Source organism: Pygocentrus nattereri, chromosome 2, assembly GCF_015220715.1.
Source record: "Pygocentrus nattereri isolate fPygNat1 chromosome 2, fPygNat1.pri, whole genome shotgun sequence".
Lineage (NCBI taxonomy): Eukaryota > Metazoa > Chordata > Actinopteri > Characiformes > Serrasalmidae > Pygocentrus > Pygocentrus nattereri.
The window spans coordinates 7,395,597-7,538,628 of record NC_051212.1 but is presented as its reverse complement, the minus strand read 5'-3'; the positions used below and the strand labels follow the sequence as shown (position 1 = coordinate 7,538,628).

Here is a 143,032-nt window from a genome sequence, read left to right as displayed (position 1 = left end):
CCAAAACCGACTGAAGAAGATTGAGGAAATCAAACAGTCTGTAATAATAATAATAATAATAATAATAATAATAATAAGTTGAACTCATATAGCGCCTTTACATAAAACCCAAGGTCGCTTTACAAATGCATATCACATTACACAAGGCCCGAGGAAGATGCAGGAGAAAAATGAAGGAGAAAAAGATGAGATTTCAATAAAGATTTGAAGTGAGAAAGAGAAGAGTTAGAGCGAAGAGAGAGAGGCAGAGAGTTCCACAGCAAGGGGGCCGCAACACTGAAGGAACGACCACACATAGAGCTGAGCCTGAACCTAGGGACCACTAGAAGGCCTGCTTCCGAAGACCTGAGGTTACGAGCGGGCTTGTAGGGTATTAGAAGGTCGAGTAAGTAAGCAGGAGCCAGGCCATGAAGTGCCTTGAATGTGAGAAGTAGAATTTTATAGTGAATACGTAAAGTAATGGGCAGCCAATGAAGTCTCTGAAGAACAGGAGAAATGTGCTCAGATTTTTTAGTGTATGTGAGAATCCGTGCTGCAGAATTTTGCACTATTTGTAATGACCTAAGTGACTTAGCGGGGAGCCCATAGAGCAATGAGTTACAATAGTCCAGGCGAGAAGTAACAAAAGCATGGACCAGAGACTCAGCTGCAGCCGGGGACAGTAAAGGACGGATACGTGAAATATTGCGAAGGTGGAAAAATGCCGACCTAGACAGAGACTTGATGTGCGGTTCAAAAGACAAAGAAGGGTCAAAAAGAACACCTAGGATTTGGACAGTGACAGATGGAGTGATTGTAATATCATTTACAGTGAGAGCAAGATTTTTGAGAGCGTTAACAGTGGACTTGGAGCCAGTGACTATAAACTCGGTTTTACGTGCATTTAAAGAAAGAAAATTTGCCCTAAGCCAGGGGTTCAGGTCAATAAGACATCTATTTAACTGGGGTGGGGGAAACAGTGCTGCTGGTTTGAAGCTGAGATAGATCTGAGTATCATCAGCATAGCAATGAAAATGTAAATTGTGACTACGAAAAATATTACCGAGGGCGAGAATATAGATTATAAAAAGGAGGGGACCAAGGACGGAACCCTGAGGGACACCATATTCAATGGGCACTGTGTCAGACGTATGGTTCCCAATTGAAATAAACCGAAGCCTGTTAGTCAGATACGAGTGGAAGCAGGATAGTACGGTTCCAGAGAGACCAATCTCAGTGAGCCTAGTTAAAAGAACATTGTGATTTACTGTGTCGAAAGCAGCAGTGAGATCAAGAAGCAAAAGAATGGAGATGCAACCTGTATCCGCGGAAAGGAGAAGGTCATTTAGGACACAGAGAAGAGCAGTCTCGGTGCTATGATGCAAATGAAAACCAGATTGAAATTTTTCAAATAAATCATTAGTGTTCAAAAAATCAAGCAGCTGGGAAGCCACGACCTTTTCTAGGACTTTAGAGATGAATGGGAGATTTGAAATAGGCCTGTAATTGCTCAAAATTGTTATATCTGAGTCAGGTTTCTTAATAATAGGTGTGACAGCTGCTGTTTTTAAAGACACAGGAACATATCCAGAAGTGAGTGAAAGATTAACCAAGTGGCATATTGGTTCGGAAAAGATAGAGACACAGCGTTGAAGAAGATGGGTAGGAACAGGGTCCAGTCGAGAGGATGAAGTCTTAGAGTTAGCTATAATATTGACAATAGAAGTTGAGTCAGTCAGAGAGAAATTTGAAAAAGAAAGTGACAGAGTTGGAGAGAAAACGATAGGCCCATGGCAGTCAGCAGGGGTATTCAACAGGTCTTTGTAGATGGTTGACACCTTGTTACCGTAGAATTTCAGAAAGGCATTACATAGATCAGTTGAGGCATTATTTGGAGTTGATGGGGGTCGCAGAAGCTTATTTACCACTGAAAACAGAAGCTTGGGATTCTGACCAGCAGCACTGAAAACATCCGCGTAGTATGATGCACGAGCATTGTTTAGTGCTACTTTGTATGAGGCCAGATGATCAGTGTAAGCTAGATAGTGAACCTGCAATCCGGATTTCTTAAAAAGACGTTCTAGACGTCTTCCAGCTGTTTTCATATTGCGGAGAGCAGGAGTAAACCAAGGCGATCTATGAGTAGAAGGCACAGATCTAGTTTTCATCGGTGCCAAGGTGTCAAGACAAGCACGTAGAGTACAGTTATAGAATGATACAGCATCATCAGTGGATTGCATTGAACTAAGATGGGCAAAATTAAACGTTTCCAGAGAGGCCAACAGAGAAGGACAATCAATAGCCTTAACATTACGATAAGTAAGTACAGATTTTGAGTGAGGTTTAGGAACAGGTGGAGAGAAAGAGACATTGATTAGTATATGGTCAGACACACCAACACAATGTCCAGTTATATTAATAATAATCCCACCCGTAGAACAGATTATGTCCAGAATATGACCCTTCTTATGAGTCGGAAAGTCAACGTGTTGAGTTAGATCAAAACAGCTTATCAATGACAGGAATTCTGAAGAGGCAGAAGAGTTAGAGTCAAGGTGGATAATAACATCGCCAAGAACAATGATGGAAGAGGAGAGTGAACTGGCAAACGCCAAGATCTCCCCAAATTCTGACAAAAATTCAGTCAGAGAACTCTTCGGGCGGCGGTAAATCATTAAGAAGATACACCCAGGAGCCTTGAGAACCATGACTTCAAAAGAGGAAACATTTTGTGGGTTGCCCAAAGTCAAGTCAAAATTGTCCCTGAATAAAACCGCCAGTCCCCCACCTCTACCTGTTTTTCTAGGTGAGGCCAGATAATTAAAATTAGGGGGAGAAGCAGCATTCAGGTAAGAAAAGTCACCCGGTACCTGCCACGTTTCAGTTAAAAAGAATAGATCCAACTGATGCTGGTCGATAAGGTCATTGACTAATGCAGCCTTATCTGTGAGCGAGCGACAGTTCAGTAGCGCCAGGTTAGGTAGACGCTGTGCCGAGATCGAAGGAGCAGACTGATGCGACGATGTAGAACGAGGGACCTCCAGTAGAAACCTATGGTTCACTCCACGATGCGCCCTTCCAGGGCGTCGCCTAAAGCAACGATCAGTAATCCGTACTGCGGGATGATTGATGCACAGTGCCTGAGGTGCTGGATAAGTCTGACGTTTACGGCCACGATGTATATATCGGGGTCGTCTAGAGATGCTGATAGAGCAGCAAAGATTGCAAGTGGGAGCATCAAGCCGACGGAAAGAACACAGCCTTCGTAAGTCCTCGCTGGAGTATGAGTAAATAGGATAAAGGCTCGGAGTACCAGTTAATTCCTCCATCGCCCAATCAAAAAATGATAATCCGAGAAAAGGCAAAAGTAAACACACCGCAAGCCCATTTAGCCACCCACTCGACATCAGAGCCACAGGGGCGGTTCGTGCAGGCAGGCTCGCAGCTAGCAACAATAGCCGACGAAATTGCCGGTGTAACCAAAAGTTAGAAATGTGCAGTTCGTGCAGGCAGGCTCGCAGACAGGCTCGCAGACAGGCTCGCAGCTAGCAACAACAGTCGATGAAACTGCCGGTGCAACCAAAAAGCCAGGAATGTCATCACAGCGCAAGCAAAGCTGCAGCAGCGGATCAAAACAGGTGTCCAGAGAAAACCGAAATCCCGAGCAGTCGAGTTAAAGTCCAGCAAAGTATAACAGACAGAAAAGTGAAAAAAGAGAAAAAAGAAAAAAAAATAGAAGAAGATCCAGCGAGAAGCGGCAGCAAACAAAGCGCACAGCGTACTCTCAACCGGAACCGGAAGTATAATCAACCCTACTACCAACTGTAGAAGTGAATAAAGTGAGTTTTTCAACAAAAAAAAATCTCATTTTCATCTAAAAACCTAATATATACAGTGTGCAGGCTGAGCTGTACTCAAGGCCACTAGAGTCGACTCTGAGTCAAGACTGAGATTAGATTAATAAAAAGTAGAAGAAAAAATGAAAATAATTCATATTTCATAATATTTAATTACAGTCATTATCATTGATTATCCATGTTTTTAATATTAGTATTAATATGTTATAATTTCTACTGTCTTTTGTAAAACATACCACTAAATAATCAAACTTTGTACCTTTGTTCTTCTCCATCCCTCCTTCTTTACAACTCATTTAGAATCACCACCTAAAGCCAACATAATATAAACCAAACAAAATACATCCGTTTGTGTCGTTAAATGAAAACATAGTAATAACAACATTGTGATCTGCCCAGTTAAGTCATCCATGTCTAGTTAAGTCATCATGAAAAGATAATTACATCCTCATACGACAGCATACGACAGGGCTGGTTTACTGTTTGTCTGGTATCAGAAATGAGACAAGCAGCAGTTCTGAAAATGAACAGGTATGAAACTGAATGTCATCTCATTGGGTCTACTGCACAAAAGTACCATTGCACATGGTTTTGTTTATTTTTCCTTTTCTTTATATATTTGTTTGTTTTGTTGTTTTGTTTGATTAAAATTTAATATTTTTTTCCTTTTACTTGTTCAGAGTTTTCTTCCTTCATTATTCTGCTCTTCTGTCATCTGGTTTCCATTAAGCGCTTTAAGCTGTATTTCAATGGATGAAAGTTGCAAAAGTAATGTTACTACTATTGTCCCCTGTTAGAAAAGCTCAGAGAAGGAGAAAGTAGACGGTGTGGAGATCTTCAGAGCTCTGCTGCGCTGCATTGAGAGAAGCCAGGCGGAGCTGCTTGAGGAGAAGCAGAAAGCAGCAGAGAGGCAGGCTGAAGAGTTCATTAAAGAGCTGGAGCAGGAGATCAGTGAGCTAAAGAGGAGAGACACTGAGCTGGAGCAGCTCTCCCACACTGAGGACCACCTCCACCTCATACAGGTCAGAGTCCCTCTGTTTCTCCATAGTAATGCAGTCCATCACAGGACAGCACTGCCCATGCTGAGGGGTTTCTCCTCACTCCTGCTGGACTGTAGGTTTACCCGTCCCTCTGGAGCCCTCCACCCACCAAGAACTGGACTGAGGTCAGGATTAACTCTCATCTGAGGGTGGAGACTCTGAGGAGAGCTCTGACTCGGCTTCAGGAAGAGCTCAGTAAGGAGATGAAGAAGGTTGATGAGCATGGTGAGTATTTACTGGTTATTAAAACATTTTGATGTTCAGCAGAAAAAAATATTGGTAGGAAGAAAAATTCAGGACTTCATCAAAATACAAATACCAGAAATGAATGTTTGTGTAAATCAGGCATTTAAATATTTAATTATTAGATTTTTAATCTTTTAAATTTCCCATCCATGACATCACTGCACTGTCACTTAGTGTTAATATGAAATGCTGGTTTGTAGTCGATACTAATGAGGCATTTAATTTAGCTCAATATAGATTCTAATATCAAATGATGTCATCCTTTATTCTTCTAACACAGAAATGAAGAGAATTCAACAATATGCAGGTGTGTGGATTCTCACTGATACATAATATTATTGAGTAAACTATATGAGTCTGCATTAGTGTGAGTATGGTTAGTGTTAAAATGGGTTAAACTGTGTGTTTCTCTCTCAGTGGACGTGACTCTGGATCCTGATTCAGCTCATCCCTTCCTCATCCTGTCTGATGACGGGAAACAAGTGAGACATGGAGACAAACGACAGAAACTCCCTGATAAACTAGAGAGGTTTGATTATTGTGTCAATGTTCTGGGAAAGGAGGGGTTCTCCTCAGGGAGGTTTTACTATGAGGTTCAGGTCAGAGGGAAGACTGAGTGGGATTTAGGAGTGACCAGAGAGTCCAGTAGCAGGAAGGGGAAGATTATACTGAGTCCTGAGAATGGATACTGGACTGTGTGGCTGAGAAATGAGACTGAATATAAAGCTCTGGACTCTCCTCGTGTTCCCCTCTCTCTGAAACAGACTCCCCAGAAGGTGGGAGTGTTTGTGGATTATGAGGAGGGTCTGGTCTCCTTCTATGATGTTGAGGCCAGGTCTCATATCTACTCTTTCACTGGTCAGTCTTTCACTGAGAAACTCTATCAATACTTTAGTCCCTCTCTCAGTTATGGAGGTAAAAACTCGGCACCGCTGATCATCACACCTGTTAAACATCAGAAATGAGGTGAACTTCTTTAATAAAACATTTTTGTCAGAAACAAATCTGTCATTTGAAACATTTCAGAGCAGAAATAGAGAGTTCTAAACTCTTTATAACTATGTAATTAATGAATTAATTAACAAGCTAATAAATTAATAGACGATTTTTGATTCACTCATTTTGGAGAACTCTGTAAGTCAGTTGAACAGTGTTATAACACTGTTTATCACAGATCTCCTTTTAATGAACTGAAATGATCATAAAGCTCAAAATATCAGCTTCAGTTTGATGAACTTGATGTGGGAATCTCAGTCTTTTATATGAAGATGAAGCTCTGCGTCTTTTTGATTTGTGTAAATGCTTAAAGTTATTAAAAATTTACTCCAAATCCCACTAAAATAACATTTTAAACATCTAAACTCTCAAATCTAAGTGTTTAATCAATAAGCTTGAGCTGACTTTTAAGTTCAGTTGGAAACAATAAACAAATCGAGGAAATGTGTGTGTTAGCATGAGCTCTGTGTTCATGTTGTCTGTTTTTATTTCAGTCTGTTTAAAGCATGAAACGCTCAAGTTTCAATGAAACTGTATTAAATGTCAAATTAAGCTCTACAAAATAAATAAACAGATCTACTGAACTTCTCAAAGCTCCATCAAGTGTTTTGATGTCAGTGCAGTTTTCCTGAGGATTTATACACAGTAGAACTTTCTCTGCAGGCTCCTCCGTACCGTGCCCTCCTCAAATATCGGCCCCCTTAATAAACCAGAGCAAAACAGACTGTAAAGACGTCTTCATTTCTGATCCTTTTGGTTTTTCTTTTTAAATATTAACAGACTTATAACTTTTATTTAAATAAAAAACAAAATCAATCTTATCAGGAAATACAGATTTCTCTCTAATCTGTGTGTCAGTCTCATCAGCTGAACATTGCTGTGAATCTCCTGTTCTGCCACGTCTGAACGGCACTCTGCTGGATTCAGATCTGGGGACTGTAAAGATCATTGAAGTTCACTGAACTTATTCTTATATTCAGTGGATCCAGTGGTGTATCACACTGGACCTATCACAGCATTTAGCAGACGCTCCTATCCAGAGCGACTCACAATTTGCTCATTTTTACACAGGTAGGTGAAGGCAGTGTTGGGAGTCTTGCCCAAAGACTCTTAGTACAGTATAATGTGTATAATATAGTATAGTTTGTATAGTATAGTATAGTATAGTATAGGGTGTTTACCCAGGCGGGGATTGACCCCCAGCCTACAGCATGAAGGTTCTACCCACTACGCTATACACAACCTATATACACGCTATATACAATTGTGTCTATAAACCATTACCCCACCTCCACCAGCTTGAACTGTTCCCACAAGCCAGTCTGGATCTGTGGATTCATGCTGTTTTTGACAAACGCTGAATGTCACGTCATTGTTTGACAAATCGTCAAAGAATCCTTGAAGTAGCATCGTTTTTAAGAGTAAATATAAGACGCAGTATATGTTAATGTTTGGCGCCATCTGTTGGTGGAAGGCTGTAATAACTCTGGTTGGTGGAGCTGTAAGCTAGAAATGTCTGTATTCAAATAAACAGTAATACAGAGTTCATTGGAAACCTCCCATAAAAACAGCAAAACACAGAGAACATGGAGCCCATAATAATAATAATAATAATAATAATAATAAAAAATAATTTTCAAGTCATAGTGTCATGCCTTCATTAATGACCTAAGAGAGAAAGAAACAGAACACACACATAATTTCTTCATATTCTTTATATGGACCATCTGCTAGAAAAATTCAATCACTTATTGTTATTAAGCTCTTCAAAGTAAAGACACTGTGGGAGGTTAGCAAATCCCCTTTGCTCCATAATGTATACCAGGCAGCTACAAACCCTCGCCTGGATGCAGCTACAAACCCTCGCCTGAATGCAGCTACAAACCCTCGCCTGGATGCAGCTACAAACCATCGCCTGGATGCAGCTACACACCATCGCCTGGATGCAGCTACAAACCCTCGCCTGGATGCAGCTACAAACCCTTTTCTGGATTTAGCTACAGGCCTCACCAAAGTTTTAACTAAACTTGCGACTTAAAAGAAATCAAGTTTCTAAAGTTTGCACCAATGCAGAACTGCCACCATTCAAAGGGGTTCATTTCAAAAAGCCTGGAGACACCAAAAACGAGGTTGTTATGAGAATCTATAACAAAGTTATCCTTCTTAGATTTTATTGACAATTCAGATGTGGAGCTACATCACCCCCAAATGGTGAGAATGAGGCACAACACACCAGTCCTTTTGTACCGAAATACAAAAAAAAAAATTCACCTGCAGGTAAAAAAAAATCTTGAAGAAAAAAAATGTGTAAGAATGTGAAACGCGCGCGCTCTTACTAGGATCCTTATAAAAAACACAGCAGCAACAAATCCTCACGGGTCCGTTTGCATGGCATCAGCAGTCGGTCAGCATCATAGGGCACAGCAGAGCAGTCCCACAGAGCAAGATCTCTCCCATCTAGCATAAAATCAGGGTATTAGTGAGGTTATGAGGATGAAACCTGTGTTTTGGCTGACGAGCTCTCTCCTCTCCCTCCAATCTGCTGGCTTCACCCCGGACTCACTGAGCATGCGCTGCAGCGTAAACTACCCCCATAATCTTTTCCTTTATTTATTTATTATTATTATTATTCATCTATTTCTTTTCTTTTTAATTAATGTAGTTTACTATCATTTTCTGAGGAGGTTAATTTTTTTTTAGAGTGGATTACAACTTATTTGATGATTAATATTTTGAGTGGGTTACACAAGCACAGTATTCACAACCTCTAGCGAAAGTTGGGGGTCTGTGGTGCGAGCAGGTGGGCGTAGGAACAGGCCGACAGCAGATCCGGCTGAGAGCGAGGGTCGTGCAAATGGTGAACCGTCCAGGCAGCCGCTTACAGCCCTCTCTTTTAGTGATGTGTCGTTCGCAAACGATCCGGCTCTAAGAGTCGGCTCTTTGAAGTGAACGATTGGAACCGGCTCCCATTTAAGATCCTATTTGGGAGCCGGTTTTTTCCTTCAGTATCTCGCTGTCTCTCCGCCTCCCTGTCGCTGCGCTTGTGCTCTGCAAGTGCCACAGAGCCGAGAGTTTTTTTTCCAACGTCGTTTTTTTGTCCTTCGGTGCCTCCTGTCTCTCCCCTCCTCCTCTCCTTGCGCGTCTTGCTCTGCTTCTGCCACTGCTACAGTCCTCAGTCGGTGCCTTAATGTCTCCACTGCCCGCATGTCAAGCGTGTGCTCCACACATCTGATCAATCACACGCAGCTTTCAATTAATAAGGTAACGGGGAAACACTGAAAAAAAAGTTTATCTCCACTTTTTTGTGGAAACGGCAGGCAAGTGGCCACGCTGTATTGCGTTCGTGGGCAGGTGTTAATACAGACACTCACTCACATACAGCGGTCAAGAAGCACGGCAGAAAGAAGGGGAGTCTGTGTGAGAACACAATAGGCCTAGGTGTGAAAATGAGTGACAGAAAACGTAGCAAGATTTGGACTCATTTTAATGAGCTCCAGGGCAGAGAGCAGACTGTGCAAAGTCAGCATTTCATATAGAGCAGGCTCGACAAACAACTTGCACAGGCACATGAGGACATCGCACTCATCAGTATTGCTGGAGGAGTCGAGACGAGAAAGGGAACCTTCTGACAGTGCAAGTGCATCAACTGCAACTACTTCTTCAGGTGCAATTATATCAACTCTAACTGCTTCTTCAGCTGCCACAACGTCTGCCCCCATTCCTACATCCCAGCCTGGATCCCACCCTCCTGCATCTACAACCCACAGCTCAATCAAGCAATTCCTGCAGAAACTCCAGCAAGACAGAATGCAATTGACGAGGAGCTTGCCAAGATGGTGGCACGTGATTTCCAGCCCTTTTCAATTGTAGAGGATGTCGGATTTAGGAGTTACAGCCATGCCCTCAATCCCATGTATGTCGTCCCCAGCCGAAAAACCCTGTCACAAAAAATAATCCCAGGCCTATATGATGCAGCAAGGGCATCTTTGCAAGAAAGGGTGAAGAGAGCCTCAGCTGTATGCTTGACCACTGACTGCTGGACATCCTGCGCCACCACATCTTTTATGTTTGTCACCTGCCACTTCATTGAAAACTACAGTATGGTGTCATCTCTGCTAGACTGTTTTGAGTTTAGTGAGAGATACACCTCTGAAAACTTGGCTGAAGAGCTTCTCCGAGTGGCAAGAGAGTGGGGGGTGGAACACAAATTTGTATGCTGCGTCACAGACAATGCAGCCAGCATTACGAGAGCCATCCAGCTGTTGAAATGGACACACCACCCATGCCTAGCACACACCATTAATCTATTTGTGAGAAATGCTCTGAGGGCTATGAAGCCCACTGTGGACAAAGTGAAGGCAATAGTGGAATTTTTCCACCGAAGCACAGCAGCCACCCAAAAGCTTAAATCCACCCAGCGACAGATGTCTATGGTAGAGCTTAAGCTCAAACAGGAGTGTGTCACCCGCTGGAATTCTACATTCCATATGATCCAGCGAATGCTCGAATCAAAGGATGCAGTTATCGCAACATTGGCAGTCATCAATGCACCTGTGGTTCCTCTCAGCCAAGAGGAGTGGGAGGCTCTGCAAGAGGCCTGCAGTGTCCTGGAGCCCTTCAACCAGGTCACAGTGGAGATCAACGCAGAGAGGTACTGTAGCATCCCTGCTGAATAACGAAAGCGAATAAGAATCCCTGTCAAGTTGTTAATTAGGTCAGGGCCAGTAAGGAGATGATCATTTAGACAAATTCCTTCATACTTAGCTGAACAATCGAAAACTACTCTCAGCTTGTCTGGCTTCTTGGCATTATAAACTCCATGATGGGGAATATACCATTTTTCTCCCAGCTTTCCTCCATCTACAACTTCTTCTGCATCCTTCTTTTCAATAATTTCATTCATGAACTCGATATAATGTTCCTTGTACTTCTCATCCCTCAGGAGCTTCCTTTTGAGATGTACAAGTCTATTAAGGGCAAGCGGCTTATTGTCAGGCAATTTCGGTCTTTCTTTGAAAGGCAAGGGCAGTTCATAGTGACCATAGTTATTCTTAACAATGTTATTCTTCAACTTGTGAAGAAAGAAAAGATCTTCTTGTGAAACAGTTCTCTCATCACCTTGAATATCCTTAAAATCAGATTCAAGTACGTGAATAACATCTATTGGTACAATGCATGGAGACTCTTTAACCACCACTTTATGACATACACTAACATGACTCAAGGAGTCAGAACGTGGACATGAATGTCCTACGATACTCCACCCCAAGTCTGTCCGTACAGCATACGGTTCCTCATTTCCACCCAATCTCACTTCCCTAGGTGCCAAAGCTCTTGAGCAGTTATAGCCTATCAAAAGGCCCACTTCACATTCCAGCAAAGAAGGAATCTTTGCTGCAATTGTGCGCAGATGGCTCCACTGTTTAGCTGTCTCACAGGTGGGGATGTGTTCATGGTTTACAGGAATACAGTTTTTACTATACGAACAGGGAAGATCAATGTAAACTGCTGAACTGTACCCTCTTACTCTAAGGCCCATAACTCGCTCGCTGTTCACTGTCATGCTTCTTCCAATCATAGTAGTCAACTTCAGTTTAACAGGCTGTATATCTAATCCAAAGGTTGTATATCTAATCCAAAGTGTTCAAACATCATCTCATTGAACTTTACTATGATACCTATTAAACTTTATTATGATGTTATTAGCATTGTAATATTTTTTATTTGTTATATTTATTTGACAAACAGGTTTAGAAATGGTTGAAAATAATACTAATAAATAAATAAAATTATTATTATGTAAAGCAATTTAGAAATGAAACAAAATACTATTGCTAAATAGGCTATATAAATAAATATTATATAAAATATAATATTTTGATGCTTCTTTTTTCAGGTATGTTACCGCCTCCAAAATGCTGATACTGTGTAGGGGTCTTCAGAGAGTGACAGCAGAGCATCAGAGCAGAGTAACCACAGAGAGCATGAAGGAGTTGGTGAATTCTCTCTGTTCTAGCATGGACAAAAAATTCCACCGGATGGAGTACAACACAATTCTGTCCGAAACCACCATCCTTGACCCCTGTTTCAAAAAGGTGGCCTTTAATGACAACCGAGCAGTCGACGAAGCTCTCCAAAGAATAACTACAGCAGCATTAAGGTATGGGCAGTCATCTCACCTGCAAGGGGGTCATGGAGGAGAGGAGGCAGCAGCAGCACTTGAGCTGGAGGAGCCTCAAGCATCGGCTGTTTGGAGGTTTTTTGAGGAGCGGGCAAGCGGAGACACTGCAACCAGGAATCCTACAGCTGATGCTATTCTGGAGGTGAGGTCCTACCTTGAGGAGCCTCTTTTCCAGCGCAGTGCTGACCCACTGAGCTGGTGGGAGACAAGGACACTGATCTATCCACATCTCTCTCATGTGATGGAACGTAGACTGTGCATAGTGGCAACATCCGTCCCCTCAGAGAGGATCTTCTCTAAAACTGGACAGATCATAACTGAGAGAAGGAACAGGATCAGCCCCGCCAAGCTTAGACACCTGGTGTTTCTCAATGCCAATCTGTAAGTCTTTGAGTGATTTAATACAGTGAGTTCTTTATCTCTAGTGGTTCAAAACTTGTGTTGTTCACATGTTTTTTATCCTTCATAGTTTTATACTTTAATTTAAAAGCACTGTATTTGATATTTGTATTGTGGCACCTTTTTTGCTATGAAGCTGCTTTAATACTTTTTCGTATTGTGGTGGGTGATTGTATGTATAACTGTTTAATTTATTTCAAGTTATTTTTGTGGAAGTGGTGCTATTTTGTGATAATTTAATAATTGGTTATAATAAAAGTTTTATTTATAAAGCATTGTTATGCAGCATTTCTACTCATCACAAGTGCTTAACAATGTCAATAATGAAACAAAATGTTATGAAATTAGGTTTAAGCTATTAATTAGTTAATAATGTAAAAATATATATATGGGGAGCCGTTTGGGAGCCGAAAGAGCCGGCTCTCCACAGTAAGAAGAGCCATTAGAGCCGCATCTCAAAATAGAGCCGAAAATCCCATCAGTATTTGAAACCCGAACTAGTTGCGTTACCGTGTGGTTGAACTCGCTTAGCTCACTCTCTCTCTTTCCGTTCTCCATGCAGCTCCTAGTCCCGCCCACAAATCACTTTTTTATTGACAGATGACAGAACCAATCACCTAGCACAACCACAAAAACACACACACACACACACACACACACACACACACATATATATATATATACAGTTGTGATCAAATTTATTCAGCCCCCAATGCTGTGAAGGGTTTTATGGAATTCAGTGCACATTTGTAATTGCGTTCATAATTAAATCTTACAAGGAATTATTAAAGAACTAAATGCAACTAAAATAGCATCACTTGTTTTTGTCATAAAGTATTAAATGGCCTTTTTGTGATTTCTTCATTGACACAATTATTCAACCCCTTTACGACTACCACTCTTAAGAACAGAGGTTCATTCCAGTGTTTTCAATCAGGTATTAAAACCACCTGTGGACGTCAACAAGCAGCAATCAAGCATAATAAGCACCAATTAGGCAGATTTAAAAGGACTGTGATACGCAGCTCCTTCTAGACATCTACTGGTGTGTTTACAAGCATGGTGAAGGCAAGAGAATGGTCCCAGAAGACACGAGAAGAGGTTATTTCTCTTCACAAGAACGGCAACGGATATAAGAAGATTGTGAAGTTGTTAAATATTCCAAGAGACACTATCGGAAGTATCATTCGCAAGTTCAAGTTAAAGGGCACAGTGGAAACGCTACCTGGTCGTGGCAGAAAGAAGATTCTGACCACGACTGCTGTGCGCTACCTGAAGCGTAATGTGGAGAAAAATCCCTGCATGACTGCTAAGGAACTGAAAAAAGACCTGTCAGATGTGGGCACCAAAGTTTCAGCTCACACAATAAGACACGCACTGCATAACGAAGACCTCCATGCCAGAACTCCCAGGCGCACCCCCTTACCGACTCGAAAGAACAAGAAAAGTCGACTGCAGTATGCCAAAAGTCATGTGGACAAGCCACAAAAGTTTTGGGACAGTGTACTGTGGTCAGATGAAACTAAATTAGAACTGTTTGGGCCAATGGACCAGCGCTATGTTTGGAGGAGGAAGAACCAGGCTTATGAACAAAAGAACACCTTGCCTACTGTGAAGCATGGCGGGGGGTCAATTATGCTTTGGGGCTGTTTTGCTTCTAATGGTACAGGAAAGCTTCAACGTGTGCAGGGTACCATGAATTCCCTTCAGTACCAGAAGATCTTGGAGGAAAATGTGATGGAGTCAGTCACAAACCTGCGGCTTGGGAGACGTTGGACCTTCCAACAGGACAATGACCTGAAGCACACATCCAAGTCCACTAGAGCATGGTTGAAGATGAAAGGCTGGAACATTCTAGAGTGGCCATCGCAGTCACCAGACTTAAATCCAATTGAGAACCTCTGGTGGGACCTAAAGAAGGCAGTTGCAGCGCGCAAGCCTAAGAATGTGACTGAACTGGAGGCTTTTGCCCATGAAGAATGGGCTAAGATACCCATAGGTCGCTGCCAGACACTTGTGTCAAGCTATGTTTCACGCTTGAAAGATGTCATAACTGGAAAAGGATGTTGTACTAAGTACTAAAAAATAATGTCACTAGGGGGTTGAATAAAACTGATAATGATGTGAGCACAGAAAAGACATTTGTGGTTATTTCATCATAAATGTTATGTTATATTTGTCTAATTTATAAGTGCCTCTTTGATATAATTGTAAATAAGATGACTGAAATGATCAAAATCAATGTCAAACTGGCCAAAACACTTTATTTCAGTGGGGGTTGAATAAATTTGATCACAACTGTACATATACATCTGAAGGGAAATCAGTGAATTAAGGTGTGTGAGCGCATACCAACGACTGCACACATTAAAATGAGCTTTTCTAGAATGTCCTATGGAACAAAATAAATAAATGAATTCAATAATTGGGAAATTCGACTGGGTTATATATATATAAATATATATATAATCTCTTTTAATATGTGATATGTTGTCTTTGTACGATTTACAATTGAATATAGTGTTTAAATGATCTGCACATCATTGCACTGCGTATGAACCCTTTTGGAAACGGGGTTGTAGTTTAATCCAGTGTAAAAGTCAGCTTTTCTTTTATTCCCATTAGACTCGATGTTTAAAACACAGCCCAGAGTAGTTTGTTATATTGTTTTCTTTTCTTTGGTTCTGTTCTGTCCTCTGGATCAGATTAGCCCACCTGCACTCCATCCTTCTGTAAATCATTGACTGCATGTTGGGGTTTAGTTTGCCTGCATCTGCAGATCTTCCTGTTCCTTGTTTATTGTTAATAAAAGCTCTGACTGTTTGTGTTCAGCCAGTTTCTGACCACAGTGTTTGAAGGTCTGGGTACATTGATTCTTACACTTACAGAAGCTGATCTTCTTAATAAAGAGCTCTACTGTAGTTCTGGACGTCTCCCTGCTGTCCTCTGCCTTGGTCACTGTGACTGTCTCTCATCAAGACCTCGTTTACATGATTTACAGACTGGAACATGAGTCTGTGTATCTTCACCAAGCCCTTCAACACTGAAGATAAAATGTCCTTTTATAAATCTGCTCCAGTGTGAACTGATGAAGGTTTTCACAGCGTTGGTTTTAATATTTATTTCTTTGGAAAATACTGAGAAACAGGTGAATGTGCTGTAAGTCAGTTGGTGAATTTCTGCCGCCTGGTGGCCAAAACCTGGAAGTGCAACAGACCAATTTCATGGTGAAGTGGGCATGGCTTCATGACGTCACTGCGAGAAACGAAAGTTAAGCCAAACTGTTTTATAAATAGAATCCAGATCATTTCAGCAGGACACGACCTTCAGTTTAAAGCTACTTAAAGGACTTAAAGCCTCTGCTGAGGAACTGAAGGAGCAGAAAACCAGGCCAAGAGAGAAAAAGAGAACCTGGTAATTTCTAAGAGCTGCTTTTCAGCACATTTCTACCTCTAACTACTGCTTACTTTATTAAACTGCTCAGAAAGCTGGAATCTGTCACCTGTGTTTTCACATGTGGAGCTGTTACTGTTCAGCTACAGAGAATCAGAGCAGACAGAGAGAGCGCTCACCACACAGAGGAGGATGTAGAGCAAGGTTAATAGGAACAGTGTGAGGCTGATCAGCCAGATGAATGATGGTGATTAATGAGAACATCACGGCCTTCCTGCTCAAACACATTCCAGTTATACAAAACCATAAAAAGGGTTTTCATCACATTTTCATTTCACATCGTCTTTTCATATTTTGTTTTTCACTCAACCCGTGAAGTTAGGAGGGTTGACCTTCAACGTCCAGGACATCTTTTGTGGTTTCTAATCACCTCTCTGTGTCTCTTCTCTGTCAGTCATGGCTTCCTCCAGCAGTCTCCTGTCTGAAGATGAGCTCCAGTGCTCCATCTGTCTGGATGTGTTCACTGACCCAGTCTCTACTCCATGTGGACACAACTACTGCAGGGTCTGTCTCAAAGAGTACTGGGACAGCAGTTCACGCTGCCAGTGTCCATTCTGTAAGGCAGAATTCCCAACAAGACCTGAACTGTCTGTGAACACCTTCATCTCTGCACTGGCTGCTCAGTTCAAGAAGTCAGTTCAGGTCAAATCCAGCAGAGCTCCAGAGAAACAACCCTCCAAACATACAAATGTTCTGTGTGACCTCTGCAGTGAGGAGAAGCTGGAGGCTGTAAAGTCCTGTCTGGACTGTGGAGTCTCTTACTGTGAGACTCATCTGATGCCTCATAAAACTGCAGCTAAACTGAAGAAACACAAACTGATGGACCCTGTGGAGAACCTGGAGGACTACATCTGCCAGAAACATGAGAGACCCCTGGAGTTGTTCTGTAGAGATGACCAGAAGTGTGTGTGTCAGTTCTGCACTGAAGGAGACCACAAGACTCACAGCACTGTTCCTATAGAGGAGGAGAGTGGAGAGAAGAAGGTGAGAGACGTTTAGAAAGAATTGGTAACTTTGTCTCCTGTTCAGTCCTTTTAATAAAATAGTCTAACTGAATGAGAGCTTATAATTTATTTCTTCATCATAGACTCAGCTGGTGAAGACACAGGCAGAGGTTCAGCAGATGATCCAAAACAGACTGAAGAAGATTGAGGAAATCAGTCTGTAGAAGTGAATAAAGTGAGTTTTTCAACAAAAAAAATCTCATTTTAATCTAAAAATCTAATATATACAGTGTGCAGGCTGAGCTGTAGTCAAGGCCAATAGAGTCGAGTCGGAGTCAAGACTGAGATTAGATTAATAAAAAGTAGAAGAAAAAATGAAAATATTTTCTATTTCATAATATTTAATTACAGTCCTTATCATTGATTATCCATGTTTTTAATATTAGTATTAATATGTTATAATTTCTACTGTCTTTTGTAAAACATACCACTAAATAATCAAACTTTGTACCTTTGTTCTTCTCCATCCCTCCTTCTTTACAACTCATTTAGAATCACCACCTAAAGCCAACATAATATAAACCAAACAAAATACATCCGTTTGTGTCATTAAACGAAAACATAGTAATAATAACATTGTGATCTGCCCTCAGCGGAAGTCCAGTTGAGTCATCATGAAAAGATCAAGTACATCCTCAAACAACAGCAAACAGATCTTATACACATACACATGTACATATCTTATAACCATGTAGAACATTGGTGGGCTGTGGTGGTACTGCGAGGGGGGCATTGGCCATTGTTTTGTTTTTTTATAATATTGGATGTTAAACAAACGTTACATTAAACAGGGCAAATACTGTTGATTATATTCAGAAGTAAAATAGTATATTAATATTGAGCTCATTGGTTCTTTGGTAAAACGCTAACTAGTTATGTTTAAATTTTCTATGTAATAAGTTTCAGTTTTCAATTATATGGAAATCATCCATCATGGATAAATGGCTAAAAGGGTTTTTCAAAAGGATCCATCCACAAGTGAAGCGGTCACTGTATCTCAGACTGTGTAAACCAGGAGAACCAGGCATGAACTTCTTCTTCTTCTTTCGGGTGCTCCCTTTAGGGGTTGCCACAGCGGATCATCTGCCTCCATCTTGCCCTATCCATTGCCTCCTCTACTTTTACACCAACCATCTCCATGTCCACCTTCACTACATCCATAAACCTTCTCTGAGGTCTACCTCTTCTCCTTCTACCTGGCAGCTCCATCTCCAACTTTCTTTGCCCAATATATCCACTATTCCTCCTCAACACATATCCAAATCATCTCAACCTGGCCTCTCTGGCTTTATCTCCAAACTGCTCCACCTTCACTGTCCCTCTGATCTGCTCATTTCTAATCTTGTCCTTCCTTGTCACTCCCAAAGTAAATCTCAGCATCTTCGTCTCCGCCACCTCCAGCTCAGCCTCCTGTCTTTTAGACAGAGCCACAGTCTCCAAACCTTACATCATAGCAGGACGCACGACTGTCTTGTAAACCTTCCCTTTCACTCTTGCTGCTATCCTTCTGTCACACATCAGCCCTGACATCCATCTCCACCCACTCCATCCTGCCTGCACCTTCTTCTTCACCTCTTTTCTACACTGTCCATTGCTCTGGATAGTTGACCCAAGATATTTGAAGTCATCCACCTTTACGACCTCTACTTCTTGCATCTTCACCTTTCCACCTGCCTCCCTCTCATTCACACACATGTATTCCGTCTTGTCTCTACTGACCTTCATTCCTCTCCTGTCCAGTGCAAACCTTCACCTCTCCAGATTCTCTTCCACCTGCTCTCTACTCTCACCACAGATTACAATGTCATTTGCAAACATCATGGTCCATGGAGCCTCCTGCCTGACCTCATCTGTCAACCTGTCCATCACCATTGCAAACAAGAAGGGGCTCAAAGCTGATCCCTGATGTAACCCTACCTTCACCTTGAAACCATTTGTCACTCCAACTGCACACCTCACCACTGTCACCTTCATGGTGTGGCTTATCAACTTTATACCTCTGTAGTTACTGCAGCTCTGCACATCACCCTTGTTCTTAAAAATGGGGACCAATACACTGCTTCTCCACTCATCAGGCATCCTCTCACTCTCTAGGATTTTGTTAAACAACCTGGTTAAAAAGTCCACTGCCTTCTCTCCTAAACATCTCCATACCTCCACAGGTATGTCATCTGGACCAACTGCCTTTCCATTCTTCATCCATTTTAAAGCTGCCCTCACTTCCACCTTACTAATTTTCTGCACTTCCTGATCCATTATCTCTTCCCCCGTTGTCCTCCTCTCTCTCTCGTTTTCCTCATTCATTAGTTCTTCAAAGTACTCCTTCCATCTACTCATCACTCTCTTTTCACTCTCTAGTACATTTCCCTCTCTATCCTTTATCAGCTTAACCTGCTGTACATCCTTTCCAGCTCTATCTCTCTGTTTAGCCAAACGATACAAGTCCTTTACTCCTTCTTTACTGTCCAGCCTCTCATACAGCTCATCATAGGCCTTTGCCTTTGCCACCATTCTTTTTGCTATGCGACTAGCCTCACAGTACTCCTGCCTACTTCCTTCATCTCTCTGGTTATCCAACTTTTTCTTAGCTGCCTTCTTCTTCTGAATACTCTCCTGGACTTCCTCATTCCACCACCACCTTTCCTTGTCTTCTTTCCTCTGACCAGATGAAACACCCAACACGTTCTTGCCAGTTTCTCTCACCACCTTAGCTGTAGTTTCCCAGTCCTCAGGTAGCTCCTCACTGCCCCCAAGGGCCTGTTGCAACTTTTCCCTTAACTGCCTGCAACCATCCTCCTCCTTCAGCTTCCACCATCTAATCTTTGGCTCTGTCTTCACTCTCTTCCTCTTCTTTGTTTCTAACCTCATTCTACAGACAACCACTCTATGCTGCCTTGCTACACTTTCCCCTGGTACCACTTTACAATCTCCAATCTCCTTTAGGTGGCATCTCCTGCTAAGGATATAATCCACCTGTGTGCACCTCCCTCCACTCTTGTATGTCACCCTGTGTTCTTCCCTCTTCTGAAAATACGTGTTCACCACAGCCATTTCCATTCTCTTTGCAAAATTCACAACCATCTGACCTTCCGCATTTCTGTCTTTCACACCATACATACCCAGCACCTCTTCATCCCCTCTGTTCCCTTCACCAACATGTCCATTGAAGTCTGCACCAATCACTAATCTCTCCTCTCTAGGGACACCATCTACCACTTCATCCATCTTACTCCAAAATTCCTCTTTCTCCTCTAACTGACAACCAACCTGTGGTGCATATGAACTGACCACATTCAAAATTACACCATCAACCTCCAACTTCAGGCTCATGATCCTGTCTGACACTCTCTTTACATTTACAGCATTTGGCTGATGCTCTTATCCAGAGCAACTGACAATTTGATCATTTTATGCAGGCGGGCCAAGGTGGTGTTAGGAGTCTTGCCCAAGGACCCTTATTGGTATAGTATAGGGTGCTTGTCCTGGATTGAACCCCAGTCTACAGCGTAGAAGGCAAAGGTGTTAACCACTACACTAACCAACCACCTACATCCAGAACACTTTTCCCAAGCTGTTTAGGATTATCCCTACTCCATTTCTCTTCCTCTCTACACCATGATAGAACAGTTTGTATCCACCTCCAATGTTCCTGGCCTTGCTTCCTTTCCATCTGGTCTCCTGGACACACAGAATATCTACCTTCCTTCTCTCCATCATGTCTGCAAGCTCTCTGTCTTTACCAGTCATTGTCCCTATGTTCAGAGTCCCTACTCTAACCTCCACACTCCTGCCTTTCCTTCTCTCTCGCTGCCTTCTAACCCGCCTTCCTCCTCTCCTCTTTGATGGTCATCGACCTACAGTAGTCCAGTTTCCACCGGCACCCTGCTGGTCAACAGCACCCGAGGCGGTCATTGTTAACCCGGGCCTCGACCGATCCGGTATGGCAATCATATTTGTGATCCGCATCACAGGCATGAACTGAAATAAAGAAAGTACAGCAGTGAGTAGCATGTGCTGCTTTGTCCTCTGAACTTAGAGAAGCTTTGAAATCCAGTGATTTACACCATAAATTGGAGGAAAAATATGTATCTAAACTGATCAAATTATCCAGAACTCCATTTGCAGCTTTCCTCTCTTCAGCCTGACATTTTGTTTGGCAGATAACACTCAGTAGGTGTAGGTTGGGAAACCCTGATGTAGAAAGGACTGTTTGATTCAGTTTGAAGGTTTGGTTCGTAATCAGTAATGATGAAAATAACAAACAGTTCAGTTTTCCGTTACCTCAGATGGAGAAATTGCACTTAGATGGTCTCAAAAAAATTCAAAGTCCATCTTAGCTGGAGACTGAGACATGAGTTCAAATAATGTCAACAAGATAGAGAAGATTATTTTCCTCAGACTGAGTACAGCGCTAGTACAGGCATTACTGAATATGTTTATTAAAACACGTAAAAATAACTTGAAGATATATTATAATATTCTGTACAAATGTATTATACTTTACACTAAATTCAGTCTCAATGATTTCAGTCAGAATTCAGATCAGGTTTCCATGGAAAAAAAAGTATGTAAATGACCTCTGATAAAATATTAATAAGAACAAAGTGTCAGTCCCTGTCCTTTTGGCTCTTAATACTGTATTAACACTGCTGAACATTGTCTATCCATCCATTTTCAAAGCCGCTTCTCTGTCAGGATCGCGGGGTGGGTGCCTATCCCAGCAGTCATCGGGTGGAAGGCAGGATACACCCTGGACAGGTCGCCAGTCCATCGCAGGGCAGACAGACACTCAAATACTTACACCCAGGGGCAATTTAGCATGTCCAATTTGCCTGACTGCATGTCTTTGGACTGTGGGAGGAAACCCACACAGAGACGGGGAGAAGATGCAAACTCCACACAGAGAGGACCCTGGTCACCCGGTTGGGGAAACGAACCCAGGCCCTCCTCGCTGTGAGGCGACAGCACTACTAAATATTCTAAAGTTTTTTGAAGTTTTACTGAAGGAAAGTACTGCCAGCCTTGTGAAATGTATATCTAGAAACTATGACGTTTACTGTGGAGTACCTCAAGGATCTACTCCAGGGCCAATTTTATTTCCCTTATTCATGCTGTCACACAACTGTGTTATGAATGAATGTGGAGACAACTGCACAGCTGTGCAGATGACATAGTGCGTCTCATTTTTGTTGTATCTCTTGAAATGAATGCTGGTTTACTGTTTGTCTGGTATCAGAAATGAGACAAGCAGGAGTTCTGAAAATTAACAGGTATGAAACTGAAAGTCATCTCATTGGGTCTACTGCACAAACACATTGCATATGGTTTTGTTTATTTTTCCTTTTCTTTATATATTTGTTTTATTGTTTTGTTTGATTAAAATTCAATATTATTTTCGTTTTTTATGTTTCCATTAAGTGCTTTAAGCTGTATTTCAGTGGATGAAAGTTGCAAAAGTAATGTTACTACTATTGTCCCATGTTAGAAAAGCTCAGAGAAGGAGAAAGCAGACAGTGTGGAGGTCTTCAGAGCTCTGCTACGCTGCATTGAGAGAAGCCAGGCGGAGCTGCTTGAGGTGATGGAGGAGAAGCAGAAAGCAGCAGAGAGGCAGGCTGAAGAGTTCATTAAAGAGCTGGAGCAGGAAATCACTGAGCTAAAGACGAGAGACACTGAACTGCAGCAGCTCTCCCACACTGAGGACCACCTCCACCTCCTACAGGTCAGAGTCCCTCTGTTTCTCCATAGTAATGCAGTCCGTCACAGGACAGCACTGCCCATGCTGAGGGGTTTCTCCTCTCTCCTGCTGGACTGTAGGTTTACCCGTCCCTCTGCAGCCCTCCACACACCAAGAACTGGACTGAGGTTAGGATTAACACTCATCTGAGTGTGGAGCCTCTGAGGAGATCTCTGACTCGGCTTCAGGGAGAACTCAGTAAGGAGATGGAGAAGATTCCTGAGATCAGTAAGTCTTTACCAGTTTTAAAACATTTTGATGTTCAGCAGAAAAAAATATTAGTAGGAACAAAATTCAGGACTTCATCAAGATACAAATACCAGAAATGAATGTTTGTGTAAATCCGGCATTTAAATATATAATTATGAGATTTTTAATCTTTTAAATTTCCCATCCATGACATCACTGCACTGTCACTTAGTGTTAATATGAAATGCTGGTTTGTAGTCGATACTAATGAGGCATTTAATTTAGCTCAAATAAATTCTAATAACAAATGATGTCATCCTTTATTCTTCTAACACAGAAATGAAGAGAATTCAACAATATGCAGGTGTGTGGATTCTCACTGATACATAATATTATTGAGTAAAATATATGAGTCTGCATTAGTGTGAGTATGGTTAGTGTTAAAATGGGTTAAACTGTGTGTTTCTCTCTCAGTGGACGTGACTCTGGATCCTGATTCAGCTCATCCTGCTCTCATCCTGTCTGATGACGGGAAACAAGTGAGAGTTGGAGACAAACGACAGAATCTCCCTGACAAACCAGAGAGGTTTGATTGTTGTGTCAATGTGCTGGGAAAGGAGGGGTTCTCCTCAGGGAGGTTTTACTATGAGGTTCACGTCAGAGGGAAGAATAACTGGGATTTAGGAGTGACCACAGAGTCCAGTAACAGGAAGGGGAAGATTATATTGAGTCCTGAGAAAGGATACTGGACTGTGTGGCTGAGAAATGAGACTGAATATAAAGCTCTGGACTCTCATCGTGTCCCCCTCTCCCTGAAACAGGCTCCCCAGAAGGTGGGGGTGTTTGTGGATTATGTGGAGGGTCTGGTCTCCTTCTATGATGTTGAGTCCAGGTCTCATATCTACTCTTTCACTGGTCAGTCTTTCACTGAGAAACTCTATCCATATTTCAGCCCTCACCTCAATAATGGAGGTAAAAACTCAGCACCGCTGATCATCACACCTGTTAAACTTCAGAAATGAAGTGAACTTCTTTAATAAAACATTTTTGTCAGAAACAAATCTGTCATTTGAAATGTTTCAGAGCATAAATAGAGAGTTTTAAACTCTTTATACCATTATGTAATTAATGAATTAATTAACGAGCTAATAAATTAATAGATGATTTTTGATTCACTCATTTAGGAGAAATCTGTAAGTCAGTTGAACAGTGTTATAACACTGTTTATCACAGATCTCCTTTTAATGAACTGAAATGATCATAAAGCTCAAAATATCAGCTTCAGTTTGATGAACTTGATGTGGGAATCTCAGTCTTTTATATGAAGATGAAGCTCTGCGTCTTTTTGATTTGTGTAAATGCTTAAAGTTATTATAAATGTACTCCAAATCCCAATAAAATAACATTTTAAACATCTAAACTCTCAAATCTAAGTTTTTAATAAATAAGCTTGAGCTATTGTTTCCAACTGAAGTTCAGTTGGAAACAATAACCAAATCGAGGAAATGTGTGTGTTAGCATGAGCTCTGTGTTCATGTTGTCTGTTTTTATTTCAGTCTGTGTAAAGCATGAAACGCTCAAGTTTCAATGAAGCTGTACTAAATGTCAAATTGAGCTCTACAAAATAAATAAACAGATCTACTGAACTTCTCAAACTCCATCAAGTGTTTTGATGTCAGTGCAGTTTTCCTGAGGATTTATACACAGTAGACCTCTCTCTGCAGGCTCCTCCGTACCGTGCCCTCCTCAAATATCGGCCACGTTAATAAACAAGAGCAAAACAGACTGTAGAGACTTCTTCATTTCTGATCCTTTTGGTTTTTCTTTTTAAATATAAACAGACTTAGGTAGGTGAAGGCAGTGTTGGGAGTCTTGCCCAAAGACTCTTGGAATAGTATAGTGTTGTGTTTTGCCTCTTACCCTCGTCCGCACCTCAGGCTAGCATTACCCACTTGCTATCAAGCACGAGCTGGCTCGCCTGGCAGCTATTGCGGGCCGATTGTCCGTTGGCAACGCTACGTTGCTTCACTTTTAACTGTTTAGTTATGACTTCAGTGGGCATTACAACATTTAAGACTGCCTAGCTCCAGCACCCAAACTACCTACTGGGTTCAATGCTGGGGCTACACTGCGAGTCTCTAACATAACAACTGCCAGTCCGATTGAGGGAGCGACCATATACAAGCAAGAGCTGTAATCTGATTGGTTACGCCAAACGTCCCTCCCATTCCACTGCTACACTACCCCCCAATCCCCCTCTAGACATGCTGAGTCCCTTCAGCAGAAGAACATTTAATAAAAATAACTAGCAGCTTCAACAGTGTAACATAGAACTCTATACTAAACAGGCTGCTCCTAAACTATAACGAGAGTTCCTTTGGATTCTGAACTATTACCCTACAATGTCCATAGACTCAACATGAACAGACTCTCCCTACAACATTCCTTAACCCAGACTGTCCAGGTAGCGCTGGGGCTTGCGTATGACACGCCTCGACTAGTGGTCTGGGTGGCGGCAGTGTTCTCTTCAGTGTCTGAGGTAGCGCTTGATGAGGACTGGGGTTCCAATGGAGTCGTCTGACGCTGAATTTCCGTTAGGCAGGGTGCCCAATTTACTGTTATAGCCCGGCTCATGGCAGGGGGACCCGATTGGTCTGAGAACCTGGGCCGTGGGTCCAGATGACAGAGGTGGTTCTGCATAAGACTCAGCACTTCTGTCACTTTTCTCCATCAGATGATGTCTGAGTCATTGGACCCATCCTGGCATTACCATGTAGTCAGTCATGATGGATTTTGGTGCTCGTACAATCTCGGACTTGATAGAGAACTGGGCCCCGACACTTGGTAACAAGTAGGGGGCCTTTCCAAGGGGCTTGTAGTTTTGGACTTAGGCCTTTCTTCTTGGTACTGTCCTTTGCGTAGATAAGAATCCCCACCTGGTAGACCTGCTCTTTCACACAATGGTCATGTTGTCTTTTCTGCTTTATCTGGGCAGTTCGTAGGTGTCTCCTTGCCAATTCATGCGTTTGTTCCAACTTCTCTTCCAGGTCTTCTACGAACACTGGAGGTGGGTCTTCGTTCCTGTCAAGGTGGGCAGCGTGCAATAACAGGCTCCTGAGGCAGATATAAATCTCTGCCCAGCATCATTCGGTTCGGAGTAAACCCGGTGCAAGCATGTGGCGAACTCCGGTAAACTGATGTTAGTAGTGGCAGGTACTTGTCACAGTGGTCTTTGTCCCATAGCACCTTATCATTTGGAGCAGGGTTCTATTGAATCTTTCAGCCTATCCATTTGATCATGTGTGATAAGGCGTGGTCCAGGTCTTTGACACCATAAGCAGATGGCATCAATGAGCGAAGAGGTTGCTCTCAAAGTTCCTGTCCTGGTCTGTGTGAATTTCGAGGGGTGAGCCAAATCGGGCAAACCCTTTCCTGGATGCAGCTACAAACCCTCGCCTGGATGCAGCTACAAACCCTTTCCTGGATGCAGCTACAAACCCTCGCTTGGATGCAGCTACAAACCCTCGCCTGGATGCAGCTACAAACCCTCGCCTGGATGCAGCTACAAACCCTGGCCTGGATGCAGCTACAAATCCTCGCCTGAATGCAGCTACAAACCCTCGCCTGGATGCAGCTACAAACCCTTGCCTGGATGCAGCTACAAACCCTGGCCTGGATGCAGCTATAAATCCTCGCCTGAATGCAGCTACAAACCCTCGCCTGGATGCAGCTACAAACCCTTGCCTGGATGCAGCTACAAACCCTGGCCTGGATGCAGCTATAAATCCTCGCCTGAATGCAGCTACAAACCCTCGCCTGGATGCAGCTACAAACCCTTTCCTGGATGCAGCTACAGGCCTCACCAAACTTTTAACTAAACTTGTGAATTAAAAGAAATCAAGTTTCTAAAGTTTGCACCAATTCAGAACTGCCACCATTCAAAGGGGTTCATTTCAAAAAGCCTGAAGACACGAGGTTGTTATGAGAATCTATAACGAAGTTATGCTTCTTAGATTTTATTGACAATTCAGATGTGGAGCTACATCACCCCCAAATGGTGAGAATGAGGCACAACACACCAGCACCGTAAGGACATGTGCTTATGAAGAACCCAGGGAAACTTGATGCATTGTCAGCTTGATTGTCAAAATTTATATAATCTGTAAGCATCCATCCATCCATCCATTTTCCAAGCCGCTTCTCCGTCAGGGTTGCGGTAATCTGTAAGCAATACTACTTAATTTATTAATTTTATTGTTGTGTATAACCTAAAACCTTTTTCTTCTTTTAAGTGGTAGAAATTCATAGTGTATAACTCTGATAACATATCGAGACAACCTTTTCAGAGTTTAGACCATTGACAAGTACACTATATTTCCAAAAGTATTCGCTCGTCTGCCTTCACACACATATGAACTTGAGTGGAATCCCATTCTTAACCCATACGCTTCATATATATATAGATTTAAAATCGGTTTTAATATGTGATATGTTGTCTTTGTACGATTTACAATTGAATATAGGGTTTAAATGGTCTGCACATCTTTGCACTGCGTATGAACCCTTTTGGAAACGGGGTTGTAGTTTAATCCAGTGTAAAAGTCAGCTTTTCTTTTATTCCCATTAGACTCGATGTTTAAAACACAGCCCAGAGTAGTTTATTATATTGTTTTCTTTTCTTTGGTTCTGTTCTGTCCTCTGGATCAGATTAGCCCACCTGCACTCCATCCTTCTGTAACTCACTGACTGCACGTCAGGGTTTAGTTTGCCTGAATCTGCAGATCTTCCTGTTCTTTGTTTATTGGTAATAAAAACTCTGACTGTTTGTGTTCAGCCAGTTTGTTCATCTGTTGGTCAGCTCCACCTGCACCACCTTCACTAAATTAGAATGATGAAAATAGATTTTCTGTAAAATTGACAAATGTTAATATTTTAAAATATTTATTTATCAAAGTGAAACAGATTTTCAACCTTTAAAAACAAGGAAAACAATCCCTGATTATTTCTGTCCATGTAAAGCACGAAAGCTTGAGGTTTATGTTGAATTATTATACGTAGTTCTACAAGAAAGACAGAAATGAGCCACTACATGCAGATACATGATGCTCCGAGTTAAACACAGTCATCCTGAGAAGTTCTTCTGGTTCTGACAGGCTAGAACTCCTACATATTTCCAGTCTTCAGCTGTGTAGTTCTAGATAAATGCAGTCTGGGAGATGATGGTGTTTTGCTGACCACAGTGTTTGAAGGTCTGGGTACATTGATTTTTACACTTACAGAAGCTGATCTTCTTAATAAAGAGCTCTACTGTAGTTCTGGACGTCGCCCTGCTGTCCTCTGCCTCGGTCACTGTGACTGTCTCTCATCAAGACCTCATTTACAAGATTTACAGACTGGAACATGAGTCTGTGTATCTTCACCAAGACCTTCAACACTAAAGATAAAACGTCCTTTTAAAAATCTGCTCCTGTGTGAACTGATGAAGGTTTTCACAGCGTTTGTTTTAATATTTATTTCTTTGGAAAATACTGAGAAACAGGTGAATGTGCTGTAAGTCAGTTGGTGAATTTCTGCCGCCTGGTGGCCAAAACCTGGAAGTGCAACAGACCAATGTCATGACGAAGTGGGCATGGCCTCATGACGTCACTGCGAGAAATGAAAGTTAAGCAACACTGTTTCAGAAATAGAATCCAGAACATTTCAGCAGGACACGACCTTCAGTTTAAAGCTTCTTAAAGGACATAAAGCCTCTACTGAGGGACTGAAGGAGCAGAAAACCAGGCCAAGAGAGAAAAAGAGAAGCTGGTAATTTCTAAGAGTTGCTTTTCAGCACATTTCTACCTCTAACTACTGCTTACTTTATTAAACTGCTCAGAAAGCTGGAATCCGTCACCTGTGTTTTCACATGTGGAGCTGTTACTGTTCAGCTACAGAGAATCAGAGCAGACAGAGAGAGCGCTCACCACACAGAGGAGGATGTAGAGCACGGTTAATAGGAACAGTGTGAGGCTGATCAGCCAGATGAATGATGGTGATTGATGAGAACATCACGGCCTTCCTGCTCAAACACATTCCAGTTATACAAAACCATAAAAAGGGTTTTCATCACATTTTCATTTCACATCGTCTTTTCATATTTTGTTCTTCACTCAACCCATGAAGTTAGAAGGGTTGACCTTCAACGTCCAGGACATCTTTTGTGGTTTCTAATCACCTCTATGTCTCTCCTCTGTCAGTTATGGCTTCCTCCAGCAGTCTCCTGTCTGAAGATCAGCTCCACTGCTCCATCTGTCTGGATGTGTTCACTGATCCAGTCTCTACTCCATGTGGACACAACGTCTGCAGGGTCTGTCTCAAAGAGTGCTGGGACAGCAGTTCACGCTGCCAGTGTCCAGTCTGTAAGGCAGAATTCCCTACAAGACCTGAACTGTCTGTGAACACCTTCATCTCTGGACTGGCTGCTCAGTTCAAGAAGTCAGTTCAGGTCAAATCCAGCAGAGCTCCAGAGAAACCTGCCAAATCTACAAATGTTCTGTGTGACTCCTGCAGTGAGGAGAAGCTGGCGGCTGTAAAGTCCTGTCTGGACTGTGGAGTGTCTTACTGTGAGACTCATCTAGCGCTTCATAAAACCATACCTAAACTGAAGAAGCACAAACTGATGGACCCTGTGGAGAACCTGGAGGACTACATCTGCCAGAAACATGAGAAACCCCTGGAGTTGTTCTGTAGAGATGACCACATGAGTGTGTCTCATTTCTGCACTGAGACAGACCACAAGGCTCACAGCACTGTTCCTATAGAGGAGGAGAGTGGAGAGAAGAAGTTGAGGAACATTTAGAAAGAATTGGTAACTTTGTCTCCTGTTCAGTCCTTTTAATAAAAATAGTCTAACTGAATGAGAGCTTACAATTTATTTCTTCATCATAGACTCAGCTGCTGAAGGCACAGGCAGAAGTTCAGCAGATGATCCAAAACCGACTGAAGAAGATTGAGGAAATCAGTCTGTAGAAGTGAATAAATTGAGTTTTTCAACAAAAAAAATCTAAAAATCTAATATATACAGTGTGCAGACTGAGCTGTTGTCAAGACCACTAAAGGCTGAGTCTTCCTAGTAGTCGAGTCTGAGTCAAGACTGAGATTAGATTAATAAAAAGTAGAAGAAAAAATGAAAATAATTTATATTTCGGAATATTTAATTATAGTCCTTATCCTTGATTATCCATGTTTTTAATATTAGTACTAATATGTTATAATTTCTACTGTCTTTTGTAAAACATACCAGTAAATAATCAAACTTTGTACCTTTGAAAACAGTAATAATAACATTGTGATCTGCCCTCAGGGGATGTCCAGTTAAGTCATCATGAAAAGATCAGTTACATCCTCAAACAACAGCAAACAGATCTTATACACATACACATGTACATATCTTATAACCATGTAGAACATTGGTGGGCTGTGGTGGTACTGCGAGGGGGGCATTGGCCATTGTTTTGTTTTTTTATAATATTGGATGTTAACCAAACGTTACATTAAATAGGGCAAATACTGTTGATTATATTCAGAAGTAAAATAGTATATTAATATTGAGCTCATTGGATCTTTGGCAAAACGCTAATTAGGTTTAAATTTTCTATGTAATAAGTTTTCAGTTTTCAATTATATGGAAATCATCCATCATGGATAAATGGCTAAAAGGGTCTTTCAAAAGGATCCATCCACAAGTGAAGCGGTCACTGTATCTCAGACTGGGTAAACCAGGAGAACCAGGCATGAACTGAAATAAAGAAAGTACCGCAGTGAGTAGCATGTGCTGCTTTATCCTCTGCACTTAGAGAAGCTTTGAAATCCAATGATTTACACCACAAATTGGAGGGAAAATATGGAATATGTATCTAAACCAATCAAATTATCCAGAACTCTGTTTGCAGCTTTCCTCTCTTCAGCCTGACATTTTGTTTGGCAGATAACACTCAGTAGCTGTAGGTTGGGAACCCCTGATGTAGAAAGGACTGTTTGATTCTGTTTGAAGGTTTGGTTGATATTCAGTAACGATGAAAATAACAAACAGTTCAGTTTTCTGTTACCTCAGATGGAGAAATTGCAATTAGATGGTCTCAAAAAATTCAAAGTCCATCTTAGCTGGAGACTGAGACATGGCCAAGTCTAGTATAGCTAGTATATAAGCTAGTATAGGCATTACTGAATATGTTTATTAAAACATGTAAAAATAACTTGAAAATATTTTATAATGTTCTGTACAAATGTATTATATTTTACACAAAATTCAGTCTCAGCGATTTCAGTCAGAATTCAGATCAGGTTCCTATGGGAAAAAAAAGTATGTAAATGACCTCTGATAAAATACTGATAAGAACAAAGTATCCATCCTTGTCCTGTTGGCCCTTGATGCTGTATTGACACTGCTAAACATTGTACATCATGTAAATGTTCTAAAATAGTTTTACTGAAGGAAAGTACTGTCAACCTATGACGTTTACTGTGGAGTACCTCAAGGATCTACTCCAGGGCCATTTGCCTTATTCATGCTGTCACACAGCTCTTGCCTCAAGGAGTTTAAGTATCTCAGGGTCTTGTTCACGAGTGATGGTACAAGGGAGCGGGAGATTGACAGGCGGATTGGTGCTGGGTCAGCAGTGATGCAGGCTCTTTACCGGTCTGTTGTGGTAAAGAAAGAGCTGAGCCATAAGGCAAAGCTCTCGATTTACTGGTCGATCTACGTTCCCACCCTCACCTATGGTCATGAGCTTTGGGTAATGACCGAAAGACTAAGATCGCGAATACAAGCGGCCGAATTGAGTTTCCTCCGCAGGGTGTCTGGACTCTCCCTTAGAGATAGGGTGAGAAGTTCGGTCATCCGGGAGGGACTCGGAGTAGAGCCGCTGCTTCTTCACGTCGAGAGGAGCCAGCTGAGGTGGTTCGGGCATCTGGTTAGGATGCCTCCTGGATGCCTCCCTTGGGAGGTGTCACAGGCAAGGAGACCCTGCGGAAGACCCAGGACACACAGGCGTGACTATATCGCCCAGCTGGCCTAGGAATGCCTCGGAATCCCTCCCAGGGAGCTAGTGGAAGTGGCTGGGGAAAGGGAGGTCTGGGCCTCATTGCTTAGGATGCTGCGCCCGCGACCCGAACCCCTGGGGCGCGGAAGATGATGGATGGATGCTGTCACACAACTATTTTATGAATGAATGTGGAGACAACTGCACAGCTGTGCAGATGACATAGTGCTTTGCATTTTTGTTTTATCTCTTGAAATGAATGCTGGTTTACTGTTTGTCTGGTATCAGAAATGAGACAAGCAGCAGTTCTGAAAATGAACAGGTATGAAACTGAAAGTCATCTCATTGGGTCTACTGCACAAAAGTACCATTGCATATGGTTTTGTTTATTTTTCCTTTTCTTTACATATTTGTTTGTTTTATTGTTTTGTTTTATTAAAATTCAATATTTTTTTTCTTTTACTTGTTCAGAGTTTTACTTGCTTCATTATTCTGCTGTTCTGTCATCTGGTTTCCATTAAGCGCTTTAAGCTGTATTTCAATGGATGAAAGTTGCAAAAATAATGTTACTACTATTGTCCCCTGTTAGAAAAGCTCAGAGAAGGAGAAAGCAGACAGTGTGGAGGTCTTCAGAGCTCTGCTGCACTGCATTGAGAGAAGCCAGGCGGAGCTGCTTGAGGTGATGGAGGAGAAGCAGAAAGCAGCAGAGAGGCAGGCTGAAGAGTTCATTGAAGAGCTGGAGCAGGAAATCACTGAGCTAAAGAGGAGAGACACTGAGCTGGAGCAGCTCTCCCACACTGAGGACCACCTCCACCTCCTACAGGTCAGAGTCCCTCTATTTCTCCATAGTAATGCAGTCCATCACAGGACAGCGCTGCCCATGCTGAGGGGTTTCTCCTCTCTCCTGCTGGACTGTAGGTTTACCCGTCCCTCTGCAGCCCTCCACCCACCAAGAACTGGACTGAGGTCAGGATTAACTCTCATCTGAGGGTGGAGACTCTGAGGAGAGCTCTGACTCGGCTTCAGGATGAGCTCAGTAAGGAGATGGAGCAGGTTGATGAGCATGGTGAGTATTTACTGGTTATTAAAACATTTTGATGTTCAGCTGAAAAAAATATTGGTAGGAAGAAAAATTCAGGACTTCATCAAGATACAAATACCAGAAATGAATGTTTGTGTAAATCCGGCATTTAAATATTTAATTATTAGATTTTTAATCTTTTAAAATTCCCATCCATGACATCACTGCACTGTCATTTAGTGTTAATATGAAATGCTGGCTTGTAGTCGATACTAATGAGGCATTTAATTTAGCTCAATATAGATTCTAATAACAAATGATGTCATCCTTTATTCTTCTAACACAGAAATGAAGAGAATTCAACAATATGCAGGTGTGTGGATTCTCACTGATACATAATATTATTGAGTAAAATATATGAGTCTGCATTAGTGTGAGTATGGTTAGTGTTAAAATGGGTTAAACTGTGTGTTTCTCTCTCAGTGGACGTGACTCTGGATCCTGATTCAGCAAATCCTTTCCTCACCCTGTCTGATGACGGGAAACAAGTGAGCGATGGAGACAAACGACAGAATCTCCCTGATAAACCAGAGAGGTTTGATCGTTGTCCTTGTGTGCTGGGAAAGGAGGGGTTCTCCTCAGGGAGATTTTACTATGAGGTTCAGGTCAGAGAGAAGACTAACTGGGATTTAGGAGTGACCAGAGAGTCCAGTAACAGGAAGGGACAGATTAGAGCCTGTCCTGAGAATGGATACCGGACTGTGTGGCTGAGAAATGAGAATGAATATGAGGCTCTGGATTTTCCTTCTGTCCGCCTCTCCCTGAAACAGACTCCCCAGAAGGTGGGAGTGTTTGTGGATTATGAGGAGGGTCTGGTCTCCTTCTATGATGTTGAGTCCAGGTCTCATATCTACTCTTTCACTGGTCAGTCTTTCACTGAGAAACTCTATCCATTCTTCAGTCCCTCTCTCAATGAAGGAGGTAAAAACTCAGCACCACTGATCATCACACCTGTTAAACATCAGAAATGAGGTGAACTTCTTTAAGAAAACATTTTTGTCAGAAACAAATCTGTCATTTGAAACATTTGAGAGCATAAATAGAGAGTTTTAAACTCTTTATAACATTATGTAATTAATGAATTAATTAACGAGCTAATAAATTAATAGATGATTTTTGATTCACTCATTTAGGAGAACTCTGTAAGTCAGTTGAACAGTGTTATAACACTGTTTATCACAGATCTCCTTTTAATGAACTGAAATGATCATAAAGCTCAAAATATCAGCTTCAGTTTGATGAACTTGATGTGGGAATCTCAGTCTTTTATATGAAGATGAAGCTCTGCGTCTTTTTGATTTGTGTAAATGCTTAAATTTATTATAAATTTACTCCAAATCCCATTAAAATAACATTTTAAACATCTAAACTCTCAAATCTAAGTGTTTAATCAATAAGCTTGAGCTGACTTTTAAGTTCAGTTGGAAACAATAAACAAATCGAGGAAATGTGTGTGTTAGCATGAGCTCTGTGTTCATGTTGTCTGTTTTTATTTCAGTCTGTTTAAAGCATGAAACGCTCAAGTTTAAATGAAGCTGTATTAAATGTCAAATTAAGCTCTACAAAAGAAATAAACAGATCTACTGAACTTCTCAAAGCTCCATCAAGTGTTTTGATGTCAGTGCAGTTTTCCTGAGGATTTACAGTGGTATGCAAAAGTTTGGGCACCCCGATAACTTTCATGATTTGCCTTTATAAATCATTGCTTGTTCGGATCAGCAATTTCAGTTAAATGTATCATATAGCAGACAAACACAGTGATATTTGAGAAGTGAAATGAAGTTTGTAGGATTTACAGAAAGTGTGCAATAATGACTTAAACAAAATTAGGCAGGTGCATAATTTTGGGTACCCTTGTTGTTTTATTGATTTGAATACCTTTAACCTCTTTACGTGCGCTGGCCGAAATGTGTCATAATTAATGTTTGCCAGTGTTTATGAATAATTATAGGGTCAATATAGACACCCAATATGTCATATGAAAGCTTAGAACCTCTGCTTGCCAGCTATCTAGCCTGTTTAGCTGTATTTCCTTTCAGAAAATAACCATTTTGGGCGAAATATACCTTGTTAGCAAAAGTTTTATTAAAAAATAAGCTTAATATTTTTTATATTTGCGGTTTTTATAAATCCATATTTGATCCAATGTGGGCATGTTATACATCATTCAAACCGTCTGGCTCTCCGGATTACGACGCGATGATCCGTTTTACTGTACGACGTAGGGTTTCCGAATGGACTCCTTGCACTCATGGCTGTGACGCATTTCCGTTTTCAAATATTGCGGCTCCAACATTTCCGGTTGTATTGTTAAACAGCGGCATATTCAAAACTAGCTAGCGTAATATCAAAATGAGTGTTCGGCGCAAACCTTTTAAGTCGGAACATTTCCAAAAACAATGTAAGAAATATTCAGAGCACTGTTGTGTTCCTCTTTGCTCGGCGTCTGCGAAGTTTAATGGCAGTTTAAGTTTTCATAGCTTTCCAGCGCGTAGTGACCTCAGGAGCCAGTGGCTAATAAACATACGTCGGGACCAATTTACTATCTCGCCTCATACAAAAGTCTGTAGCAGACATTTCATACCAGACCACTTGATTGAACCAAAAACCCCAGAAGGTCGGAGAAGACTGACAAAGGATGCAGTACCACTTCTTTTTGACTGGAACGGATACAGCATTCAGGCTCCACGGCTAAGTGTGTGGGAGAGGAGAGAAAGACCAGCTGACCCTGCCTCCCTGGAAGATCCATCAACTGATCTTACAGTGGATCATGATTATTGTTCTGCTCCTGAGCCGTCATCGCTAGACATGTCCTGCGCTGAAAACGAAGATCTGTCCCGTGAAGTGGAGGAGCTGAGAAATCAGCTTCATGAGTTGCGTGTCCAGCTAACCTTTGGGTTGCAACGTTTCTCCGGCTCCGGCGAGGACATTCGATTTTACACCAGGTAACGTGCAGTAAAGCTTTAGATGCAATTCACTGCCACTTTGACAACCAGTCTGCTGTTAAAATTAGAAAAATATATCATAGTATAAAAGTATATTATATACATATAATAATAATAATAATAATAATAACAATAATCATCATTTTGCCAAACAGATTCCCAGGCTATGACCACTTAATGGCATTTTGGTGGCTGATTGAGCCATCCATCCACAAAATGGTTCGGGTCTCAAGAGCAAAGGCTGCAGCTAAGAAGAATGAAGATGTGTCTCATTCACGAATGTCAGGGGTATGACAACATTTTTTTTTTTACCCAAAAAACAACAGTAAGGGATGACTCCTGCTATACATGTTATGTTATGGTAATATGTGGAACAAATGACCAGATGTTATAAATGCTGTGTTATTTACAATGTGGTAAACAACCTTACCTCATAGTTGTGGTGTCCAACACCTGAGGGCAGTGCAGTCTCAGATTACTTGACCCTTAGGAATGTCATAGAATGCTCTAGAGAGCTTGATTGTTCATAATTGTAATTCTTTAACATTTTACATAATTTCCTTCACAGAGGCAGGTGCTGCAGCCAGTTGATGAATTTTTCCTTTTCCTTGTGCACTTGTCTGTTGGACTCAAGGAGAGAGACTTGGGACACCGTTTTAACATCCATCCTTCCACAGTGAGCCGAATTATTTCAACCTGGACAAACTTTCTCTACACACTTCTTGGATCTGTGAGCATTTGGCTGTCACCAGAGCATGTGAAAAAAAACCTTCCTTCAGAATTCCAAGACTATCCTGATACTCAGGTTATCTTGGACTGCACTGAGCTCAGGTGTCAGACACCATCATCACCACTCCTACAAAGTGAGATGTACTCCACATACAAGTCTCACTGCACCATGAAGGGCCTAGTTGGCATAGCACCACACGATGCAGTGACATTTGTCTCCTCACTTTACGCTGGGTCAGTCAGTGACAAAGAGTTATTCAAACAGTCAGGATTGGCCAAGTTGCTCACAGAAGAAATGGCAGTGATGGTTGACAAGGGCTTCCTAATTACTGATTGTGTTAAGTGCAAAGTCTACTGCCCACCATTTTTGTCAAAGCAAAGTCAGATGCCTGCATACCAGGTAACTGAAACACAATCCATAGCCCGTCTTAGAACGTAGAACGTGTAATAAGGAGAATCAAACAAAACAAGTTGTTTGATGGCATAATTTCCCTTTCCCACACAGTAAACATTAACCAGTTATTTACAGTGGCATGCCTGTTGTCAAACTATCAAAACAAAGCACTAGTTAAGTCATGGGTTAAATAAAGCTCTTATTTTAATTAATCAAACAATAATTAATTACATATGAATAATTTGTAACATATTTACATTTGTAACTGTAAATAATTTTTTCATAAACATTTCCAGGTTCTTTACATTAAAAACACAATGTGCTGTTTAACAAAAGCACAAATACTGTTAAATTAGTGAACATATGATTTAAAAAAGATTGTAATTTCTGTATAGAACATGTTAACATTTCAATGACAGATATTTTGTCATATATGTGTAGAAGTAAAATAAATCTGTCTTCTCACGAATTTGTCTCTGTACATCTGCATCCATATAAACACGCTCCACAAAAAAATCCTCCTGAGCACACACCACAAAATCACACCAGTGAAGCCCGCTGATTAGTAACTGACCTCGAATCTGCCAGTAATACGCATGTGTCTTTTTTAGTTTTGAACATCCGTACTCCAGATACAGATACTTACAGTCAATGTAATTCTTCACATTAGGGCATTTAATCTCGACCAAGCCAAACTGGGGGTATTCAGTGGGGTCAAATACGACACCATCAGGGGATGCACCAAGCCAGGGAGCATCTGGGTGGATGATGAGGCCACATGGTGTGTAATTTACATTGAGTATCCCGCAATACTCAGATGCTGCTCCGGACTCCATCTCTAGACCTCTCTTCATTTCTGCCATCTGTCTGGTACCTCTGATGATGCGTTCAGCAAGGGACTCTGCAGAGCTATGCCCTCTGACATGGCACACCTCACGAAAACGTGACGCTGTTACTCTAGGCTTGCAGAGCAGATGCCAGTCAGCACAAGAATTCTGCTCCCGAGTTGACATCTCAATTTTGTGAGCCATATCAAGTGACACCTCCAAAGACTTCAGGTGAAAGAGTTCCTGTTCAGTGCACACAAAAGCACAGGTGGGTGCATCAAGGTGGTGGTCTTTTAGAGGAAGAAGTGGGGTTGATGGCACATCAGGGTGGAGAGTGATGTGTCATGATGGTAAAACAGGCTGCTGATATGACAGAACACTGCCTTCCTGCACCATACCAAATGCACACTGCACAGCTGGCTTGTGGGGTGCCATGCCCATAGTGGTCACCAGTGGTTTGTCTTCAAGGCTGAATTTTTCATAGGCCTCTGTCACTCTAAACATGCATGGATCCGGTAAAGGGCCCACCATGCCCCTGTAGAGTCCACTCCTACAAATTCAAGTACAGACAATACCCCAAACTATAAGCATTTAGTTTAATATTAAATTAGAATATTTAAATTAAAGTTAATTGTAACTATACATTTGTGATATAGCAGCTAAACTGCATCATTGCATGTCTAATTAGAAGTAATTAAGCATCTTACCTAACTCCACCTTGAGATGTTCGATTTGGCACAGGTTTTGTGATCACCATGTTGTTGATTGGTCCTGGCTTTACACCCTAATAATATAGACAAAAGTTGCTGTAATTTAATTCAGGCAGTGCATTAAATTAGATCATTCATCTAGTGTGATTATTATAAACTTACGATTGTCCGAGGTTTGTGCCAGCGCTGTTCAGTTTCAGTACAGCTGTGCACAGGGGGAACGACTGGCACACTGAGCTGAGAAAAATGTGCAGTTTGAAAAAGCAAAGCCACTATATGGTTGCATAGGGCAGTGCCTGCGACACATGAACAGCATGTGTGTGTCAGCACAACAGGAGATGAATCAGAAAGTCCAATCTGTAAGAGGGTAAGCAAAATCAGTAATGACTTTGTTTAATTCAGGGGTTCCATATACCAGTCCTGGGGATCCCATATCACACATTGTGTTTTACCTTTTCTAAAACCTGATTGACCTATTTAGCAAATTAAGATCATTGTGGGTGGGGCTGAGTAAAAAAGTGTTTTAAAATGGAGAAAAAATGTGCATGGCATAAGAACCCCAAGAATGGAACCTGGACCCACTTGCTTATTTTATGACAATAGATTTTGCATACAGAACATGGATAGGCTTTGTCACTGACATTAAAATAATCCTCAAGTTATACACAATCCTGAGACATGTATATCTGTCTATCCTGTCAACAAACCCCTTAACTTTTGTTAGTCTTGTTAGTCAAAAACAGTGAACATCTGAACTTAACGGCAAACAGAGACTCCAACCCAGTCACTGAGACCCCATGTCATGCATATTTTAGTGCTTTTCCTCATTTATTATACCAGATTCAGCTCATTAACTGAGTGAAAAATGTCATATTGGAGGAACACAAAAAACTGCAAAGTATGGTGTTCACATGACTGACTCTGGGGACTCCAGATACCAATATATTCATTCCTAGAGCAGTGTCTCTTAATCCTACTTGTGGTAATTCACATACCTCAACACACATTATCCACTTCACTAATAACTTAATAAACAGTTGGTTTGATAAGCAGTTGGAGTTAGATCATGTACATTCAATACTTGGTATGTTGAATCATAGAATATTTAAAACTGAGTGGAGCAGTTAGGAACAGGACTGAGAAACTCTGCCATAGAGTTTCAAACTCAGCTCCAGGATACCAACAGCTCAATGTTATTCCAATTTTAGAACAATACAGTTATATAAAATTAAAAATAATTTAATGCTAAACTTTGCAGTGCTGTGGACACAGGACTGAAATCTGAAACCCCTGCTTTAGCCCTACACTTCCTCCTCCCTACTCGTAAACTGTGTGGTGACTCGTTCTTCTTCATGGACCTGTAGCACAAGGCTCTCACACTGACCTCCCCTGACAACCGGTCCCTATTCGACACTGAATAAAAAAATAACATTTAAAACAACTGCACAGTTAGCACCTTAGATAGCTACATATCTAAACTAGATAGTAGACTGTAAACAAATTAGCAATATTTTCATGCTGTTAAGCTGTGTTAGCAATTCTGACCATTATAACAGGGTGAAGATATCAAGCGTTATTTTAATGCAATGCATGCCTATAAGTTAATATCATGAACAACAGCCAAGTTGCAGCTTCAACATACGAATCCACTTGTCAACAGGACAAACTAGCGCAGCTAACACTAATGTAGCTATCCTTACTAGCATTAGCTAACTAGCTTACTTCATGGGCTAACCTAAAATATGAGATTAAATCTTCCTTACCTTCGTAGTTGTGTATGTATGACGAGGCATACAATTTAAAGCCCTTCTCCAACTTGCTAGAGGGGGCTTTACTGGTCTCCTTACATATCCGATGAACGTCATTTTTGGAAGCTCCTGCAGACACCGACTGAAAAATACCGCCATTGCGAGTGTAGTGGAAAACCGGAAACGCTAAACCGGAAACGCCGGAGCAGCATTAAGGAGAATGCGGATATAATTGTGCAAGGAGCCCATTAGAGCCAAAAGAGCGTGGCGTTTCAAACAGGAGATTTTATTTGCGAAAACTCAGCAGCCGAGCGTAATGACCCCTGGCGGTCGGAGGAACACGGAAACCGCTTACAGCTCCAGTTACCTCTCCTTCTTGGCTTCAAAATGACACCACACCCGTGTATTTCCGGTAATGCGTTCGGTAGTAATCCTCTTTTTTGTGCAAAGAGTGCTTGAAAAAAACAGAAGGCAAAAATCTTTTATGTCTAATTTAAACCCAAATTAAAATAAGTCCCCCGTTTGCTATCGCTTTCAAACACACGGGGTCGTAAAGCTGAGATTCTCCCCTTTCCAACGACACGTCAATCAAACCTGTCGACCAACCAGGTGTCACGTTAGGCGGACGCGCAACAGGGGAGGCGGGATATAACCCGGAAGACTAGCGCCTGGAGCGCAGCATGCACGGTAAACACAGCGTATTTTGGCTGTTATAATACAGTTGAAATTGTTGTTATAACAAAATTTTGTCAAATAATGTAAAGAAATACACCATAGGATGTTGCCATCAAGATATATTACATAGGTACAGAGGTAATACATAAACACTTTTTTTCCTGCAAAAATTGTTAGAAAATTCGTTTTTTTCAATTTGGAGAGGTTGTGGTCCTTTGGAGATTTCCAAAGGGACACTTGGAGAAATGTACACAGAAATGTAATGTACACTATCTACTCTAGAGTGAATAACTTCTGATCAGTGAGGGTAATCATTTAAAAATTTTACATGGTAAAAATTTGACCCCAAGGGGCAAAATATGGAACTGCAAAAACATTTCATGGACATGACCTCTTCAGTTTATGGTCTCTAAAATCTAAAACAAAAAAAGAAATTTTGAAAAGCGCCTTGTTTTTTTTGTTTTTTTTCCTATTTTTACCATATTTTGGCCATTATAGTTTAATTTCAATAATTTCAAGTGTTTTCAATTAATTTTGTAAAGGCTTTTGAGTAATAATACTTCTTGAAATTGCCTCTGGATTATATAATATTTGAGTAAAAAGCATTAATATTTGGGTATGTCATTTCAGGCGAAAATTGGCAAAAATAGGCTTGGAGTTTAAGAGGTTAACACAAAATTTGTTTTGTAAGCTCAGCGACCATTGACCTACATACAGGTGAATCCAGTCATGAGAAAGGGTTAAGGTGGCCAATTGCAAGTGTTTCTCCTCTTTGCATCTTCTCTGAAGAGTGGCAACATGGGAGCCTCAAAACAACTCAATGACCTGAAAACAAAGAATGTTCAACATCATGGTTTAGGGGAAGGATACAAAAAGCTGAGATTTCAGCTCTCAGTTTCCACTGTAGGGAACATAGTGAGGAAATGGAAGACCACAGGCACAGTTCTAGTTAAGGCCCGAAGTGGCAGGCCAAGAATAATCTGAGATTGGCAGAGGCGAAGGATGGTGAGAACAGCCATAGTCAACCTACAGACCAGCTCCAAAGACCTACAACATCATCTTGCTGCAGATGGTGTCACTGTGCATTGTTCAACTATTCAGCGCACTTTGCACAAGGAGAGGCTGTATGGGAGAGTAATGCAGAAGAAGCCTTTTCTGAGCACACACCACAAACAGAGTTGCTTGAGGTATGCTAAAGCACATTTGGACAAGCCAGCTTCACTTTGGAATAAGGTGCTGTTGACTGATGAAACTAAAATTTAGTTATTTGGACATAACAAGGGGCGGTATGCATGGCGGAAAAAGAACACAGCATTCCAAGACAAACACTTGCTCCCCACAGTAAGATTTGGTGGCGGTTCCATCATGCTGTGGGGCTGTGTGGCCAGTGCAGGTACTGGGAATCTTGTTAAAGTTGAGGGTTGCATGGATTCCAGTCAATATCAGATTCTGATATAGCAGATTCTTGAGAACAATGTTCAAGAATCAGTGACAAAGTTGAAGTTGCGCCTTCAACAAGACAACGACCCTAAACACTGCTCAAAATCTACTAAGACATTCATGCAGAGGAACAATGTTCAATGTTCTGGAATGGCCATCTCAGTCCCCAGACCTGTATATTATTGAAAATCTGTGGTGTGATTTAAAGCGGGCTGTCCATGCTTGGAAACCATCAAACCTGACTGAACTGGAGATGTTTTGTAAAGAAGAAATGGTCCAAAATACCTTCAACCAGAATCCAGACTCTCATTGGAAGCTATAGGAAGCATTTTGAGGCTGTTATTTCTGCAAAAGGAGGATCTACTAAACATTGAAGTAAATTTTTCTGTTGGGGTGCCCAAACTTATGCACCTGCCTAATTTTGTTTAAGTAATTATTGCACACTTTCTGTAAATCCTGAAAAATTCATTTCACTTCTCAAATATCACTGTGTTCGTCTGCTATATGATATATTTAACTGAAATTGCTGATCCGAACAACCAATGATTTATAAAGGCAAATCATGAAAATTTTCAGGGGTGCCCAAACTTTTGCATACCATTGTATACACAGTAGAACTTTCTCTGCAGGCTCCTCCGTACCGTGCCCTCCACAAATATCTGCCCCCTTAATAAACCAGAGCAAAACAGACTGTAAAGACTTCTTCATTTCTGATCCTTTTGGTTTTTCTTTTTAAATATTAACAGACTTATAACTTTTATTTAAATAAAAACCAAAATCAATCTTATCAGGAAATACAGATTTCTCTCTAATCTGTGTGTCACAGTCATCGGCACCTCTTTGTTTAATTCTTTGTGCAGCCTCCCTTTGCTGAAATAACATGTTTGCATCTTGTAAGTGTTGCAGATTTGTCAGCTGAACATTGCTGTGAATCTCCTGTTTTGCCACGTCTGAACGGCGCTCTGCTGGATTCAGATCTGGGGACTTTGAAGGTCATTAAAGTTCACTGAACTTATTCTTATGTTCAGTGGATCCAGTTCAAGATGACCTGATGCCAAGGTGCATTATCACACTGGAAGCAGTCATGAGAAGACGCATGAATTGTTTATGTTTACGGCATTTGGCAGACGCTTTTATCCAGAGTGACTTACAGTTTGCTCAATTTTACACAAGTAGGTGAAGGCAGTGTTGGGAGTCTTGCCCAAGGACTCTTATTGGTATAGTGCAGGGTGTTTACCCAGGTGGGGATTGAATCCCAGCCTACAGTGTGGAAGGCAGAGATGTTACCCACTACGCTATACACAACCTATATACACGCTATATACAACTGTGTCTATAAACCATTACCCCACCTCCACCAGCCTGAACTGTTCCCACAAGCCAGACTGGATCCGTGGGTTCATGCCATTTCTGACAAATTCTCAATGTCACATGTCATCGTTTGACAAATTGTCTAAGAATCCTTGAAGTAGAGTCTTTTTTTTTTTTTTTTTAGAACTTCAATTTTTATTGAATTTTTAACAACAACAGAGCAGATCATACAACTATACATCAGAGGGTAATTAGAGAGCATTGCACAGACATTCAATAAAATAAAATAAACATCAGAATAGTGTTTTACAACAGGTTCCATTTGGTTTCAGTATCACATAAGTCAGGAGTAACAAAAATAAATAAATGATTAAATAAAATATCTACTTCAAGTGGCAAGGCCGCGGTACCCGACATTACAGCAACAAGTTTACTAACTGGGCCATTACCTGAATAGAACTCTAGCACAGTCCCACCGTAAACTGAAAATAGGCTTTTGGAGTCTTAGTAAGTATGTTATTTTTTCCATTTGGTACAGTTCGCCAACTTTTTGGACCCAAGCATTGTAGGAGGGTGGCTCTAATTGCATCCACTTAATAGTAATGCGTTTCAAGGCTGCTGCAAAAAAGATATTTAAGAGATATTTAGCTCTACCCTGCATACCTGCTGGAATCATACCGAGTAATGTGACTGTGGGATTCTTCGCTATGACTTCCTGTAAGATCTGGTTTATAGTCCTATACACCTTGTCCCAAAAGATTTGTAGTTTAGGGCATGACCAGAAGATGTGTGTGTGGTTAGGCACTGCTGTGCCACAGTTTCTCCAGCATAAGCTTGGTACTCTAGGGTCCATCTTAGCGACAACATCCGGTGTCCTGAAATATCTGCTGATAATTTTCCACTTAAATTCCCGCCACATATTTGACTTTGTAGTTTGATGTGCCTCTGTCCATGCCTCCCCCCATATTTCATCAGTAATGGTTTTGGCCATCTCTGCCTCCCATCTTTGTTTTGTCTGAACAGGTTCATGTTGACTCATTGATAAAAATACCTTGTATAAGTTTGTTATCAAATTCTTGTCCCCTTCACCTTTTTGAAATTGGGTTAAGAAGTTTTCTATTGGTGTGGGGTTCAGCATTCTTTCCCATTCTTTGTGTGTAGTCAGGAAAGAGTGCAACTGTAAATACCTAAAGAAATCATTTTTTTGAAGTTGAAAATATCTACGTAGTTGTTCAAACAACATAAGGTTGTTTGTATCAATTAACTGATGAATAAAAATGAGCCCCTGATCAGCCCATTTTGCAAAGCCTTTATCTAAGATATTAGGAGTGAAGGATTTAATATGTCCAATGCTGGTTAAAATTGAAAGTGCTTTAGGCAACTTAAATGCAGCTCTAACTTTATCCCAAATGTTGAGTGTGGTTCTAGTCCACAATGACAAATATGGATTACATGGCTTTTATGGGATCTCGAAATTCCTTACTGTCCTCTTTATAGGTGATTTTAAATCTTGCTGGATAACGTAATCCAAATCCTCTTCTCAGAATGTCAGCGGCATCTCCGTCGTTATGCAGCTTAGCAATGATAACGCGGGGACTGTCTTGCGGTTTCTTGGATGTAGGTGTTCGGTGTGAGCGGTCGACTTTTACGTCCCGATCCATCTTCAGCACTTCTTTGATCATTTTGGAGCCCTCGTTAGGGCTGGCGGAATTCGGCCGCTCGTCAATGCCAACTATGCGAATGTTTCCGCACCTCATTCTCCCCTCCATATCCTCACAGTTGTCCCATAATTTTCGCTAGCTCGCTCATGAATCCATAAAAGCCATGTAATCCATGGCTTTTATGGGATCTCGAAATTCCTTACTGTCCTCTTTATAGGTGATTTTAAATCTTGCTGGCTCTTCAAGGAGACTATTCTTCCCACTACACACACTGAAACTGAAACTGAAACTTGCACTAAAAGCTACGTTGAGGCAACTTACACCCTAATGCTCGGACATTGTGTTTTGCTTTTGTTTTAAGTTGCCTTTTCAACTAATAATTGTGAGTATGAATGCTTTGTTTTTCTATAATGGCATGTCTCAGGAAAAATGCCCAACATTGTTGCATTTAATCTTCTGGTGTGCGCTGCCTCGTCGATCTAGTGCTAGCTGCTAGCTTTGGTGTGTTGCCATCGTACTTAAATTTTCGAAGATTATCTGCCATTTAGCGAAGAGCGTGCGATATTGTTTGTCCTTTTGAAGGTCGAAACTTTTAACAGACTGATGTTGGTCACGTTCTGTATGAATTGGTCGTTTTTGAGAGTGAAATGTTAGGAAATCTGCAGGAGCTCTGAAATACATGTCTCTACTCCATCTTGGCTCGCTAGCGCCCCCCTGCAGTAGAGTCTTTTTAAGAGTAAATGTGGTTGGGATACTGTAGTAGTTAACACCTCTGCTTGCTACACTGTAGGCTGGTGTTCAGTCTCTCACCAGAGCAGGCACCCTACACAATACCAATAAGAGTCCTTGGGCAAGACTCCTAACACTACCCTGGCCTGACTGTGAAAATAATCAAATTTTAGATCGCTCTGGATAAGAGTGTCTGCCAAATGCCATGAATGTAGACGTAAATATAAGAATCAGTTGATCTGGTGGTAGAAGGCTGTAATGACTCTGGTTGGTGGAGCTGAAAGCTAGAATTATCTGTATTCAGATAAACAGTAATACAGAGTTCAGTGGAAACCTCCCATAAAAACAGCACAGCAAAAAAAAAAATAGATTGAGTCAATAATAATAATCATGATAACAATAATAATAATAATAATAACAACAGCAATAATAGTAATGAGAGTAGGTACTTACAGTTCATAGTTCATGCCTTCATCAATCACCTAAGAGAGAGAAACAGAACACACAGCTGATTTCTTCATTCTGTTTATATGGAACATCTGTACAGCTGTGTTGAGTTATACATGACTAATGACAGTTTGTGTTTATGAGTGAAGGAAAGTTTGTAGAGCAGGTTTAACTGAACTCAGCTCTGTGTTTAAATGATTAAACACTGATAGACGTTTCTTGTCTGTGTCTGTAAAGAAGTGAACAGCTGAATCGAGGAGCTGCTGCTTTTAGCTCAGTAATGTTTGAATAGATTCTGTTTAATGTTGTTTTTCTCTGAATGGGAGCTAAAAGAAAAGCTCCCAGTGTTTCTACAGAGCTGCGTACCTTTATTCCTACACATCAGAGCCCCCACAGGACTGAACAGAGCTGTTAGAGCTGAGCAGATGGTGGATGAAGCAGTCTGGAATAATCCAGTTCAGCATGTGGAGCTGAGCAGAGCTGTAAAGGCTCATTAACACAAGCAGAAAAGCCTACAAGGCCTCGGATGAACAGGTTTAATCTGTGTTTGATGTCCTGAGAGAAACGTGCTCCTGCTGTCATTCAGTTGCTGATTATCTGCAGCCTGGCGGATAAAACCTGCAAGTGCTTCAAACTGGGACGAGGAGGAGGCGGGCGTGGCCTCGTGACGTCACTCAGGAGAAGCGAAAGTAAAGCAGGGCTGTTTGATGAGCTGCGGGACCTGCAGACCTTCAGACCTTCTCAGAGGAGCAGCGCGCTGCAGGTAAACTGGCCGCCTCCGAGCGCCTCTCCTTGCTCTGCCGTATCGCCTGTTGGACCGTAGGGAGTGGGAAGCGCCGCTGTCCGGATGCTGAAACTGCATCACCGCGAAGGAAAACTGTTCAAAAAAGGCGGGAAAAGCCTGCCCGCTGCGCATGCGCGGCGGCTGTACTGGGCAGCAGTTCTGAGTCTCTGCAGTGATTCAGAAGTTTGGTGAAGGAGCTGGTGGTCATTCCTGCTGACCTCATCACTTTGTTCAGCAGGACTGTCAATGAATTCGCTAAAGATCAGTTTGAGGGTTGTTATATGTGAAAACAGAGCCTCGGTATTGTGACCAACAGACAGAATCTGCTAATAAGTGTGTTCAGCCTTAAACACAGCAGCTCATCATTAATACAGTATGTCAGACACAATCACTGGACGTGAAAGAGTTCAGGAGTAGCATTCCATGCTGGTCTTAGCTGGTTAATGTTGGTCTAAGCTGGTTAATGTTGGTCTAAGCTGGTTAATGTTGGTCTTAGCTGGTTAATGTTGGTCTAAGCTGGTTAATGTTGGGCTAAGCTGGTTAATGCTGGTCTGAGCTGGTTAATGTTGGTCTTAGTTGGTTAATGTTGGTCTAAGCTGGTTAATGCTGGTCTAAGCTGGTTAATGCTGGGCTAAGCTGGTTAATGTTGGGCTAAGCTGGTTAATGCTGGTGTAAGCTGGTTAATGTTGGGCTAAGCTGGTTAATGTTGGGCTAAGCTGGTTAATGCTGGGCTAAGCTGGTTAATGCTGGGCTAAGCTGGTTAATTCTGGGCTAAGCTGGTTAATTCTGGGCTAAGCTGGTTAATGCTGGGCTAAGCTGGTTAATGCTGGGCTAAGCTGGTTAATGCTGGGCTAAGCTGGTTAATGCTGGGCTAAACTGGTCTAAGCTGGTTAATGCTGGGCTAAGCTGGTTAATGCTGGGCTAAGCTGGTTAATGTTGGGCTAGGCTGGTTAATGCTGGTCTACGCTGGTTAATGTTGGTTAATGCTGGTCTAAGCTGGTTAATGCTGGTCTAAGCAGGTCTAAGCTGGTTAATGTTGGACTAAGCTGGTTATTGTCGGGCTAGGCTGGTTAATGCTGGTCTACGCTGGTTAATGTTGGTTAATGCTGGTCTAAGCTGGTTAATGCTGGTCTAAGCAGGTCTAAGCTGGTTAATGCTGGTCTACGCAGGTCTAAGCTGGTTAATGTTGGGCTAAGCTGGTTATTGTCGGGCTAGGCTGGTTAATGCTGGTCTACGCTGGTTAATGTTGGTTAATGCTGGTCTAAGCAGGTCTAAGCTGGTTAATGCTGGTCTAAGCAGGTCTAAGCTGGTTAGTGCTGGTCTAAGCAGGTCTAAGCTGGTTAATGTTGGGCTAAGCTGGTTATTGTTGGGCTAGGCTGGTTAATGCTGGTCTACGCTGGTTAATGTTGGTTAATGCTGGTCTAAGCAGGTCTAAGCTGGTTAATGCTGGTCTAAGCTGGTTAGTGCTGGTCTGGTGCTGGTTTAGTTGGTCATCCAGTATGGTCATGTTGTCCAAAACACAACTTAGTGAAAAACACAACTGGTTTAGCTGCTTACCAGCACAGTAACTTGCAATGCTACTGACCAGCATCCAAAACAGGAAATATGCTAATTCTGCTGGTGACCAGTCATACCTTTTTACAATGTGTTTTGGCTTTTTGGCCTAATGGGCTGATATTACAGTGTAAAGAGTCCATTAAGCCATTAAGCCAGTTCCCATTAGGAAGCTTATGGTCTCTTTTCAGCTGGGATGCTGGTCTATGCTGGTTTTTCTAGCAGGGTGAGCTTCACCTAAGTGTTAGTTCAAATCATCTGTAGTTTTTCTCATTCAGTTGTCATTCAGCTGCGTCGACGTGTCTCCAAATTCATAACGTGCGGTGATAGCAGGTGCTGCTCTGATCCAGCGCTGATCAGCTAATTTTCCAGAGATTTACTAACATATAAGATCAGAAAGTGGTCATCTGCAGTGTAGTGTTGGGGAGATGTGTAACCCACAACTCAGCCAATCAGATCAGAGCTCATACGCTTTAAACCAGTCAGATCAGGCCTGGAGGAGGGCTCAGGTACTGCCTGTTCTGTAGTAACATAAGCAGTACTGGTTTATGAGGAGTTTGGCCACTTCCTATTTCCCCCATTATATCAAAAACAGGACCACAAAATAGCAGAGGACATCCGCGAACGAGTCATCAAGGAATGGGGTGAATGAAGCTCAACGGCTTAAAACGAGAAGTTAAAATAGTTTCTAATCACTTGCGCAGAACTTTCCTTTAATTTTAGAAAGCAAGAAGGACCTATTTTGCAAAAAAGCAAAGAAAACCTACCAACCTACCTACCTCATTGGCTGTTTGCGCTCACTCATGTTATGAATGTACATGAGGCGCTGTTATAAACTCCTATAACTCAAGTTTAAAAGTTCGGTAACTGATGAAGTTGTGAGAGGATTTTGGCTGAATGCAAACTGAAAACATAAGGCTTTTTTAAAATATTGGCTCCGTTTGAAATGGCATACTGAGTGCTGTATACTGCATATTGCTCTTCGGTAGGGTACAGTATCTAGTATAGGACACAAGCCGTGGGCTGTACTACAGGACTGGGGCGCGACTAACCTGCCACCAAATAGACCAACTTAGGACCCAAACCATTTTCCCCAGCCTTCGGAGCACTGCTTAGCAACCGTTGCTAGCCGCTTTTCAGCATATAAATTTATATTGTGGTTGTGCCTGTGTGACTTTGAAAAGACACGTTATACCATGACAGAGTCGAGGGTTTGTTTTCTGTCTCCAAAGCCACAAATAAACTTCAGCGTTCAAGTTTAGTCAGGTGGTAAACCTGTTTCCAATCACATCTGTTTTCCTTTGTTTGTTAGTCATTTAATTTTGAATACATTAGTAGTTAGTCATATGATCCTGTTTGACTGAATAATAAACAGTATGACTCCACATTGGAGCATGCAAAGCCAGTGCTGAGCGTTTTTTTTTTTTGTTGTTTTTGCCGAGACCAACTTTAGCCAGTAAGTTACTGTTTTAACCATTTTATGTGTGTAGGTAAGCAAACCCACCTCAAGACCAGCAGAGAGAGCTGTCGTGGCTTCAGTGTTGCACTGAGTGCAAAAACATTTGGACAAATTGATTTAGCCGTTATTAGTGCATGGAAAGAGTCTGTAACCAGAGCGACTAAAATGTCCAAGCAGTTATGTCAATGGTTACATCCTCCTGAAATGACCATGTTGCATTGTGGGATGCGGTATATCACGAAGACAGCTGTACCCACTTACTGGAACACTAGGCTGGAGTAGGACGTCACCTGGGTATCTTTGGTGTACTGGAGAAATTCATGTTGTTAACACACTGCATAGTACTTAGTACTTTTGGGCACAAACAGTACATGTAGTCATTATCATCCAACACAGGCTAGGCTGCTGTGGGGAGCTGAGGTGGTGTGGCCATGCAAAGTGGCTCTTGGAGCGCTCCATACTCCCAGTTTAAATTTGGTATCATTGCTGTTGTATATTTGAAACACAGTTGTTGAATTGTGTCCATGGGTTTTGTGTGTGCTTGTCCACCCTCCTTGTATGACCTCCTGTGTTACCCCTTCCTCTCCATACTTTGTGTAAGGGTAGCACTGGGCTGGGCATTTCTGGTCTTTGTAAATATTCTCTGTTGAAGTGCCTGTATCTGCAGTGTTTTCCACTCCTTCTTCTGCACTGATACTATATAATATTCAGATTGAACTTGTAAGTTATGAGTGAGTGATTAAGAGTGAAGATGCCAAACTGCAAATATGGATTTGTAGCCGACTGTGTTCAACATAGAGTTGTCAGAGTTATCCTGTTGCTGGTTAGTAACTTTAGGCTTACTTGAGGTAAATAAGACTCTAATGTTAGCTAGCCAACAAGCCAGCTATTTTAAGATTTTAGAAGTTCACGGGTTTAGCAAGTGTACATTTTTTCATTCATTGACTAAGAATTATCACAAAAAATGACATGGACTGTTTTCTTTGGTTTCAAATCTCCCTCATGGTGTGTCTGTGTCTCCCCCATCAGTCATGGCTTTCTCCAGCAATCTCCTGTCTGAAGATCAGCTCCAGTGCTCCATCTGTCTGGATGTGTTCACTGATCCAGTCTCTACACCATGTGGACACAACTTCTGCAGGGTCTGTCTCAAAGAGTGCTGGGACAGCAGTTCACGATGCAAGTGTCCAGTTTGTATGGAGGAATTCTCCAAAAGGCCTGAGCTGCGTGTGAACACTTTCATCTCTGGACTGGCTGCTCAGTTCAAGAAGTCAGTTCAGGTCAAATCCAGCAGAGCTCCAGAGAAACATTCCCCCAAACCTACAAAGGTTCTGTGTAACTACTGCACAGATGAACAGCTGGAGGCTGTAAAGTCCTGTCTGGACTGTGGAGTCTCTTACTGTGAGACTCATCTGATGCCTCATAAAACCATAGCTAAACTCAAGAAGCACAAACTGGTGGATCCTGTGGAAAACCTGGAGGACTACATTTGCCAGAAACATGAGAGACCCCTGGAGCTGTTCTGTAGAGATGACCAGACGAGTGTGTGTCAGTTCTGCACTGAAGGAGACCACAAGACTCACAGCACTGTTCCTATAAGGGAGGAGGGTAGAAGGAAAAGGGTGAGAGGCATTTTATTTTTATCATATATAGTTTCATACAAATTCCTAATGAACAGGTGTTTTTTTGTCTTTGTAAAAGACCCAGCTGCAGAGGACACAGGCAGCAGTTCATCAGATGATCCAGAACCGACGGAGAAAGATTGAGGAAATAAAACGTTCAGTAGAACTCCATAAAGTGAGTTTTAACTAGCTTTCATGATGCTTTCAAGATGGGGTCAAGACAGATAGTGTGGAGTGCCCAAGTGTCTATCCAGGGGCCAATTGTAGCTAATTCTAGCTAAGTATCCTTATCCATCAGTCACACAAACAAATGGTATTCAATTACCTCCAACTTCCAGCACTCTGGCAATTTCTCACCAAATTGCTTCCTTTCTTTCAACATCCTTATACAATAGTTTACTGGAAGGGTTATACAGATCCCTCCTTTCCTGCACTTTGTATATCAGCTTTTCATCCAGTCTGAGGTGGAATACAATGCATGTGATACAGTGATACAATGCATTGAAGATAGAAAAGGAGTGTCAGTCGAAAACAGTGCATCACATCGCACCACATAACACTGCCACTCTCAGCTGGTGTAGACAGCTTCACTGATTTATAATGGGAGCATATGGGTTTTGGTTGTTGATGCTTGCTCATGTGTTTGCTGTTAGGACAAGATGTAATGCTGCATTCATGTTGGACAGACCTGAAAACTAAACTAGAAAACTAAGTGAATATGTCCTGAAGTGATTTTACACATATCTAAATAGTATTATACTACTGTTGGCAGCTAGTTTGTATTTGGTAAGCATGACATTTAGTGTGGAGTGCCCCATGTATCTATCCTGGGGCCAATTTGTTTTGGATTATGTTCTGGATGAATGACAAAGGATATCTGCCAATTTATATTAGTTTGACTTGACATGTGATTATTATTATTATTATTATTATTATTATTAGTGTTGTTGTTTCCTGTTAGAAAAGCTCAGAGAAGGAGAAAGCAGACAGTGTGGAGGTCTTCAGAGCTCTGCTGCGCTGCATTGAGAGAAGCCAGACGGAGCTGCTTGAGGTGATGGAGGAGAAGCAGAAAGCAGCAGAGAGGCAGGCTGAAGAGTTCATTAAAGAGCTGGAGCAGGAGATCACTGAGCTAAAGAGGAGAGACACTGAGCTGGAGCAGCTCTCCCACACTGAGGACCACCTCCACCTCCTACAGGTCAGAGTCCCTCTGTTTCTCCATAGTAATGCAGTCCATCACAAGACAGTGCTGCCCATGCTGAGGGGTTTCTCCTCTCTCCTGCTGGACTGTAGGTTTACCCGTCCCTCTGCAGCCCTCCACCCACCAAGAACTGGACTGAGGTCAGGATTAACTCTCATCTGAGGGTGGAGACTCTGAGGAAAACTATGTCTCAGCTTCAGCACGCACTTAATAAGGAGATGGAGATGTTTCCTGAAATCAGTAAGTACACATTTACTGATCAGTAAAACATTCTGCTGTTCAGCCGACAATGTCCTGAAGATTCTGATACCGGAAATAATGTCTAACGGTATAATAAGATACCTAATTCTGATATATTGTCTATAAATACCTCTGCCCATGTTCATCACTTCACTGTGTCACTGGTATCAATATTACGGTGCTGGTTTGTGGTTTATACTAAACATTTTTGAAGCAAAAATAATTCTGTGATTTATATTGTCCATTGTTTTTTCCCCAAACAGAACTGAAGAGAATTCAAGAATATGCAGGTTTGTGGCTTTTCTCTGATCACATGACTACATATGAGTATGCTCTACAGTTTATTCTGCATGTTGTTAAGATGTGTATACATTGCTTTTGTTGTTTCTCTCTCAGTGGACGTGACTCTGGATCCTGTTTCAGCTCATCCTAAACTGATCCTGTCTGATGACGGGAAACAGGTCACATGTGGAGACATAAAGCAGAACCTCCCCGACACCCCAGAGAGGTTTGATCATTGTGTCGATGTGCTGGGAAAGGAGGGGTTCTCCTCAGGGAGATTTTACTATGAGGTTCAGGTCAGCGGGAAGACTAAGTGGGATTTAGGAGTGACCACAGAGTCCAGTACCCGGAAGGGGGAGATTACTCTGAGTCCTAAGAATGGATACTGGACTCTGTTTCTGAGGAATCAGACTGAATACAAAGCTCTGGGCACTCCTTCTGTTCCTCTCTACCTGAAACAGGCTCTCCAGAAGGTGGGGGTGTTTGTGGATTATGATGAGGGTCTGGTCTCCTTCTTTGATGTTGAGGCCAGGTCTCATATCTACTCTTTCACTGGTCAGTCTTTCTTTGAAAAACTCTATCCGTTCTTCAGCCCCTGCACAAATTATGATGGTAAAAACTCAGCACCGCTGATCATCATGCCTGTCAAACATAGTAACCGAGGTTCTTTTACCCTCATACATCCTCTTTGTTAGGTGAAATACTTGTACCACGGCACTCCAAAGCTTTACTAAATGTAATGCGGAAAGCGGTATACCAGTGGTTCCATAAGTGTGGCGGGCAACATACCCAGGGGACTGTTAAATGATCTTGAGGGTATGTTATAAAAATCCAGCATTAATCTTTATTTCATTTCATTTAATCAGCCTGTGGCACAACTACACAGCTACTTCTAGCAAAACTGTGCTCTTATAGTTCAGTATTTTACTCTTTTATCAAACACGGTTGTTAGAGAAGAAAGTGTTGCACTCCAGTCTCTTTTGAGTGCCACACGTTCAGGAGAACGGCATCAGTAGAGTTAAATCAGTTCATCATGCACTGCTGTGCACATGAATGATTATCCTTTACTAACTGTTGTTTAGGCCTCTATGATTCTTCTTAGTCTTGTACTCGAGTTAGTTTAACTTTCGCAGATGCAGTTTAGTTTGCCATTTTAATCCGTTATTAGTTTGTAGCTGCTGGGATTAGTGCTTATCCATTAGCATTTGTTTACCTGTTACATTCTGAGCAGATGATGTTACTGTGATATACATGATCTGTTGCTTTAGGTTAGTGAACATTTACTCGCTGTTCAAACAGCCGCAGACTCTCTCACACACACACGCCCTCATATTGGGGCAGTCGTGGGCTGGAGGTTAGGGATTTGGCCCTGTGACCGGAAGGTTGCCGGTTCGATCCCCAGGGCCGACAGTCCATGACTGAGGTGTCCTTGAGCAAGACACCTAACCCCCAACTGCTCCCCGGGCGCCGTGGATAGGGCTGCCCACCGCTCCGGGCAAGTGGGCTCACTGCCCCCTAGTGTGTGTGTTCACTAGTGTGTATGTGGTGTTTCACTTCACAGATGGGTTAAATGCGGAGGTGGAATTTCCCCAGTTGTGGGATCAAAAAAGTAGCACTTATTGATGCTGCAGCCTTTATGATTAAAATTGAAGAAAGGTCAGTCCTCTGACACCCTGAGCTCAATATATCAATATATATTGATCAACATAGATATCAATATATATTAATATATATTGATCAATATAGATATCAATATATATCAATATATGCACAGATCAGGCATAACATTATGACCACCTCCTTGTTTCTATGCTCATTGTCCATTTTTTCAGCTCCAATAACTGTATAGGTGCAGCAGGTACTATATGAGTGGTGGATCATTCTCAGCACTGCAGTAACAATGGGGTGGTGGTGGTGTGTTAGTATGTGTTGTACTGGTCAGTGGACCAGATACAGCAGTGCTGCTGGAGTTTTTAAACACTGTGTCCACTCTATTAGACACTCGTACCTGGTCAGTCCACCTTGTAGATGTAAAGGCAGAAAAAAGTTTGGGAACTGCTGCACTAAACCATTATTGAAATAAATGAACAAAGTATCAGCCGAATATATAAACCAGTGAGTCACTGCAAGTCCCTGGAAAGCCACTTTTACAGCATTATGTTTATCCCATTAATTAAAAATTATTAAGAAGTTAAAGTGCAATGTATTTGTATCAAATCAAGTGATGAACCATGCATGAATGACGGTGCATACAGAATGAGGGAAAACAGTAAAAAAAAAAAAAAAGTATTCAGGCACTTTTTTTTTTGTTATTTAATATACTTCCAGTGCATATATCCACTTTAAATTTACATTGTCTTTTTACTTTGTACTACAAATAAGAACAAAAAGTATGTATTTATAAACACAAACATTGGACACTATGAAATTCGGAAATGTGCTACATTGAGCATAATGAGATTTTTTTGTGTGACATACTTATTGAATGTACTTCAATTGTCAATAAAACTGAATTCATAAAACATTTATGCAGTGAAATTAATCAAAATGAAATGAATTCTGTTCACACATTTGATTAGCAAACAAAAGGACTATGTTTCTTCAAGCTCATGTTTATATGAATGTCTTAAATGAATTTGGCGGGTTAAAAGTAACAGGGTTATTAATGTGTTAATAATGAATTAGTAAGGATAAGGCTTTGAGGTTTTGGACAAAATGTATAATCATACATACATGAGATCTGTCATCTCAAAGCTTTTTTACAAGCTGCATTTTCAGTGGAAAGGGGGAACCCAAGTTGTGGAGAGTGCTCTGGGATACAAGATCTGAGATATACAGGGTCAGTAATGGTAGCAGAAGAGCTGCTACACTAGCAAAGCAATGTATATTCCCCAGACCAACAAGTCAAAATGACTTTTTTTGGTCACTACTGTACAGTGATTGCCTCAAAGTGCCACACGGTTACTATGTTGCAGAATAATGTTATTGGTAAGAAGAGAAAACTCAGGAAGAACCAACATGTCCATGCAAACTGTAGAACCTTTAAAGAAGTCAAGTTACCTTATATATACAGGTTGATTCAAGAAGATTATTCCGATTTCAAAGCACCATATTTTTTTTACAACTGTGAGGCGCCGAGGAACCAATCACATACCAATTGAAAGAAGGGGTCATAGAGTTTCTGACAGTCACCGGACAATGACTCCCTTCAGTCTGAGAGGAGATGGAGAGCCCTGAGCAGAAGGTGTAAGAGTGAATTGGTGTGATTTTCATCAGCAGTGAACATACAACAGCTCAGAGCGTTCGTCGTTGGTTCCACAACACTGGATGATCTCCGAAATCGCACTGAAAGAGTCGTGAGTGCAGCGACACCCCGACATGCTCAATCAAGTACGGGATGAATTTGACTATGGTGTTGATGTTGTCTGTACAGCTGGAGGAGGTTCATATTGAGCATGTATAAAACTACATAATAAACTTTACATTCAGTTAAACAATTTACTGCATTGTTCTGTAAAAACATACAAATGAAATAAATCATTCTGAAATTGGATCAATCTTTTTGAATCAGCCTGTATTTAAAATATCGCTGCTGTCGGTACAAAATCTCGCTATCTCCAAAATGGTAACTTTACAGAAGAAGGAAAAAACTACTTCTCTTCTAATGTAAGTCAATAGAACCAGAATCCTGAAATTTATACACAATGTGAAGGGTAACAGGTATGGGGTTTTGCTCCAATAACAGTGAGATATATCATTTTATATATATAATATATGTTTAAGACAAGAAGTGTTTGCTGCGACTACACTAAACTAAACTAAAATGAACATAACATGAATACAGCCAATTAAAAGAAAGAGACTGAATACAAGTGCCACCATGACTTGACAAAACTGCACAAAAAATTATGGAAAATAAATAAATAAAACAGTAAAAGTCAAAGGATATTAGAACAAAACAAGACAGAGCAGATGAGTGAATGCATAGTCTGTAAATGGACTGCCAAAGTTTATAGCTTTAAAATTTTACTTATCTACTCTAGGGGGCTGTTCCGGAGTCTTGAGGCAGCAACAAAAAGGGCTGGATCACCTTTAAACTTCATGCAAGAAGGTGGAACAGCTAAAAACAACAGGTTGGAAGACCGTAGGGTTCGACAGGTAGAATGGAAGCACAGGCGGTCAGGAAAACAAGCTTCCTTCAGTGTAGAGCTAAACAAAACTCATTAAGACTCAGGTGGGTACTTTTTCAGTCAAGTCTATGGAAGTAGTACCCAAGGATCACTTCAGTCACAGTGATGGCAGAGTGTGGTACATTCCTTACCATGGGGTGTACCACCCAAGGAAAAGAAGTTTCACTTATTAGGAAATGCCTCTGAGTCAGCAGTTTCTTCAATGACTTCACCAAATTGCTTCCAGAGTTCTAGCTCTGACAGTGGATATAAAATCCAAGTTCTTTCAGGAGAACATCCAAGACGAAGATGTTGATCTTTTTGGTTTTTAAGGCCTGAAGGTAAGTCTATGTGAAGAGATTCAGGATGATTAGTTTCCCTTCTCAGTGCCACATTTTCACACACTTATCAACTTCATGCCATACAAAATACAGTAGGAAATGGAGGAGAGATGGCTACCACAGAAGTGACAGCTCCTGGAGAAAAGGACCAAGACCTAAGCCATTAAGTCAGTAGCTTACAAACTGGTCCTCAGGGCCCACACTATTGCTGGATTCCAACACATATGGATGGTCTGAGAGCTGGTTAGAAAACCATTGCCTTAGGCGAACAGTGGTGACCAGGGACAGGTTCAAATTCTAAATATACTTGCAGAATAAACTTGATGAGGATGAGGGGGTTTGCATGCCCAGAAGTGGTGGAAATGGTTGGTAGATCTGAAGTTCCTGGCAGACTTAAGTGTAACTGCAAGTCCATCTTCTTTCAGCAGAACTACATAATTGTCCTGGTGCCTCTGAAGATGTTCATGGCACTACTACTCACCTTCTCTTTACCAACAATGAGGTAAATATGTGTTGCACCTTCTTCATGGTGGAAGTCAAGAGTGAAAGAAGAATGGATCTGGTTGCAGCCATTGTTACAGTCTAGATGAATCAAGTCCCACTTTAAGAATTTTTTTTTTTTTTTTTGAGCTGAAAGCACTACAACAGTAAATCTCAAAAGAAAGCACTCCCTTCAGGCCTTTTGTACCCAGTAGTATCACAGCAGTCAGGGAGATCACATAGCCTACACAATGCAGCTGACCAAGCATCAAGAGGATGAATGTTAGGAGATTTAGGATTGGAGGATACAAGGCCCAAGATTCTTACTGAAACTGGAGAAAGAATGGCCAGAGTAACCTCACCAAGTTCAACAGAAATCGTACATCATTCATTCATCATCATTAACCGGTTAGTCCAGATAGGGTCGTGGTAGCGGTTTGGAGAGCAGAGAATCCCAATGACCCTATCCCCCCGTAACTTCTTCCAGATCATTCCCGGGGACCCACAGACACTCCCAGGCCAACTTGGAGATATAATCCCTCCAGTGGGTCCTAGAATGACCCCGAGCTCTCATCCCAGTAGGCCGTGCCTGGCATAGCCCCACTGGGAGGCGTCCAGGGGGCATCCGGATCAGATGCTGAACCACCTCAACTGGCTTCTCTCAATGCAGAGGAGTAGTAGCTCTACTCTGAGCTCCTATCCGGATGACCGAGCTCCTCACCCTATCAAGTAGAGTGTAGCCCACCACCCTGAGAAGTAAGCTCATGTCCGCTGCTTGTACTCACAATCTCATTCTTTCGGTCATTACCCACAGCTCATGACCATAGATGAGGGTCGGATGTCGACCAACTGGTACACAGAGAGCTTTGCCTTATGGATCAGCTCCCCCTTCACTACTACAGTCCGGTACAGTGACCCACGTTACTGTTTCTCTCTGTCGTACATTTCAGTCAATTGCAAGAAGGCCATGCAAAAGTCATGGCCCCAAAGAAACACTCATGTGAAACAAGTCATATCTTCTTGCAACCTAAATCTGCTAAACCTGCATCCTTTATTTTACTCCTTTTGCAGAGATTGGACATTTTGAGCAGGTAAAACTACATGAGAAATAGCGGATTGCTCGATTCTGGCATCAGGACAAACATCCTGAAGTGCACAGTCAGCAGACCACTCAATACCAAAGGAGAGAAGCCAAAAAAAAAAAAAAAAAAAAAAAAAACTTGATTACTTCAGGCTGTACAAGATCAAACAAGGTCCAAGTCAAGTCAAATGATAAGCAATGCTCTTCACCACAAGACCTATTCATATTGAAACCACACATAGTCTGGACTTCTTGTAGAAACGTAGAAGTTTTATGTATAAAGGCAAGGTAAGGATGTGTTCGGATAACTGTGCAAACTTTAGAAAATAAATAAATGCAGAATGATGCAAAAAGGAATTAAATGGACCTTCAGCACAACTGTGAACTCTCACCATGGCCACTAGGGATCTCTAATCGTATTAGATCAACTGTTGAACTTCATAGGCATGGACATTGTTCGAACACTGCTAACAGGTATATAGTAATCGTTTCTGCCCTCTAAATGCGTCATGAAAGCCTTGTTAGTTCAATAAATGAATAGGGTGTGAATTCATTATTAATACATCACATTAATTAGTCTTTTATTTAGTCTTTACTAATGTATAGTTCCTTAATTCTTGTAATAGGAACATTCAATTCATCGCTGAAGGTGATTGGAAGATGGACGAGCAGCAGTTTTCAGACGGAAAATGAAAGGATATTGTTTGTGGTTCCTTTGTGTAGAACCTACTGTGTACGTAGCCTGTTCTATTCACTAGTGCAGTGGAACCGGATATTATGAACGGCTGCTGCTACTCTGGCTTTCAGTCTTTAGTGTGAGATGGTAAACAAAACTAGGAAATAATTCCCTTGGCATAAAAAACTGTTAATATTGTCCATGTTTATTTTGATCTCTTTAAAGCATGTAAGCTTGAGGTTTACATTAAATTATTAGAAATGTCATAATAAGTTCTACAAAAATATCTACAAAAGAAAATTTGGAATTATTCACTACTTGCAGACACACCATAAGGCACTGAGTTAAGCACAGTCATCCTGAGGAGTTCTGTTGATTCTGTCAGACTAGAACGTTCTCCGGTGTCCCCTCCATATGTCCAGACTTCCAGTTGTTTAGTTACAGTTAAAGCTGTCTCTGCAGACTGGCGTGTCGCTCTGGTGCTGATATGTGTATGTTGTGTAGCTGAAAGTCTTGTGGTTAAAAACTCATACAGGATGTATACGATCCTTAATACCAACCTGGTTCTGTGGTTCTATTAGTGATTCTGTAGTTTAGAACAGGAAAGCAAAGGCACTAATGCATATTAATACTTCTTACCAGTGTAGTACAGCTCTTAGGAGTAAGACAGATAAATATGAGGATATTTACAGTGTTTAGAAAAGTGCATTTCATTCAGTACTATTGCCTTAATCATATTTCTGTGAAGTAACAGATATTCAGCTTTGGTTACTGCTTTGGCTTCTTTTACTCCTACACCTTCCTCCTTCCTTCCACATTGGCTTTTGATTATTTCTTTCATTATTCTTTCTAACTGCTTCTTGCTCTCTTTCTCCATCAGTGGCAGTTCTGGCACTTTGGATGGCATCTCTGTTTGTTCACGTTGCAGCGGCAGCCTCCGCTTGTGTCCCCGGGACCCTGCGAGGAAAGGGAGAACGTTCAGAACAAGACGAACTCAAACCGAGAATATCTCATAGACTTATTGGTTACACACCCCAGGACCCCAGCGTGGGCCTCGGGTGACCCAGCAGATCTCTGTGTGACAGACGGTGCAGCGCAGCCAATCACAGCCTTCCTTCTTCTGGACGATGATGCCACACTGGGGACAGTGCATCGCCTCACCAGACCTGACCAGAGTCTGAGGAAAGAGGGACAGAAAGAGCAGAGAAAGAGAAGACAGATGCAAAATTAGCAAATCGGTAAAGCAAACACAAAACAAGAAATGAATCAAATGAATTCATTCTGAAAGAATTATTGTTAGACAGGTGTAGGCTGGAGAAGGGTCTGTATGCAGATCTCATTCCTGAGGCTTACCTCACCTGTGGTACCTATCTGACACCCCAGAAAAGAGGTGGCGCTGTTGCCATTATTGTCATCTAGTGTTGTGGAGTGGTATTGCAAACAAAGCCCTAGATTTTTAATTCTGCAGGCTTTCAAATAAAAAAACGAAATGCTTGCTTTAAATTATATTTTTCCATGTTGTTTATTTAGTTATGTAAATAATTTTTTGTTGACTCATCAAAAACTCATTAAATATTGTAGTGTAAATAAAATATTACAGAGATGGTGAATGATGAGGAGACAGAGCTGAACTTGTGTCTGTTTCTTAAGAGGAACAACGTTAGCATGGTCCGTAAAAGCGTTTGGGAAATGGAAACTGAAACTGCAGATCAGTGACACTCTGATATCATAGAACTGACACAATATTCATAACAAAGTTTATCACACTTTTGTTTGACTTTTTTTTTTACATCAGTAACAGTAGCTTACATTAGCTGTCTGGCTAACTAACTGTTTAATCATTAATCTAACTAACTGTTTAATCATTTAATCATAGCCAATTGATTGGTAACAGACATGACAGTTGATTTTCAACTTCAATCAAATAGATTAAGGTTTCCTAACTTAATATAAGATGCTGTAAGATAAGATTCCTAAATGAAGATAAGATTTGCTTCAGAATTGAAAAATCGTGTCTTGACCTGTCAGATCTTAAGACAAAAATATAGGAAGTTTCTGTAATACAGCCCCAGAACTAGTCATCCATCAGTACCTGACCTCACTAATGCTCTTCTGACTGAATGCAATCAAATCCTGAAAGCAGTGTTCCAACATCTAGTATAAAGCCATCCCAGAAAAGTAAAAGCTGTTACTGCAGCAAACTATCCCTTTTTTAATACCCTGGATTTCAGAAGAAATGCTGGATGCCTACAAACTTCTGGACATATAGTGTATGTGCATTAAGTTAAGACAGGGGCAGTCGTGGGCTGGAGGTAAGGGATGCCGGTTCGATCCCCAGCACCGAAAGTCCAAGACTGAGGTGTCCTTGAGCAAGACACCTAACCCCCAATTGCTCCCCAGGCGCCATGGATAGGGATAGGTGAGTGTGTATATTCACTAGTGTGTATGTGGTGTTTCACTTCGCGGAGGTGGAATTTCCCCGTTTGTTGGATTAAAAAAGTATAACTTAACATTTAGGTAAGTAGGTGGGTAGTCAGGTAGGTGGGTGAGTGGGAGGGTAGATAGATGGATAAATACTTTATTGATGCCGAAGGAAATTTTGTAGCCAATAGCAGTCATACAACACAAGACATTTAAAATGATAAGGGTGTTATATAGATATATAGCAATAAGGTGTGTGTGTATGACCTTCAGCAGGTCCCTGGTCCTTCGGGCTGCAGTGTCATTGATGGCACGAGCAGCAAGATCATCTTGGTACTGTTTACAATTCATCCCTTCATGAATTGCCTGAGAGTGAGAGACACAGAGATAGAGTTTTTTCACTTTAACACGTTGTTAGCAAACGTAAGTGTGCATGCATGTGCATTTCAATGATTGCATGTTGTATGTGGGTCCGCGCATGCTACCTTGCAAAGCAGGCAGTTGTGTTTGCTGCACACGGGGCAGTGGAAGGTGTTGACCGTGTCCTCGTACACACACCAGCCAGGACAGTCTGTGGTGGCACAGTGATAACTGCCCTCACAGCGGGACTCGGCTACTGACAGACCCCTCTGTAACCAGCGCTCGTACTCTTCACCCGAAACCAGCTGGCACAAAATCAATGAAACAGCACAGTAGTGATTCATATACATGCACTCTTACATCATACATCATGTGTGAGAGTATATATAGGCAAATATCAGTATAACAGTACAGGTTTGAAGTGGACGCACATTTTGTCAATAACTGACCATTATTAGTCCGTAATTGATCGCTTAACAACAAAGCTAAAATCATGACCCGTTAAATAAAAATATAGACTTCAATTTATACAGTACTGTGTGAAAGTTTTAGGCATCTAAGCTAATATTTAAACAGTTGACCTCAGCAGTGAGTTTATCACAATATACGTTAGAATAAAGTCATATTCATAATTCAAATAAACAGAAAAACTATAAAACAGTAACAAGAATTTCTTGGGTCCACTTTTTTCTATCACCCCTTCACAGCCGCCACAGAGACTTAATTAATATGATTTAATATCAGTTAATATCATCAATTACATCATGAGCTCAATTTACTGAAGCACTGATTGGTCAAACCAGGATAGTGTTAATATTCTATAAATGTTATTTATTCAAATATTAACAGTTTTCTCAGCAAATAAACACAAACTACACATATAAAAGATTTTAAAAATGTGTCTTGGGTGCCTAAGACTTTCACACAGTGCTGTATAGACTTCACTCAACGTAACAGATATGATGGAAACATAATGAAGTCCACTTACATTCACCACACATTATTAGCCCAAAATAATGAATATATGTGGCATGACTGGAGCAGGCTTCAACGTGACGGTTTAAACAAATGTCAATAAACAGACAGCAGCTCACCGCTTTTAAGCTTTTTGTGTGGTGGAGCTAAATACACAGGCGAACTGTTATCTAACAAACACATTTGTAGGCTATTACTTAAGACTACACTTAACAGATGCAACACGACATTCAAAAAGTGCAGCCCACTTTAGCAGTGTGACATACGTTTTAACCCAAGATGTGTTTAAAACAGATACAAATCTGACTGCTGAAACCACTTCAGGAGGTCGACCAAGACGCATCTGAGCAGCAGTGTAAACACAGCTTTCTCTCTAAGACACGTTCAACAACAAAACTCCTCCCAGTAAAACCAAAGCTCCTCCCGGTACAACCAAAGCTCCTCCCCGTATAACCAAAACTCCTCCCGGCACAACCCAAACTCCTCCCGGCACAACCCAAACTCCTCCCGGCACAACCCAAACTCCTCCCGGCACAACCCAAACTCCTCCCGGTACAAACAAAACCCCTCCAAGTACAACCGAAACTCCTCCCCATGCAGCACATCGCCGGCTGTGGGGTCCGTGTCTGCGAGGAAGATTATCATGAAGGATGCACATGGCTGGGGACCCAGACAAAGCGACATGCTCAACAGCGATGTGGACAGATACTACCGAGCAAAACAGCCTGCAGACAAAGAGGCTGAACACAAACAACTGGTAATTGGTTGCAGTGTAATGGGCAGATTTGCATATTCCATCCCACAGCAATCAAATTTCAGTCTGAATAATCAGAGTCGCATTTGACAACCAAGTGTGAATGCATGTGGCTAAAATCTCATCAGGATACAATCCAGATACTACACACATATGAAGTGACCAGGAGTAAGCAGGGTCTAGGTAGGTCTGCCAGAACAAGTTGCAGTCTTGCTCCTGAATGCATCCAATTAAAAAACAATCCTCAAGCCCATCTATCAAAATATCAATTGGTGGAAATTAACTAAAAGCTTTGGTTGGTTAACAAATGATCAGTTAATCATTCTTAGTTTGAATGGAGCTGGTCAGAGTTGTCTGATGCAGTGTAATGCGTGTCCTCACAGCACGGATCTCTCGCTCCTGCAGGGTACAGTCACACGCGTAGGCCTCATCTCTGTATGGACAGGCCACCTGAGGGTCCTCCGACAGCAGGATCACTGAACGCAGGCATTCTCTACACACACAAAGAGATACATAATATTTTCCCTGTGGTGCATTCTGTCAGGATTCTATTCATTATACATTATACAACCAACTTAATGAACCACCCCTCCATCCATCCTTGACTGCATCTGAACAACTGACTGAAACTTAACTGCTTCGTTTAATTTCGCCCTGATCTATTTGCCTATACCAGCAGGGCTGACCAGCAGGAATATCAGGCAAAATCAAGCAAAGCAAATGAAAAAGGAGATTTCATTCAACTATGTGGAAGCAACCCTCATCTGTCTATGATTCCTCTTCTTCTCTAACCTGCAGAAGCAGTGGAGACACTCCCGCAGTAGAACTCCTTCTCCTGGCTGGAGCTGCAGGTAGCAAATCCTACACTCCACACTCTCTGGGTTCAGCACCAGCTCTTGGCCATCCATCTGTACCAGTCGAGCGTAGTTCTCCCTGCGCTCCGCTTCCTGTGCCTGGAATACACCGACTCAATTAGAAAGTTCTCAAATTTTGATAGAGTAATCCATCATCAAGCACTAGAGGTATAACAGAACAATAAAACAAACACTGAAAATTACAGTACGCGGGCTGTTTGTTCGGCATTGGACAGCATGGGGAGGAGGTGGTCTGGGTGAGCGGACAGGTAAAGGCTGATGCAGCACACCTGACCCTTGTTTTCCCAGGCCTAAAGTATAGTCCCTCTCTTTCTGTTGAGATTTTTGTTTTAAGCCAGGGTTGCACAACTCTGGTCCTGGAGGGCTGGTGTCCAGCAAAGTTTGAAGGTTTCCCTACTCAAAACACACCCAATAAATCTGGCAATTAACAGATAAGTGTCTTCAGGTGAGTTCGGGTAGGTAAATCACTAAATTGTGATGGACACCAGCCCTCCAAATCAAATCAAATCAAATCACGTTTGTCACATCACAAGAAGATAAAAGAATTATATACACACACCGACTCTGAATATACACATATACATAATATATGCTAGTATTACACCATTTCCAATGTATAGTTGTACAGTAATAAGTTATGGAATAAAACTATGAAATGTGCTGTTGTTCACATTTCCATATCTGCAGTTAGTCTGAGGTTGACAATAAATGAGATGCAGGTACTCAGGGATAGGATACTGATACAGAAATCTTCCAGATTATACAAGATATGTATAGAAGATGTACAAGATGTCAATCATGACATCCATGAACTCCAACCACTTGGTTGGATGATGATCACCATGATGATCCTTAAAGACAATCCTGAGACTTTGCATCTGTCTTTTTGTCTTTCCTCTCCTGTTCTACCCAGTGTGCCACATCCAATCCAGTAAGAGCTGACCCCAAACAGATCTACTGTGATGGAGGTCAGCCCAGATCTCCATCACAGTAGTCCAGATGTAACGTTCAGATCTTTGAGACTTTGGGTCCAACTACTATACCAAGTACTAATCAAGACTCAAGGAACATCACTAAGAGTGAAGCACTTTTGCAGTCCTGAAAGATCCAAGCTAACTATATTAAAATGTAACAAAACATGCCTTGGTCAAAATCAAGGGCTACTGGCAGATTCCCTTGTCTCCATGGTCTAAGGAGACCAAGGCCTTCTCTGTTAATTTTGGATGACATCCATTTGTAAGTGTTCCATTCAGAGTCTTAGAGAAACCTGATATGTTTCAATGTCTGATGGGGCCCCACTGGGCATATGCCACAGCTTACTGGAATGACACGATAGTCTACAACAGAGATCTTTAGTTAAACTTCAGTAAGGTCCAGTTAAGAAAACTTTCTCAAGCAAAGATCTGGAACGTCATTTAAGCCTGACTTGCATTGTGACTCAGTGCCACATACTGTTTACTGAAGTAGCCTATTATATCAACATTTTATACAGTCAACAACTGAATGTCAAATCAAATAAAGTACAGTTCAGTGATATTTCAACAATATTTGTCAGTTTTCTTTTTCATAGCCATGTGAAATAATCTGGCTCTCTTTCTTCTCTGACTGCCGTTTCTTGCCCCGTCCCTCCCCTGTGTGTGCATCACTTACTCAAGTCTCAGCGCTCATCGTAATGCACAGATCTGATTGGCTGAGTAGCGTCAGCCGTGATACGTACAACACATGCGTTTGGTCTGTGCGTCTCCCGGGCGGTTAAAGCTACTGTAAAGGCTAGAAAAGTTACGCTGATTAAAATGGGACCACCCTGTAGAAATTAAATAATTCTCCATAGCTTATGGTTACAGGTCCAGGTCCACATATGACAGCGTCTGGGTCAGGACTCAGACCGCGGTCTGCCTATTAGTGACCTCTGGTCTACAATAATGACAATGGTCCTCATGTCTTTGAAATGGGAATGAAAGTTCACAGAGAACCCAGTGATGTGTCCAGCTGGATGAGTGAAGTACAGTACTTTATCTTCCACTAAGGACACGGGCAGGTGCTTCACCAAGTTAACAAGATCATTTCCCACTGCTCACATCTCATATTTCTACTACAATGGGGAGTCCAGATGTGATTCGGTAGAGCACCGTGAGTGATCGTTTGTTTGACTTCAGGCCATTGCTTCTCTGTCCTTCATATTGCAGACTGATGTGTTGGAGGACTTGGGTTAGTTTGGTTCTAGGAAACTCCCTATCCTTCTTATGAAGTAGTGTTTGGCCAAGTGGGCATCACACTTCTATGCTACCCACTAGATGTTCCTCCACCCTCTGTTCAGACCACATTCCCACTGCCGTAGCTCCACAGTGATGATAGGAACCGGACGTCCAAATCTCCATGACATGAAGTTATTACATGAAATGGTCATGTTGTAGACATGGCGACCCCTGGTTCCTATCACCACCACTGTGAAGACATCAGTCGTTAAGCAACGGAACCATTTCATATCAAACCACTCTAAATTACATGTACATTTAATGTAAACATCTCAGAGGCTCACATCTCAACGATTTAATCGTGCAGTTTTTTGGAATTCCCGTTTAACACCACATACTACATTTCTGGATACTACGTTAGAACCACTAAACCTAAAATTTTAACTAAAATATATTCATAAATTTTTTCTTATTACCCAGCAAATTGAAAATAGCAGAAGTTAGTTTTGAAACAATCGGTAATGAGACTGAAAAAGACGATTCAGTTAAGTAATTATGACCGATTATGATGGTACAGAGACCGCCAAGCACTTTAACATTAATAAACCATGAGAGAACCCGGACACTTAAACACGAACAAGGATATAAATAAACAAACATGCATTTACTATTAAGTGCCCTTGGTTTAAATTGTGCAGTGAACCGATGATGATTTACACATTTCATTCAGCACAGATACAATCTTCTTACATTCAGGAACAGTAGAGGAACCACAAGCAAACCCATACAAGATACAGCTGGACAATCAATAAAGTGGTCAAACTTAACCAAATGACATTCAGTTGGGAAAATGAAGGAAAATAAATTCTCTCTTTCGTGCACACTCAGTTGAGCTGTACAGTACTCAACATCAACGTCTGGCTGAATTTAAAATTGAATAATCAAGCCTGAGGTTTACTCAATTCTCACATCAGTGAGATTACAAACACTAAAACTTCATTTCCATCTACAGGGTGAGTCAAAAGTCACAGGGCAGGTTTTATTTTGTGTTATTTTTTTTTTTTTAATTATCGACTTATATCTCTGGGGTCATCTCAAATTGTGCATGCTGAGAAAATCCACAACAAACACCACCTTCAGCACCGCGTCGTGGAGGCTTGTGACAGCATAAAACATAAAATAAAACTGTGTCTTGTGACTTTTGACTCATTCTGTATATAGAGCCCCAATAGTGCATAGTTCAAATATAATCTATTTCTGGAGGCCTTCATGAGTAGGGTGAGATATCATAGAGCTGGGGAAACCCCAAACTGCACAGTGCAGTTGGCAGCCTCTATTTTATTGCGTGGTACTGCACTGTGCCATGTATGCAGCCATTCCACCCACAAGCAGCCAAGCAGACAAGTATCCCCTGAGCTCTGCCCTCGACTGAAAGTCAAGCAAGTTTAAAGAGAATTTCTACCGACTTTGTAAATGTCTATAGGATTTGAACACAGTTCTTCAGAGTACTTTGGTGCGAAATGCTTCACTGTAGAGAAGCTTTCCCAACTTGGATTTCTTTACAGCGGTGGTGATGGGAACCAGTGGTCTGACACAAGCACAGCCATTTCATTCAGGATGCGAAATGACCAGTGAATCTACACGTCTTGTGAGTGCCTCAAACACACTGAAGCACCTCTCGACTACGAATAAAAAGAATGTTTTCTGCCAAACTCTTTCTCCATAAACAGTGTCTCTGACATCTGGCAGTGTATTTATAACCATTTCATGTATTAACTTTCCGTGAGGGAGCTTTTAAAGGTGGACGCCTGGTTCCTATCACCAACACTGAAGAGTTCTGACCATGTTTCTCTAGAGCAGAGCATTTCACACCAAACCACCCCGAACGACTTTGTTCACATCTTGATGACCACATTGTGACGTGGCATAACACCCGCCAAACACTTCATTAAAATCTCCTACTCTATTTCCTTGTATTTATGCTCCTTGACCACTTTGAGGTCCACTTACAGCTCCACTTTGTAGGTGTACAATTACAGACTATACCTTCTGCCCTGTTCGTCATTGGTCAGTTTCTGACCATGGGGCAACTGTTGTATAGATATCATCATCATCATATCAGCACAGCAGTGACACTGACATGGTAGCGTGTGCGGTGCTGGTACGAGCTCTCTGCTAGGTTGAGAGTGGAGAACCACCCCAAAACATCCAGACAAGCGCGGCTGTGTGGTCAGAAACTCACCATAGATGAAGAGCTAGAGGACGAACACAAACTGTACACCAACAAGGTGGAACTACAAGAAAGCCGTGTCCGCTAAAGTGGTCAGAAAGTGCACATTTCATGTAAAGGTGCAGTGTGTCATTTTATAATGACGAAGTGGTAACCCTGCCACTTGGCGTACTCTAAAGCTAAAGAAAGAGGTCTGGTGTCCAATGGCTGATAATCTAAAGAAACATTTTCAAATGACACTTTGCTTCCAAGTTACAGAATCAACAACCTCACAGTTCACCATCAGGTAAAAATTTGATTGGAGCTGTTGAGGCGACTGAAAGGAGTCATCAAGAATAAATGGCAACACTTTATTGCAGGGCAGTGTTCATAGGGCTGCATGACACCTACAGCCGGATGCAAACGTTTGAACGCCCCCAGAGAAAATACACGTTCTGCTGATTTTCTGAGTGAAAATAAGCACATTCTCTATACAGAACACACTTAAATATGGCCTTTAAATTGAATATTGTAGTGAACAATTGCTATCTATGTGCAGAGTTTAAAGTATTGGGGGGAAAAAAATTTAACATTTCATATTAAATGTGCCTTTTGCACAGGCTGTGTTTTGTATTTAATTTGTTTTCCAGCCTGTTGGGGGCAGTCGTGGGCTGGAGGTTAGGGATCCAGCCTCATGACCGGAAGGTCGCCGGTTCGATCCCCAGAGCCGACAGCACATGACTGAGGTGTCCTTGAGCAAGACACCCAACCCAACTGCTCCCTGGGTGCTACGGATTGGGCTGCCCACCGCTCCGGGCAAGTGTGCTCACTGCCCCCTAGTGTGTGTGTGCTCACTAGTGTGTATGTGGTGAAATTTCCCCGTTGTGGGACTAATAAGGGTCACTTAATCTTAAAGTCAGTAAGTGTAACTGTGCTCTAAATTACATGAAATTACAAGATGTATTCACTTATTTTCACTTAGAAAACCAACAAAACATGATTTTATCACAGGGGCCCAAACGTTTGCTTACAACTGTACATAAATCCTTTATGACAACTGACATAGGGCTCATATAGATTTGCAAACACTTGTCTCAACCCCCGCCGCCCCCCAAGATCTTCTTGACTCTTTGAAGTGTGGTTGAAAGATTTAGGACGCCCCAGCATTTTAGAGCAGGAGGTGAGGCTGAGCAGTTAGATCCCATTGTTTTTAAGTCAATGTGTCCCAAAGTATAAAATTGGGTGTGCAATATTACGATTGGTCAGTACAGAAACTTTATGGTTTTATGGTACAGCTGTGTTTGCTGGCCATGTACTGACTGCGAATTGGAGTTCTGCAAACAAAATGACGTGTTTATGTAGGTTTACGTCCGTTGCCATGACGAGCTTGTGTAGGTGTCATGCTGTCTTTTGAACACTGCCCTACAGCAGAGCGTTACCCATCAAACTTACAAATACACACCATAACAATAATGTAAACACATCAGTCTTGCAAATCAGAGTGGCTTTATAAGACCACTTTAAAAGACCACTTCACCCTTTGCTGGTCTGAATGCTTCCATTCAATGTGAGCCCGGCTGGCTTTTCTGAGTGAAGTACTCTGTTAAAGCTGAGCTGAATAGATGAGATTGGCATGCATAACGTCATACAGGTTGAGCACGCTGACGTGTTCAGTTTTTGGCTGGTATTGTTCTGAGATAAACAGTCCCGTTTCAAAACACCGTGCAGGGACTCGTCTTTGTAATAAGTAATTGTCCGAAGGTCCTTTGTGTTTGTGTGTCAGTAGTCATTCAAGCTCCTTCAAGTTTCGAAGTGTGTAGTGTGGGTGTGTTTGACGTGTGAGTGGATGTAAAGTTTATGAGATGTGCTGTTTATTGTCAGTAGTCCTGGTTGAGGTTGTACTGTAGTGAGTTGCTGGCCCTCAGCTCTTCCCTCCTCCCTTTCTCCTTTAAAAAAGAAAACCAGACAGAAGAGAAGAGAGTCAGACCGAGGAGCCAACCAGAGCCTAAGTACCTGCCTATCCATAATGCATCAGATTCACTCACTAACTTCCCAGACAGGCCACAGGGACTTTACAAAGAAGTTTATTTTGTGACTAAAGCCTATGGGAACATTTCCTGGTAAACAACGCTACTTTGTAGAAGAAGAGCTTTCCTTAAAAAGGTACAAATACGGCCTTTCCAGTCTTGAGTCTCTCTCCATCTATTCAAGCCAGTTTACACCGATTTCCAGTTATTCCAGATGGCGCCGACTAGCCAGGACAAGTTTTACCTCTTTAGCTCATTACTGGAGCTGCTCGATGTCTACAAACAATGGACATTGCAAACATAGTATCCTAAACCACTGACAAGTCTGCATGACCTTAATCAAGACCTGGACATGGGTTGAAAGACGATGGAGATGGGTTTATGGAAAAGATCTGCCTCGTACATGAGCTTCGCAGCTCCAGCATAAAGCTAAAAGAGTTCAATATACAAAGCATGGGTTGGCTGATCAGCTACATCTGGCGTAAACGGAAAACTATATACGGTTTATGTTTTCTGCCTCATCTGTTGCGTTAAGAAGCTTCTCCACTGCTTAAAAACCAGGGGTGCACAACTCCGGTCCTGGAGGGCCAGTGTCCAGCACAGTTTGGCGGTTTACCTGCTCAAACACTGTGATTACTCTTATCTGTCAGGGTTATGGGTGTGTTTGAGTTCGGACACTACTTAAATGTGCTGGACACCAGCCCACCAGCTGCGCACTAATGCTCTAAACAAGGTTGTGTGTTCACAGGTTTTATTGCAAGTCTGTTAGTGTTTGTGTCTTTGTTTTTTTATTTGTATAGGTGCATAAGTGGATGTAATACGAAGAGTATGCCAATCTCATCTATTGACTCTGAATATGTATCCAGCCACAGGAGCTGTCCTGTATATTTTAGTGTTTTCCCTGCTCTAAAACAGCTCAGGTATAGTTCATTAGCTGATTAACTGGATCACTGAAGCAGGAAAAACCCCAAAATGTGCAGGACGGGATGCTCAGGAGCAGCAATGGGTACTGTTTTAGCTTGAAATGTCAAGGGGTCAGTATCTGAGATATCTCACCTGCTGATACTGTCTGATGGCCTCTTTCTCCTGCTGGATGCGGCGCAGTTCGAGAGCGTCTGGTCTGTAGCCTCCTGGTATGGTGTAGCCCTCGGGCCGGTCAGCGCTGCACATCTCACAGCCAGGTCGAGTGGGTTTGTTAATGAACGTACAGGATGGGCAGGCCCAGCCCAGCTAGAATGAAAAAAAAAAATATGCATGAGTTTACATATGCATAAGAACTTGAAGTATCTGTCTAATCCAATTCTGACTTTTCACCTTCTAACTTAAGAAGGCTAAATTGTATGTGGTTCTAACAGCCCGTTTATCCTTTTTTTAATGGACTTTGTCCTTCATTAAGCCAAAAAAGATTGAATTTTTGTCAAATAATTCTCAAGTAATTTTTATCCATCCCTAATTTTATTACCTTACACAGTGTTTAAATTGGTGCTTGGCAGCAAAATTCTACCACAAAAACAATGCATTATATAAAGTTCATTCAGACTAAAAACTATTTGGATGTTGTTCCAAAACACTGACTGAGGAATAAATTTGTCCACATTGAATTTAATTTTGGATAGGTGACAATTACTTACTGATGAACTGTTGACAGTCGTCATTGTTATTCTAATGAAGTGCCATGAAGTCAGTTAAGATTCCAGGTGACCATATGTTTAATGTGTACTTATGTTTCTCCAGAATATCCTTTGTTTGGGTCGTTAAAATGCTTAATGGCTTGTTTTATGATTCCTCTGATCTGATTACTGGCCAACTGTCATCGCTAGCAAGTACTAACAGATGACATCACTGTCGATTCACAAAGTTTATGTTTCGGTTCAGACAGAGTCGGGTTGAGGCAGAACTGTGTGAGCTACAGTCGGGGTTGAGGCAGAACCGTGTGAGCTACAGTCTGGTTCAGACAGAACCGTGTGAGCTACAGTCGGGTTGAGGCAGAACCGTGTGAGCTACAGTCGGGTTCAGACAGAACCATGTGAGCTACAGTCGGGTTGAGGCAGAACCGTGTGAGCTACAGTCTGGTTGAGGCAGAACCGTGTGAGCTACAGTCGGGTTCAGACAGAATTTTGTGGGCTAGAGTCAAGTTCAGATTCTAAAATTGATGCTGTGGGTCAGGTTGGACCATATTTTCAGCCTTGATTAAAGCTCTAACATTTATGATGATGTGTGTGTGTGTGTGTGCGCGCGCGTGCGTGTGTGTGTGTGAGGCACCTGTGTGTTAGATCTGTTGGACACCAGGGCTTCGTTTAGCTGTGGCATCTCCAGATTGATCAGGTCACGGATCTCTCCTAAGCCTAACCTCTCTGCTACGCCCATACTGCTGCCTGAAAGAGGTCAGATGGATAAAGAAATACTTCATTCACTTCAGGATTTCCTTACAGGGTCAGTTGCCAAACCATCCCACTGTACAGTGGTAGAGAGGGCAGAAAGTGGGGGTGGGTGAAATGGAAGAAATAACACAATACTTAGACATTTTCATGATATCATGATACCGAATCCATGTTGTTTACCAAGTTTTGACTGAGTTCTCTTTCAATACTCTTAATGCACAACCCACAATACAAAATGTTCTCCCGCATGTTGTGTGCAGCTTTAAGCACTGATATCCACAATATGCTCAGAAAAACACTGACAAATTACTGCCATGGAATTTTTCATCCATCCATCTATCCATCATCTTCCGCTTCTCTGGGGTTCAGGTCGCGGGGGCAGCATCCTAAGCAATGAGGCCCAGACCTCCCTTTCCCCAGCCACTTCCACTAGCTCTCCGGGGGGGGGCGGTACCGAGGCGCTCCCAGGCCAATATAGTCACGCCAGCATGTCCTGGGTCTTCCCCGGGGGCTCCTCCCAGGTGGACTTGCCTGTGACACCTCACGAGGGAGGCGTCCAGGAGGCATCCTAACTAGATGCCCGAATCACCTCAACTGGCTCCTCTCGATGTGGAGAAGCAGCAGCTCTACTCCGAGTCCCTCCCGGATGACCGAACTTCTCACCATCTCGTTCTTTCGGTCATTACCCAAAGCTCATGACCATAGGTGAGGGTGGGAACGTAGATCGACCGGTAAATCGAGAGCCTTGCCTTATGGCTCAGCTCTTTCTTTACCACATCAGACCGGTAAAGAGCCCGCATCACTGCTGACCCAACACCAATCCGCCTGTCAATCTCCCGCTCCCTTGTACCATCACTCGTGAACAAGACCCATGGAAACATGGAATTTTTCATGATAATGATAAACATCATATTGTCCACTCCTAGACTAAAGTGACATACATTTCACTATGTAGAACAATGAGCACTGTCAGGAACTCAAGAAGCAGATTTTTGTGATTGATAATCTTAACTGAGTGAAAACACAAATGCAGCAAATACAGCTTTCATGTGAGCAGCGAGGAATTCTGTGGGAGTACAGACTGATTTGGCTGAATGTGTGGGCTCAAATGTACGCGTGAGATTTGCTTGTATTCGAGTTCTGAACACACAACCGTGTGTGTTGAGACATTGCTTTAGCCTGCTGGGCTGTGTGCCGCTGTACTCTGTGTGTGTGTGTGTGTGTGTGTGTGTGTGTGTGTGTGTGTGTGTGTGTGTGTGTGTGTGTGTGTGTGTGTGTGTACATATTTTATTTATTAAATTCAGTTGATTGTTTACAGCATGAGGAAACAAATATTCGGACACTTCTGTTTTCGTTATTTAATATGCCCACGTTTTAACATCTTTTTTCATTATTAACTTATGATCAAAAAGCACTCAGTCAACACTTATACACAAAAACATATTTATGCATTTAAAAAAAATAATAAAATAGTATTTAAAACACCAGAAAAAAACTTTAGCACTTTTTTTTCGCATTTTTGGCACTTACAGCTTTGAAACATCCAAATTAAGCAGTAATTACTGCCTTTGTAGTCGTATATCATGACATTCCCACCCTCATACTTCACTGTTGGTGTTCTTGGGATCAAACATGCAACCTTCTTTCTCCAAACATGAAGAGCTGAATTATTGCCAAAGAGTTTTATTTTTGTTTAGTCTGACCAGAGAACATTTGGCCTCATTCACCAACTGTTCTTAAGAAGAAATTTCTTCTTAAAACCCACTTACGCAGTGTTCATGAAGATTCTGACATTGTGTTTTCTCATCTGGGATTTTTTCTTAGGTAAGAACAGAATCTACACACACTCAAGAGCACAGAGGTTGGAACAGTTCAGCAGTTTAAGAACACGTCATCAATCTGACGTAGACTTTTTCTTAGGACCTTTCTCAAGAACACATTGGGGAATGAGGCCCACTGTTCTGGTTTGTCTAATGCTGCCAAGTTTTATATGTAGTTATCATTGATCCAAGAACTTATTCTGAAATCTTGTGTTGCACAAGATTTCCTAGGATGACTAGCTCTGGTTCCATCAGCATAGTATCGACCCTATTGCACGGACAGGGATGTTTAGGTGTCTGCTATGGCCCTGTGGTGTTTTCTATTCAAGTGTTGTTTAATAATGTTATCCCTGACAACTTTTGGAGAACCAGAAGGTGAAGGAGCTTCCCACTGTTCTCACAAAGAAATTTCTTCTTAAAACCCACTCATGTAATTTTTACAAAGGTTCTGACGTTCAGCAGTGTTTTCTCTGGCATTTGTTCTTAGGTAAGAACAGGACCTACATACAAGAGCACAAAGGTGAGAACAGTTCTGAGGTTTAAGAACACGTCATGATGGAGACTTTTTCTTAGCACCTTTCTCAAGAAAATGTCTAAGAAAAAAAACTTGGGAAGATATTGGAGAATGAGGCCCATCATTTGTAACAACACAAGGTGCAATTTGCATGAGAACATTGGTTGCAGCATTAATATGTTTAAACATATATCAAAATACATTGGGTGTAAAACTGAATGTTAAATAAAAACAGGAGTGTCTGAAATCTTGTTTCCTTCCACCTTCCAACGGGGAAATTCCACCTCTGCATTTAACCCATCCGTGATGTGAAACACCACATACACACTAGTGAATAGACACACACACTAGGGGGCAGTGAGCACACTTGCCCGGAGCGGTGGGCAGCCCAATCCGCAGCGCCCGGGGTTAGGTGTCTTGCTCAGTTAGGCTCTGGGAATCGACCCGGCAACCTTCCGGTCACAAGGCTGGTTCCCTAACCTCCAGCCCACGACTGCCCCCATGTTGAATGCATGAATGCATGAATGTATGCACACCCACCTGAGTTATTGTGATGATTATGGTGTAGTCTACCGGGCAGGGTGCTGTAGGCCCTCCAGTGTGCTGCTGGTCCATTCGCTACAGGCTGAGTCTCTCCTGCGGGTGTATTTGGTGTGAGCAGGGCGTTCTCCTGGTCCTGCTGAACCAGCGTCCGACTCAGCCCAGCCTGCCGCGCCGAGACCAGATACAAAAAGGCAGTGTCCCCGTCACGCTGGACGCCGTACGAAGCTAAAGAGCGTGAATCGGCACACAGACACTGTCCAATCACCCAACGTTGCACACGCGGGTGGAAGCCGTACTCCAAAAACACCTGCAGAACAAAAAGGGGGACGACGTCAGTGTCAGTGAGAGAGTTAAAGATCAGACAGGATGGAGGACGACGTAAATTAAAACCGCTGGTGCTCAGGCTTCTCTCTTGTGGCATGTGGACATATTTTTACTTGCTTATTCTGGGTTTGTAGAAGCGCAGGGGTGTGACATGTTTGCACTCACCTGCTGTTTGAGAGCAGCTACCAGGGTGTGGGGGAAGACTTTTACTGTGACGCAGCAGGAAGAGGAAGCGTCCTCAACCACCACTGCCAAACTGTACCAGACACAATAAGATCAAGTCAGTGTAAACAGTTGGGCAACAACATTTTCATGCATTCAAGAAGTTACCACCACGCAAACAACAATTCTTATACTACCCACCTCCCCACTGTCTAGAACAGCATTCATGTAATGTTCAAAAAACATCTCCATTAATATTCCACTTCTCAACTCAATCTGAACCTCATGTCAACAATACAGTAACAGAGAATTGACTGCATGATAGAAATCCAGCAACTGCATGCATATGAATGACTAAGTGTGCATCACTGTTGGTAGCTGGGACTGAACTCTGGACTTGGAGATCTCCAGGTACAGGGTCACAATTTTCTCGTCTCCAATTCCACCCACTAGTTAGGACTCCCCCAATCACACGATACCACCAGCACTAATACAGCACTTTTATATTAATGCTGTTTGCTATCTGGTGTCGACCAGAGGAGGATTGGTTCCCCTTTTGAGTCTTGGTTCCTCTCAATCTTTCTACTTCTCACTCTTAGGGAGTTTTTCCTTGCCACTGTCGCCACTGGCGATGCACATGGGAGCTCGGACCCGGATTTTTCTGTAAAGTTTCTTTGTGAAAACACTTGTCGTAAAAAGCGTTATATAAATAAGCTTTGACTTGACTTGACGGGCGAAGATTAGCACAGGCTTCCTCCGAGTCCTGTGAAGTGCCATCGCATCTTTTAGAACTGCCGCTAAAGCAACGTCATTGGGCAGCCGAACTTGCTCGGAGGAAAGCGCCAACCGCCGGGTCTGTTATGTAAACTAACAGATGCCTGCGCTGACTAGCATCATGCTGAGTGATGGGGGGAGATAGGGGGGCCATCCTACCTAAGCAGAGAGCAAGGCAATTGTGCTCTATTGGACTCCCAGATGGCTGTAGCATCACCAGCGATCGAACTCGTGATCTTTTGATGATGGGGCCAACACTTACGCCACTCAGGAGGTGGTACAAGGCTTCTTTTTAAACTTTAAAAACATATTTTTACAAATATTTTGTGACCTTCCTTTCCCACAGCAGGATACTTCCCACACACACCAGATGTTGGAAAAATAACATTATAATATTAAAATAATTAGTCTGTGGACTGTTTGATGGCTAGGCCCGCATTCCTTAGCTAACATTTCGCCACATCACTCTTTAGCTTTGTACTGAAAAAGTCCACCCAATAAAAACTCTAGTAATCAACTTTAGCCCGTTATTCATGGCCTGTAGGTAAAGCAAAAGAGCTTGCACGCAGTCATCAAATTTATTTTTTCTGGTCAGTGTCTTTGTAGTACCCTTGGGATTACATTTGGATCTTGTGACACCTGGGATCACATCGCAACACCCAGGTTAAGAAACCATGCAGGAGGATCGACTACAAACTTGAGGGGAGCTCAACTGCAAAACAACACAGAAATCGAGCAGCAGAGAAAACTCAAGACTCAAGCTTTACAAGTTTTTGAAAGAAACATTGGTTGCAACACTCAATACTGAGTGAACAACAGACGTAAAAGGCAATACTTAAACGGAGCCAAACAGAGGCAGAGGAGTACGAGTCAACCAAAACAGATGAGAAAAATAAAAACAGGGACCAGGGATCACTACAGTCCTCACGGGACCATCCAACAAGAAATGATGCTGAACAAAGTCGCTGAACGGTCTGGGTCCTAGACTCTAGGACACTTCAGACAGCATTGGAGTTAGACAGGTAAGGTCCAGGGTGAGAGGAAGACTGAACTGCTGTTGCACTATGAAGGGCCTCATGCACTGGGGTTCCAATTTCAAGAACATGCAAGGGAAGATCTCTGTTCTAGAGCCAGATTCTCTGCCTTATACAGAGGAAAGATTAGTCTCTGCCAACAGTCTGCCAGGATCTCCCGGCAGCAAGGGGCCTTTACCACCAGATTTTGTGCTCATTTCCAGATACGCCCTCCATTTCTCAGTACCTCAACCTCAGACTCTTGACCAGGGAACAGAGGGGGTTTATAACTGTACTTGCATTTGAAAGGTGACATACTGGAGAAGAGGCACAGTGGCACAGTTTGTGTGCATATATATTCCACCCAGATGAGCAGATTGCTCCAAGAGGCCATTTGGTGGACACTAGGCATGACACTGTTATCTTGAGTTCCTGGTTGACCCTCTCTCTCTGACCAGTGGACTCTGATAGACTTCCAGAAAGTGTGCCTCCTGCTCAAACAGGTCTGAGTCAACTCAGAAGGTGTTTATATGCAATGAAATCAACGAATTGCACTTGAATGGATGCAGCATGACACCTCCTGGTCCTGAGCACCAACAAGACCCTACTCATGACTAAGAGCTGGGCCATTTGTGAGTCAGGGTGCTTCTCATCATAGGCCTCTCCTACCCTGCTCCTTAGGTTTTCAAACAGTAGAAGTGAAGACAGTAATACAGTAGTATTTTCCCCAGTCTTGCATCTCCTTCATCTACTTGTTGAAGAAGTTGAGAGATATCCACTAGACTGACTAAAGGAACGATCTTGACCCAAGTGGGAAATAAAGGACTAGAGGAGAAGAGAACTATGAGGTGTTTATTGAGAAACACAAAATCTAGTTTTATTCAAGACTTAGCAAAGAACATGAGGAAAGACAATACTTCAATACAGACAAATATAGATGGGACTCATAGTGACTCAAAAACAGGTGACGAGACATCAATCAAACGACAACAGGGCAGGGTATCACTACAGTTCTTAGAGTGTGTGTGAATGAGAGAGTTTTCATTTTTTTTCACCTGATCTCCGTGTCAGTGTAGTGTTTCTGGGACGGCTGAATGGACAATGCTGTCTGCTGACGAGCCAAAGACTGAGCACATGCAGACGCAGCCTGAACATCGCCAGCCTCTACGGCCCGAACCAGCTCCTGACACAGCTCCTCTAGAGGAGAGGAGAGAGATTATGCCACAAATGAAAGAAGCAGAAAGAGGGAAAACAGAGAAGAGAAAATATGTGTGGGAGAGGGGGGAAAAATGGAGGGGTGAGACTGTTAGTGATACACAATGGACAATGGAGACTGTGTTTTGTTAGAGAACAGATGGCCGGGCGAGAACAACAAGGCCATACCTGTACTGGGCAAGAGGGCAGGGCTGTGAGCAGCCAGAGGCTGGGGTGGTAACTGTCCGTCCTCTGCGGGAGAACCAATGGCCACTGAGTGGAGGAGGAGACAAATCAAAAAAAGCTTAAAAGACTCTCTGCACCACCATGCAGTGCTGCTGCTGGGCACACTGTACCAACCCTGAAATACATGGTACTGGTGCCCTGACTTACAGGACTGAAGCCTGAGAGATCCTGAGCAGGACCAACGTCTCAACAGTGACTATGGAAACATTCGATTCGTCATTTTTAGAATGGGGTTCACATGCATCCCCACAGACACATGGCCATTTCAATTAATTTAGTCTCACAAATGAGGATGGGTCAAAACAGTTTCAGGGACATTTGAAGACCCAGAGAGGATTAATCACAAAATCAGTTCAATGTTTGAGCTGAAACAGTAACAACGCCCCCCAGTTCCGTTTCAGAACTTGTCATTAGCAAAGGTCAGATACCACCCTGCATTTACTTCATTTCCAGTCAAAATGGCCATTAAGGACAGGTTATTCCTTTTTCAGTGCCATTTAAAAAGTATTCAATAGAAAATTACACACACAAAATAATGCTTTTTCCAGTATTTGGTCCACTCTATGCCTTTATCACACCTTCCAATCTTTTAAGAAGACCTGCTTTCAGTTTTTCAAAATAAATTCTGCCGGGATGTTTTTCCCACACCTCCCAAGTTCAGTAGTTGATCGATAATTTTCTGAAGTAATCAAACCCATTCAGTGGTGTTGAGGTCTGGACGCTGGGGTGGTCAGTCCATCGTTCAACTTCTTTGTCTGATGGGGGCAGTTTTGGGGTCTACCAGCTCTTCCAGGTAGTTGTTAGGAGCCTAATTTTCTCTGTAGCTTTTAATATGTTTTTAATCCACTTTTGGAAACTCCTGTTTTTGTACTTATTTTCCATTGATGTTCTCCGTACTTTGTGCAAGTGGGTTATTTACGACTAATATCTTCAGAAATATCACCTGAAAAGTGAATAACTTGTACTTAATGGCCATTTTGACTGGAAACTAAATAAATGAATTTAAGAGATTAAATATACAGTACTATATGAGCCTCCGAAGACTGAAGCCAAAGTAACTCTTAATAAAAAGGTCCTTTACAGTGTAATTTTGGTGGTGATATTTGCCAACAGTTCTGGAAGTCTGAAACATGCTGAACAGTGAGGAATGAAAGGGCAGACAGAGGAAAGTACAGACTGTCTTTTGTTATGCCTTTAGACTTTGAGGCTATGAAAGAGCATCAGCAGGAGCGAGAGGAAGGAATGGGAAAAAGAGAGAGAGGGAAAAACACCACAGAGAGAGAGAACCATGAAAGAGACAAACAAGTGTGCAGAACAAGCAAGGCTGTGTCCGTAAGGAGGAGAAAAAGGGACGGACCTCGATGGGCTTCACGGATCGATGACATCACCACAGTGGCCCAAGCCTGCGCTTCTTGCTTGGATCGGAAGTTGAACGTGATCCGGTCATGAGGGGGCGTGGCCAGGCTCAGCTCGTGACTTTGTGACGTTTTGATCTTGTAGTCAATCGTCCTCAGGTCAAACTCAGCGATAGTCTTAGAGAGCGAGAGGAGAAAGGCAGGCAGAGAACATCATCAGGACCGCAATCAAAACTGGAGCCATAACGAGAATCTCCGACCACTGAAGACCGCCAACATGGTGCAATGAATAAAGGGAATGCTCAGCCTTCGGTCTTGCGATCATATTCAGAGCTTAACCTGAAGAGGAACGCCACTAATTTTTTCTAATAAGTTAAGTGATGCTTTTTTTAATCCCACAAATGGGAAAATTCCACCTCCGCATTTAACCCATCACCACATACACACTAGTGAATAGACACACACACACACACACACACACTAGGGGCAGTGAGCACACCCGCCTGGAGCGGTGGGCAGCCCTATCCACGACGCCCGGGGAGCAGCTGGGGGTTAGGCGTCTTGCTCAAGGACACCTCAGTCATGGACTGTCAGCACTGGGGATCAAACCGGCAACCTTCCGGTCACAGGGCCAGTTCCCCAACCTCCAGCCCACAACTGCCCACTAATTTCTTGCATAATCAAATGGCTAATACATAGGGCTGGGCGATATGGCCAAAAACGTTGTCACGATTAAAAAAAAAATTCATATCAGTTAATATCAACACAAATCGTGATAAATGTCAAATCATTATTCCTTGCAAGCTTGAAGATTGATGTTTGCTCCTGGCTGGTTAATTGCGGTTTTAAACTATCCTTAATAGTCAGAACATGACAAACACTCGCCCAAACAGTGGACCGATTCTTAAATCTGTGACGGGGAGAAAAGTGGGAGAAAGTTTCTGGTTGGCCGTTTTACTCACTCCTACTACATCCCTGTCAGAGCACATCACGAGCGAAGAGACGACCGGGTTTGTCTATTCTATCACAGCAGTTTGAGGGGTGAACCGCAGTATATCTGACGCTCGCTGTGTAAAAGCATTAACTGCAGTGCGATCCTCTCACACCAGACAAAGTCCTCCTTTTAGGTAGGCTTAACTGAAACTGGCACTTTTTTGGTCTTGTTTGATCTACAGGAGCATCAATTTGGCTGTGCTGTGACAGAGTGCTGATTCAAATTAGCCAGCTGCTAAAAACAGCTCGTCTGGGGAGCTAACGCTCTCCAGGGCCAGGCAGCATCTTCGGTTCACTTTCGAAGTTTGGAGGTCTGTAGTGATTGACTCTGCAGAAAGTTGGTGACCTCTGCGCACTATGCCCCTCAGCATCCGCTGACCCCGCCCTGTCATTTTACGTGGCCGACCACTTCGTGGTTGAGTTGCTGTCGTTCCCAAACGCTTCCACTTTGTTATAATCACAGTTGACTGTGGAATATTTAGTAGTGAGGAAATTTCACGACTGGACTTGCTGCACAGGTGGCGTCCGATCACGGTACCACGCTGGAATTCACTGAGCTCCTGAGAGCGACCCATTCTTTCACTAATGTCTGTAGAAGCAGTCTGCAGGCCGAGGGGCTCGGCTTTATACACCTGTGGCCATGGAAGTGACTGGAACACCTGGATTCTGAATGACTTTGTTTACATCTCAACAAATGAATTATTCAAAGTTTACAAATTTAGGTGGAATTGCCCTTTAACAGTAAGCCTCACTCGGACAAATGACAAAGACTTCATAAACACAATAACATATGAAATGAAGCGTCTCTGTTTAACCACTGATGGCGGATCAGACTCCCAGATTCAGTTTTACTATAAAAACATGCCAGGTGTATCTACAGCCAGTCTCAGGCACTACAGTTGCTGCACGGCTGTCTTGTGTTTTCTAGCAAAATTACTTCATTCGAGTATTTACAATGCGATGACAAGTACGCCTGAGCATTCTGCTCTTCTAGAGAGCAATAAATACTTCATAAAATCTGTTTTAATTGATTGAGTTGAATCAAAACGTCTGTCTGATGTTGATTTCCTAAGAAAATATCTGACAATTCCGATTTCATTCTGATATCATCAGGCACCCTCACTAAAATTAGATTAAACGCAAAATCCTCCGTTTTATGCCCAGTGGTCAGTGTTCATTGGTGTCCAAATGGACGTAGAGCTGCTCCAAAAAGTATTTGGACTTGTGTCCATACTTTAAAACGCATTTAGGAAAATGTCAAACCGAGAGGCGTTTATTTCGAACAGACATTCCAAGAAAGCCGTCTTCTTCCAGGCAGAGCATTCTCTCAGAAGGCGGCCGGCAAGTTTCAGATCGTTATCATTCGAGCAGTTTTTCTGCAGAGGTCTGCAGGTTTACATCCGAAAGGTTTTAGCACACCTCTGAGTTCACGATCACGTCAAAGAAGACGAGCTCGGCGACGCCACCGTGAAAAAAAACAGCTCCAGGTTTTAACACCTCCACCTCTGGGCTTTGAAAACACGTTTTAGGCCAAAATCTTAAGGCAAAACCACCATTAAACCGTCTCAGACATCAGGCAGTGTATTTATAACCATCTCATGGAGTAACTTTGCGTAAGGGAGGTTTTACAGGTGGACGTCTGGTTCCCATCACCACCACTGTGAAGAGTTCTGACTAAGTTTCTTTAGAACTCAGCATTTTATACCAAACCACTCTGTTAAACTATAAAGACTATTTCATTTGATTATGTTATGTTATATTATATACTCACACACACACGGTTCTTACTTAGTTGTAATACCTCTAGTATAACTAAAATCCTCTTTTTCTTCAAGCTTGTCTTAGCCCATACAAAGTCCAATGACTTTGTTCGCATCACATTGATGTATTTATGCAGGAATTTTGGGGCAAAAATTGGTGGAATTCCAGTTCAATTTGTGCTCATGTTAAACCACCTTTGTATGAGGCACTACAAGCCTGAGCCATACAGTAATGCATTGACGTAGTTACTGTAGCTTTACAGAAAACTACACTGTACTACACTGAACAATCACAATTTCTGCCATTCATTTTACTTCAGCCAAAAACTGTGTTGATATAATGAGTTTCATTCACATGGAGATGATGTAAATGTGTGAGTCAAGTACATTAAAAGCGACACCTTTTTTAGTGCATTATAGATCACTATAGGACCACACCACAGTTCATATCACACATCACTACACATTTCTTACAATACCACACACTGGCGCTCAGGCAATGCGAGAAAGTTATTCACAATATGCCAAAATGTGCTTTTCTAAGCAGGCCGTGAAAACCGTCAGTGCTTTGGGAACACTGACCAACATTACTGGGACCATGTAATTTGAAATTAGTGAACTACGGCAGTTCAAGTGTTGAATAAAATATATATATATATATATATATATATATATATATATATATAATTGAATAAATATAGAGCGTCGGCTTTGTTTCTTTTTTGTGTGTGTGTCCTGTCAAACCACTGAAAAACTACATAATCATTGATATACAGTGTATTAGGAAAACGTGGTATATCATTATATCATAGCTTTATATTTTTGCTATACTGCCCACCCCTAATACATACCCCTGCTGTCAGAAGAAAACCTCATATCCCCAAAATGATAACTTTACAGGAGAAGGAAAAAACAAACTTCAGTTTTCATGCAAGTCAATGGAACCAGACTTCTTTCCGAGTTATTTTTGGCCTGTTCATCGCTACTTTTTGAGACGACGGAAAGGGCAACAGGCACTTTCAAATGATGTCAAAAGCTGAAAAACTGGAGATATGAGGTTTTGTTCCAATATCAGTGCACACATTTACTAGACATAAAAGATTAAGTGACCCATATTAGTCCCACAACGGGGAAATTTCACCTCCGCATTTAAGCCATCCGTGCAGTGAAACACCACATACACACTAGTGAACACACACACTAGGGGGCAGTGAGCACACTTGCCCGGAGCGGTGGGCAGCCCTATCCGCGGCGCCCAGGGAGCAGTTGGGGGTTAGGTGTCTTGCTCAAGGACACCTCAGTCATGGGCTGTCGGCTCTGAGGATCGAACCGGCGACCTTCCGGTCACGGGGCTGGTTCCCTAGACTAAAACTACATATACCAGACAATACTATAATAACAGTTTCTTATATCACCACTAATAACTCCACTTAAACCTGCTCTTATAATAAACAATATGCATACACGACACAGAACACTGGATATACTACACAATACTTCAGTAGTCCAGCTTCTTAGACCACATGTGCCTGTTCTTATAATAAAACATATACATGACAACATAACACAAACTACAGTGATGGAGTTTCTTATAACATGAGGCTACTTCAGAGCAGCAGGAGGCCGCGGAGCTCCTCAGATGTAGGTTCGGCTGAGCTGTGTGTGAGTGGGGGATTTACAGCGCGGCCGGTGACGCGCACTTCGTTAATAAAGCCCCTTCTTGACTTGGCCTGTTCAGCCAGAAAGCACGCAGAGCTCCTACACCACAACACGGGCCGCTGACGGTCACCGGTCAGCCTTAAACGCCTGGTCTCGCCTCTTTACCCCTGAATGTGAAGCTTCTGTGCCAATTCGGGCGCTTACCACGCTTCTAGGAGCAGCTGCCCCGCCACAGGCTCTGAGCGCCAGGCGGAATTCCCCCGCCTTCCCTGGGTCCATGCTGAGCTGGAGCCACACCGCCTCGTCCGCGGCTCCGGCTCCAGCTCCGGCTCCGGGCAGACACAGCGGCCGGACCTCCGAGTGGCACACGGACACCTTCACCGACATGAGGACGGTGCTGCAGCCCGGCTGGGAGGCCTCACATCCGGGCAGAGCCGAGGGAGGACACGGGCCCGGCGGAGGAGCAGCGTGCGGCGGCGGCCAGGAGCCCGAGCTCAGCGCCATCGGCCGACAAACTTCACTGGGCACTCACACAGCCGCGGGTCGGGCGGATGCGGTCTCGAGGGCGCTCCGCGGGGCTCCGGCTGCGGACGCTCACGTTAAAAAGCGGCGTTTCATCGTCGAGCGAGGAGGAAGCGGAGCTGCGCTTTCACTTCTTCAGCATGGCTGAACCGCCGCGTTCGCGCTCTGAAGCCTCCGACTGTACAACAGGGCACGCCCACCGCTGGAAACGGCCCACGGTGGACACGCCCACGCCGTGACGCGGGGGCCGCGATGCCACGCCCACCCCACTACAAAACAACAACAAACATTAATTAATTAATTAATGGGGGGGGGGGGGGTATGTGAAGGGTTGTGTGTGTGTGTGTGTGTGTGTGTGTGTGTTGGGGGGGTATGTGGGGGGTTGTGTGTGTGTGTGTTGGGGGGGTATGTGGGGGGTTGTGTGTGTGTGTGTGTGTGTGTGTGTGTGTGTGTGTGTGTGTGTGTTGGGGGGGTGTGTGGGGGGTTGTGTGTGTGTGTGTGTGTGTGTTGGGGGGGTGTGTGGGGGGTTGTGTGTGTGTGTGTGTGTGTGTGTGTGTTGGGGGGTGTGTGGGGGGTTGTGTGTGTGTGTGTTGGGGGGGTATGTGGGGGGTTGTGTGTGTGTGTGTGTGTGTGTGTGTTGGGGGGGTATGTGGGGGGTTGTGTGTGTGTGTGTGTTGGGGGGGTATGTGGGGGGTTGTGTGTGTGTGTGTGTGTGTGTTGGGGGGGGTATGTGGGGGGTTGTGTGTGTGTGTGTGTGTGTGTGTGTTGGGGGGGTATGTGGGGGGTTGTGTGTGTGTGTGTGTGTGTGTTGGGGGGGTATGTGGGGGGTTGTGTGTGTGTGTGTGTTGGGGGGGTATGTGGGGGGTTGTGTGTGTGAGTGTGTGTGTGTGTGTGTGTGTGTGTGTGTGTGTGTGTGTGTGTGTGTGATGGTAGGGATGCAGGTTTTATTTTATATTTATTTGATCTTATTCCCTACAGGTGAATGTCTGTCTGATACTGCGCTCCGTGAGCTCCTGTAACCAGAACCACATTCCTTGTGTGTGTAGCAGGCCTGGCCAATAAAGCTTGATTCTGGTTCTGATTCTGATTTCTTCATTTTTTACTCTTTTTTAAGACTTTTTTTTACCTATTTTAAAGTGAAGTTGAAAGATTTTGTTTTATCCTGAGTTTAATTTTTATGTGCAAATAAATGTGTTAAAAAATGCCCCTTTTACTGAAACACGCAGAGGCTGCGTCCCAATTCAGGGGCTGCGTCCCAATTCAGGGGCTGCGTCCTGCAGTGTCCTTCTTTTCCACGGCAACAGGCAGCCGTGCAAACTGTGAGTGTAACATATACTCTTAAAAGATGGTTCTCTATAGAACCATGAACACTCAAAGAACCCCTTGCGTGATTAAAGGGTTCTCTGCATCGTGACACTGTTCTATCGATTGATGGAAAATGTGCTGTAGATGGTTTTATATAGAACCTTTTTGAAAATGGTTCTATATAGCCCACAAAAAGGTTCCTTTACCGTTATGGTGTGAAGCTTGTAGCAATAGAAGAACCCTTTTTGGTGCTATACAGACCAATTCTCAAAAAGGTTCTGTGTAGAAGCATTTACAGCACATTCATACACATTTCCCATCAATCTGAAAAACCAATCTGAAGAACCCCCCAAAGGGTTCTTTGAGTGTTCATAGTTCTATATAGAACCATTTTCTTTACTCTTCAAGAACCCTTGAAGCACTATCTTCTTCAAGAATGACATAACATGTAAGTAATTGCTTTGTCTGGCTACAAACCTGGTGTGCACACTTAAAAAAGACGGTTCTTCGAGGGTTCTTTAGTAAAGAATATGGTTCCGCATAGAACCATAAACACTCAAAAGAACGCTTTGCATGATAAAAGCATTCTTTGCACCATGAAATTGTTCTTGAGATTGATAGAGAATGAAAGAGAATGTGCTGTAGATGGTTCTATATAGAACCTTTTTGAAAATGGTTCTACACAGCACCTGAAAGGGTTCTTCTATTGTTATGTTGTGAAGGTTGTAGCAGTAGAACAATCCTATTGGATGCTATATAGAACCATTTTCAAAAAGGTTCTATATAGAACCACATTCATGCACTTTTTCTATCAATCCAAAGATGCACAGAACCCTTTAATGAGTGTTCATGGTTCTATATACATGTAGGTTCTACATAGAACCATTTTCTTTACTAAAGAACCCTTAAGGCACCATCTTTTTCAAGAGTAGCAAAATGTGAACCTTCAAGGGTTCTTTAGTAAAGAAAGTGGTTCTATGTGGAACCATGAGCTCTACATAGAACCATTTACATGCTTAAATGATTCTTTGCATGGTGAAATGATGGATAATCTGTTGTATTTGGTTCTATGCGGAACATTTTTGAAAATGGTTCTACTTAGGACCAATAAAGGTTCTTCTATTGTTACGACGTCTTAAGAATGTAGAACTCTTAAGACCCAAAGGGCCCTGAGGGGGGGGTTCCTTTGTGGAAATGTGGGTGTGGTCATCAATGAAATATTCTGTTTATTCATGATTTATTCTAATGAGGCCACATTTAAAGGGGAAATCCACCAACGTTTTGCTTCAGAAATCAACGCCTTTATTTACTTCATGACTTTACAGGGTCCACAGTTATGATATGGGGGGGATTAATCTGTTACGTCTGTGCTGTTAAAGGGGAACTCCACAGATTTAAAGAACCTCATAATTAAGTGAATAGGATGTAAACAGAGTCATTCAGGGTGGTTTGGTGTGAAAAGCTCTGTTCTAGAGAAACTTACAGTCAGAGCTGTTCACAGTGGTGGTGATAGGAACCAGACGTCCACCTCTAAAAGCTCCCTCACAGGACGCTAATACGTTAAATGGGTGTGTCCACGGCCTGGTGCCTGACACATTGTTTTATGATAGGTATTTTTTTTATAAGGTTTTGGCTTAAAATTGATTTTAATCCGTCCCTAGTGGAGGGATACATGCAGGGCGTTGTGAGGCAAAATAGTCCCCAAAGAATTTTTTTTTCTCGGATTTATGGCTGTTTTCCATCATCCACACTACATATAAAAACTCAGAGGGTTCACCGGTGGTTTTGGATGGTGAATAAAATGTCTATATCTGTGTTGTAGTCATGGTGACGTCTGGTTCCTATCACCACCACTGTAAAGACATCCGAGTCTCTACAATCAACCAGTTCACACCCAACCCCTCTGAATGACTCTGTTTACATCTGAAACACTGAAATGTGCTGAAAAATTTGAGAAATTAGTGGAATTCCCATTAACCTATATGTATGTATGTATATATGGTGGATTTGAGCTAAAATCTTATAGAAAGTCACGTTTCTTTTTTTTTTTTTATTCATGGTCTGTTCGCATTTGAATAAATCTGCACGTCTTTATTTCAGAATGCGATAAATTTGACATTTTAACGCGATTTAGATTTAGATATGACGCCATAAGCCAGTTTTGAGTCTCACCGTTGTGGCCTTTTAATTATCGCGGCGTAAATGTTTCGTACGACTTAAAACACAGGATGCGGGGGGCGGGCCGCTCTGTCTAACCCATGTCTTGTTTTAGCTCATTTAAATATCCTCCCTGTCTGACCAATGGAAAACAAAGCAACTTTTAACGGACAGATAAAAAGGTTATGATTAGCGAATGGCAGTCCAGATCCCGGGGAAGTGGGCGGGGCCAATGACAATAGACGCTCATGCGTCAGACTGGATGGGCGGGGCCGAGTGAGAGTGGTGTCGGATTAAGAGGCGAGCGAAGACCGAGACAAAAAAAACAAAAGCCTAGGCGACCGACGTCTCTCCGCCGCTGTTTCTGTTGTTGTTGTTGTTGTTTATTTCACCTAAATTTAATCAGAAGCGTCTTTTTAAGCATCTGCCGATCAGGTCGCGTTTTCAGAAGCGACGCTGATCTTGTGTTACTGCGGGTTTATCGAGCCGTAGCGTTAGTATCGGTTAAAAACAAGGGGATGCTGCTGCAGTGGCGAAGACCTTCGCTGGGTTTTAACGGTCTGTTTCTCGGTTTAACGGCAGAAAGCGGCTTTTCTATAAAAGCGAATGAAAGCAGGAGGATATTTCCGTTGCGACCGTGTAACGTTAGTTTAGTTGGACACTGAATCATCGTTGTTATCGGTCTGAGCTGCAGCAACTTGAATTTTTCTGCCTTTATTCCCGTTTGGACAAGTGGGATAACACGACGAGGTAAAGTAAAGCTAGAAAAGGTGACATTTCGTGCGTAAACATCGATTTAACGGAACGTCAGCTCGCTGTCTTTAAACGGGGCAGAAGTTGGGCTTCCTATTCGCCAGCTTCTTGTTCGAATTTTCCCGTTCCACCTTAAGTGGTGCTGCAGTTGCATTGTAGCGCCTGAGGCCAGTACGTTACTGCTGCGCCATTTAAGGTGGAACGGAAAAATTCGACCGAGTAGCTGGCGAAGAATAGCTTAGCTAGCTATCGGTAGCTGGTGGAAAGATAGCTGTGTGTGTTTATTTAAAGCTTTTTAATGTAACATATATCACGTTGTTTCAAATAATCGTCTCAAAAGTGTCATTTTGTGCCATTACAGTCGGTAACCTGCCTGTTTTACCGTATTTGGCGTCTTTGACCCCTTTCTCCAAACCAGGAAATTGTTGTGTTGCTAATCTGACCTCAGGGTAGTTAAACTGGGTTGGGTTGAATGTGACGACGGATTAAAGTTAAGGTTAAATATTACAGGATTATACCTTGTTTTTCAGTAGCTAGGCTGGTCCAATGTCCAGTGTAGGTGCCAGTTTGTGCTGTATATTTAAGTTTGTTCACCATTTATGTATTAACGCCTTTTATCAGAGAAGGAAACCATGGCTGAAACTAACTTGAAGGGGAATTACACCCATCACTTTCGAAATAGCCGCATAATCCAGCGGTAAACAGTCCTCCAGAGTGCTTTGGTGTGAAATAATTCATTTATAGAGCTTCAGGTTTCTTTACAGTGGTGGTGATGGGAACCAGGGATCACAATGACTACAGCTCAAATATGGCCATTTCATTTACCATCCAGAACCAGTGATCAGTCTTCTGAGTGTTTATATGGGATATTTATAATGGTTAAATGATGTGGTTGGTTAGTGTAGTGGTTAACACTTTTGCCTTCTATGCTGTAGACTGAGGTTCAATGCCCCGCCTGGGTAAGCACCGTACACTATACCAATAAGAGTCCTTGGGCAAGACTCCTAACACCACCTTGGCCTACCTGTGTAAAACAATCAAATTGTAAGTCGCTCTGGATAAGAGCGTCAGCCAAATGCCATAAATGTAAAATCGTAAATCTGGGGCGAATGTTCTCTTTTGGAGACTGTTTTGCCTTATGCTAATGCCCCTCTGCCACAAACAGCTTTTAAAATATACATTTCAGGCCAAAACAGACATCTGGCAGGCCACTCTTAGCCATTTCGTGTGATAACTTTCTGTGAGGAGCTTTTACATTTTTGGCATATAGCAGACGCTCTTATCCAGAGTGACTTACAATTATTTTACACGGGGAGGCCAAGGTGGTGTTAGGAGTCTTGCCCAAGGACTCTTATTGGTATAGTGTGGGGGATGGAACCCCAGTCTACAGTGTACAAGGCAGAGGTGTTACCACTACACTATACCAACCTTTTAGAGGTAGACGTCTGGTTCCTATCACCACCACTGTGAACAATTCTGACTTTTCTTTAGAACCGAGAAATTCGCACCAAAGCACTCAGAATGACTTTTTTTTTTGGGGGGGGGGCACCCTTTAGAGTTGCCTTAGGAGCGTCTAAGAGGCCTTGGCTGATATGTTAGATGTACCCAGAGTGGTAATATTGATTTCATGTTTAACGCTATTTTATTAGAACTTGATGGTTAAGTAACCTTCTGACACACATTAGACCGCTTGGATTTTGTTTATATATATCATCTTCCTGCCATCTCAAGATCATCTTTTTTTTTTGTCCTATGGCCTTTCAGCAATGAAGCTTCTGGAGAACTCGAGTTTCGAGGCCCTCAGCTCTCGCCTGTGTGTTGAAACTGGAGACGCTCACATCCTTGGCAGGTAACGTTATCTTTTTGTTGCTTTTGGCACGGTGTGAGGGATTCCGACCTACATCTCCAGCTTCGAATTTTAGGTTTTGCGACTGTCTGATTTTATTACTTCCTTGTAAACAGTTCAGGTTGAACACCCACAAGCATGACTTTGTTGATGGACAATATGCATCATGATGAGTTGAAACAGAGGAAAAGGGCCTGTAGGACATTTAAAAATACCATCAAAAACTATGAAAACTTTCTAAAATAAGCTTTTTATCGCTCTGCTGGGCTCTTTGAGCTCTGCTGCTCTTTAACATCTTGCGCTGGTTGTAGCTGCAAACACTTTGCAGTCATGCACAGCGGCACCCACATGCCCCGTTACGCCCCCGCCCTCTTTCCTGTTTGGTTATCAAGTGCAGCTCTGTAGCTTGTGCATTGATGTATGTGTTAAGAGCTATTTTAGCGGATTAGATGATCACCTTCATAACCTGTACTGGCATGGACACTCAATATACACTGTACACGCTTATAAAAGATGGTTCTTCAAGGGTCCTTTAGTAAAGAAAATGGTTCTATATGGAACCATGAATGCTTAGAGAACCCTGTACATAATTAAAAATCACCAAAGGGTTCTGTGGATGCTCATGGTTCTATATAAAATGATTGTCTTTACTGAAGAACTTTTGAAGGACCATCTTTTGTTAGTGTGTATCTGAACTGCTGAGCATCTTTACAAATGAAGGTTAAAGTCAACCTGAAATCAAAACACACCTTACCTTGTCGCCTTCGCTCGTTTGCCTGGTCATACTAAGCATGATTTATCATATATCATTTAAAAATATGTTTTCTTGTAATTTTTCCGACTGATTTTTGCTCCACCTCTAGAACCTTTTCTGATATTGATTGTCCCAGTGCATCAGCGGGTGGGGGAGTAATATCAATCAATAATCTCTTGTTTTGCCTCCCGCTCGTCGTAAATCACTCCGCTAGGTCAGAAACCCTCCTTCAGACCAGGTTATCCTCACGAATCCATCACAGAGCTGAAGGGGAATCTGTTCTGTCTTTCCATTCATGTGGACTTTAAAGCGATAGTTCTACAAAAAAAACATCTAGTTTCAGATCTGTCTTTATCCCAAGTGTAGTCGATCAGCCAAGACGTGTTTGGTGTCTTAACTTTGTTTCTGGAGCGGTGAGCCTGATGTAGCTAACAAGCAATAGCAGTCTGTACGGTTCAGTCTTTTTCAGTGACGGACCTTTAATATTTTAGCCTCTTGGCTCCAGTGCAAAACTAAAGAAGCGAATTTAAGACACCAAACGTGTCTTGGCTGATTGACTATATTTAGGGAAAGCAGGGAAAATTGTGCACGTTGGATTTTTTTTTTTTTCACTTTAAATATGTCGCTGTTGAAACCTCGTATCTCCATCTCTCTTTTAATGTGAGGTGATGGAACCAGAATCTTTCCAAGTAATTTGGGGCTGTTTGTTTTGGGCCATTCCTAATAAAATTGACCTGTAAGGTAAAGACCAACATGTATTTTCAAATTATGTCAAAAAACTGAAAAACGTGGGAAAAAACAATAGAAATGGAGAAAAAGTGGAGATACGAGGTTTTGTACCGACAGCGATGTGTGAAGCTCGCCTGTTTATACTCCGAAAAGTGAACCAAAGTAGGTGTTGGATGTACAAACCGGTAAATTTAAACAACTTGTGTTGTATTTTCTGATGATATCTATGAAGTAGAATTGGCCAAAGTACATTTCAGTGAATAAAACGGTGATTTATTTTGGTTAGAATAACATTGTATTTAATAAAAGCGAATTAAATTGCACTGAAATGCTTCCATAAGCAGCATTTGTATGTTGAGAACAGGATGTGCCTCGTTTGCCTGTGCTGTACTGTTTTTAGCAGCGGACAAATCTTTTGTTCTAAATCTCACCACATCCAGCTGCTGTGTGTGGTCTCAGGGGGCGTGACTTCACGACTTAATGCAGCATTTTAGGGCTTTCACAGTTGCTCATTCACGTTCGCATAGCTGCATAGTGGTTACTTTGCACTTTGAATGATGAACAGGGAGTTCAAAGGTTGTTATAAAGCAGTATTCAGCAGTCTGAAGGTTTTCCTAAGGGAAGCTATAAGCACTCATTGTTTTTGAGTACGTCACTAAAGAGAGGAAACCCACACCAGCAGGATGCAAGTATAATTTGTAGGTGCTAATTTTATGCATGTCTGTTTTATATAAAGTAAACGGAAATGTTTGCTGTTATAAACGTGTACATATGAATTAAAACTTGCTAAATTACTCGATTAGTTGTTTGTTTATATTGCTGTGGGTCACCAGGAGCAGGATTAAGAAACGCTGCCTTACTGAATCGACAGAAGGGAAAATACAGCAGAGCGCAGTTTAGCGGGCCTCCTGGCCTGGAGTCGTGCACTCTGGCCGTATTTGTTGCTGTGTGGGCGGCTGTGTTTGAGTTTGTGCTGACCCGCAGGGTTATGTCTGCATATCAGAGTTCAGAGAGAAACTGTGTCTCGGGGCCTGATGGGAGTTATGTAAAGGTGTCATTGTGCAAACTCTAAGGAAAGTGCATTGACCTGACCTGATTCAAGCGTGTACGTATTATTTCCACATTGATCAAATGTATTACATGATTGTCTTGAGTTTACTTTTGGCAGAAACGCGCCGTTTATAGTGATATGTACATATACGGTTTATTTTTGTGGGGATGATGTACATATTTGAATCATTTCCATCATTGATGACTGAATATTCCTTGGTGCAGGAGTGTTTCAGTGTTTCAACTACTATGAGGCGTAATGCAGCACAGCCAATCAGAACAGAGCTTATTTGCATATATCAGTCTGAGCACTGTAACACACATTCTGAGACATGCAGGGAGGTTGGAATGAGCTACGGCTGTTTTGTGGTACATGAAGCCACAGTAACGTTATAAGTGATTGAAAATACATTAAAGATTGAGCGTATGGGCCCTTTAAATTCAAGCCAGTGTGTTTTTCAGTGAAAACGTGTCTGCGGTGCCTCCCTAACTTTCACCCTGAGTTTCAGTTTTTATGAAATGATGATCTTTGTTTTGCTTTTCTGTTACACAATCGTGGTTGAGTGGTCTGTGTATGTGTTGGGGATGGTGGGGTGGGGGGGGGGGGGGGTGTGATCGAGTTGCTAATGCTGTGACGCAGAGCACAGTGTCATGTAACGTGTGTGTGTGTGTGTGTGTGTGTGTGTGTGTGTGTGTGTGTGTGTGGTTATTCAAGGTCCCTCGCGCACACACACACAGCACTGTGTTCCATATGAGCTGCCAAGTTCAGTACTGCTTACTGGATTAGTGCACAGAGCACTAGCAGCGTTTAATGCTGCCTCTCTGGGGGTCCTCACACCATGGAAAACTGATTTTTTAGAATGCTGTTAGTTTTAAACTGTAGATAGGATCTGGTTTATTTATTCTTATTATATGTCTACAGCTGTTTACAGTTACTGTATAGTGTCGTGAGTCTGCTACTGGCTGCTAAATTTCCTTCAGGATCAATAAAGTATATCTGTCTGTCTGTCTAGCTATCTGTCTATAATATGTAACATTTCTGTAGAGCAGTCCAGGCAGAAACACTCCTTATAACTTCAACCTGAAAAGGTGGGACCAAGCTGCTGTGGGCTGAATAGGCAGATATGAGTAACTGCGTTAGATGTTGTGACATCACAAAAACAACCAACTCTAAACATGATGTTTTTGCCGCTTCGTTTCCTTTTGTGGGCTGCATGGGCCGAGGAGTGAACGGCACGTTTTAAAACGAACAGTATTCTAAAAAAATCACTTTTCCGTGGTGTGAGCACCTTTAAGGGCCCCCTGTCTGTATCCTGAATCAATTTAAGGCAATTTAACATGTACATAATAAATTGCCTTAAATTCTAGTTTGTGGACTTGGATTTCAGGATACAGACAGGATACAGTTATATTTTCTTCTTCAATAAAAAGCGAATATTTGACATCACAGGCTTTTCTATAAGCAAACGTGACTTGCTGTTCAGGAAGGACTTGGTGTTTTAGCAGTTTGATCTTAAATTACCTTTTGAAGTGCCATTAAAAAGCATTCAGTTTGGTTTGATGTCTGCCGATAACCAAGTGCGCACATGTATACAGCCTTGTTTTCGCTTAAACGGCAGACTGCTTTCTGATTTTCCGAGCAGCTTTCCTGGCACTAAAATGTTTATTATGATGAATCATATGTAACAATGAGCTTTTCTGATCTGCTCAGTTTAGAAGAGGCCAAAAAAAATTTGGTCCTACTTATAAATAGTATTTTTCTTTTTTTTAACGTAGCACTGCTGTTGTTTTGGTTGTGTTCCAGCTTAACACAACTCTCTCTCTCTCTCTCTATCTATCTATCTATCTATCTATCTATCTATCTATATATATATATATATATATATATAGTGAAAATGTATTTAAAGGGTCTCTCTTGGAAGTGTGTGTGTGTGTGTGTATGTATATAAACTTATTGATATTCATTGTATGAACCACTTATCAGTTTTTTTGTGTCCTTTTAAATAAATTTTGTTGTTATTTTTTTTGCTATATTTGTCCTCTTAACAAACAATATATCATGTAGCCCTGTGTGTGAGGCTGGTTGGGGAAAGTAGGCCACGGTGTTCTCAATCACATGACAACCATAAAAACGCCCTCCTAGCGCCCTTCGCCCTTCAACTATAAATAAGACCCGGGCGGTGTGTCTGGACTGTGACTGCACACCCTCCCTCCTGTTGCATAACCCTAAAGGACACACAGCCAGCTGCCCCATCACGTTCTTCATGTGGACCTAGACATAAACAGCAGACCTCTGTGCAAGGATCCAGCCTCTGCACTGAAACGAAACAAAACGCATACCTGACCTGCTGGCTTTTCCAACCTCGCTCTAATTGGCGGGCCGATCTACTCCTCGAACAGTAAATGGGTTCTCAGCGCTGCCATAAAAGGAAGCAAAGCCGTTTGACAAGGTCTGCCCAAAAGGCGAGCCTGTGTTTTGAGAGGAATGTAGACGCCTCACCCCAAATATTATTACCAGACAGACACCTGGATTCAGCCAATCAGAGCAAATCCCCTCAAGGCTTCAGCTACACCTTTTAAAAATGAAGGTTAAAGTGATGGCCTGGCCCAAAAAGATCATAAGCGTCCGTCATCCAAGATGTTTGCATCATTAGTTCATCACTGGAGCTATGATGCTGATGTAGCTAACAAGTAACAGAAGCCTATAGCCCACCAACTACCCTCAAAGAGCAGTTACGTATATTTCAATATACGTAAAAAAAAGCTAATAAACACTGACTAATGTGCGTTCACGTGACCTGGGACAGCACATGATCATGCATGTTTCATGTGTGTGAAATAACGTGCAAAAATTGCGTTTTATTAATGTTTATTATAATATGCAATTCCTTATTTTTATCTGTAAGGCTAGCTTCATGCAAACTGCATCCCTAAATCGCCACAAACGGTGTCGGGGCGTCTCTGATGGCCCTCTTGTGTGATTTATGACACTGTATAACGTACTGGTTTCTGTAACTGTAGACAAACATGCATCTCATACAGCTGTGCCACTGTGAAGCAGAGGTTTGTTGGCTTGGGTTATTATAGGGAACATCACGCATCATTTTTTGCTGATTTATTGCTGTAAATCAACAAACAGACTAACTAGTTTGCAACAGAACAGCTTGGTGATCATTATCCACATGTAGTGCAGTCACTTTGCTAAAGGGGGTCCTTTAGTGTATTTGTGTAACTGTTTTTATAACTGTGATCTGTTATGGAGATTATAGGGAGCATGTGCATTTGGTGCTGCCACTGATTTGGAGTTAATCCAAGCACACTTAGTACATTAGACTTGATTTGTATCACAGATACACAGCTGGGCTTTTGTGTGTTCGCCTTGTCTGTACAGTCTGAATTAAGCCACTGTGCAGGGAACAGTTTGATGGATGATTTTAATCAGTTTCCTGTAAAAGTATTTTTGAAAAATACACAACTGAATAATACAGATCTCTCTTCCTCCCTCTCCCTCTCTCTGTTTCACAGGATCGAGAGTTACTCCTGTAAAATGGCTGGTGATGATAAGCACATGTTTAAGCAGTTCTGCCAGGAGGGGGAGCCACACGTGCTGGAGGCTCTTTCACCCCCACAGTCCAGCAGCGCCCCAAGCCCCAACCTGTGAGTGACCTACAAACTAATCGACTCATTTCGATATCCGAGTATCCGTGAGAGTTAATGAACGGATTATTGATTAACCGCAGGGAAAGCAAAAACAAGGAAATAATAAACTGCAGCCTGCATTAATGTGGGGCTGTAGACTTCACTTGTTTAGGTGACCGCGCAGACACTTACCAGCAAAGGAATACACCTGTATTATTCAGAAATAGCTGAAGGAAGCTGGGATGTTTTCATATTGGATGTTTAACAGAGGCTGCCCCTTCAGATGAGCTAGCGGTACAGCGCTGGATGCCAATAAGGAGGATGACGTGCCAACATGTTGGCTTGTCAGAGAAACATTTTCATTGTTCCTGGGCGTAGCCAATTTCAGCAATAAGCAATAAAGCCAAACAACGCATCCAGGGCTCATGTTAAGGCAGTTGATTCAATTCAGTACAACTGCATTGTAATGATACCAATACAGGATTGTGCAATATAACAAAACCATGTCAGCCTCCTTCGCCAGTGCAGCTAAAAAAAGTAGATAAAAATATATAAATAAATAGTGCAAAGACAATAGACAAAAAGACAATAGTCTTTAATAATAATAGTTACACGGACAGTAAATGCAGAATATGTGCACAAGGTCAAAAGGTAGAGGTACAATTTAAAATGCAAACTATAGTTAACCGATACGTATGTAGTCTGAGTGATTTACAGATTAGCTGTTATACAGTGTGTAATTTGAAGTGTACGGTTTGTTGAAGTAGAGCAGGTCAGGTGTGCCGTTTATAGTGTTTGTACACAGCATCACAGATGTTGTTCGGAGTGTGCAGTGCAGGCAAACACAGTGATCTTGTTTAGAGAGACTGTGCAACATTGGCTACGTTCACATTAAAGGGGCTAAAGTGGTACAATCCGATTAATGTGACTCAGGTCTGATGTTTTCAGAGCTGTGTGGACGCACATCTGATCTCTTCGAATCCAACCTGAGCCACTTTCATATGTGGTCCTAGATCGGATACGTATCCGATTTGTGGCCATGCCTTAATGTGATGCTCAGATCGGCATTCGTGCTCTTTTCCACTGCACGTGCATCATCAGCGTTACCATGGCAGTGGTGCTTATGTGGTGTCTTGCACTGTATGGCACAAAGTACAGGGCGAGTCAAAAGTCACAGGCCAGGTTTTATGTTATTTTTTTGGTTTGTTCTCGACTTTTATCTCTGGGGGTCATCTCAAATAAATTGTGTCTGCTGAGAAAATCCACAACAAACACCACCTTCAGCACCGCATCATGGAGGCTTGCAGAGGTGTAAAAGTCCTTCCCAGGATTTTGTTCCAACAGGCTGGCTTCTCTAGTTAGATCACACCACCAGCAGAGCTGTCCAGCCTGTTGGAACAAAATCCTGGGAAGGATTTTTACTTTCTGAACCTGGATTTGACACCTCTGGCAGGCTTGTGACAGCATAAAATAAGATAAAACAGTGTCCTGCGACTTTTGGCTCACCCTGCACATCACATAGTTAAGAACAGTAGTGGCAGCCGTCTTAAAGGCAAACTTTTAATTGGTTTTTTATAGATAAGACCGTCCTACAGTGCATCATTTCGTCTTTGTGTAGCTTTACAGATGGTACAGTGATGAAATGAAGCCCTTTGCAAGTGACTCAACGTGCTGTGTAATCCTGTAGTGTAAACTCTGACAGGACACACGTACATCAGGCACATTTCAAATCTCTCTTCCTTTTTCTGCCACTTTCTCAGGCTGGGTAAAAGCGGAGAAGACGGGGAGAACCCGCTGAGCGACAAATGCTGCAGGAAGACTCTGTTCTACCTCATCACCACCCTGAACGAGTCGTTCCGCCCCGACTACGACTTCAGTGCCGCTCGTGCTCACGAGTTCAGCCGCGAGCCCAGCCTCAACTGGGTCAGTACCAGACACTTCTCTCATCAGGGGAATTCGGGTCTTGCGCTTTCCTGTCCCTTTGAGCTGTTTCAGGTTGTGTAACTTCTCTTTCCTGAGTAACACGTGAGAACCGTGAGGGAACTAGAGTTTGTGGTGACTTAATGGGGCTCGGAGGAAGTGAGTGTGGTATAAAATGCAGTAAGTGATGAAATTCTGTGCGACAGTGTAGTTGGTGCTGGTGAAATGACCTTTTATCATTTATGCCTGTCTGACTGTGTAATGGGTTTGTTGAATTTGATTAGTTTGCATAGATCATAAAGAAAAAGACTAACATTTGTATGATTAAATCATCATTAGAGAGTCTGTAAACAATAAACAAGCTGTATGTTGGCTTATCCTGGCGCCTTAGTGTTAGCCTTAGTTTCTACTTAAATGGCATAAACAAAGTTAGTCGGAGTGGTTTGTTGTGAAATGCTCTGTTCTACACGAGCAGTCAGAGTCAAGTTGGTTCACAGTGCTGGTGATGGGAACCTGAAGAGTTTAATGGCCCTAAAAGTTCCGTATTGGAAAGTTATTATTGCCTCATGTCAGAGACTTTGTTTTATGATGGTTTTGAGGGATTGCTTTCTTCTCAGAAGTCCATTCATGATGGACAGTTAGGTGGTGTTGTGAGGAAAAATAGAAAACTCATTTAATCAAATTTATCACATTTTAACCGTCATCAGAATCTAAAAGCTCAAACGTTTTGACAGCGTTTGCTGGTGGTTTTGAATTGTAAATAAAATGGCTATGTTTGCATTGCAGACTGTGCAACCCCTGGTTCCTATCACCACCACTGAAAAGGAGTCTGGGTTCTGAAAAATAGCTGGAAATGTCTTTTAAATAAATAATAATAATAATAATAATAATAATAATAATAATAATAATTATTATTATTATTATTATTATTATTATTATTATTATTATTACCTTTTTTAAAAAATCATTGTACTCATAGGATTTATAACTGGTGCATTTTATCTAAACCAGCTTGTTGGGAATCTCAGAAAAAACAAAATGCTGTGATACAGGTGGTGAACTGTGAAACTGCCTTGTCGTCAAGTATCATGTGCCCACTCTTAGTTGGTGTGTTCATTTCTGTTTCCCTCTCTGCACAAAAATAGACCATGAGAAAACGGGTTAGGTGTCCTGTGTTACTGGGGCTTTTTTCTGAGTTTGTCTGTGTGCGTTTGGTGGCTCCCCCAGGTGGCCAATGCTGTGAACAGCAGCCTGTTCTCAGCTGTAGGGGAGGAATTTAACTCTCTGGGGCCGGAGCTGTGGAACGCTATCGATCAGGAGATCAACCTGCAGAGCTGTGACATCTACAGGTGTGTATTTGTTTATATTTCTTTAATCCAGTTATAATTTCTAGAATGTAGATTTGAATTAATTATGTAAATGACAACAAAAGGTCTTTTTTTCACTTTATTAAATGTCCCATTGATTCAAAAGTCTTAGGTATCTTAATAGATGCAAACCACCAGCAACATCCCATACTACGGTCGTTAGGCTCGAGGCTACTGTGTGTTTTTGGGAGTAAGTCATATTTTCTGTTCATGTTTTCAGCTATAACCCTGACCTGGACTCCGACCCTTTCGGAGAGGAGGGCAGCCTCTGGTCCTTCAACTACTTCTTCTACAACAAGAAACTCAAACGCATCGTTTTCTTCACCTGCCGCTCCGTGAGGTCAGCATGCAAAACACACATCAAAGTACACCAGCCATACAAGTTGTTTTGAATGTGTGAAGGACATTAGTATTTGACTCTAGTATTATTTATTCCATAATCAGTGTCCTCAGTAGCTATGGCCGTGGTCGCCTTGACAACGAGCTGGACATGGACCTGGATGATGATGAGGAGGAAGAAGTGGATGGCTTCATGGAGGACAGGTAAGGTCATGAATATACATGCCCAGACTACGAGCTGGGCAATATGGAAAAAATTTAATAGCACAATAATTAAGATTTCACAAATATTCTTCTTTCAATCAATCAATCAACCTTTATTGAAACTCTGAGTACATTGAGTGAGACACTCCTTTACAATGTAGCCAAGCCAACATGGAAAACGGGTTGAGAAGTTAAATAGTAAAGACGAATCAAAGCTAAAAAAGTAATAGTAGTAAATAAAAAGTTAAATCAATAAGCCACAAAAATGACAACAACATAGTAACTTTTAATGAATAAGTTAAAATAAAGATAAATAAAAAAATAATAAATATAGAAATAACAGGTATAAAACAGTAGCATATGTTAAAATGAATGAAAATGGAGAAAAATGAAAGAATAATTAAAACATACCACAAATCATATTAAAAGTTAACTAAAGTCAAGTAACAACAGTTGCAGTTGTCAAGCAACAGTTGCAGGCTGATTGGAGGTAGTCACACCAGTGAGTGACGCTTTAGAGATTCCTGTATGGAATTCCAGCTCACAGGTGCTGTAACTGAAAGCAGATTTTCCCAGTTCAGTAGAGGCGCTTGGCACCTGATGGTTGATCCAATCACTATATTGTGCAATGTTTAAAAAAAAAAAACAAACAAAAAAAAAAACCTTCATATCCCTGCTGTCGGAAGAAAACCTCGTATCTCCATTTTTCAGTTTTTGACATAATTTCAAAGGACCTGTTGCCCTTTACATTGTGTGTAAATTTCTTGATGAACGGAGTAAAAGAAACGGCCCAGAAAGACTTGGAAAGACGTCTGGTTCCATTGACTTGCATTAAAACTACAGCAGGTTTTTTTTTTTTTTTTTTTCTTTCTGCAAAGTTCTAATTTTGGAGATACGAGGTTTTCTTCCAACAACAGCAATATACTGCACTGTACTCAGTCCAGCTTAATAGGTCTTTTAGGTCTTGTTGCAGTCAAACATGCAGGTGGGAAAGTACGGATGATTTCCACAATATGCTCAGAAAAGATATTCTGACACAATTTATCACAGTTACGATAAATATTGTGGTGACGCTTTATTTGGATGGTCCACTGTAGATGCTTTGTGGTTGGTCAGTCTGTCTTTAACTAACGTTCAACAAAATATCAATGAAATGCAACTGAACTTGAGTGAAGTCTCAACTGAAGTTGAGTCTGAAAACAACCTTTACTTCAACACTAAACCTAAACCTACTCCTAACCCTAGCGTTAATGTTGTGGAGACTCAACTGAGCATCACCAGAAAGTCTGTTTGTAATTTAAGTATCTGTAGGTCATCTATGGAGCACCATCCAAATAAAGTGTGGCCAATATTGTCGCATCGCTCAGCCCTGGTCCAGACCGTTGCTTGTGGTAGGGGTGATGTTCTTGGACTTCAGTTGTGATTGATGCAGATCCATATTCAGTCATTAGTTTTGTTCTGCATGAGTGTGAAATATTAAAACGTGTGAATCTCATTAACCTGCATCACTGTTCACCAGGCACAAAAACAAACCCACATGAGGTGCTCGAGTGACACTTTAGCTGGTTCCTTATTCGTAGGTGTGGACAGGAGTGTAAGTCTTTGAGTGAATCCATATGGCTGACTGACTTTTTAATCACTCTTCCTCAGGTTCCCCCGAGCCTTGTGTGTTTAAAGCTTTCTCTGGGACTTCAGCCTGAGCTTCAGCGAATGAGACGTCACGGTTTCTCCATCTCCGATTCAGCTCTGCTTCTCTTCCCTCTGCTGTTTCTGGATCTCGGCAATCAGCTGTTTGACTTCATTTATCGTCTACGCCTACCAAAAAATGAAAAGAGGAAAAAAAAAAAAAAACACCTGTTCAGTTGGAATTTCTACGTTTTGATTACTCATTTGACCCCTTGTGGACGTTCTGGAAATGCCAAGGAGGTCTCAAACGAGTCCTAGTTGACTGAAATGGCTGTTTTAGCCAGAGCTCCATAAGAACCTATTCGAGGATGACCTTGAACACTTTGTTTCTTAAAGGAAACCCCTTCGTTCTTCTGTTTCCTGCTCTTCAGTTGAAGAAATGATGTCATTACAAAATTACAAGTCTAACGTACACCAGCAGTTTAGATGGGAGGGGCTAATCTGAGTGAGGATGTCTGTCCAGTCGTACACGGATAATAAGGACTGTGATTGGCCTCTGGTTTTCAGTTCAGCATTGTTAATAGTCTCTCTGACTGTGTTTGTATTTTTGTGTTCACTTTGCCTTTTTTTATATTTTAACTGTGTGTTTTTAAAAACAGAGGATTTTAATCTGTGAATGCTTTTCGCCGCACTGAAAAGTACTCCCCGCCCAGTGCGAGAGCGCTCGGTACACTTGGATCACATCTGTGGCATCTTCTGGAGAGCTTTTGTGAGTGAACAGTACAGGAACATCAGATGGCACACCAAGAATAATAGGTTAAGAACTTCTGCAGAAAGCTTCAGTTTGAAGCTGGGATTGGTCTCTGGACTTTGAGCAGCCCCAGTTTAAACTATTTGATAGTGAAGCTTTTACATGGGCAGTTTTATGTGATAGTTAAGTGTTGTGAATTATCCAAAGTCATAACATTGTCCGAATATTGAGTCTAATGGCTCCAGGAATGGTGATGCAACCTGATGGATCATTGACCCTTTGTCATTTGTGTTGATAATCTGCTCATCTGCAGTGTTCACAGGCTCAGCAGGTCCATTTTGCTCCTTTTCAGTGCTTCCTGGAGCTGAGGGACATCATGGAGGAGGACCACAGTGCTTGCATTGCGGTGTTGAACACCGTTTGAAGGTTCCTAAGCTGCAGTTCTTTTATCTAATATTTACCAGCTCTGGTTCTGGAGATCTACCTTCTTGCCAAGTCTGTTTCCAACCACATCTTCTCCAGCTAATTCACTTCATCTTGGATGCAGGTTGGAACGGATCTCAGGAAAGTAGATCTTGAGGAGGAGAGAGAGACCACTGCTCTAAACCCTGTTAAAGATGTGAGAACTTCTGTAGTTTTCATTGTACTTGACTTTAGCCCTGCTGTACTGGTGAAAGTGTTGGTTCTAGTACAAAACCTTATGTACTAAACCTTCTAAAGCATAAGAAGCTTTGACTTCAGAAGCTTCATGCTGATCCCTACAGTTCAGTATCTAATAGAACAACACTTTCACTCTGATAGTACAGCTTGAATAGAGGCTAAAAGCCAACATGAATCCTCACTGAAGTTGCTGCCACACGAAACCCACAATGCAGGATTACAGTGCTTTTTCCTTTCCCTCTTTTATAGACCCTTTTCCCATGATGCACTGACTGTTATTGCTTTACTGATAGAGCTGAATGTACACAGACTCATTAGCATTACTTACCGATTCAGCCTCCGTCTCCTCCTTTATCTCAGAGCCACATGGACCATGTTTACCGTTCTACATTTTCTCCCCGTTTGGAAGGAGCGTCAAGTAAAACTAATGTAGCTGTGTGTTGGAAATGGTGTTCTCTGAGATATCTCTGATTTCAATGTTTGAGCCTCTGTGAATCTTTTCAGTGAATAAACGTTTTCTCTCATAACCACAAAGACCTTTTCATTTTGTCTGAGACACACACACACACACACACACACACACACACACACACACACACACACACACACACACACACACACACACACACGGGCAGCTGATGGTCTTTCAAGGCTGGCTTGAAACGGTGAACCTTTCATGCATCTTGAGCTGCTTGAAACCTACAAGTTTCAGGTGAGTTGCGTAAATGTAAAGCATCCTGCAAAGTGTGTTCTGAGCCTGTTACTCCCAGACTGGTAAGTAGAACCATTTTGTTCAGGAAATTTGGGGAAAAGCAGGAAAAGTTTGGTTTGGCAGCCATGGTGACCAATACATTTCTAGCAAGGTAAGATGGTCAGAGCTAACAAGCAGCTATCATTGTTTAATAAATGACATAGAATCCAATTTTATCTCTTAATCAGGAACTGATTAATCTGGAGTCACTTCCAGAAGCTAATATAATTTGAATAGGATGTTGGTTTACTTTTACAAAGTAAAAATGTAACATTAACCCACAGTTAAAGAACCTTTGTTGATAGTTTTGATAATTCAATTTATGTTTTTGCTTAGGGTCCCCTAAAGAAGCCTTAGCTGTCCTTGGACATCTCATTTAGAGTCTTAGAAATGAAACTCCATGCAGCACAGAAACCTTAGGCCAATAATTTTGAATGTGTTGGACTGCCAAGCTGTCGAAGGGAAAGTCAGGTTTTAATTTTTCAGGTACAGCCCCAGTTCCAAAAAAGTTGAGACGCTGTGCAGAATACAAATATAAATAGAATGCATTGATATGCAAATCATGTAAATCATATTTTTACTGTGTTAGTTGTTAGTAGTATGTTTACTACTGTGTTTCATCACCTCATATTTTAACAACACTAAGCGTTTGGGAACTGAGGAGACCAATTACTGTAATTTTCCAAAAATAATTTTAGATTGATTTGTCAGATCACAGGACACTTTCACTTCCCCTCAGTCCATTTCAAATGGGCCCCCCAAATGGGCCCCCCGAGGGCCCAAAGATCACAGCCAGCTAATACTGGTTTTTGGCCTCGTCCCTCACATAGAGATTTTTCCAGATTCTCTGAATCTTTGATATTCTGTACTGTAAAAGTTCTTTGCTATTTTATGTTAAGAAACATTATTCTTGAACTGTTGCTCTATTTGGGGATAGCACGGTGGCGCGGAGGGTGGTGCAGTCACCTCACAGCGAGGAGGGCCTGGGTTCGATCCCCCGGCCGGGTAACCGGGGTCCTCTCTGTGTGGAGTTTGCATGTTCTCGTGTTTCCTCCCACAGTCCAAAGACATGCAGTCAGGCTGACTGGACATGCTAAATTGCCCCTGGGTGTGAGTGTCTGTCTGTCTGCCCTGCGATGGCTTGGCGACCTGTCCAGGGTGTATCCTGCCTTCCGCCCGATGACCACTGGGATAGGCTCCAGCACCCCCCCGCGACCCTGACGGAGAAGCGGCTTAGAAAATGGATGGATGGATGTTGCTCTATTTGATGGTGCAGTCTTTCACAGACTGGTGAACCCTCCTCATCTTTACTTCTGAATAACTCCACCTCTATGAGATGCTTTTTATGCCCAATCATGTTACAGACCTACTGCCAATCAACCATCAGGTGTTTTATTTTATTTAATTTTTTTTTAGCATTACCATCTTTACCAGCCAGTTTTAAAATGTATTGCTGGCATCAAATTTAAAATGGGCATAAAAATTCTCAGTTTCAATTTCTGATGTATCATCTTTGTATTATTTTCAATTAAATAAAGGGTTTAAATGATTTGCACATTACATTTTATCTTTATTTACATTTTGCAAAGCATCCCAACTTTTTGGAAATGGGGTGGTATTATAAAATCTATTACCTTGAGTAACAATCACATTATAGAGCCCTTCTCTTTGATTTAAGTATACTGACATCCTATTGACCTGACATGATTTTTTTTAATTGATATTATAAGCTTTGCTATTTTTAAGTGGACGTATTTTATGTTTACACATTCAGTATGACCAAAAATCACATTTACCACTAATAATATCATACTGCGAATAATGAATATTTTATTGTGAGCATTTCAAGCACACGTCATTGAGGTACAGGTTTGTAAACATATAAATAATACATTTTGTTTAGAAACACCTTGTTAAAATATAGTTTTAAAATAAAATAAGCACAGCTTATTGTAAGTGTAACGGGATTACTTCTGCGTTGTGTAGGGTTTTAATGATGCATTGTGGGAGTGATGACATTAGCACACCAGCTTAACATGAGGGAGCATTTATTTTCTCCACCTGCACAGAGTTTACAAAAGGCGAATAAACAGGCTTCATTAGTTTCTCTCTCTCGTGCCCTCAGCTGCGCCTTCTCTCACAGTGGCGTTTTCCAAAGAGGACATATTTCATCAATCATTCATTAAAAGAAAATAATAATAAAAAAAAAATACATATAAAGCAAACTGTAAACTGTACACGCTCCCCATTTGTTGAACAGTATAAGATTAACATTTGACAATATAACTCAACATACCTGCACAGAGTTTACAAAAGGCGAATAAACAGGCTTCATTAGTTTCTCTCTCTCGTGCCCTCAGCTGCGCCTGTTAAACACCGTGCACTCAGATTACAACAAAGCTGCTACACTACCCGAATTATACAAACCCTAAAATTGCAAAAATAAAAGTTACAGCTCTTCTTTAAAAACAAACAAATGCCTGCACTGCCCGTTTAATCTGATCATATTAAGCAAAAGAAAAAGAAGAAAGATACGGTGAACAATTAGCATCCCTACTTCATAATTAGCATTCCACCTTAACATTCCACCTTAACAGAACTCGTGGCCAACAGCGAATACAAACGTATCAAAACCTCATAAAACAGAGTGTTAACTGCACAACGGCCTAACCAGTGGGTGCTATAATGTTTTTGTGACTGAATGAACTCGTTTTAGGTCAAAAACTGGAAAATACAAAGTGTGTTTTAACTTAAAATAACGGAGCTGCGCGCGCACATACCTTCTCTCACAGTGGCGTTTTCCAAAGAGGACGAAAGGTGGGGCTACAGCTTTCTTCCGTGCTCCACTCAAGTAAAGGCTGCTAAAACTCCGCCCATATTGATCTTGCTCTAGTAAATCAAAGTACTCTTTTATATATTTCTCAAGCTAGATTATTTGCAGTAGCCAAAAGAAACTATAAAATAATTAGAACTAAGAGTTTTACAGATAGCATTTTACATTTCATAGTCCCCCTTTCTCTCCTCAATGAATTGCTCCAACAATTAAAAGCCCTTGCTGATTTCAAAATAAAATCCCTTAAGTGAATAATCTAGTGTAACAACATCACACTGCCACATTCTCCCCCACTGTTTTACACTAGATTATGAACTAGCGATCTACAACACATATAGATCACCTTCCAATATATACACTAATGGAAAAAAAACAAAACATCCATAAATTCCCAAAACTAGGATGTAGCCCCTCAACATAAAACCAGGAGTGGTCACTCAGCTATAAAGCTATCCCATTAAGGATTAAGACAAACTAGGGGTAGCTAATCCCCAATTTGGCTATAGAAAACAATGCCATGTACACAGTTCTGAATGCAGACTACAGCACTAGTTACCTCAGCATGTCCAAAACGACAGACACTACAATCTAAAGAAAAAGATTTCTCCTTCCCAAAGATTATTCTATGTAGGTGTTTATGTGAAAGAAAGAAGAAAAGAAAAAAATGCCTCGATACCTCATTAATGAGAGTTTACTAATTGCTTAAGACTTTGAGCAGACATAGTTTGGATGAGTCTATTCACTGGTTTAATAAATCTTCCTAGCCTGGTGCGTATTCTATCAGTTTGAGTAACCTTGGATGAAGGTGAAGATGACTCTAGAGTGTTCGGAGGCAAAGTGTCTTCTACTGAAACGGAAGATACCATGTTATTACGAGACCTAATGGTTGTAGAGCTGATCTCGACATGCTCAGTGTCACCATGACATGACAATGAATGTGGTTGACACTGAGAATTTCCTGCAGACCCGGTGCAGGCTGTATCATCCAGACCTATGACTGGTTCACCCTGACCATCCTCCCGTTGGGTTCCTGCCACATCTTCAAAATCAAGACTGCCTCTCCCTTTCTCTCCGGACCAGTCCTCTGCATCCTCACTTTGTCCCACCTCTGGAGTGTCCTGTAAATCAGCGACCCATTGGGTTGTCCTGTCATCGCACAAATCAGTCTGACCCTCAATCATCGACATGTTATGGCTTATACTGTCTGTGCTGTAGGAGCCCTGCTGCTCAGACTCACCCCACGAAGGCACTGGCAAAAAGTTCACTGGCATTAGCAAATTGCGATGAACTGTCTTAGTCCGTCCCGTACTAGGATTACGAATCCTGTAAATGTTCAGTGAGTCGGTCGTGTTCACCACCACATAGACTGTGTTCTCCCAGTGATCAGCCAATTTCTTTTTACCTCTCTCACCTTTATTCACAAGAAGAACTCTGTCTCCCACATCTAGAGACTGTCCTTTACAGTTGCGATTGTAGTTCTCAGCTTGCTTGTTCTGCTGACGTTTTACATGCATCTGAGCCAGTGACAAAGCTTCCCTGAGATCTTCCCCCAGAGACTGGACATACCTATCCACATCGACTGTTTCATCATCCAAAATGACGCTCTCGAACATGACATCTACTGGTAGACGGGGGGTACGACCAAACATGAGAAAGAAAGGTGGGAAGCCAGTGGTCTCATGCACAGTGCAATTATATGCAAAAGCCAGAGTATTCAACAACTGTGGCCATTTGGCTTTTGACCTAGGTGGGAGTGTCCGAATCATATTTCCCAGCGTTCTGCTAAAACGTTCCGCCTGCCCATTGCCCATTGGGTGGTACGGTGTGGTATGTGATTTGCTGACTCCTGCTAGTAGCAGTAATTCAGCAATGAGAGAACTTTCAAAGTTTGCTCCCCTGTCAGAATGTAGGCGCTTTGGGAAGCCATATATACAGAAGAAATTATTCCACAGTAGACGGGCAACTGTCTTCACAGACTGATTTGAGCAATGGTACGCACAAGCAAGCTTCGTGAAATGATCAGTTATGACAAGTACATCAACAGATTTGTTATTTGCATCCTCTGCAGACCAAAAGTCAACACACACTAACTCCAATGGTGCAGTTGTTGTCACAGAAACAAGTGGCGCCCTAGCCTCTGGTTCCGGTGACTTTCCCAAGATGCACCTCTTGCAACGTGTAACATACTCTTTAATGTCTCTCCCCATGGAATCCCAGTAGAATCTTTGCCTTCCAAGCCACAGAGTACGCTGTTGCCCTTGGTGGCCAGCTTCATCATGTATCCCCTTCACGACCTGATTTCTCAGAGCTGCTGGAACGACATATTGAAACAGCCTCTTTTTAGATGCTGGTTGTTTCGTCAAACGATACAGTATACCCATGCGTATCGTAAGTTTGCCCCACTGCTTTAGAGTGTGTATGGTTTCTCTGGGCTCATGAACCCTTTCCCTCCTAGATGGCCTCCTCCCTCGCTCTACAAAGAACTTCACTCTGCTAATGACAGGGTCTTTACACTGCTTATCGAGTAATTCCTCATGAGAAAAGACAGGTAGCGGGTTCGGCCCTGGTACCATCAACTTCTCCAGATGCTGCACATGACAGACAGCTCTCAGAGTAGCACCTTCCTTCCAGCGACAATGTGACTAACACAGCAGATACCTCTTCCCGTGACAACCGTCCCGCAGTGTCACCCAACACCGGGTTAGACTGTTGGCTATGCAAAACATCGCAAGGAACAGCCTCACAAGACCGGTTTGCCTCGGGCATCTCACAGGACAACCGAAACATGTCCTGAACATCATCCACATTCAAAGTCTCCGCTTCATGCAACAATACCTTATAGGGAGTCCTAGTCAGTCTGCTCATGATCCGTGGTTTGACAAATGGCTCCCTACTTAAAGCATCCGCAACAATGTTTTTAGCTCCAGGGATATACTGAATGTCGAAATCAAAGGGAGCTAATTTTGCCACCCACCTTTGCTCACAAGCATCAAGTTTCGGTTTTGTCAGAATATACTTGAGTGGATTATTATCTGTCCACACAGTAAACCGGTGTCCCCGTAGCCAGTGACTGAATTTGTCATGTATGGCCCACTTCATAGCCAAAAATTCGAGTCTGTGAGCTGGATATTTCGACTGTGCATGATTGAGGGATTTGCTGGCAAAAGCTATAGGTCTTGCTGTGTCACAACCACCCTGAAGCTGAGAGAGTACAGCTCCAAGACCACTGGTGGAGGCATCAACGGACAGTAGGAAAGGTTTTGAAAAATCTGGATGTGCCAGCAACGCTTGATTAATCAAGGCTGCCTTCAAATTTTGTAGAGCTTGTTTACAGTCAATGGTCCAGTCAGCCGGCGTGAGTCTACGAGTCTGGGAGGGTTTCTTGGCACCTTTGCCCTTTCAAGGCTTTTTCTGACCGGCTATAAGCTGAAACAGTGGCTTCGCTAGCGTGGAACAGTGTTCAATGAAGTGTTGGTAATAAACAATCATGCCTAAAAATGATCTTATCTTATCTGTTGAGGGGGTGGCACCATCATTTTCCATGAGCTGCTGTTCTGTCACATTTACAATCGCTTCCACCTTGGCTGGATCAGTGGCCACACCATCTTCAGACACAATGTGACCTAAAAATTTAACTGATCTCCTTAAAAACTGGCACTTAGATGGGGACAGTTTCAAGTTGTGTGCCCTGAGGCGCTGAAACACCATCTCGAGTCTTTGCAGGCTTTCTTCCTCAGACTTAGCAAAAACTAACACGTCATCCAAATAGCAAAGAAGACTCAAAAAATTTTGATCACCAAAAATTGTCAACATCATTCTCATGAAGGTGGCAGGACTGTTGCATAGTCCCTGTGGTAAACGATTGTACTCATGTAATCCCAATGGTGAGGAGAATGCTGTGTATTTCTTATCGTCTTCATGCAATGGGACATTGTAGTACCCGGAAGTCAGATCCATGGTACTAAAGAACGCGTTACCCCCCAATGCGGCAAGGACATCAGCCTGATGAGGGAGAGGGTGCGCATCCTTCACAGTACGCGCATTCAGCCATCGGAAGTCTGCACAGATTCCTAGTTCACCATTTTTTTTTCCAAACTAGAACCAATGGCGATGCAAATTCACTACTGGACTTTCTGATGATCTCCTTTTCTTCCATTTCATCCAAAGTTTGTCGTAGTTTTTGATAGTGGGCTGGAGAGAGCCTCCGATATGGAAGTCGAAATGGTCTATCATCAGTCAGGCGAATTCTGTGACAAAACCCTTGTGCTTCTCCCCAATCTAGGCTATGTCTGGAAAACACAGTGTCATACTTAACAATGAGGTCCACAAGCTTGCTTTTCCAAAAGGGTGACACTTGACAGTCTTCAACATTTATGCCCTGAAGTCCAAGGCTGGTCAACTTACTGTCACTGCTTGTACTGGAACCTTTCACAAAGCTTTTAGCTGTGAGGCTTCCCTCTGAACTTTCACGGCGCAGCGCTCCCACATTTTGATGAGTAGAAACATCCTTGATGCTTTCAAGATCCTCCAAAGCTATACAAGGGAAGACATCTGCTACTTTAGCATTCCTCCTCAAAGTGATCTCAGCTGTTGTTGGGTTCACTATTTTTACCGGGAGCCATCCATCCCCCCAAAGAGGTGAAACTACACGGCCTACCAGTGTGTTGCGAGGCACACAACGAGACGTGCTGGGCTCAATAACAACAGTGCTACCAATAGAAAGTTTAGAATCTGGTGGCAAGCGAGCCCATACCAGATGTTCACTCAATGGCTTAAGGGTCACTGCGCTCATCAGCTTCACTGTCCCAATTTTATCTGGAATAGTCTCTCCTCTCCATCTTTCAAGATTGGACAACAGACGTAAAAACTGACTGTTGGTGGACTGGCATGAATTATCAGGTTTACTCATGACTCTCCAGTAACCATCATTGTTCTTGAATTGTCTGATCAACGGTTTCAAGACGTTAGTGCCCAAGATCAGCTGGTCAGTCTGGCCATCCACAACAAGAACAGGGACCACAAAGCTGAAACCGTATAACTCAAGCTTCAAGTTACAGATGCCCTCTGGTCTAGTTTGCTTCCCACCACAACCTACCAAGATAACATCTGAAGGAGACAAAAAGTCTTCATCAACTATGCCTGCATCTCTTAGTTGTGGAACAATATCTGCACACAGAGTGGTTGCCATTGATCCACTATCCAACATTCCCTGGATTTCAAATTTATCTTGCACTAACACAGAGGTGTAGAACAAATCTTCACTTTGTGCTGTTCTCAATGAGTTTTGGAAGATCACGGTCTTGTCTTTTGCTGCTGATTCACAATAATAATGGTAAACAGACTCAATGTCATCAGCGGAGGTGTCGTTGATGAGCCCCGTATTTACCTCCTTCAACACAAGGCTCTCTAGTTTTCCTGAATTCTCTCCGTTCGCTTTGAATCTGCAGTCTGACAACCGTCCACAACACAGTTGTAACTGACATGCCCCGGAGAAAAGCATTTAAAACAAAGTTTGTGCATCCTGCAGTGGACATTGGTAGTGTGTTCTGAACTGCTACAGACTTTACACACTCTGGGTCGTTTAGCTAGGCTCTTAGTAGGGGCAAGGCGTGCAGACTGGGAATTACTCACAAGGGCTTTCTCCAGCATGTTCAGGACTCTGTCAAGGGTGGTTTTCTCTAAAATGCTGGGTGCTTGTTCTGGCTCACAACTGTTACTATTGTGTGAGTTTGTCCGACAGTTGTTACCCACACTCTCCTGAGACTCTTCTGAGATTCCCATTGCATTTTGTTTAACGGGACACTTCTTTGCCTTACGTTCCCTTAGGAACTCATCCAAGCGTTCTTGGACTTCACAAGCTGTCCAAGAACGGACTGCTTTGCTCTTAAACACCAGGGAAAGATCTTTGTCTGGGCAGTTTTGAACAAACATAACCGCTAGTTCCATACTACGATTAAACATAGCTCTCCCTTCACTACTAAGGCTTTGCTCAGCCACTTCTGCCGCTTGATTCAACCTTATCCAATAATCCAATGAGTTCTCACTAGCATGTGGTTTTATTGCATAAAAATCAGCCAAAGGTAACCCTGAACTGACAGACTCACTAAAGTGCTGCCTCAAGATTGCAAAAACTGCATTTGCATCAGTAGTTCCTGAGTTATTTCGCATCCAGACCTTTGTTATATCTCTTGCACGACCCATGAGCCTATTGAGTATCTCACACACTAACTCTGAATCAGAGCAGTCTTTCTTGCCAAGGTAAACTCTCATCAGCTCTTCCCATTCAAATATGGTACACCTATCAGAGTTATCACCCCGAAAGTATGGAGGTGCACTTACATCTGACTTGAGCACTAAATTTAGCTTGGATGCATCAATGACTGTAGCACTCAACTGACTAGGGCTAGAAGCAGGCGATGTTGGTTCATTATGAGCCCCGAAGACTGAATCAGCTTCCGCACTGCGCGACAGATTTGCTCGAACAGATGCACCAATCTCTGAACCTATCTGATGAATCAAGGCAGTAATATGACTACTAGCTATATTGTGGTCAGAGTATCTCTCATGTGTATTGTCTGGGCTAAAGGTGAATGCAGGAATTGCCCTCTCAGACTGATCAAGTAGTCTACCCCTGCCTGTGCCTGTGAGTTCAGGGCTAGCAAACATGACACTTTTCTCAGTATAAGGAGTAGAAAGTAAAAAACCCCTGCCCCTCCCAATACTGAACTGACTGGCCTTACAACTCGCCCCATCATTTACTATGTCCTCCATGCTTATTAGAATGCAAACAGCTTAGCAAATCTACTCCACTATACAAAAAAATAAATATTTCACATTATAGTGAAGACATGTCCTAAAAAAAAAGGAATCACACTGTTGCACCAAAGAAAACTGTTACTGTAACCAAAATGTTCTTTGCTCAATAAGGTTCAAACCAGAATTTTAGGAGAAGCTCCCCAGATCAGGATTCTTCATTGGAGCAGCTCAAGCCTCCCTGTAGCGTAGTCATCACTCAGCAGCACGCACGGTGGTCTGCAGTCTGCTGACCAGTCATCAGCCACGGTCACGGCACCACTTTGTAACGGAATTACTTCTGCTTTGTGTAGGGTTTTAATGATGCATTGTGGGAGTGATGACATTAGCACACCAGCTTAACATGAGGGAGCATTTATTTTCTCCACCTGCACAGAGTTTACAAAAGGCGAATAAACAGGCTTCATTAGTTTCTCTCTCTCGTGCCCTCAGCTGCGCCTTCTCTCACAGTGGCGTTTTCCAAAGAGGACATATTTCATCAATCATTCATTAAAAGAAAATAATAATAAAAAAAAAAATACATATAAAGCAAACTGTAAACTGTACACGCTCCCCATTTGTTGAACAGTATAAGATTAACATTTGACAATATAACTCAACATACCTGCACAGAGTTTACAAAAGGCGAATAAACAGGCTTCATTAGTTTCTCTCTCTCTCGTGCCCTCAGCTGCGCCTGTTAAACACCGTGCACTCAGATTACAACAAAGCTGCTACACTACCCGAATTATACAAACCCTAAAATTGCAAAAATAAAAGTTACAGCTCTTCTTTAAAAACAAACAAATGCCTGCACTGCCAGTTTAATCTGATCATATTAAGCAAAAGAAAAAGAAGAAAGATACGGTGAACAATTAGCATCCCTACTTCATAATTAGCATTCCACCTTAACATTCCACCTTAACAGAACTCGTGGCCAACAGCGAATACAAACGTATCAAAACCTCATAAAACAGAGTGTTAACTGCACAACGGCCTAACCAGTGGGTGCTATAATGTTTTTGTGACTGAATGAACTCGTTTTAGGTCAAAAACTGGAAAATACAAAGTGTGTTTTAACTTAAAATAACGGAGCTGCGCGCGCACATACCTTCTCTCACAGTGGCGTTTTCCAAAGAGGACGAAAGGTGGGGCTACAGCTTTCTTCCGTGCTCCACTCAAGTAAAGGCTGCTAAAACTCCGCCCATATTGATCTTGCTCTAGTAGATCAAAGTTCTCTTTTATATATTTCTCAAGCTAGATTATTTGCAGTAGCCAAAAGAAACTATAAAATAATTAGAACTAAGAGTTTTACAGATAGCATTTTACATTTCATAGTCCCCCTTTCTCTCCTCAATGAATTGCTCCAACAATTAAAAGCCCTTGCTGATTTCAAAATAAAATCCCTTAAGTGAATAATCTAGTGTAACAACATCACACTGCCACATAAGCACATATTCATCACACTCATTTTTGAAGTGTATTTCAGTGAAAAGTGTAAGAGCCTGTTCACAGGTGTGGATCATAACTTTGGCTGGATTCCGATTACAATTTTCACTAAAATGCATCCCCAGTTTGACCCGATGAGACCTAGCTGCAGTTTGTACAGTGAGCAGTTACACAACAAGTTTCATCAACAAATGCTCTGTTTAAACATGAAGTTAATGCAAAGTGCATACAGACCCCAAATGGAATCCAGCCACTAAACACTGAAGGGCAATTGCACTGTCATTAGCTTAGCTATGGTTTAGAGTTTAGCTAAATATGTGTCCTTATCATGTGATGCTTTGTTTTAGTTGGGCTGATCATGATGTCATTTGACAGCACATTCAGTTTAGTGGACGTTTTATGGTGAATCAGGTCAACTTGTGCTCGTTTTAACAGAGCGGTTAGGTTTACTTCAACACACAGCTGTGCGTTAAACCCCGGAATTTACTGCTTTAGCCAAACTTGTGTTAAACTAAGACTAAACTGCCACTAAGCCAATGACAGAGCAATAACCCCAGTGACAGGCTCGACATGGAATCTGGCCTTCAAGTACTGCAAAAAAATTAGTTCATTAGTTAAAATTTAGTTCATTCCCCTCGGCTGACAGTCCATGACGGAAGTGTCCTTGAGTGAGGCACCTAACCCCCAATTACTCCCTGGGCGCTGTGGATAGGGCTGCCCACCACTCCGGGTAAGTGTGCTCGCTGCCCCCTAGTGTGTGTGTGTTCACTAGTGTGCATGTATGTGGGTGTTTCACTGCACGGATGGGTTAAATGCAGAGGTCTAGTTTCACACTGACCAGACACAGAGACAAATGGTTGAAACTTCAATTCAAGCTGGTCACCCAGCATGGACATGCTTGTTAACCAGCATATCAACTCCCAAAACACAACATACATGGTTTTACTGGTAACCAGCTGTGCTGGTTTAATTCATACTTTTTTCTAGTAGGGATGTCAGTATTTTTTTAAAAAGCTGTGTTTTGCCCATCCACACAAAAGTGTTTTAAGATTACTCATTATTTTTGGACTTGATTATCTGCGTGATTATTTCTCTGTTTTGGCCATGGCACCAGACGAGGCTTTTTCAGACTCCTTATGGAGCCATGTTTGGTTCATTTAATAAAAATCAGTTTTCAGATGTAGCTGATCATATTAAAATTGTGTTAGGTGCCATAGATAAACACCTGAAAAGAAAGTATCAAAGTAATTATTAAGTCGGTGTTAGCTGATTTGAAAATCTTGCTTTCTGAGTTAGCTCCACCTGCTGCTACGATAAACCTTACAGCCTCTCTCCTGAAACATCTTTCATGATGTTCATACTTTATGTAAATTATATGCAATTAATATGGAAATTAGAAACTATTCTGATGGCACTTGATTTCACGCACTTATTTTTAATATGAATTAACAGCTTTAAAGGAGCCAACTTGCAGTCTACAAGGACTCAGTATAGACTCGCTGGTCATTTTATCAGAAAACACTTGTACAGCTGCTCAGTCATGCAGTTATCCAATCACCTGATCATGTGGTGGAAGCACAAATCATCTAGTCTTGCAGGTACGAGATTCAGTTAACGTTGATATCAAACATGGGAATAGAGACAACTACTGATCTTGTGAGATTTTCAAACAGAACAGTGTCTAGAGTTTGAACAGAATAGAGCGAAAAACAGCTGTCTTGTAAAATTTTCTGACGACTTATTATCTCTTCTTCAGGGCTCAGATTCAGATCACGGTTGTGCTCTTCCTGCTTTTGTTATGTGGTGTGATGAGCACTTTCTTGACCTTAATGTGTCAAAAACTAAGGAATTAATCATTGATTTTAGGCAAAATAAAAATAGCTAGTGTCATACATGGATAAGAGGTACAAATTGTGGACACATAAGTATTTAGGGACAGTGTTCGATTCCCAGCGTAAACTTGATGCGAATACAGAGCTGGTTGTTAAGAAGGGTCAACAAAGAGCTCATTTATTGCGTAAGCTGAATTCGTTTCATGTTTGTCATACAGTGTTGTACAGTTTCTACCAGTCTTTCATTGAAAGTGTTTTAACTTTCTCGTTTATCTGTTGGTTCAATGGGCTGTCGGTGAGGGACAAGAATAGCCTGAAGGGCGTTGTAAAAATCTGTTCAAAGATAATTGGAGTCCGACAGAGAGACTTGGTCTCCCTGTGGGAGAAACAAGTGGCTCAGAAAGCAAGATCACCCAGCGTGATCATGTTTTGTCCAGTGAATTTACGGTAATGCCGTCAGGTCGGCATTATATTATGCCCTTCAGTAGAACAAATCGCTATTCCAAATCTTTTATTCCTTCTGCTATCAAGCTATTAAATGCAGATAACAGTCTTTTTAAATGATTGTTATATTTGGGTTTTTTTTTGGTGTATATATGTGTAGTCGTGAGTATGGACGAGAAGGCTACAAATGAATTGCCCTTTTTGGGACTAATAAAGTACTGTGACCTGTGAAAACATCCAGGGAGTGACGATTCTGTGGGCAAACCGGCTTTTGTTGATAAGAGAGGTCAGTAGAGAATGGCCAGATTTGTTTGAGTTTACAGGGAGTACTGAATACTTTACAACAGCAGTGATCAAAAAAGCATCTCTGAACTTTTGGGTGGATGGGCTACAACAGCAGAGACTGCATTGATTTCCAATTCTGTCTACCCAATTTGAATCTGAGAAGACAGCGGACACAGCCTCCCCAAAACTGGACAGTTTAAGGTGCTAAAAAAACAGGGTGACAGGGTGAGAATTTGGCCTAAACTTAACGAAACCATAATCTAAACCTTTTTTCTGGGTTGTTTCCTTGGCACACATTGGGCCCCCTAATACCAACTGAGGTATGTTTAAAGGACATGGCTTATCTGAGACTGGGTAGAGGCTGATGGGTCCACATTGATATGGTCCTTTCCAAAGGCCTCATGATACGTAATCCATTTTATCATGAGCGCCTCTCTGAAGAGCAGAATGAGAAAATGGACTTCGTACAGCCTCACAGGTGTCGCAGGCACATGCAAATGAGGACCGCAGGACCACAAGTGTGCCAAATAAAACAGGAGTGTCTGCAAGCCAGTGGGTGGGACTTCTCACCCACTCGGGTGATGAAATGGGTGATGAAGTATACATTGACAGCACATTGCAGTGCCCAGACTGGTGCTGTTCCAAAACCATTTGCAGACTCCCTTTTTGAAGCTCGTAGGAAGGGTCCTGAACAGCGATCAAAGGTCCAGAGATAATAATGTAGTGAATTAGATTGATCAGTTACGTTCCTGAACAACACAAACGTCCATGCAAGATTCACTACAAAAATTAATAAGATGATCCAGACTCCAGCTTCTTCTCAGTTTCCTGCTCTTCTCTTCATCAAGTGTGTCAGACGCTTTGCTGTGACCTGAGGAGGAAAAATATGTTTTTCCTTTTAGGGGAGGAAACTAGGTTTGGTTCTTATGTTCATTCAGACACATTTACCTATGACAGTTTACAAGTTTTGGTTGTGACACTAAATATCCCACAAGAATAATGACGATGATGCCATCATTGACTGATGTTAAGTATCACATTTAGCATTTCCCTACCAAGAAAGTTATGTTAGGCTTGAGGACCCAATTATCATTATAATTTGCGGGTTAAGGGGACAGCCGTGGGTATGCCAGTAGCTCCACGCATTGCAACATAACTGTAGCCACTCTAGGAAGATGTCCACAAAGCATCAACAGATCCTTTTCATGGACTAGATACACTGACGACATCCCTGAGCTCTGGAATGGCACAGTTGAGAAGCTCAATCAGTTTTGAGATTGTCAAAACGAGCAGCTCCTGTCTGAAATTTACTTTGGAGAACTCCAACTTTTCTGATCTTACGATCTTCATAACCCTGGTGAACGAGCAGAGAGCACGACTCGGCCTCTGAGGGTCAGAGATGAGCTGAACTGCCCCTCAGTGGATGTTTGAGTTGAAGGTCCTTTAGTTAAGAAAACAGTTATATAAAGAACCATGAGTGCTCTGAGAACCCTTTGCGTGATTAAAAGCTCTCTCACATACTGAAAGGGTTCTTTAGATCAATGAAGAATGCGCTGTAGGTGGTTCTACATAGAACCTTTTTAAAAAGGTTTTTATATAGCACAGGAAGGGTTCTTCTATTGTTACAAGCTTGACATCATAACAATAGAAAAGCCTGTTTGGATGCTACATAAAAACCTTTCTAAAAACGTTCCACCTACAGCCTGGTTCTGAAGAACCATTCTGTGATGGAAAGAACATAGAGGTCGGAAAACGAAGGTTTGGTTGGAAAATTAATGTTTAATGTAATTAATGTTTTTTATAAAACCACACAAATGTCTCAAATGAACCTCAGGGAAAAATATTAATTACAAGAAAAATGCTGAATATGGGCCCATAAATAAACTGCTGATGTTTGTTTGTGTGCACCTTGAACAACATAATGAAACCGGAATAATTTATTCTCAAATGATGTGCAATGACCCATTATTTCCTGCAGTTATATTTCCACACATTTTTAGTGTTGGGGGCTTTTTCTTGTTTTTAATGTATTGTAAGGACATGGGCATTTATTAAGTCATTACATATAAGGCAATATTCATTCATCTATGTTTTACTTCTGCAGTGGACTCTGCCCAGGCAGTCAGAGGCCCCTGGTTTGGTCAGGAACCCACCACAGTGTGTAATTTGCAAATTGTGGTTTTGATTACGCCTCCAGCTAAAAATGACAGATTATATGCATAAAACTAGGTAAACAAACGTAACTAGGTACTTCTGCAGGAATCACATACATGACCTACATACATATACCTGTATAGAGAGTAGAGATGTGCATTCTGACTAATCCTGATATTCAAGTATCCGTAAGAGTTTATAAGCAAATATGCTCACTTCTGCTGACTGTTTGCTCGAATTGTCCATGGCTCAGTCAGGATTGTGCAGTCGCCACCAGCCCAGTTACCGACCACTTTCTATGGTTCACATTTTCGCTGATTGTCCGAAGCCTGTAGTAAAATTGTAGCAAAAATTATCGCTATAGCTACACAAAAGTTTAGAAGTGCTACAGCTATTAGTTACAAAGATGTGTAGCTAGCTGCAAAAAGTAGTGCGCTACTTTGCTACTCCCCCATCCCTGTCAATAGCAAAGTAGATTCAAAGTAGAAAATCATTTTAAAAACCTATTAAAACATAAAATTGATGTTTCTTTGAATTGGTACTCTGTATATTTTCTCTACCTGTGACGAAATGTAAGGAGTACTCAATGATTTCAGTATATAAATACTGGCACTTCAAACAGTACGTAACTACCTGTGCACATCCATGTTACATAATAATAATCACGTAATACTGATGCAAATAAAAGGTAGAGAAGTTGGCTGCTAGGCTACTTGCCTCACTAAGCACTGCTGCACACAAAATTTTTTTATTTTTTTTGGTACAGCACAGAGTTGTTTGGCATATGTTCACTCTGTCCCCATCAAATCAAGTCAAATTTGTTTGTAACACTTTTTACAACTGTTGTCACAAAGCAGCTTCACAGAATTTCAGAAAATGAATGTAATAACCTCAGGTGAGCAAGCCGGGGGCAACAGTGGCAAGGAGAAACTCCCTCAGAGCCGAGGAAGAAACCTTGGGAGGAACCAAGGCTCACAAGGGCGGGACCCATCCTCCTCTGGTCAGACTACCTACAGATTATTATGCTACTAATATTAATAGCAGTAGTATTAGTAGTAGTAATATCTAGGGGTCCATGAATGAATTTGCACCGGTGCCTTTTCTTTTTGGCTGTGAATATATTTAAAGAAAGTCAGGGAAAAGGGTCGTGTTTGATTAACGCCCCCGTGGAGAACTTAATTCTAGTTTGAGACCCCTTGATGGTGCACAAAAACAATTCTTGTCATTTCAGAGTGTCCAACTGTGCACGGATCAGAGATTTTGCTGCAGAATATTAACTGGAGCATAAGAAAATATTAAATATAATATAATAAATATTATAAAAATAATATAAACATTAAAACACACAATATAAAATGGTCCTTTTGAGAAAGCCAGAAAAACATAGAAACATATCAGTCCAGAATGTCATACTGTGCACATACTATGTCATTAAGAAAGTACTTAATCACATAGTATGTGCACAGTATGACATTGCTGTGCTGTGGTATTCAATACTGTATTACTGATAACAACACAAAGACTGGATTAGATTCATTATAGATGACTTATAATGAACAGGTCATGTTGTACGTTAATTTAAGTCAGAACAGTCCTCCTAACAAACTGTCCACCCAAGCGGTTGGATAAAATGTACACTCCCAGCCACTTTATTAAGAAAGAGAGAAAATATCCAGTGAGCGGTCAGCTGTGTGGACGGAAATGCCTTGTTGATGTGAGAGGTCAGAGGAGAATGGTTCTATCTGGTTCCAGATGATAGAAAGGCAACAGTAACTCTAATAACCAACCAGAATCTCTGAGGAACGTTTCCAACACCTTGTTGAAAGTATGGCATGAAGAATTAAAGCAGTTCTGAAGGCAAAAGGGGGTCCAACCTTTTACTAGCAAGTGCTACGATGCCATATTTGAAAGCGTGTGCACTATTATGTGATGTAAATGACATCATCACTCGCTGTGCTGGTCTTAAAAGGTAAAAAACTTTATTTGATTTTAAACACTCACGTGTGAAATCTGGAGAGGCGTCTGACACTTTCTTCCATTCCAATGAAGCCTCTGGAGAGTTCATGTTTCTTCTTCTGCCAATGTAGTCTGTTTTAAATCCAGTCCAAATGCAAAAAAAGGTTTTAGGATCTGCAATAAAGTCCGACAGTGTCTTCAAGCTTAGCAGGTCTTTAGCAGCTCTTGCTCGTTCCTGCCATTGTTTTTTAGGCCTGTTTTGAAGAACGTAAGTCCTGAGTTGGAGCATGGACCAGATGGTCGTGATCAACTCCTGCAAATCTGGACATGCCCATCTGGCAAGGGCCACACTCACATTGCGCCCCCGCAATGTGGAACCAACCCTCGCGATATTTGCGAGGGCCTTTTTTCTCTTTGGCTGAAACTGTGGGCACTTCCACCCTGCAGAATCCAGCTCTTAGGTCTGGGTTTCTGGTGTCTGGTCGAGAGTAACAGTTATGTAACTAGTGTGCGTCTGATGCTGACTCTTCTCTCCAGCTTCTGTCTCTCCAGCTTCTGTCCCTGTTGTGTTTTATTGCTGCTGCTGTTCCTTTTTTCCATTTTTGCCTTCTCTGCTCGCTGGATCTTGTTTATTCACTGGTTTCACGTCGGAACTTCTCCTGCTAGCCACCCAGGGGCCTCCTCCCTTCTTCCCCCCACCCCTCGGCTGCAGCTGCGGTGGGTGAGTTTCTAAGTTTCTCACTAAGTCCTGTCGATTAGTCTGAGGCACTGGGCTGTTTTCACTTTCCTGAACTCAGATTGCTGGGTTGGGGTTGTTGGTCTGGCAAACGTGCTTTGGTGGTCTTAGCGGTAGTGCAGTGTATGCAGTGGTGGTCTATCAATTTCACTGTAGCAACCGGCACTTCTTCTTCTCCGGCCTCTGTTTAATATTTCCAATGTGTTAAATTCAGTAAATAAACAGTAACTGTGTACTAAAGTGTACAGAAGTGCTTCTCTGCAGATTTTCACACAGAAAATCAACACCACGTTATTAGACCAGGGGCACGTGTGCAAACCTTTGCAATTGATTACAGTTTGGTGATGATATGATCCGTCACTGCCACTAAACTGAAAAGAAAACTTTTTTTTCTAGTAAAATAAACTAATCCGTCCTCTCGAATGAGACCCTGACAGAGGGGGCAAGGCTCTGATTATGAAATTTTTTTTTTTCTTGTGTGGACCAACATGTGTTTCTTTACTCTGCAGGAAACAAGAAAGATGACCTGTGTGTTGTGAGAAAAGCAGGAGAGAAGAGGGAAAGGAGGAGGAGCCACAGTTTGGATGAGTTCATTGATTTCAGCGGTGAGCCTCAAATTAACTACTTCTGTTTCTCTACATGAGATATGGTCTGTTGTGAAGAAGGAAAACTCTTCAGAATCAATAAGTGTGTTTAACATGCACTCAGTGATCCGATCATAGTCGGATTTCCGCAGGTATCTGATTATTCAATTGGTCATGTAAACACTTTTACTCTGATCCAGAAATCTGATAAAGAGGCAGGATTTTAGCTCAGTAATCAGATTTCTCAGCGCTGTGAACTCTTACTCTGATTTCTTAGATCAGACTGAGGTCTAGAAACCAATTAATAAATCTGATAAAGAGGCTGGATTTTAGCTCAGTAATCAGATTTCTCAGCACTGTGGACTCTTACTCTGATTTCTTAGATCAGACTGAGGTCTAGAAACCAATTAATAAATCTGATAAAGAGGCTGGATTTTAGCTCAGTAATCAGATTTCTCAGTGCTGTGAACTCTTACTCTGATTTCTTAGATCAGACTGAGGTCTAGAAACCCGATTAATAAATCTGATAAATAGGCTGGATTTTAGCTCAGTAATCAGATTTCTCAGCGCTGTGGACTCTTACTCTGATTTCTTAGATCAGACTGAGGTCTAGAAACCCGATTAATAAATCTGATAAAGAGGCTGGATTTTAGCTCAGTAATCAGATTTCTCAGCGCTGTGAACTCTTACTCTGATTTCTTAGATCAGACTGAGGTCTAGAAACCCGATTAATAAATCTGATAAAGAGGCTGGATTTTAGCTCAGTAATCAGATTTTTCAGCGCTGTGGACTCTTACTCTGATTTCTTAGATCAGACTGAGGTCTAGAAACCCGATTAATAAATCTGATAAAGAGGCTGGATTTTAGCTCAGTAATCAGATTTCTCAGCGCTGTGAACTCTTACTCTGATTTCTTAGATCAGACTGAGGTCTAGAAACCCGATTAATAAATCTGATAAAGAGGCTGGATTTTAGCTCAGTAATCAGATTTCTCAGCGCTGTGAACTCTTACTCTGATTTCTTAGATCAGACTGAGGTCTAGAAACCCGATTAATAAATCTGATAAAGAGGCTGGATTTTAGCTCAGTAATCAGATTTTTCAGCGCTGTGGACTCTTACTCTGATTTCTTAGATCAGACTGAGGTCTAGAAACCCGATTAATAAATCTGATAAAGAGGCTGGATTTTAGCTCAGTAATCAGATTTCTCAGCGCTGTGAACTCTTACTCTGATTTCTTAGATCAGACTGAGGTCTAGAAACCCGATTAATAAATCTGATAAAGAGGCTGGATTTTAGCTCAGTAATCAGATTTCTCAGCGCTGTGAACTCTTACTCTGATTTCTTAGATCAGACTGAGGTCTAGAAACCCGATTAATAAATCTGATAAAGAGGCTGGATTTTAGCTCAGTAATCAGATTTCTCAGCGCTGTGGACTCTTACTCTGATTTCTTAGATCAGACTGAGGTCTAGAAACCCGATTAATAAATCTGATAAAGAGGCTGGATTTTAGCTCAGTAATCAGATTTCTCAGTGCTGTGAACTCTTACTCTGATTTCTTAGATCAGACTGAGGTCTAGAAACCCGATTAATAAATCTGATAAAGAGGCTGGATTTTAGCTCAGTAATCAGATTTTTCAGCGCTGTGGACTCTTACTCTGATTTCTTAGATCAGACTGAGGTCTAGAAACCCGATTAATAAATCTGATAAAGAGGCTGGATTTTAGCTCAGTAATCAGATTTCTCAGCGCTGTGAACTCTTACTCTGATTTCTTAGATCAGACTGAGGTCTAGAAACCCGATTAATAAATCTGATAAAGAGGCTGGATTTTAGCTCAGTAATCAGATTTCTCAGCGCTGTGAACTCTTACTCTGATTTCTTAGATCAGACTGAGGTCTAGAAACCCGATTAATAAATCTGATAAAGAGGCTGGATTTTAGCTCAGTAATCAGATTTCTCAGCACTGTGGACTCTTACTCTGATTTCTTAGATCAGACTGAGGTCTAGAAACCCGATTAATAAATCTGATAAAGAGGCTGGATTTTAGCTCAGTAATCAGATTTCTCAGTGCTGTGAACTCTTACTCTGATTTCTTAGATCAGACTGAGGTCTAGAAACCCGATTAATAAATCTGATAAAGAGGCTGGATTTTAGCTCAGTAATCAGATTTCTCAGTGCTGTGAACTCTTACTCTGATTTCTTAGATCAGACAGAGGTCTAGAAACCTGATTAATAAATCTGATAAAGAGGCTGGATTTTAGCTCAGTAATCAGATTTCTTAGTGCTGTGAACTCTTACTCTGAGTTCTTAGATCAGACTGAGGTCTAGAAACCCGATTAATAAATCTGATAAAGAGGCTGGATTTTAGCTCAGTAATCAGATTTCTCAGTGCTGTGAACTCTTACTCTGATTTCTTAGACCAGACTGAGGTCTAGAAACCTGATTAATAAATCTGATAAAGAGGCTGGATTTTAGCTCAGTAATCAGATTTCTCAGTGCTGTGAACTCTTACTCTGATTTCTTAGATCAGACTGAGGTCTAGAAACCCGATTAATAAATCGGATAAAGAGGCTGGATTTTAGCTCAGTAATCAGATTTCTCAGTGCTGTGAACTCTTACTCTGATTTCTTAGATCAGACTGAGGTCTAGAAACCCGATTAATAAATCTGATAAAGAGGCTGGATTTTAGCTCAGTAATCAGATTTCTCAGTGCTGTGAACTCTTACTCTGATTTCTTAGATCAGACAGAGGTCTAGAAACCTGATTAATAAATCTGATAAAGAGGCTGGATTTTAGCTCAGTAATCAGATTTCTTAGTGCTGTGAACTCTTACTCTGAGTTCTTAGATCAGACTGAGGTCTAGAAACCCGATTAATAAATCTGATAAAGAGGCTGGATTTCAGCTCAGTAATCAGATTTCTCAGTGCTGTGAACTTTTACTCTGATTTCTTTCCGAATTCTCAGTCTGCGCATGCATGAGTTCAGACTGCGGTACCGGAAATAAGTGAGCAGCAAATCCATGAGACACGGCGAAACACTTTTGGAGCAGCATTGAAACCAAACACAAAATAGAGGATTTAAGTAATCTTCATCTTCTAGATAATGTAAAAAATCTGCTTCATTAAATTTGAGGTTTATGTTGCGTTTACGTCACGTCTTCTTCTGTGAGTTTATTGACTCATGTAGAGCCCAGAGTTTCCCCATCATCTGATGACTCAAGTGCATGTAAACGTGTTTATTCTCAGTGGTGTACGCGGGGAGACGAAAGCTCTGTAGACACTCTGTGGATTAAACATGAACAACTTTATTTCAAATTAACAAGATAGTGCTAAAGCCCTGTGAGAGTCCCGAAGGCCGAATGTGGGATCTCTCCTTCTAAAAGCGGCCTCTGCCTTATATATGGTGAATGGCCGCAGACACACACACACACACACACACACACACATCCATCCAAACGCTCCCATAAGGAAAAATCTGGAAAAGCTTATTCTAATGCATTTAGGTACCCCCGGCAAACACTGTTCTCATAGCATTGGCATGCTTATTCTATACCTTAGCTCCCTCTCTTGAGGGAGGGGGCGAGAGAGGCCCTCAACAGAGCACACACACATTAACAGAGGATAAGAGAGCCTAAGAACAGATATAAAAATATAAAGAAAAACATGAATATAACAAAACAAATCCAAGATGAGTGTAAAGACACCTCAGGTGTTAATCGGATTAGACAAAATCTGATTTTCTGCAGCTCTCAGATTATTAAGTGCACGTAAACACACTCTGTGCTTTGGAGAACATTTCTGCAAATACTTGAGTTTCTGCTCTTTATAAAACGAATTTCAATGACTGATTGCTGTTTACCGTGTGGAGTACAGCTGCTCATAGATCCGCAAATCTGAATTTTGAAAAAAGTGAATTTTGCTGAAGTGGGCCACTTCCAGTCGTTTCACCTTCATCACTTTTTAAGGACCACCTTACAGAAAAGGCATGTGTTATCACATGTGACAGATTGTGTTTATAAAAGCCTCTGGATCTCCTTTAAATGAGGCGGAGAACCTTCATTAGGCAGCATTTCTGTTGCTAATAGTAAACATGTTTGTTGATGTGTAAATAAATAATGAACGCTACAAAAACAGCAACATTAAACATGATTTGAGATCAATTTCTCCCTTCTCTGATATACGTTCACGTCCCGTTTGCCTCATATTTTGGGGCATCATTTCACTTATTGTTCCTTTTCATGCTGGTTTTGAAATGGAAGATGATGATGATGATGATGATGATGATGATGATAGAAAATGCTCCTCCCTCTGAAGTGACATCACAAACCCTAACAATTTACCAACCCACTATCATAAACAGATGAAGATGTATAGAATCAAGCCTAAGCATCCCACTTTATCCGTATCCACTCAGTTTTTCTCCATGTGTGAGGTTTATGAATTCTTTGTTATTAGTTTATTAAGGGTTATTAGTCGTGTCATAAACACTTTAAACATAATTAGAAACAGAGGAGAACATAACTGAGCTGTATTTTACTTTTTTTACCATCGGTCAGCATAACACACGTAGCTTCATCAGACATTTATTAATAATTTAGCACCATTTAACCACCAACAGTTTGTCTGGCTGGTCTGAGATCAGCTGTGGTCTACGATACCATATGAAATTATAACATGCACACAAGGTATTAGCAATATTGTTTACCATGACATTTTCATTATCCTATGTATTGTGCATAAGACGTTGAGGTGTCTTTACTCTCTTCTTGCCATATTCATGTTTTTTTTAATATTTTTTTATCTGTCATTTTTACATAAAGTCAGATTCTCTGTTTTCGTGTGTGCTCTGTTGAGGGCCTCACTCGCCCCCCCCCCCTCAAGAGAGGGAGCGAATGTATAGAATAGCATGCCGGGGGTACCTGATTGCATTAGAATAAGCCTTTCCAGATGTTTTCTTATGGGGATGTATGGATGTGCGTCTGTCTCTAATCATCTTATGTATGTGCGGTCATTCACCATATATAAACCAGAGCCAACTCGGACACACAAAGAGATCCCACATTCGGCCTTCGGGACTCTCACAGGGCTTTAGCGCTATCTTTTAATTTGAAATAAAGTTGTTCATGTTTATATCTAGATAGTGTCTACAGAGCTTTCGTCTCCCCACCTACACAACTGAGAATAAACAACGTTTTGTTGTGTATTTTATATTAAGTAGCCAACCTCAACCTCCAAAAATCACACTAGTACCACCCTTGTGTCCAGCATTGTATCAATATTTGATAACAGACAGCATGCTGACACTGTCAAGGTAAACAAGACTGCTGGCGGATATAGTAACTTCATTTGGTCATGTATATTATTATCTGACCAATGAAACATATCAGTGAACAGAGTTTCATGATTTAGTAACAAAGCGGATGAAGCTGAGAAGTTTAATGCTGACTGATGGAAGAACAAAGTACGATCAGTAAGATCGAAGGATTAACAGCACAGGTTAATGTGGGCTCTATATCTGGGCTTCATTGACAGGTCACTGTTTAGTAATCATTTTAAAGTGTTTATAACCAAATTTAGAACCATTAATAAACTAATTGTAAACCAGTCATAAACGCTTTATGAAAGGTAGTCCTATTGTAAGGTGGTATAGTCAGATGTTTATGATGTGCACCATATTTTTCCTTCTCAGCCAACAGGAAAGAGGCTGACAAGTGTGACGTGAGGAAGGAAGACAGGCGGGAGAAAAGAAACAGCCTCAGTTTGGATCGACTGCATTCTTGCATGAATTATTTACCTGAGCGAGGGATGACCATGTCCAGTCCTGAGGACTTGAAGCTTTCTATCTGAGATCTTTGGTCTTTCACTCATGACTGCACTTTGTAAATCCAGTCATGATGCCATCTCCTTGTTGTTTCCCCATGTGGAAATTTTCTGAAACAGGTGTTTTTTGATCATTCCATTTACAAAAACCAATAAAGTTTATATGGTAAAATATTGAATGTCTCTGCTTTGTGCTGTTTTCAATTGAATGCATGTAAAAAGTAGTTTACAGATCAGAGCTTTGTCTTATTTGCTTTCTACCTACTGTGAAGTTTTTTGGAATTGGTTTCATATTTTTCTATTTTTTATGAACAAAGTGCGTGTTTGTTTAGTAATTATCCATTTAAAAAACTGAAATGAATAAAAATGTAAAATTAACCTGCAAGTGATGGGATGTAGGGCAACTTCAGCCTGTTTGTCCTCCAAATCCTGCCTCTCTTTTTACTGTACCTGAGGCAAACACAAACTACAAACTTATTTCTTTAACCCTTGAATTCTGATCTCTGTCCAGCAGGGATTTTACACATATTTTATGGGATATAAATACTAAACACTCCATCTTGGAGTAAATATATAGCAACAAATTTGTTCAAGAAATCCAAGTGTCACGTTTGGCTCCTCCCATGGTTTGCTCCTCCCACTACTGGCTCCTCCCACTACTCCATGTGCTTTTTCTGTTTACTTTTTAATCGTCAACCTGCCCCTTTGTTTTGATCTTCCATGTGTGTCTGTTTTGGTTCAGTCCAGCCCCTTTGTTTTCCGCCTGTCCCTCGTTATCCCCGTGTTTGGCCTTTGTTTTGGTTGATCTTTGTACTGTTTGATTGTTCTGTTGGAAGTGTTTGGATGTTTGATGCATGTACTGTTCGTAAGTTTGATCGCACCGATTGTTTGTTTGAGATATTGTTCATTGTTTGATTCTTCTTTGTTTGTCATGTCTGCCCCCCGATCAATCTGTGTTGGCTCAATGACCCTGGACTGTTTTGACCCTGATTTTGGATTTGCCCATAATAAATCACGCGTCTGCCTCTGCCTCGTTCCACGTTACACTAAGACCACTTTCCTAATGCTGCATAAATTTGTAGCACGGTCTCAGATTTGAAATGATCCCATAAACATAACACGAGGGTTACAGTAAAAATCTTTATCAGTATCAGATGACTCTAAATATTAGCAAAATGTAAAGTCATCATGCAGATTAGGGTCTTTTGAGGCGCATGGGCACAAGAGTCTATGGAGGGACCCCCACAATCCAGTAGTCCAACATAATAAAAATAAATAATAAATTAATTTTGCATGCCTATTACTACTTGTTTTTATGTTGCACCTTCATGCCGAAGCAAATTCCTAGTCTGTGAATCCTGTTCATTGACAATGGCAATAAAACTTCTTCTGATTCTGATTCTTCTGAAAAAATAATAACCTATAAAGTGAGATTTAACAGTACTTGACATTCATATATCAAAGTTATGGCCACTGTGAGCAATACTGGACAATTGTTTATATATTTGTTTATTTATTTTTATGTTTTTGAAACTAAAGTCCTGTTGTCTCTACACTGTAACAGTTTTATGAGATTGTTTTTGTATGAGAATTAAATCAAAACAAATTCTTCTCTTTTACTTTCAAGAACCAGTCTAACACACACAGAAGGGTAAACTCTAGCATCCCATCTGAAAGGCAGCAGCTAAATTACTAATAAAATATAGGCTGGAATGGCCTCTGGGCACTGGCTCTAAAGGCCGGTCAGTAATCCATAGAGAACGCCCTGCACATAGAGAACGCTCCTGATCAGTCTTTTGAATGGCAATCGCTGACAGCAAGAGGATAGTGGACAACTGCTGGCCCACTAATGGCAAAGCTTGTGGTCCACTGGCGTTTTGCACAGCATTTTCCAAGCGGCCCACCGGTGATTAAGTAAAAACAGACAATTCCACATATCATCTCTCATTTTCCATTTACAGTCCAGTTTACTTATTTTTCCTTCCTTCCCTTCTTTAGTTATACTGTATAAATTAGTTTAGTAAGTCATTTTAATCCTACACAGACTCAGCAACAGCATTTACTATAAAAGTTTAGTTTTCAAAATAAAAGTCACGGTGCATTTCAAATCTGTTTGAGGAGATTGAAAACTAGTAAGAGCTTTGTTTGCAGGACAGTAATCTGGCTCATCCGAGGGTGGACCAGCAGTGGGAAAACGTGCTGAACTTATCAAACCAGCGGACCGATATATGCTCACCATCAAGGATGGGACACCTTACAGCCTTGCTGTGCTTGTGTACACACACAATTGTGGACTGAAGGTCTGCAGGTTCACCATTTGAGACTGGACTTTAAATAACAGACCAGCAGAAGCCACACTGTCATATTCCAAAATGTGACCAAATGTGCTGGATTTCCCGAAGGTGACTGCACTGACAGCTGCAGGACAAGAAATACCAGAAGAAAGAAAAGACAAGAAAGAAAAAATGAATAAGGACCCACCTGCAGCCTTCAACAGCTGAAGGAAAAGAGGGACAGAGCAGGAAAGTAAGGAAGACAGGATCGGTTTCTGTGGTGAGTCTTACGTGACCTTTGTTTGCGGGATGACAGCTCTCAGCTTTTATCTGCTCCGAGACACAAATCCTACATGAAATGCTAAAGACAGTGGCTGATGAGGAGAGAGATGGGGTGCTGATGTGTGGAGAATCTGAATCTAAAGAGAAAGTAAGGAGGACTCAACAGAGCCTTGTTTGGTTTCTAGAGGTCTGAGCTTCAGCTGGATCACTGTGATGGACCCTGGGGTCCCTCAGAGAAACAGCTGTTTGTAGAGACGCATTATCTGAATGTATTCAGCACCGATTGAAGAAGGATACATGAAGAAGTGAAGACTAATCATCTGAGTGTAGCTGAGTGCTCTTCTTTTAAAGTTTCTGGTGTTTTCTTTTCATAATTGACACTGAGCATGTTCTCGCTGACTGGGAGGAACAGCAGGTTGTTCTTCTGCGTTTCTGTAAACATTTATAATCCCGCATTGTGTCCCTGTGAGTATTTAGAGAGAAACTGGCTTGTGATTGAAACATGATCCCTCATTCAGCCAGCAGATGTCACTAAGCCATCAACTTTTGAATCTGATTGCGGGTGTAAAGAAGTGACAGTGATGACTGTAGGTACCTTTACTCTAGGAAAGGATAAACAAGCAGAACATTGGAGCTCACACAGGCTATAATGGAGAAAAACAAAGAAATAATGAACACAGTGAACATTTATAACAGGTTCACATTGTATTTACAAGCCTTTACAGTGAATAATTACACATTTTTCTATATGAAATATACTGAATATACACTAAACCGAGGGACGACTATATCCAGTCCTGTGGAGTTGAAGCTCAGTTTGTACCGCTTTCTATCTGAGATCTTTGGTCTTTTACACATGATTCCACGTTTTTTCTTTGTTTAAATTACTGTTTTGTAAATATTGAGCTTATGGCAGCTGTATGACAAATGAATGAGTAGTGCATGTTTCCACTTTGTGTCAGTCCATCTGAGATGAGATTTGAAATTCCTTGCTATTGTGCTTTGAGAAACATTGTCCTTAAACCGTTAGACTAAGGGTGGTGCAGTTTGCCGCAAAGTGGTGACTGAGCCTTTTACCTGTTCACCTGTGGAATTTTCTAAAACAGGTGTTTTGGATTATTCCACAAACTTCCCATTCTGACATTGATCCTATCCCACTTTGTTGGCACATTAAAACCATCAAATGTGTAATTAGTGTATATTTAAAAAAAACAATGAAGTCTCACACACACACACACACACACACATTTTCTAAGCCGCTTCGCCCTCAGGGTCGAAGGGGAGTGCTGGAGCCTATCCCAGCAGTCATCGGGTGGAAGGCAGGATACACCCTGGACAGGTCGCCAGTCCATCACAGGGCAGACAGACATACACTATCACACACACATTCACACCTAGGGGCAATGTAGCATGTCCAATTGGCCTGACTGCATGTCTTTGTACTGTGGGACGAACCCGGAGGAAACCCACGCAGACACGGGGAGAACATGCAAACTCCACACAGAGAGAACTCCACACTGGTTTTTTTTTTTTTTGCCTGTCTTGTCTGGCAGATTTCTACAAAGAATTCTGGTCTGTGCTAGAACCAACCTTTTTCAGAATGGTAACTCAAATTCAAAATGAGAACGTACTGTCCCCAGACATGAATTCTGCTAACATTAGCCTACTTCTTAAACCAGGCAAAGACCCTACACTGCCTTCTAGCTATCGCCCAATTTCACTCATAAACGTAGATCTTAAAATTATTTGCAAAGTCCTTGCCAGAAGATTAGAGGAAATCACTCCACTTATAGTACATCCTGACCAGACAGGTTTTATCAAGGGTAGACAATCAGCCAATAACACACGCAGACTAGTAAACATAATAGATTACTGCACAATTAACAAATTAGAGACAACCACTGTATCTTTAGACGCAGAAAAGGCATTTGATCGGGTAAACTGGAAATATTTATTAGCAGTCCTACACAAATTTGGATTTGGTTCAACCTTCACAAACTGGATCAAAACCTTACATAGCTCTCCTAGTGCACGTGTTAGGACAAACGATATCACTTCACAAAGCTTCACTCTGCAGAGGGGCACCAGGCAGGGCTGCCCACTATCACCCTCACTTTTCGTTATCTTCATTGAGCCATTAGCAGCAGCAATTCGACAAAATACAAATATTAAAGGAATTAACACAGAAACTACAAACCACAAGATAAGTCTTTATGCAGATGATGTATTACTTTTCCTGGAAAACTCCCAAGCTTCTCTCCCGAATACAATTAGACTAATAGATAGCTTCTCTTCTATATCAGATTATTCCATCAACTGGGGAAAATCAACAGTTTTGCCTATAAACTGTAGTTTCCAGAACACAACCGCCATTCCACTACAATCAGGTAATATTAGATATTTAGGCATACATGTCTCTGCTAGGCTATCAGACTTAGTGCAGTTAAATCATATCCCTTTACTGAAAACAATAGAAGATGATCTCAAACGTTGGAACGCCTTACCTATATCACTCATGGGGAGAGTCGCTACCATTAAAATGATGGTTTTATCAAAAATCAACTATTTATTCTCACTAATCCCAAATAAACCCCCTGCTGCTTGGCTAAGTCCTTAGATTCAAACATCTCACAATTCTTATGGAAAAATAAGCCATCAAGAATAAGTCTGAAAACTCTACAAAAGCCGAAAAACAATGGTGGTTTAGAACTACCAAATTTTTATAATTATTTCTTAGCCAATAGATTACAATACATTTCAAAATGGATCAAACCTGACTTACTAGACAGTCCATGGTTGGACCTAGAACAAGCATTCTGTAGAAAAACAAAACTCTCAGACTTACCTTACATTAGCTCTAATATTAAGCGCCACGACGCTTTTAAAAGCCTCAGTATAAATAGCTCACTGACAGCCTGGTGGGAATTTCTAAAACTAACTCAGTCTCCACTTATTCCATGCAAACTAACACCCATTTGGAACAATCCAGACATTTGTCAGAATAAGAAAGTACTAAATTTCACATCGTGGCGTGAAAAGGGAATAAAAAATTTAGAACATGTTATTAAAGAGGGAAACTTTATCACATTCCAGGAACTCATATCAGAATATGGAATAAACAACAGTAAATTTCTTGAATATCAACAATTGAAATCCATCATTCAAGAGAGATTTAATCCCAACCAACTAAATCTGGAAATATCAACATGGGTAACTGAATTTTTAAATTTATGTACCCCTAAATTATTATCAAAACTGTACAAATTATTATTAAAATTTGATGACTCAATCTCCCTCCCGATAGCCAAATGGGAACGTGATCTCTCTATCAATCAAGATCAAAGCTTTTGGATAGAAATATGTTCAAATATCTTCAAAATAAGTAAAAGCCCCAACTTACAACTTATACAATACAAAGTCCTTCATAGAGTACATTATACAGGACAAAGGATGTTCCAAATGGGCCTAGCACAATCAAACATATGCACCCACTGTACAGCCAATGTAACCGATAACTATCTGCATGCTATATGGGATTGTAGGCCTGTTCAGATGTTCTGGCACAGGATATGTACAGACTTGTCCACGTGGCTTAAATGTTGCATCCCAACCTCACCCAGACTGTGCATCTTAGGAGACGTCAGTGAATTGGTTATGGATGCAAATACATCACACATAGTTCTCACTGCCCTATGCATCGCCAAGAAAACCATCCTCATTAACTGGAAGCAAAAAAAAGATCTACATATTACTCTTTACAAAAATTTATTATTTGATCACATTAGTCTGGAAAGAATGTCTGCTTCCTCTAAAAACCAGTTGGAGGAATTTAACTCTCTTTGGCTCCCACTGATCAACTCCACTAGTTAGTCGGGGTGGTTGGCTGTGGTTTCATCTCCCGGGTGGCCTAGTTGGTGGCTGGGAATTGACTCTGGGATGACTGCTTGTGTCGGTAACTTCCTGAGTAAGCTGGGGGGCCTCGGCGGCTGACCTGGGGTGTCTGTGTGCTTGCCCTGGTTGGTGGTGGATGGGTGGGGGCTCGGGGGGCGCCGCCGTTTTGCCTCGGGTGCAGGTCCGGGGATGCGTGGAGGGCGGGTGCAGGCCCTGGGTGGGGTAGCTAGCCTCCCCTCCGGGGCTAGTGGCGGGACCCGGGGCCCGATGCCTTGGAGCCGCCCGACCCCATGCTGGGTCCCTGCCCGTGCGGGGATGGCTTGCGCCGCTGCGGGCGCACCACCGGGTGGGGCGGGTTGACCTTGCATCGGGGCGTCGGGTCTATGCCTTGGGGTTCTGGGGTGCCTGAGTGGCGGGGGTGGGGCGGTGTCCAGTGGGGGGGGTGTGGGGTGGACTGGGGGCAATGGGTTCCTGACTCAGGCCAGCTTGTCTTCTGTCTCGTTGATGTCTGTTGTTGTTTGACTGGAATGGTTCGGTACAGGTGTATATAGGTGTGTGGGTCCATGTGTAGGTGTATATATGAGAGCAGGTGGATGTGTGGGTGTATATAGAGGATGAATATGTCTAGGTGTACATATATGTCTAAGTGAATGTGTGGGTACACATGAGGGTAGATGTATATGTGGGACGGGTGTGTATGCGGGGGGGGGGGGGCGGTGTGTGGGTCCGGGGGTGTGTGCGGTGGGGGGGGGGTGTGTGGATGTGCGGACGCCCGCGTTCGCATGGGCATGTGGTGCTGTGTGGTTGGTGTTGCTGGGCGGGCTGCTCTCTGCGGTGGGGGAAGTGGGGGCTTGGGCGGGGTGGCGGCATAGGGTGTCTCCGTGACCTCCCCGGGCCGACCTCATCCTGCCTCGAGCGGGGGGACAGTGAAACGCGGAGCCTCATGAGCCAGCTAGTCAGCTGGCTCTCCTCTTCCAGAGGATCATTGCCTCTGGACCTACATACCCCCCTCCATCCACCCCCAGACACACACACACACACACACATACATACATTATTCCCCCACCCAAGCAAACACACACAAACACACACAGTACTCATACATTTAGGATCCTGGGGGCAGGCATGTTGCCGGGGGTCAAAGAGGTCGACCCGCTGTCATAGCCTCACTCGTCTCCTGACGACTGTCTGTCCCTCAGTTTTTACTGCACTTTAGACATTCAGGGCTTTTGAGGGGACGGTGTAGATGGACATTGCAGACCAGTGGCCCGGTGCTTAGCCCATGTTTGCCTACACACCTGTCCCCCCAATTTTAACTACACCATAGTATCACACCCTACCCCACATTCATATACACCAACTCCTGCACTCAACACTTCACTGGAGGTGGAAGGGTGGGAAGGTCATCCCTCACCCGTTTCCTGCTCCCTACCGGGGCGGGGTGTTGAACGCCGGAACAGGGGCTGGGCCGGGGGCATTCCTGGCGTTCTGGGGTTGCTGCCCGGGCCCCCGCCGCGGAGGGTGGCCGGTATGGCGGTGCCAGCCATGTGGCATTGTATGGTTGGGTGGGTGTGGGCGTCTGTGCGCCCGCGCGCATTCTTCCCTGGCGTGCGCCCTCGGACTCGTGTGCAGTCGTGCATGTTCCTCCCGTGTGTGCGCCCCCCCGCACGTGTGCACGTTCGTCCCATGTATGCATCCATATACAAACTGTTACTGGCTGGCCTTTCCATTCGCCCCCACCTCATCTAGGGGGACGGGGGGGTGTATATATGGGTGGGTGTTTGTACATATTGGGGTGATGTGTATGTATATATGTGGGTGTATGTATGTATGTAGGAATGTATATAGGTGTGGAGGTATGTGTGCGTAGGTGTATATATAGGGGTGGAGGAATATAAGGGAGTGAAGGTATGTAGATGTATATATGAGGTTGAGTGTATGTGAGGACAGCTGGTTCTGGGTCGGGGGATTGTTGTCCCCGGTCCTCTCCCGGCTGCTCCCCTGTGGTTGCTACTTCCCCCCCAGATGGGGGGCGCCTTGGGGCTTCAGGGCCTGGCCTGGTACTCCGGCGTGACGGTTGGCCCGCTCCCCTGGGTGGTTGGGCTCCGGGGCGGCTCAAGGCCCCTCGGCGGGGATGGGGCCCTGCTGGGTGGTGGTTGGTTCTCGGGCGTATGAGGCGCTGGGTCTTTGCTGCTGCCTCGTGATGGGGAGGGGCATCCTGGGGGCGGCTCTGGTTCCTCTGGTTCCCCTGGACCTGCGCTCCATTGCTGGGGGGGGTGCTGTCCGGAGTCCCCCTCTCCCTTCCGCTGGGGTGGGCATGCAGGGGTCACTGGGAGATACGGCCCAGGGTCTCCACTGCTCCTGGGGGGGCCGCGGCGGGCGGGATTCCCTGGTCTTTCTCTGCCTTCCTCTGGCCTCTGGGGGGATGTTGTCGCAGCTTTCTGCCCTCGATATTGAGTGCATCTTGTGACAAATTTATACTGTACTGCACTCACAAACACACACACTCACATACACATACATCACAGTCATTTGTGTAGTATCTCCAAGTGCTGTACGTCTCAGGTACACTTTCTTCTCTTTTCTCAGGAGCAGCAGTTGGTGAACCATCGCCGTGGCATTTGCGCTGTGTTTTTCTTTTTTTTCTGCCCTTATGTTATTTCCCTTTTTTACCCTCCCCCCCCACCCCACCCCCCCCGCTTATCTCTCCTCTCCCTTCTTTACAGATTCCCCTGGCCTGTCAAGTCTGGCATGATGCTAACACATTTTCATTAAAATATAAAATGTATAAACAAAATGAAATCAAATAATTAAAAAATAAATAAGGAAAAAGAAACACTGACAAGATGAGCCTATAATCTATAGTGCTCATTTTGGAAAAGTAAATCTGTTTGGCACAGTAACGCAGTCTGACCATAATTCTGATTGCAAATCTGCGAGAGAACCCCAGTTGCCCGGCCGGGGAATCGAACCCAGGCCCGCCTTGCTGAGAGGCGACAGCGCTACCCACCACGCCCAACAATAATAATGGTTTTCCAGTCTATCTAGTAAGATAGCGTGGTCTATTGTGTCAAATGCTGCACTAAGATCAAGGAGGACTAGCAAAGACACACTTCCTTTGTCAGAGAATAATAAAAGATCATTAAAAATTTTACTAGTGCTGTTTCTGTACTGTGATGTAGCCTAAAACCACACTGAATTTTCTTATGTAGATGATTCATATGTAAATAAGAGCTTAATTGTTTTGCTACCGCTTTTTCCAGGATCTTGGATATAAAAGGGGAGATTTGAGATAGGTCTATAGTTTGATAGTTCACAGGTATCAAGGTTCACTTTCTTAATCAGCTAAGAGAGGAGTTTATTATTGACAGAATAGGCTTGGTTATTTCTGGTAAGATTTCCTTGAGTAGACTTGTAGGGATTGGGTCCAAAATACAGGTAGATGATTTTGTGGACGTGGGCAGACGTGGAGACTTCCGGTCCACTGAGAGTGGGGTTACTCCATTGGGTGGTGTCTGTGGGAGGCAAAGGGCTTTGGGAAGAAGCCTCTTCTTCCTCTGGGATGGCTTTGCGGTTATGGCTAGGTCCAGCTCACTGGCCCTGAGGTCTGCCAGCTTATGGAAGAGGCATTCCTCCTTGGCTGCAACCAGCATCTGAGTGAGCTCGTTCCCTGAGATGCCATGGATGTTAGCCAGATGGCAATCCAACTGAGACAGCTGCCTTGTCACACACCGAAGAGTCCAGGTATCCCTTAAACCTGCCGGTTGTTAAGGTGAGAAGGTCGAGCTCCACTTTACTCTCCACCCGATGTCTGCTAGTGAGGTGATGTTTGATGGCCGTGGTGGTGCGACCGCAAATCCGCCACTCTCTCTGCAAAACAAGGGTGGAAAGTGTTACAATGGTTCACATCAGAGCACAGAAACTACTAGCGCGAAGCCACATGCTCTGCTTTGCTTACCATGATGGAGGTTTCCTACATCAGATCTCCCAAAGAGATCTGAGCACGTGGAAGGTGGACCTACGGTTCGTGGAAGCAGGAGCCAGCCAGCTCCTGCTTCCAGGTAACTGTCTGGCGCAATATAAAATCGTTAACCCTTCAG

General features: G+C 42.1%; 8 protein-coding genes, 1 long non-coding RNA gene and 2 pseudogenes across 13 annotated transcripts in view; 8 read left to right on the top strand and 3 right to left on the bottom strand.

Moving 5' to 3' along the window:
* LOC119262373 (E3 ubiquitin-protein ligase TRIM39-like) overlaps positions 1 to 6,702 on the top strand; it is a 7,926-nt gene extending 1,224 nt beyond the window's left edge. For both annotated transcript variants that reach the window (XM_037533976.1, XM_037533981.1), the window contains 5 exons: positions 1 to 40; positions 4,634 to 4,858; positions 4,954 to 5,101; positions 5,403 to 5,429; positions 5,540 to 6,702. The exon at positions 1 to 40 is cut by the window's left edge and continues 41 nt beyond it. In XM_037533976.1, the coding sequence (XP_037389873.1) occupies positions 1 to 40; positions 4,634 to 4,858; positions 4,954 to 5,101; positions 5,403 to 5,429; positions 5,540 to 6,087 (988 nt within the window). In that variant the 3' untranslated portion in view covers positions 6,088 to 6,702. The remainder of the gene's footprint in view (positions 41 to 4,633; positions 4,859 to 4,953; positions 5,102 to 5,402; positions 5,430 to 5,539) is intronic.
* A 1,601-nt stretch (positions 6,703 to 8,303) lies between these two features.
* Positions 8,304 to 12,684, top strand: LOC108415944 (E3 SUMO-protein ligase ZBED1-like). Its single transcript, XM_037533155.1, has 3 exons — positions 8,304 to 8,329; positions 9,783 to 10,769; positions 12,015 to 12,684. The coding sequence occupies exons 1-3, from the start codon at positions 8,304 to 8,306 to the stop codon at positions 12,682 to 12,684; spliced, it is 1,683 nt and encodes a 560-aa protein (XP_037389052.1).
* Positions 12,685 to 16,014: 3,330 nt separating this feature from the next.
* LOC108413999 lies at positions 16,015 to 24,753 on the top strand (annotated as a pseudogene).
* Positions 24,754 to 28,632: 3,879 nt separating this feature from the next.
* LOC108414000 lies at positions 28,633 to 34,767 on the top strand (annotated as a pseudogene).
* Positions 34,768 to 35,589: 822 nt separating this feature from the next.
* Positions 35,590 to 38,194, top strand: LOC119262176. Its single transcript, XM_037533125.1, has 5 exons — positions 35,590 to 36,124; positions 36,280 to 36,412; positions 36,693 to 37,253; positions 37,880 to 38,028; positions 38,140 to 38,194. Exons 1-5 carry the CDS (start codon positions 35,988 to 35,990, stop codon positions 38,192 to 38,194), a joined length of 1,035 nt encoding a protein of 344 aa, XP_037389022.1. The 5' UTR covers positions 35,590 to 35,987.
* On the bottom strand, positions 37,807 to 41,045 carry LOC119262379. The gene is made up of 4 exons (XM_037534107.1): positions 40,548 to 41,045; positions 38,947 to 39,141; positions 38,782 to 38,858; positions 37,807 to 38,624 (listed from the first exon to the last, which is right to left on the bottom strand). Exons 1-4 carry the CDS (start codon positions 40,689 to 40,691, stop codon positions 38,417 to 38,419), a joined length of 624 nt encoding a protein of 207 aa, XP_037390004.1. The 5' UTR covers positions 40,692 to 41,045; the 3' UTR covers positions 37,807 to 38,416.
* Positions 41,046 to 41,204: 159 nt separating this feature from the next.
* On the top strand, positions 41,205 to 55,303 carry LOC108413998 (E3 ubiquitin-protein ligase TRIM39-like). 2 transcript variants are annotated; one of them, XM_037533842.1, is made up of 7 exons: positions 41,205 to 41,219; positions 51,622 to 52,211; positions 52,291 to 52,386; positions 53,173 to 53,406; positions 53,502 to 53,649; positions 53,913 to 53,939; positions 54,046 to 55,303. In XM_037533842.1, exons 1-7 carry the CDS (start codon positions 41,213 to 41,215, stop codon positions 54,624 to 54,626), a joined length of 1,683 nt encoding a protein of 560 aa, XP_037389739.1. In that variant the 5' UTR covers positions 41,205 to 41,212; the 3' UTR covers positions 54,627 to 55,303. The 2 variants fall into 2 exon arrangements, with proteins under 2 accessions (XP_037389739.1, XP_017542221.1); XM_017686732.2 differs by lacking the exon at positions 41,205 to 41,219 and adding an exon at positions 46,589 to 47,558.
* Positions 55,304 to 60,251: 4,948 nt separating this feature from the next.
* Positions 60,252 to 87,943, bottom strand: shrprbck1r (sharpin and rbck1 related). The gene is made up of 14 exons (XM_017686737.2): positions 87,437 to 87,943; positions 82,823 to 82,997; positions 81,409 to 81,492; positions 81,081 to 81,222; positions 78,242 to 78,332; positions 77,750 to 78,059; positions 74,757 to 74,869; positions 73,551 to 73,724; positions 65,981 to 66,141; positions 65,570 to 65,681; positions 63,585 to 63,764; positions 63,367 to 63,465; positions 61,712 to 61,855; positions 60,252 to 61,635 (listed from the first exon to the last, which is right to left on the bottom strand). The coding sequence occupies exons 1-14, from the start codon at positions 87,734 to 87,736 to the stop codon at positions 61,555 to 61,557; spliced, it is 2,166 nt and encodes a 721-aa protein (XP_017542226.1). The 5' UTR covers positions 87,737 to 87,943; the 3' UTR covers positions 60,252 to 61,554.
* Positions 87,944 to 91,513: 3,570 nt separating this feature from the next.
* maf1b (MAF1 homolog, negative regulator of RNA polymerase III b) lies at positions 91,514 to 107,388 on the top strand. Its single transcript, XM_017686738.1, has 8 exons — positions 91,514 to 91,966; positions 93,734 to 93,818; positions 99,874 to 100,005; positions 101,748 to 101,910; positions 103,135 to 103,256; positions 103,495 to 103,614; positions 103,719 to 103,817; positions 105,468 to 107,388. Exons 2-8 carry the CDS (start codon positions 93,736 to 93,738, stop codon positions 105,490 to 105,492), a joined length of 744 nt encoding a protein of 247 aa, XP_017542227.1. The 5' UTR covers positions 91,514 to 91,966; positions 93,734 to 93,735; the 3' UTR covers positions 105,493 to 107,388.
* Positions 107,389 to 109,556: 2,168 nt separating this feature from the next.
* On the bottom strand, positions 109,557 to 115,946 carry LOC119262353 (retrovirus-related Pol polyprotein from transposon 412). 3 transcript variants are annotated; one of them, XM_037533831.1, is made up of 3 exons: positions 110,386 to 115,946; positions 109,902 to 109,971; positions 109,557 to 109,666 (listed from the first exon to the last, which is right to left on the bottom strand). In XM_037533831.1, the coding sequence occupies exon 1, from the start codon at positions 113,009 to 113,011 to the stop codon at positions 111,119 to 111,121; it is 1,893 nt and encodes a 630-aa protein (XP_037389728.1). In that variant the 5' UTR covers positions 113,012 to 115,946; the 3' UTR covers positions 109,557 to 109,666; positions 109,902 to 109,971; positions 110,386 to 111,118. The 3 variants fall into 3 exon arrangements, with proteins under 3 accessions (XP_037389728.1, XP_037389724.1, XP_037389726.1); XM_037533827.1 differs by having other exon boundaries at positions 109,902 to 115,946; XM_037533829.1 differs by having other exon boundaries at positions 109,637 to 109,971.
* Positions 115,947 to 125,772: 9,826 nt separating this feature from the next.
* Positions 125,773 to 132,660, top strand: LOC108443947. The gene is made up of 3 exons (XR_001859196.2): positions 125,773 to 126,071; positions 126,596 to 126,691; positions 132,356 to 132,660. It is a non-coding gene; the product is annotated as an uncharacterized LOC108443947 (long non-coding RNA).
* The last annotated feature ends 10,372 nt before the right edge of the window (positions 132,661 to 143,032 follow it).

Excerpts from the sequence above, each read along its gene's own strand:
- LOC108415944 (XM_037533155.1), top strand. The coding sequence starts at position 8,304 with ATGTGGAGCTACATCACCCCCAAATG. Across the intron at positions 8,330-9,782 it reads AGCTACATCACCCCCAAATG|GTGCAATTATATCAACTCTA; the intron begins GTGAGAATGAGG and ends CTACTTCTTCAG. Across the intron at positions 10,770-12,014 it reads GTGGAGATCAACGCAGAGAG|GTATGTTACCGCCTCCAAAA; the intron begins GTACTGTAGCAT and ends TTCTTTTTTCAG.
- shrprbck1r (XM_017686737.2), bottom strand. The coding sequence starts at position 87,736 with ATGGCGCTGAGCTCGGGCTCCTGGCCGCCGCCGCACGCTGCTCCTCCG. Across the intron at positions 66,142-73,550 it reads CCATCAGACAGTATCAGCAG|GCACAGGAAGCGGAGCGCAG; the intron begins GTGAGATATCTC and ends GGTGTATTCCAG. Across the intron at positions 65,682-65,980 it reads TGTCTCCACTGCTTCTGCAG|AGAATGCCTGCGTTCAGTGA; the intron begins GTTAGAGAAGAA and ends TTGTGTGTGTAG.
- LOC119262176 (XM_037533125.1), top strand. The coding sequence starts at position 35,988 with ATGTCCTGCGCTGAAAACGAAGATCTGTCCCGTGAAGTGGAGGAGCTG. Across the intron at positions 36,125-36,279 it reads GACATTCGATTTTACACCAG|ATTCCCAGGCTATGACCACT; the intron begins GTAACGTGCAGT and ends TTTGCCAAACAG. Across the intron at positions 36,413-36,692 it reads CTCATTCACGAATGTCAGGG|AGGCAGGTGCTGCAGCCAGT; the intron begins GTATGACAACAT and ends TTTCCTTCACAG.
- LOC108413998 (XM_037533842.1), top strand. Across the intron at positions 52,212-52,290 it reads AGGAGGGTAGAAGGAAAAGG|ACCCAGCTGCAGAGGACACA; the intron begins GTGAGAGGCATT and ends TCTTTGTAAAAG. Across the intron at positions 53,650-53,912 it reads GGAGATGTTTCCTGAAATCA|AACTGAAGAGAATTCAAGAA; the intron begins GTAAGTACACAT and ends TTCCCCAAACAG.
- LOC119262353 (XM_037533827.1), bottom strand. The coding sequence starts at position 113,011 with ATGGTACCAGGGCCGAACCCGCTACCTGTCTTTTCTCATGAGGAATTA.
- maf1b (XM_017686738.1), top strand. The coding sequence starts at position 93,736 with ATGAAGCTTCTGGAGAACTCGAGTTTCGAGGCCCTCAGCTCTCGCCTG. Across the intron at positions 100,006-101,747 it reads AGCGCCCCAAGCCCCAACCT|GCTGGGTAAAAGCGGAGAAG; the intron begins GTGAGTGACCTA and ends CCACTTTCTCAG. Across the intron at positions 103,818-105,467 it reads GATGGCTTCATGGAGGACAG|GTTCCCCCGAGCCTTGTGTG; the intron begins GTAAGGTCATGA and ends ACTCTTCCTCAG.
- LOC119262379 (XM_037534107.1), bottom strand. The coding sequence starts at position 40,691 with ATGGCGGTATTTTTCAGTCGGTGTCTGCAGGAGCTTCCAAAAATGACG. Across the intron at positions 39,142-40,547 it reads ATACATACACAACTACGAAG|ATTGGACTTTCTGATTCATC; the intron begins GTAAGGAAGATT and ends ACCCTCTTACAG. Across the intron at positions 38,859-38,946 it reads GGCACAAACCTCGGACAATC|GGTGTAAAGCCAGGACCAAT; the intron begins GTAAGTTTATAA and ends CTATATTATTAG.